This window comes from Nerophis lumbriciformis, linkage group LG31 (genome assembly GCF_033978685.3).
Source record: "Nerophis lumbriciformis linkage group LG31, RoL_Nlum_v2.1, whole genome shotgun sequence".
NCBI lineage: Eukaryota > Metazoa > Chordata > Actinopteri > Syngnathiformes > Syngnathidae > Nerophis > Nerophis lumbriciformis.
In genome coordinates, this window is record NC_084578.2 from 26,837,458 (window position 1) to 26,981,636 (window position 144,179).

Genomic DNA, 144,179 nt, shown 5'->3' on the forward strand with positions numbered 1-144,179 from the left:
TCTGGTACTGATCATAAAGGGAGCGGACTGCCACAATCAGACAGTCCGATACCCCATACTCTCTGAGCACTCCCCACAGGACTTCCTGAGGGACACGGTCAAATGCCTTCTCCAAGTCCACAAAACACATGTAGACTGGTTGGGCAAACTCCCATGCACCCTCAAGGACCCTGCCGAGAGTATAGAGCTGGTCCACAGTTCCACGACCAGGACGAAAACCACACTGTTCCTCCTGAATCCGAGGTTCGACTATCCGGCGTAGCCTCCTCTCCAGTACACCTGAATAGACCTTACCGGGAAGGCTGAGGAGTGTGATCCCACGATAGTTAGAACACACCCTCCGGTTCCCCTTCTTAAAGAGAGGAACCACCACCCCGGTCTGCCAATCCAGTGGTACCGCCCCCGATGTCCACGCGATGCTGCAGAGTCTTCTCAACCAAGACAGCCCCACAGCATCCAGAGCCTTAAGGAACCCCGGGCGGATCTCATCTACCCCGGGGCCTTGCCACCGAGGAGCTACAAACTACAAACTAACACAATATTAATAATAAGAATTGCAATTATATAAAACGTAGTAGGTACGTGACTTACCAAGCGGTAATTCTAGGCATATGCTAATTATTTTGTGAAACGAGTTTGACCCGGCGGTAAATCGAGGCATGCGCATACTATATACCCGCCGGCAATTCAAGGAAATACGGTAGGTTGCATTGCTCACGGTGGCGCTACATGTAATATTTCCTAGTTATTCAGTGGAAAAAAACATAGCACCGGCTGTAGCACGGTGGAGAAATACTGTGAGTCAAGAGATAAGAAATCCCTTTGTCGTTATAGAGCAAGTTGAGTTGGCCATACTCTTTCCATACACGGCTCTGACTAGTGGTACACATACCACAGTTTGAGAAATGCATCTACTTTTACATGAGTGCCAACTTTATAGAAAACATAACACAGTAGATTGTTACAAGCAAGTGATTTGATTCCTTCTTACAAATGTACATAATTGAAAAAAAATAAAATATGTAAACGTTAACAAAAATGCTCAGATGTGAATTCTACATTTAACATATTTATTATTGTGATTGTAGTTTGCATGATATCATGTTTTAGAATCAGAATCAGAAATACTTTAATAATCCCCAAGGGGAATTTAAGATTTTCAGCACAATCCCATTCAAGAGCAGACAAACATTACAGGGAGACAGAACAGGATCGCTGACGGGTCTGCCAACTTCCGGTGCCCCATAAAAAAAAGGTGAGAAACAGGTTAACGCTGGGGAGGGGGTGGGGGTTGTGAGAAAAAAATATATTCAGTCTAAGCCTTGGCCCCTGGAGAGGGGGTCCAGACTGAGGCCAAGGGGGAAAAACCCTCATAGCCATAGCACACATAAACATGTGTGTAAGAGGGAAACAACAAAGAACACATTAAAAGAGCAGAGCTGATGCAACCAGCCACTTCTACACACAGCCACAAAAGTTAAAAAAAAAACATACACTGTGGTGGCCTCTGCGGTGTTCCACGCCATTATTTGCTGGGGTGGGGTGAGCATGGCCAGAGACAGGAGCAGACCCAACAAAGCAACCGAGAGAGCCGACTCCACCCTCGGCCACCCACTAACTCTCAGCCAGTGTCCAGTCAGCATGGATGAGCGAGGATGCGTCTAAGGAGATCGAGGTGTACGATACACGCTCACTCAGCCAAGACACTGTGAAGCTTGTCCGTCCCGGCGCTCAGCCCTAGCTCCGCGGCCCTGTCTCTTCATCCGCATCTTCTCCAGTGCCTCCAAATGGACTCTGGTGTGGCAGAGACCCAGCAGCTGGTCTGCATGGTCAAAAGGCACCCGGGAGGCAGATCCAGAAGTTCACAAAAAAGCACTGCAGAACTCACGTAAGTGCCACCCCTTGTCACACAGTCCGAAAGGGTCCCGAACCAAAAGCCCCCCCCCAAAAAACCCATATGAAAACAAGAGGGAAACATCAGGAACACAAAAGGATGACACAAGAGCACAGAGCTCCTGCCAACAGCTGCCACTACAGTGGCGCCATCATGGGAAAAAAATTAAAATAATAATACAATTAAATAAAATTAAAAAATTTAAAAAAAGTTTACCAAATAGGTAACTGAAATATTTTGTTGTTAAACAATAACCATTTACAGAATGATGCAGTATTTAACTTGCAACTAATGTTATGTAGACCAGATTTTCTTAACCATTGATGGAAAAAAAAACTCTTCACAGCTGTGGTCTGTATGGACTACATTAGTACTCAGTTGTAATACACTTTTACACCACATGTGGCAGTAATGACAACATTACACAATCAGAAGTCTGCAGCTGAAGTCATAGAGAAGTGTCTTCAGCACAAAAATATGACTAAAGCGGTGAAGCTGTATTTTTAATTGTACTTAAATGTTATTGACAGTTTATTTAGGAAACACACACACACACACACACATATATATATATATATATGGGACGGCGTGGCGCAGTGGAAGAATGGCCGTGCGCGACCCGAGGGTCCCTGGTTCAATCCCCACCTAGTACCAACTTCGTCATGTCCGTTGTGTCCTGAGCAAGACACTTCACCCTTGCTCCTGATGGGTGCTGGTTAGCGCCTTGCATGGCAGCTCCCTCCATCAGTGTGTGAATGTGTGTGTGAATGGGTAAAATGTGGAAGTGGTGTTAAAGCGCTTTGAGTACCTTGAAGGTAGAAAAGCGCTATACAAGTACAACCCATTTATCATTTATATATATATATATATATATATATATATATACATATATATATAATACATTTGTAAAAATGTATTCATTTTATCACTTATTTATTTTTGTAATCAGCCTGGCCTAAGCCCTGATAATATTTGTGATTACACATATACACACACACACAATATATATATATATATATATATATATATATATATATATATATATATATAGTTATATAGTACAGGCCAAAAGTTTGGACACACATTCTCATTCAATGTGTTTTCTTTATTTCAATGACTATTTCATTGTAAAACTATGAATGAACACATGTTAACAAAAAAAGGTGAAATAACATGTATATTACATTTTTTTCAAAATGGCCAGCCTTTGCTCTGATTACTACTTTACACACTCTTGGCATTCTCTCGATGAGATTTAAGCACACCTGTGAAGTAATAACCATTTCAGGTGACTACCTCTTGAAGCTCATCGAGAGAATGCCAAGAGTGTGCAAAGCAGTAATCAGAGCAAAAGGGTGGCTATTTTGAAGAAACTAGAATATAAAACATGTTTTCAGTTATTTCTGTCACGGCGCATGCGCAGCCGGCACCTCCGCTAGAAGCGCGCCAGGACACGCCCTTGCTCCCTCTTCCCACTTCGCGGCCACACGCCTGCACGGCTGCAGGCAGTCAGCAATCAACGCACCTGGGTCTGATGAGGACAGAAGGAATAAAGGCCAGTGGACCCGAAGATCCAGTGCCGGAACGTAGTTCACTCTCCGTAGTAAGCACCCCGTCTCTGGTTTCCCTCTGCGTACTTGCTCTTTCTGTGCTTTCCCTTCTTATGTCCTCTGTGTTCCCCGCAGTGTTCCCTCTGTTTCCCGTGATCGAGCTGTGTGCCTTGACTTCCCACTGGATTCTGGACTGCCTCACTCGATCCTCGACCCCTGCTTGGACACGGACCTCGTCGCCTCTCTCCAGCCCCTGACCTCTTGCTTGCCTACGGACTGTCTACTTGCCTTGCCCCTCTGTTCTGAGGAAGAATTCATCCAAAACACACAACAAACTCTGGTAACATTTACATTGTTAATTCTACACATCGTCTTGTACAATTCACGTATAGTAACATACACACCCCAACACATCATCATCATCATCGGTTTCATATAAACCTATTGAACTGATCCCTGCCGTTGTGTCGTCTCCTTCCCGCGCCGTACGTAACAGTACGTTCCAGCCAAATATGTTGGAACCAGACGACACAGGCAGACTCAGTCTGCACCTCTGTCCCGACCGCCTAAGACACCTGATCTCGCGACCATGCAAGCGGTCCTTCAGGAACACCAGGCTCGGTTTTTCCACTTGGAAAACAAGCTGGAGGGCGCTTTCGTTAGGCTAGACAACCTTAGCCCGAGTCAGGCTCCGGAACCCGTGGCTAGCTCTAGTGCCACTGCAGCGGCTAGATCTTGGATCAACACTAAGATCCAGGAACCCAAGATTGCAAGCCCGAGACCCTTTGAGGGAGACTTTAAACTTTGTAGAGGGTTTTTGGTCCCGTGTGACCTCATATTTAAGCACCAACCCTCGCGCTATTCTTCAGACGGGGCGAAGATAGCCTTAATTTTTTCTTTACTGACGGGGAAGGTACTCAAGTGGGCCACCGCGGCCAAGGACAAGACTGTTGGCCTGGGCACCGACTACGCTGCCTTGCGGGCCGAGTTCCGGACGGTGTTTGATCACCTCGTTGATGGGGGGACTCGGCTGGTCGTCTGCACACCATCCAGCAGGGCTCCCGCTCGGTGGAAGCCTACACCCTCGAGTTCCGCACCCTTGCGGCAGACAGTGGATGGGACGACAGGGCTCTCCAGAGCGCGTTTGGACGAGGTCTGATGGAACAAGTCAAGGATGGCCTGCTGAGGGACAGACCCACCTCCTGCCGAGCCCTCATCGATCTTGCGCTCCTATTCGATCAGAGACTTGCGGAACAAGCAGTGCAGAGAGCGCATGGGGTCGCTAGCTTCACTTCCGCGGTCCAGCTCCGACCTACCTACCAGATGTCTTTCGTCCAACTGATACCTCCACTCGCACCTATGACGACTACTGAGCCCATGCAGTTGGGAAGAACGCGCTTAGTGACCGAGGAGAGAGAGACGATATAAGGCAGCGTCATTGTCTCTACTATGGCCTGGCAGGGCACATCATCCGCGACTGCCCGTCGAGGCCAAAAGGATCAGGCTCACCAGCAAAGGGGGTCCTGGTGAGCCATAGGTCTTTTCCCCAGAAGGAGGGATCCAGGTATGCTGTTCCCCGCCACACTGTCATGGAATGCCAGAACCGTGCGAGTGGTTGCCTACTTGAACTCCGCAGCGGACGAGAGTCTCCTCGATTATGAGTTCGCCCAGCAAGCTGGAATTCCGCTTGTTCCCTTGGACACTGTTCCTCCTGCGCAAGCCTTGGATGGACGCCCTTTGGGGCCCATAAAAGACCTCACAGAGCCCCTATCGCTGACCCTCTCGGGTAACCACGTGGAAACCATCAGTTTTTGGGTGCTGGACGCTCCCATCGCCCCTCTAGTCCTCGGGAGACAATGGCTGCGGCAGCACGACCCACACATCTCCTGGACCACTGTCTCCCCCGATCAGCAAAACCAGACCCATTATTCAGCACGCTGATTTAGCCCAGATACCTGTCATCTACCACAATCTCGCCGCTGTCTTTAGCCGGAACGCGCACTATCCCTGCCCCCTCACAGGCCCTATGACTGTGCCATCGAACTGCTGCCCAACGCTACCCTGCCGTTCAGCCGCTTGTACAACCTGTCACTCCCTGAGAAGGAAGCCATGAAGACCTACATCACTGAGTCCCTGGCTTCTGGAATAATCACACCTTCCAAGTCTCCGTTGGCTGCTGGAGTCTTTTTTGTAAGCAAGAAGGATGGCTAATTAAGACCGTGTATCGACTACCGGCATTTGAACAACATAACAGTCAAGAACAACTACCCTCAAGTAGCCTCTTGCCCCTGCTACTATCTTCACGAAACTGGACTTGAGGAACGCCTATCACTTGGTGTGGATCAAGGAGGGCGATGAGTGGAATACGGCCTTCAACACTCATTTAGGGCATTACGAGTACAAAATAATGCCCTTCGGACTCACCAATGCCCCAGCTGTCTTCCGGACTCTAGTCAATCACATCCTTAAGGACATGGTGGATCACTTCGTGGTTGTGTATCTTGATGATATTTTGATCTACTCTCGTAGCCTGCAGGAGCACCAACAGCACATCCGTCTCGTCCTGCAGCGCCTGCTGGAGAATTGTCTGTTCATCAAAGCTGAAAAGTGTGAGTTCCACGCACCTTCTTTGAGATTTTTGGGATTTGTGGTCGAGAGAGGCCACATCAGGGCTGACTCCAAGAAGGTCGAGGCAGTTATGGCTTGGCCACAGCCCTCCACCAGGACTGAACTAAGGAGGTTCCTGGGATTTGCTGGCTTCTACCGTCGTTTTATCCGTGACTTCAGCAAGGTAGCTGCACCATCACGTTCCCTCACCTCAACCATTACTCTCTTCCTGTGGACTCAAGAGGCCAGTAATGCCTTCGAGGGACTCAAGGAGAGCTTAATCTCCGTTCCTGTCCTCATCCACCCGGACTTGGACTGTGCCTTCTTGGTGGAGGTGAATGCATCAGACTTGGCGATCGGTGCTGTGCTTTCGCAACGCTCCAGGACGGACAATCTGGTTCACCCCTGTGCCTTCTTTTCCAGGCGACTCTCTCCGGCTGAGCGGAACTACGATGCAGGAAATAGGGAGATACTGGCGGTCCACGAGTCCTTGGCGGGATGGAGGCACTGGCTAGAAGGAGCCAAGCATCAGTTACAGATCCTGACTGACCATAGCAACCTGCTCCACATTCGCTCAGCCAGGAGATTGAACAACCGCCAAGTGAGATGGTCAGAGTTTTTTAGTCGTTTCAACTGTCTCCTCTCTTACAGACCGGGGTCTAAAAACACGAAGGCCGATGCCCTATCCAGGCAATTCATGGAGAAACCCGCCTGCACATCTGCAGCCAAACCTATCCTTCCTCCTGCTCGGATTGTGGGCATGGTCTCTTGGAAGATTGAGGACCAGGTTAAGACCGCGCTTCGCTCCAATCCAGGACCAGGTGGTGGACCTCCCAGCAAGCTGTTTGTCCACCGCGAGCTTCGATCCAGGGTCCTGGATTGGGGTCACTCCAGTATTTTCTCCTGTCATCCTGGGTTTCAACATACACTATCCTTCATACGACAAAATTTTTGGTGGCCATCCATGGCTGAGACACACGTGAGTTCATCGCCGCTTGTACCACCTGTTCCCGCAGCAAGGCCTCCCACAGACCTCCTGCTGGTCTCCTGTGCCCCCTGCCTATTCCTGCCCGTCCATGGTCTCACAACGCTCTAGATTTCGTTACGGGATTCCCGGTGTCTCGAGGTAACACCACAGTTTTAACCATTGTCGACCGTTTCTCCAAGGCCGCACAATTCATCCCGCTTCCCAAGCTCCCTTCCTCCTCTGAAACAGCTGACCTCCTCACCATGCACGTCATTTAACAGCACGGTATACCTCTGGATATCGTATCTGACCGGGGCCCCCAGTTCACCTCCCGGGTATGGCGAGCCTTCTGCAAGGGGATCGGTGCCTCAGTCAGCCTCACTTTCGGATACCATCCACAGAGCAACGGGCAGGCGGAAAGGGCCAACCACATCCTGGAGACAATGCTGCGCTGCGTTGCCACCCGCCAGCCCGCTTCTTGGAGCAAGTTCCTTCCCTGGGTCGAATACTCTTACAACTCCATGAAGAGCTCCGCTACCGGTATGTCCCCTTTTGCTGGGTTGAATACTTTTACAACTCCATGAAGAGCTCCGCTACCGGTATGTCCCCTTTTGCTGGGTTGAATACTCTTACAACTCCATGAAGAGCTCCGCTACCGATATGTCCCCTTTTGAGTGCTCTCTGGGTTACCAACCCCCCATGTTTCCCCAGCAGGAGCAAGAGGTCGCAGTACCTTCTACGAGGGCACATATCAAGCGTTGTCGAGAGCCCAACGGCACTGGAAAGAGCCACAGAGAGGATGCGCCGCAGTGCCAATTGGCGCCGCATCCCTGCACTAACAGGTGATGTTGCTCGGCAAAGACCTCAGCCTCCAGGTACCATCGAAAAAATTAGCCCCGCGATATGTTGGACCTTTCCCAATTGTGTCTATTATTAATCCTCCGAGGGTGGCTCTCCCACTCTCGGTCAAGCGACACCCGGTTGTACATGTCTCCCAAGTTAAGCCGGTAGCGGAGAGCGCTCTGTCCCCTTGTTTAAAAGACAATGAGTCAATTCTTAAATTAACCTTTTATTATTTATTAGCAATATCAAATACATACAAATGTTGGCAGTATCATGTGCATAGTACAGTAGACCAATGTATTTGTAAAATTGATAGTGCGCTTATTTTCATAAATACACTTTTCTCACACAAAAAATCTGAATTGCTCAGAAAAAATTTGAAAAGCTTTGTTTTTTTTCTGCTTTGATGAGCTATATTTCTTTTGACCACTGATGGCGGTAGAAAGGTGTCTGTGTTAGAATGAGTTTTTAATTTAAGTAGCGACTACATCGTCTCACCTTTTAGTTTCTTCTGGGTACGGCAGATCTAGCCATAACACACTTGAAAAAAAAGTAATGTCCAGCAGAAGCATATTCCGGTTTTGGCACCAGCTGCTAGTCTAGATCTGACCGATCTAAGTCTAAGACTATATCTGACCAATTTAAATATATGAGCATGAACTGATAAAGCCTACTTGGATGAGAGGCAAAACATCTTCTAAGACAAACCAAACAGTCCAGTTGCGATCGATTGAATGCCCTGAGTATACAATGACCTGGATGAATGAGAACATCAATAGACTGCAGGAATAGGTCCAATTAAAAAAAAAAAAGTATGGGATTATTTGGGTTTGCATGTAAAATGTGTGATACAAACAGTCATGCAGCGTGTTTACTTATGCAAAGCTGGATAGCCAGTTAACATCTAAATGTTCTCCAAAAGGTTGGTCTTTTCATGTATTTCAGTCAAGCTATTTACAAAAAGGAAACATGGGAGGCTAAAGGCTACCAGGAGCGAAACAGCTACACAACAACTAAGCACACAAAACCGCACAAGCTAGACATACACAATAAGTGTCCTTTATTGAGCAATATTCCAGTTTAAAACAAGTATCAAATAATTATAGTTGCGTATTACTTTAAAGATACAATGTCTCCAAAGCGGAAACATATTGAAAAAGTACCCAGTAACAAACGTGTCTGCATCATTTAACTTTGATCTTAAGTATTGTACCCCGTAGTTGTTGCCAGAAAAAAAAAAAATCCACTTCAACTGAGAGACAGCCTAAGTCCATTTCGGACATTCAATAATAAATAGTTTAGTGTTTTTTATGATGCCCTTTGTTAATTGTTTCTCTTGATGAAACCTTTTCTAACATTCCACACTAAAAAAAAAAAAAATATATGTATGATTCTTGCTGATATTGTATCGGGTCAATATCGGTATCGCCAATAGTCGAGGCTCCAATATTGGCATTGTATCGAAGTGAAAAAGTCGTATTGGGACACCCCTAGTAAAAACTGTAGGACCCCAAGCACCTAATGTCCATTCGCTTCTTTTCTTACAAGGCACCTTTACAAAGAACTATAGCTCACCAAAACAAAGCAAATACATTGTACCCAAACAAAGTATAATTGGCTCCTACAGTTTGTGTCTAAAAATGTAAGCTGAGGTCATCCCTCAACATATGAACTTGTATGAGGCATAAACAGTATCAAATAAGACAATAGTTGTTGTCTTAATATAATTTGTGATATCTTTGAGGCCTTTTGAATTTTATTTGTAGGTGTGTACGGCAACTAGAAATCAAGTGTTAACGCTGTACGGAAAAGGTGGAATAATAGCAAAAGTAGAAATGTTTGAAATGTGGAAAAGCCTAGATACTTTGAATGAGCTACATTTGGATGTTGGAATGGTGTGAGAAATGAGGACGTAGTAAGAATTCTGAAGATCAAAATACATTTGTGTTTAAATTTTTTTGACATTTTGGAAACATTTGGAATGTTGGGAGGTGGAAAATTGTTTGCCGAAATACCCTTATGCCATGAATGTTGTCATGTTGGAATAAAAAAAAAAATGGAACTTTTAAAATTCAAGTATTTTATCACGGAAAATGTGAAATTTCAGCAAATGTGGGACATGTTAAGAAATGTGTCAATGAGTAGCCATCATGTCCCAGATGAGCTAGACATTTGAACATGTTGGAAGGGTTTTAATCAGTGAATAGTTGAGTGTCAAAAAATGGGAGGAATAAAAATATGTTGAATTTTGGTGCAGAAAAAATATACAGTGGTACCTTGGGATGCAAGTTTTCAGGATGCTTTAGTTTGCAAGACAAAATTGGGGTTGCAAGCCTCCACACGACTAGTTAGCGTAGTTAATGTCATAGTAAACCCCATAAAATCCGATCAAAACATCTGGTCTTACTCGCTTGCATTAGCTTATAGCAAGAGATGGACATAACTTTGTTTTCCAAGTATGGGAAGAAGAGAGTGTGAATGACAGTGCTGAAAAGAAGACGTGGATGATATTCATTGAATTAAAGAAATAAATCATTAAAACCATGACAGAGTGGTGTGTAACAGACTAACTTGGTGAAGCAGTTGGAGCGTAGCACTGCTAATCTGCACCTTACTAAAGCAGAATGAGTGCATAACGCCAGACAAGGATGTTAAAATAACATCTGAACAACAATCATTTATCCAAGAAAATATGGACAAGCTGCTGATGGTGTGTTTGAGATAGGCGGTCGGAAGGAGATGCAGTAGAAGTTTGTCCTTCGAGGTCAAAGCTAGGGATATGAATCTTACAGCTCACGACTCAATTTGATTATGATTCTTGGGATGATGATTGAAATAGGGATCAATTCTTGATTTATCAGAATTCTCGATTCGAACAGATTTTCGCAATATATTATTTGGTATAAAATAAATTATAAAAAAACATTTTTAAAACAAGTTAAAAATGCTCCTCTTAGTTGCTGACATATGACGTATAGGTGCACTGAGTAAGCACAGACGGCTTCAAAAGTACTTAAAAAAAATTGATTCTTTAAAGATAAGATAGCAATTTAGATGTGAATGGATTTTTTCCGCCACAGCTAGTAAATGCTGACCATAGTCATTACTTCATAAACTACAGCAACTTGTTTGTACTACATTCTATTGTATTGTTTTTAAAACAATATGTTTCTAAAAGTTTTTTTTTTCTAAAGGCATGTACATAATACAATTGTGCTGTTTTAAGAGGCAAAGCTTGATTTGATTTATTTTCAATGGGCGAAGCTGTTTCTCAATACAAGTTGTTCGAGGTAAGAGCTGCGTCACAGAACTAATTAAACTTGTATCCTGAGGTACTATTGTATGCAAAACCGTGTATTGTTACTGTTTGAATAAATCCACATATTTCTGAGAATATGCAGTGGACATTTGTTTTAAGGCTATTTCCTTTGTCAGAGTTAACACATTCTAAGAAAAAGATAGTTATTTGTTCTGCAAATCACAAATGTGCACTGCAGAGCATGCTGGTTTCTCAGGAGGTAATTTGAACCACACCACTTCTGTACTTCATCAGAACCTACAAATACAGGTAAAAGCCAGTAAATTAGAATATTTTGAAAAACTTGATTTATTTCAGTAATTGCATTCAAAAGGTGTAACTTGTACATTATATGTATTCATTGCACACAGACTGATGCATTCAAATGTTTATTTCATTTAATTTTGATGATTTGAAGTGGCAACAAATGAAAATCCAAAATTCCGTGTGTCACAAAATTAGAATATTACTTAAGGCTAATACAAAAAAGGGATTTGTAGAAATGTTGGCCAACTGAAAAGTATGAAAATGACAAATATGAGCATGTACAATACTCAATACTTGGTTGGAGCTCCTTTTGCCTCAATTACTGCGTTAATGCGGCGTGGCATGGAGTCGATGAGTTTCTGGCACTGCTCAGGTGTTATGAGAGCCCAGGTTGCTCTGATAGTGGCCTTCAACTCTTCTGCGTTTTTGGGTCTGGCATTCTGCATCTTCCTTTTCACAATACCCCACAGATTTTCTATGGGGCTAAGGTCAGGGGAGTTGGCGGGCCAATTTAGAAGAGAAATACCATGGTCCGTAAACCAGGCACGGGTAGAGTTTGCGCTGTGTGCAGGCGCCAAGTCCTGTTGGAACTTGAAATCTCCATCTCCATAGAGCAGGTCAGCAGCAGGAAGCATGACGTGCTCTAAAACTTGCTGGTAGACGGCTGCGTTGACCCTGGATCTCAGGAAACAGAGTGGACCGACACCAGCAGATGACATGGCACCCCAAACCATCACTGATGGTGGAAACTTTACACTAGACTTCAGGCAACGTGGATCCTGTGCCTCTCCTGTCTTCCTCCAGACTCTGGGACCTCGATTTCCAAAAGAAATGCAAAATTTGCATGGTTGGGTGATGGTTTGGGGTGCCATGTCATCTGCTGGTGTCGGTCCACTCTGTTTCCTGAGATCCAGGGTCAACGCAGCCGTCTACCAGCAAGTTTTAGAGCACTTCATGCTTCCTGCTGCTGACCTGCTCTATGGAGATGGAGATTTCAAGTTCCCACAGGACTTGGCGCCTGCACACAGCGCAAAATCTACCCGTGCCTGGTTTACGGACCATGGTATTTCTCTTCTAAATTGGCCCGCCAACTCCCCTGACCTTAGCCCCATAGAAAATCTGTGGGGTATTGTGAAAAGGAAGATGCAGAATGCCAGACCCAAAAACGCAGAAGAGTTGAAGGCCACTATCAGAGCAACCTGGGCTCTCATAACACCTGAGCAGTGCCAGAAACTCATCGACTCCATGCCACGCCGCATTAAAGCAGTAATTGAGGCAAAAGGAGCTCCAACCAAGTATTGAGTATTGTACATGCTCATATTTTTCATTTTCATACTTTTCAGTTGGCCAACATTTCTACAAATCCCTTTTTTGTATTAGCCTTGAGTAATATTCTAATTTTGTGACACACGGAATTTTGGATTTTCATTTGTTGCCACTTCAAATCATCAAAATTAAATGAAATAAACATTTGAATGCATCAGTCTGTGTGCAATGAATAAATATAATGTACAAGTTACACCTTTTGAATGCAATTACTGAAATAAATCAAGTTTTTCAAAATATTCTAATTTACTGGCTTTTACCTGTATGTCTACAAAAACACAGAAAATCTAACATCTAGTTTGGTCACAATTTTTTGGAGAAATATCACACAGTTTGCAAATGGAGCTACAGTAGGGAAGGGATTCATATGGCCCCATCCCTGGGTGGATCTCGTGTGAGAGAAAGAGGGGGGCGTTAATTATTTTGCAATACATTCTGCTGAAAATTATGGAAAGCGCCACTCTGCATAGCAACTGACGCTATGGTCAAAGTTGCAATTGCCACAAAACACATTTTAAGATATTCAACACTACTGCCATTTGGCGGCTAAAGTGAATAGTGCAACCCCCCAATTCATCAGGTTTCATGTGTCAGGTAAACCGCAACGAATGGGGCCATATGAATCCCCTTTGTACTGTAATTTCCAGGGCACACCACCAGCCTGCAGAGTGTTTCAAGTCGGCAGCTGTCAGCAGCGTGGAGTGCAGGTCACGCTGGTCGTCGTCTCACAACTGGGTGTTCTTGTCTGGGTGCTCAGCTTTGCCTTTACTGACGCTACTTTCATTCGATTCAAACGCCCTGTTTTCCACGTAATAGCGCTTCTCTTTTGCTTGTTCAGCGCAGCCTTCTTCCAACGACGGAGACTCGCCGTCCGTCTCAGCTGTTCCTCGATCACATTTCTTTTTATAGACTTGGTAACCTGTGGAGTGAAATGCAAGGTTTTTTGTCAAATAAGATCTTTTAATGTAGTCGTTAACATTACCAATAAATGATGTGACTTTTATGTATGTCTATAATGCGAACGAAATAAGTCCAAAAAGTGACTATCATGCACACAAATCATGACGTCAAACATGTAGCCCTGTGTTTACAGAAGTAAATATGCCTCGACTCATATCAATGTCAGTCCTGGAGTTTGTGCAACTCGAGTCAACATTTACTATTTCAAGTATGAGATTAAGGCTGGACAATGATGGCTAAAATATTAATCACAATTTTTTTTAAATGATACTGAAATCCCTATTAATAACACCAATATTCATGAATTTGAGAGTATTTATTGCACCACGAAAACTCAACTTTAAATATAATTTAAAAGAACAACGGACGTAAATTAGTAACGAAAAAACAAGTAAAATAGCAATATAAACAGCAATACATTTTCAGTTTTAATATTTTTTTATTCAGTTTTAACCTTTTACACATATTTTACCACCAAAGATTGTGTGCTTTTTAAATCAAGTAAGATTTAATAAAATGTTTGTTAATTAAATGAATAAATTGTCACATTTATTGGTGCAATACATCTTTCGACAATTATGACCAGTATCTTGAGTCAAAGCATAATTTTGTAAATGTATCAATAAGTGATTTAAGCACATTATGCTTGTGTAAAGTACTTTTTTGAAAACTTTATTTTGTAAGTGCAGTCAGACTGGCTGTGGCACATCGCGCTTTTATTGTGAAGGGGGCCATGTGCTGTTGTTCTAAGCCAGGGGCACACCAACGCGGTGCCCGCGGGCACCAGGTAGCCCGTAAGGACCAGATGAGTAGCCCGCTGGCCTGTTCTAAAAATAGCTCAAAAAAATTAAATTGTATTTATTTACTAGCACGCTGGTCTCGCTTTGCTCGACATTTTTAATTCTAAGAGAGACACAACTCAAATAGAATTTGAAAATATTTTAAAGACTTGGTCTTCACTAACTGACAAAGAAACAGATAACAGATTTGGTGTCCAGTTCAAAGTGTGACATGATTTATTTAAAAATTTGAGAGTTGACTTTTGTATTTTACATGATTTATTATTTGTACAAACATGGTGCAAAGTAATTCATGATTTGTTAAAAAATGTTAGTGGCTAGCTAGTTAAAATGGGATATTGTGATTTCACAAGACTGTCTTAGAAGTGATCATTTGAAAATGTTCAATTTGAAAAATGTGCACTTACAGAAAATATAAAAATAAATTGTTGCATATTGATATTTATCTGTTTCTATATATATTTATTGTGAGAAATCATTAAGATGATCAGTGTTTCAACAAAGATAAATATCATTAATTATTAATAATAACATAGAGTTAAAGGTAAATTGAGCAAATTGGCTATTTCTGGCAATTTATTTAAGTGTGTATCAAACTGGTAGCCCTTCGCATTAATCAGTACCCAAGAAGTAGCTCTTGGTTTCAAAAAGGTTGGTGACCCCTGTTCTAAGGTTTGCGAGTTTGGTGACAACTTGAGGCTGTTTATGAAAAAGAGAGCGCCTCTCGAGTTGCGACTGCTATCCTTTTTGTACATTGATCTTACAATAATGATGTCGTTCCCAACAACACAAGCAGATAAGATGTGTTGTGGGTGATATGGATTGTTCTTGATAGCTTTAGCTTTGTAGTTTACCATCCATCCATCCATCTTCTTCCGCTTATCCGAGGTCGGGTCGCGGGGGCAGCAGCCTAAGCAGGGAAGCCCAGACTTCCCTCTCCCCAGCCACTTCGTCCAGCTCCTCCCGGGGGATCCCGAGGCGTTCCCAGGCCAGCCGGGAGACATAGTCTTCCCAACGTGTCCTGGGTCTTCCTCGTGGCCTCCTACCGGTCGGACATGCCCTAAACACCTCCTTAGGGAGGCGCTCGGGTGGCATCCTGACCAGATGCCCGAACCACCTCATCTGGCTCCTCTCGATGCGGAGGAGCAGCGGCTTTACTTTGAGCTCCCCCCGGATGACAGAGCTTCTCACCCTATCTCTAAGGGAGAGCCCCGCCACCCGGCGGAGGAAACTCATTTCGGCCGCTTGTACCCGTGATCTTGTCCTTTCGGTCATAACCCAAAGCTCATGACCATAGGTGAGGATGGGAACGTAGATCGACCGGTAAATTGAGAGCTTTGCCTTCCGGCTCAGCTCCTTCTTCACCACAACGGATCGATACAGCGTCCGCATTACTGAAGACGCCGCACCGATCCGCCTGTCGATCTCACGATCCACTCTTCCCTCACTCGTGAACAAGACTCCGAGGTACTTGAACTCCTCCACTTGGGGCAAGATCTCCTCCCCAACCCGGAGATGGCACTCCACCCTTTTCCGGGCGAGAACCATGGACTCGGACTTGGAGGTGCTGATTCTCATCCCAGTCGCTTCACACTCAGCTGCGAACCGATCCAGTGAGAGCTGAAGATCCTGGCCAGATGAAGCCATCAGGACCAAATCATCTGCAAAAAGCAGAGACCTAATCCTGCAGCCACCAAACCGGATCCCCTCAACGCCTTGACTGCGCCTAGAAATTCTGTCCATAAAAGTTATGAACAGAATCGGTGACAAAGGGCAGCCTTGGCGGAGTCCAACCCTCACCGGAAACGTGTCCGACTTACTGCTGGCAATGCGAACCAAGCTCTGACACTGATCATACAGGGAGCGGACCGCCACAATCAGACAGTCCGAAACCCCATACTCTCTGAGCACTCCCCACAGGACTTCCCGAGGGACACGGTCGAATGCCTTCTCCAAGTCCACAAAGCACATGTAGACTGGTTGGGCAAACTCCCATGCACCCTCAAGGACCCTGCCGAGAGTATAGAGCTGGTCCACAGTTCCACGACCAGGACGAAAACCACACTGTTCCTCCTGAATCCGAGGTTCGACTATCCAGCGTAGCCTCCTCTCCAGTACACCTGAATAGACCTTACCGGGAAGGCTGAGGAGTGTGATCCCACGATAGTTAGAACACACCCTCCGGTTCCCCTTTTTAAAGAGAGGAACCACCACCCCGGTCTGCCAATCCAGAGGTACTGCCCCCGATGTCCACGCGATGCTGCAGAGTCTTGTCAACCAAGACAGCCCTACAGCATCCAGAGCCTTAAGGAACTCCGGGCGGATCTCATCCACCCCCGGCTTTAGCTTTGTAGTTTACCCTGTGTGTCAAGTAGCCGTCTCAACATTGTTTCGTTCAGTACAGGATGAATGAGTGTTTCGGGGGCTGAATGAGACATTATGTTTCCAAACAAATGTTCCTTCTCTTCATAAAGACAGCATTTCACTCACATTTATGATATTCTGCATTTAACAGCGGATTTTGTTTTATTGGCCAATTCTGTGACTTGGATTCGTTCACGGTTACATGAACGCGGAAATCATACGCCTTACATTTTAGGTTGTTTAGTGATTATTGATTTGGCATACTAGGTACGTGTCAAATAAAAACTAACAAACATGGTGAGATTCCACACTTCTAGTAAGAAGTGTGTGTTTTTTTAGACTAAAACGCTCACTCATCCGTTTCACCGTCACAAGCTCAGGTGTTTGCATGCACCTTGCGCGACACATTAATCTTTTTTTATCTTAATTAAATATATTTCTATGATCATGAGAAGCCATAATTGAAATCAGAATCAAAATTGTATTAATTGTCTAAGCCCTAGTTTGTTGGGAATTTGTCTGTAGCATGTCTGTACCAAGGGCCGTGTGGTTGACAAAACAAAGCAAAAGTCTTTCTATATTTTATACCTTTAATTTAATTCATCTTTTCAACACTTTTCTGTTCTTTCATCCAGCATTTACTTTCTTGCCTGTCTGATTTGGCAAAGAATTGCAACGTTTGTCACCATTCAATGACATGGAGGTCGGATGAACGTCACCTGAACTGCAGTTCAATCGGATACATACCTGATTTATATCCACATATGAAATAGGCCTGGTTCGGATTTGAAAACAAAGCAATTGTACTGTTCAATTTATAAAAAAAATAAATAAATCTGAATTGACCTGTAGTGTAAACATCACCTATATGACTGTTCAACATGTCCTTTAAAATAAATTGATTGATTGATGGAACTGAGTCAATTTGAACTGAAGGACTAACATGTGAATAGTATCGTTCATCCAAGTTCATCCAAATTCATTGCATTCTCAGGGCATTGAATCCATCGCCACTGGAATGTTTCAGGCCGTGCTTAAAAACTAGATAGGACAGCTGGAACTGAGGTAATCGTGTAGGTTCAAAGTTTTTATCTTCCAAGATAACGGATGGGTGGCATCACCCTTGATAGAATTCCATTCAGTTGAAGAATATTCTGTTGCAACTAAATGTCATCCTAACAAGAGTGATTCCACCAAAGCGAGTGTCATTGGGTGGCAGAGGTCTCAGCCCACTCTATCTTGACTGTCACTTTACAACCCAAAAGAGTGAATCCATTCATTTTGTAGCATGCTACTACATTAGAAGATAATTACTTTGGATCTTTCACCATCACCCCAGACGAGAGCTGCCCTATCTTGTTTTGGAACATGAACTGATGAAGCCTGCTTGGATGAAAGGTGAAACGTCTTCCAAGAGTCAGTCCAGTTTTGATTGATTAAATGCCCTAACAAGGAAGACAAACATTTTTAAAGGTGCAATGAATAATTCTAAATATTCTTGCCACCTTCCTAGAAAAGATGATGGCCCGTGTAAATAGCTATATTGCCTCACTCTAGGATCTTATTTTGTTTCTTCTTGAGCCATTCTGCTGCCTTGGCTTTATTGTTTGGGCAGTTGTCATCCAACATTTCAACGGTACACTCTCAATGCGGTGAAGTCTACCTGTACCCTTCTTGGAGAAACAGCTACAAATCAGAATGTAGAGTATGTTTTAGTGGGGATAGTTTTGTTTTCTCTGCATCTGGGGTGGTATAGCTCGGTTGGTAGAGTGGCCGTGCCAGCAACTTGAGGGTTCCAGGTTCGATCCCCGCTTCCGCCATCCTAGTCACTGCCGTTGTGTCCTTGGGCAAGACACTTTACCCACATGCTCCCAGTGCCACCCACACTGGTTTAAATGTAACTTAGATATTGGGTTTCACTATGTAAAGGCGCTTTGAGTCACTAGAGAAAAGCGCTATATAAATAAAAATATATACAGGTAAAAGCCAGTAAATTAGAATATTTTGAAAAACTTGATTTATTTCAGTAATTGCATTCAAAAGGTGTAACTTGTACATTATATTTATTCATTGCACACAGACTGATGCATTCAAATGTTTATTTCATTTAATTTTGATGATTTGAAGTGGCAACAAATGAAAATCCAAAATTCCGTGTGTCACAAAATTAGAATATTACTTAAGGCTAATACAAAAAAGGGATTTTTAGAAATGTTGGCCAACTGAAAAGTATGAAAATGAAAAATATGAGCATGTACAATACTCAATACTTGGTTGGAGCTCCTTTTGCCTCAATTACTGCGTTAATGCGGCGTGGCATGGAGTCGATGAGTTTCTGGCACTGCTCAGGTGTTATGAGAGCCCAGGTTGCTCTGATAGTGGCCTTCAACTCTTCTGCGTTTTTGGGTCTGGCATTCTGCATCTTCCTTTTCACAATACCCCACAGATTTTCTATGGGGCTAAGGTCAGGGGAGTTGGCGGGCCAATTTAGAACAGAAATACCATGGTCCGTAAACCAGGCACGGGTAGATTTTGCGCTGTGTGCAGGCGCCAAGTCCTGTTGGAACTTGAAATCTCCATCTCCATAGAGCAGGTCAGCAGCAGGAAGCATGAAGTGCTCTAAAACTTGCTGGTAGACGGCTGCGTTGACCCTGGATCTCAGGAAACAGAGTGGACCGACACCAGCAGATGACATGGCACCCCAAACCATCACCCAACCATACAAATTTTGCATTTCCTTTGGAAATCGAGGTCCCAGAGTCTGGAGGAAGACAGGAGAGGCACAGGATCCACGTTGCCTGAAGTCTAGTGTAAAGTTTCCACCATCAGTGATGGTTTGGGGTGCCATGTCATCTGCTGGTGTTGGTCCACTCTGTTTCCTGAGATCCAGGGTCAACGCAGCCGTCTACCAGCAAGTTTTAGAGCACTTCATGCTTCCTGCTGCTGACCTGCTCTATGGAGATGGAGATTTCAAGTTCCAACAGGACTTGGCGCCTGCACACAGCGCAAAATCTACCCGTGCCTGGTTTACGGACCATGGTATTTCTGTTCTAAATTGGCCCGCCAACTCCCCTGACCTTAGCCCCATAGAAAATCTGTGGGGTATTGTGAAAAGGAAGATGCAGAATGCCAGACCCAAAAACGCAGAAGAGTTGAAGGCCACTATCAGAGCAACCTGGGCTCTCATAACACCTGAGCAGTGCCAGAAACTCATCGACTCCATGCCACGCTGCATTAACGCAGTAATTGAGGCAAAAGGAGCTCCAACCAAGTATTGAGTATTGTATTTTTCATTTTCATACTTTTCAGTTGGCCAACATTTCTAAAAATCCCTTTTTTGTATTAGCCTTAAGTAATATTCTAATTTTGTGACACACGGAATTTTGGATTTTCATTTGTTGCCACTTCAAATCATCAAAATTAAATGAAATAAACATTTGAATGCATCAGTCTGTGTGCAATGAATAAATATAATGTACAAGTTACACCTTTTGAATGCAATTACTGAAATAAATCAAGTTTTTCAAAATATTCTAATTTACTGGCTTTTACCTGTATATCTGAACACATTGACTTCACTTGAGGCCAAAGACCTCAAGTTAGTTCTCACCTGACCACGTCACATTGTCCCAAGCTCTAGAACTGAAATTGGGTTATGTGTAAACAATCAGCAGGTGCAGAAGTTAATCTTTCCTATACGTATATGTTTTATACTACCTTTGACAAAATTATGAATCATCAGTCTTGAATGATGTTTATTCAATTGTTTGATTCTGTATAAAAATCAGAACAAAACTATAGTAATATGAAATGGTAACTTTCTAGCTTTAGGAAACACAAATAAATCAGGAAAATAAATTGTGGTAGTCATTAACAGTTTCATTTTTAGATCAAGCTGAATGGAAAATACGGTAACACTAGTTTTTTGGGAAAATATAGAATCATTAAAAACTAAAACAAACACTAAAACACACCACTACTTTTTCGCACCACCTTTAGCTTTTAAAACAGCTTGCAGTCTCTGAGGCATGTACTGTACTTAATGAGTGAAAAACAGTACTTTTAATTAATCTTGCTCCAACTTTTTTTAATTACTGTTGTCAGGTCATCTTTGCAGGTTGGAGTCTTGTCATGGACCATTTTCTTCAATTTCCACCACAGATTTTTAATTGGATTGAGCTCCGGACTATTTGCAGCCCATGACTTTAACCTTATGAATTTTTCTTCAAGGAAACGTTTTAAAGTTATGGCAAGATGCATTATCATCATGAAAATTATGTCATCATTCCCAAACATCCTTTTCAATTGATGGAGTAAAAGATGTGTCCAAAATGTCAACGTAAACCTGTGCATGTATTGAAGATATAATGACAGATAACATCCCCAGTGCCATTACTGACATGCAGCTCCATGTCATCAAATACTGTGGAATTTGCAATTCATAACTGAATAAGATTTTCATCCAGTCATCTATATTCCATAATTGCTTTTCCTTAGCCCATTATAACCCTTTCTTTTCTGTTTAGGTGTTAATGACGGATTTTGTTTTGCTTTTCTGTATTTAAATCCCATTTCCTTTAGGCGGTTTCTTACGGTTCGACTTCAGTTTCCGCCCATTTGTCCTTCATTTGTTTTGCTGTGCATTTTCTGTTTTTAAGACATACTGCCTTATTTTTTGACTTGACACTTTAATGTTTTCCTTGGAGCATAGTTGCTTTGAGCCGCAACTAGCTTAGCTTCGTTAGCTTAGCAGCTAGCTAGCTGAGAGAGGGGCGGTGAGACAGAGAGTGGGTGCTTTGCAAGTTTGATAAGACTACTAAATATGTTTGAGAAGGAATAAAGAGAGCTGTAAAACATTTAGAAGCACACAGATAGAAAGATAGTACTTAGTAGAGATGCGCGGATAGGCAATTATTTCATCCGCAACCGCGTCAGAAAGTCGTCAACCATCCGCCATCCACCCGATGTAACGTTTGATCAGAACTGCACCCGCCCATCATCCGCCCGTTGTTATATATCTAATATTAATAAAAAAATTAAAAAAAGGGTGAAAACTACGCGAATTGCACCTTGTGCAGACAAGATTTTTCGATCGGACACGGAGGAATTAGCGATGTAAAAGACCACGTTGGGACAAAAAAACACAAGTCTAATGCCGTTGCTAGCGATACAAGTGGAAAACTTTCAACGTTTTTCGTCGCCCAAACAGATTCTTTGGATGTGATAAGTGCCGAAGTTTTATTTACGGAGGCAATAATTGAGCATGGACTTCCAATCGCACTGGCTGATCACATGGGACAGTTAATAATGTAATGCAACCTTTAAAAATCATTACGCGGTGATCGCGATCCCAAAAATAAACTTTTCTTGCATGATAATGTCCAGAAAAATTCGCTTTATATTACTATAGAGTCCTTTTAACGAATGAGTTTGATGGTTTATCACAAACCTTAAATGAAAGAAGTCCTTTGTTCTCCTGCACCATGCATGCGCAATCCTGTCGGCTGTATTTCACAGCACGACATACTGTAAAAAGTGTTTATACTATTTATACTTTCAATTAACAAATTGAAGTCTTGTGAAAGGTTGACAGGATAACTGGCATTAACTGTCAAAATAATTTCAAACTATTGAAGTTAGCTTACAGAATAAACATGTCAATCAACCCATATGATTTTTGCTGTAATATTTTTGTTTTGAAAAGTCACTGTGACTGATAGAAAAGTGATGGTTTTAGCAACATTTTAACCTGTCTGAATGCTAATAGTCATTTTGCGTCGGGGGGCGAAGCCCTGAACCCTCCACCAGGACTTTGTCCTGGACCTACCGGGGCCTGCGGCCCTTGGACCCTGGCTACTAGGTTTTTCTGATTTAAAAGTTGGCAGGTATGGTGAGGTTATAAAGCTTTTGCCTGTTAAAGAAAGGAGACTGATCCAATGCACAGACATTCGCGTGCCACGCTGTCACGACCCAGACGCACACCAGTGCGCAATCATATGGGAGCCGCGCTGAGCGCACCTCCAAGCGCGTCTCGCTGCCGGCGACGGCCAGATATGGGCCCACGCTCCAGCGCCATCCATTTTCAGGGCTAGTTGATTCGGCAGGTGGGTTGTTACACACTCCTTAGCGGGTTCCAACTTCCATGGCCACCGTCCTGCTCTCTATATCAACCAGGGTGAGCCCCACCCCTTTCATGAGCGCACTACGCGCGGAGTGACCCCTGTTACGCGCCCCCGGCAACAGGGGTGGCAAGCAGGTAAGCTGCGCGGGCGGAGCGCGCGGAGTGACCCATGTTACGAGCCCCCGGCCACGGGGGTGGCGGGCAGGTAAGCTGCTTACCTGCTGCGCGTGACGCCGGCCGCGGCGAAAGCGGACGAGGCGGGGTGTCGGTGCGGTGGGCGCGGTAGTGACCCTGGACGTGCGTCGGGCCCTTCTCGCGGATCGCCTCAGCTACGGCTCCCGGTGGGGCCCTCTCGGAGGAAGGGGCCTCGGTCCAGGACCCCGGCGAGGCGTCCCTTCTCCGCTCCGTAAAAGTGTCCATCTCTTTTCTTTTTTTTTCTTCTGTTGTGGCATATGCAGCAGGTGCCTGCTCGTTTTTCGTATGTGGGTAACAACATTTAACTATGTATATATATTTCCGAATTGGTTTAACTGCCACCCGCAAAAAAAAAAAAAAAAAAAAAATTAATCCGCCCGACCCGACCCGCGAGCGGATAAAATCTTAGTTTTTTTAATTTCATCCGCCCGATCCGCGGATAATCCGCGGACTCCGCGGTTGTGTCCGCAAACCGCGCATCTCTAGTACTTAGCAATAATCCTACCAGCCATGTGCCTACGAAGCACTATGACTGAACACACAAGGCTTGGGAGAATATGATGTGGTCACAAGATAGAAAAATGGAAGTGTTTGTCATCAAGTGGACTCAACAGGTTTGTTTGCAGAGAAATGTTGAATATAAACCCAACAAAAATGTCACTATTGTCAAACATGGAGGTGCAAACGTTCTACTTTGCAATGTTTCTCCGAACAAAGTCCATAGTGACGTATATGAAGCCTGGCTGACCAACTACAATAAAAATCTGACCTCTGTGATTGTCAACAAGAGTGTCTATACCAAGTCCAGTTTTCCTGGGGAAAGTAAACTCAAAATATTTTACATCTGCTCAGTGAACGCTCACCTCCCACAAACAGGACGGCCACTACCAGCTGGAAGATGCTGTAGATAAGCGGGAATGCAAACATCACCTCCAACTCAGCTGGGCTGAAGGACAACTGGACAATGGTGCTGCACAACTGGGAGTTCTGGAAACCAGTCTCCAGTGCAATTGTACGACACCTGAAAAACAACTCACCATAATTAGGACTCTATACACGCGTAGTAATCGAAAATCTACGGAAGGCCATTTGTGCAGTAATTGCCAGTGCGTAAAGAAGAACTGAAATGAAATGCTGTTTGGAAAATGGGAGATTTCGAAAAAATTGGCAATTTTCAGAATGTGGAAACTTGTTAGACTTTATGCTTTATTCAGTCCCTCCAGGATTTTGCTTACTAGTTTTGTGATTGTTGCTGCCTTCAATGTCTGAATTTACGGTATATTTTTAGAAAGTTTGAGGCTTATTTTTTTCAATAACATGGAATCCACTTAGGAATTTGTGATCAATGTTTTAAGTGTTCCTTGTGTCCTCAAAAAAACACACTCAAAGTGCACTGTCAAACTACTTTATTGTTTTAATGAGTTATAACTAATAATATTAATTAATTATAATTATGAAAAGAAGCACAACCGATTGTTCCCTGTCTGCTCTGTCATCGTCCACAAGTTGCAGACATTCCCCGTGTTTGTCCATCTTTTATACATTCATTTATGTTCGAACACATTTATACCTGCACGTTAACAGCATTTGTGAACTGTTGAGGCGATCTTTACAGGTATTTGCAGTTGGTAAATAAGAGACAATGAGGGATTATCATCACAGTTCAACATCTCTGTCATATCAATGCTGCCTTTTTCCTAAGTCAGCATTGCGAATGAAAATCTGATCGTATTTATCATACCCTGGATAAATAAAGCTTAAATAAATATGTAAATACATGTAAAATAGTAAGTGGGGACAATGGTATGCTGCTAAATCTTTATATACTACATTACACAGAAGGCTTAGCACTGCAGACAAGAAGAGAGAGTAGGTCTGAGCTACGCAGGAGGACGACAGTTGTGCCGTTTGATCAATAAAGAGTTGATACATTGTTACCAATTACTGTAACAAAAACAAAAAAAGTTTTGATTAGACTGTTGGAAATTCGATTGGCAAAAAGGGCACTGATTGGTCAACATGTGCAAGCTTGCGAGCAATAGGACTAACTTTTATTATATTAGATGGGATTGGTCAAATTTGCATGAATTGGCGTGATCGCGACATCACAAATTCCAAGATGGACTGTTTAATGTTGAAGTAAGTGAATTTAGAGATGTGGGAAACGTTAATCTGTTTTAATGGGAATTATTGAAGCGGTACATGTAGAATTTTGGGAAAACTGGAAATGTTGGAAATAGTCTACGTTTTGATTGAGCATAATGTTTAGGTCTTCAAAATGGTTGGACACATGTGAGAGTCGTTACTAATCTTAAACTCTAAGAGATCTGTGTTTGGAAAACAAATTGGGAAAAGTAGGAATTTTTGAATGTGCCAAAATTGTTTCTCCGAATGCTTTGATGCTAGAATGATTTAAATGGGTTTAGAAATGTGTAAAAAAAATCCACTCATTAAAATGTTTTTGGGGTTTTTTGTCCACAAAACATGGTATTATTACCAGGAAAAAGAGAGTTGTTGTAATGTCAAAAGTAGATAGCCTGAATGCCCTGAATAAATTTAACGTTTTAATGTTTGAATGAATCAGTTGACAAATATTACATTTTATCTTCAAAGGTAATACTGACGCCCTGTGATGAGGTGGCGACTCGTCCAGGGTGTACACCGCCTTCCGCCCGATTGCAGCTGAGATAGGCTCCAGCGCCCCCCGCGACCCCGAAGGGAATAAGCGGTAGAAAATGGATGGATGGATGGGTAATACTGACATGGCAAATGTGAGAATGTTTTGGAATTTATGAATAGCAGGCCATCATATCCTGAATTAACTAACATATTAATGTTCAATTGCTTTATATCGGTTGAGAAATGTGGGACTAGTTGAGTGTCAGAAAATGGAACGAAAAAAAAAAAAAAGAACAATATTGTGCAAAAAAACATACGTGTGAATGCTTCCTAATTCTCTAATGTGCATTTTTACTGCTGCGCTAAATCTACGCATCCTGGGAACAGCATCCTCTGCAGTGGACATTTGTGTTTTGAATAAGAGGTCTATTTGTACCCAATATTGCTTAGGGGTGCCAGATAAAAAAATAGATTTACATCCAAATCGAGATTCGTATTTACTCCAATCTAAATTGATTCAAATTTTTCATTTAGATTTTAATCATAATCAGGAGATGTTATATCACCATTTTAGTAAAAGTGTTCACAGAGTAGGATTTTTTATGGTGCAATGGCGCTGAAATAGAACAAGATTAATAAAATAGGATTAGGAATACAATACAATATATATATTTTTAAAAGACGCTTTTTAGGCCATATTTGCGCTTTCCTCGCTGTACGTATAAGACATTTGTTAGCAGATAAGATGCACTTTTGTAACCTGTTCTGAAAATTATTTATTCCAATTTACATATACCAAATTATATTTTGCGAGAATTGGTTTGTATTAAAAAAGGTGTTGAATCGAGAATCATTTCTCATTCAAATTGTCACCCCAAGAATCGTAATTGAATTGAATCATGAGAAGTAATATAATATTCCCATCCCTAATATTTATAATTCTGACGAATGAAATAAACCAACTGTCTACTGCCCATAATGCTGATCTCAGAATGATATAAGAACCACACCATTGCATTATTTAGATCAGTTCGGAAATGAGAAACAACTGTCCATAGTTTTTAGGGCTGTAATGGTAGATACTGCAGTATTTCGGTTACAAAGTCTTCACGATAATGCCGTGTGGTGTGACGGTATCAAATGAAAACTTGGTGAGTGTAGTTTTTTTTGGCGCTTTAGCGTTGGCCGGCTCTGAAAATAAACTACATCTTCCAGAATCCTCTGCGCAACAAGGAGCGGCAAACTGGGGGCGTGGAACAGGAAGCAGGAAGTGAATGTTCATACTAGATCAGATGAATTGTTTTTTTGGCACATTTCCTGAAAACGTCATTAAAACTCTGTCTGAGTTATGTTGCTATCAAACAGACAAACAAACCCTGATGAAAACACAACCTCTTTGGCGGAGTTAAGAAAGTCTGCCTTATGCAAAGCAAAGCGCGCCACTTTTGTCTTGAGTGTTTCAAAATGGACACAGCCAGCTGGTCACGTGGCAGCGCACGGAGGGAAATCACCAAAAAAAAAATATATATATACACATCTGGTGTGTATAGGTTGTGAACTGGCGCCTATCCCAGCTGCACTTGTGTGGAAGGCCTTGTACACCATAGATATCATATTTGTAGACACAGCATTGGCTGCTAAAGCGCAGGAAATTCAGCAGCCAACTTAAAGGGGCATCTACTTGTATTTTATTTTTTTATTTTTATTAAGGATCCCCATGAGCTGGTTGCCTCAATAACCCACTAGTCTTCCTGGGGTCCACAATTCAATACAATTACAAGTAAAAGCATATAATTATAATTACACTATACAGAAACAAATAAAAAATAAAAGCATCAATAAGAAAACAAGCAAACAATTTACAGTCACAGAATAATAATTACCATTATTATTCTGTGACTCATTATTCATTATTATTATTTCAGCAGCAGAAACGAGGAAAAACACTATGCCAAATCACTGTTCTGCATATTCTTGCTCGAATCTGCAGACAGTGGAAAACAGGTCACGGGGGATTACTTTTTACAAGTACCGTATTTTCCGCACTATAAGGCGCACCGGATTATTAGCCGCACCTTCAATGAATGGCATATTTCATAACTTTGTCCACCAATAAGCCGCCCCGGACTATAAGCCGCGCCTACGCTGCGCTAAAGGGAATGTCAAAAAAACAGTCAGATAGGTCAGTCAAACTTTAATAATATATTAAAAACCAGCGTTCTAACAACTCTGTTCACTCCCAAAATGTACGCAAATGTGCAATCACAAACATAGTAAAATTCAAAATAGTGCAGAGCAATAGCAACATAATGTTGCTCGAACGTTAATGTCACAACACACAAAATAAACATAGCGCTCACTTTCTGAAGTTATTCTTCATTCGTAAATCCTTCGTCTTCGGTGTCCGAAGTGAAAAGTTGGGCAAATGTACGATCCACTGGCAGATGTTGGCGTCGTCTGGCGCTGCCTCCTCGTCTTAGTGAAGGTGTGTTCGCCTTCTGTCATCCATTGTTCCCACGCAGTTAGCAGTCTAGCTTCGAATGCCCTGTTGACACCAATATCTAGCGGCTGGAGGTCTTTTGTCAATCCACCCGGAATGACGGCGAGTATTGAATTAAGCGCGTAAGCGTGTCTCTCAATGTGCTGTTATGAGCTAGCAAATATAACAACTACACTACCCAGCATGCAACGATAGTTACGAGCATGCGCGGTAGCCCTGAGAAGCGTTGTTGTATGCTGGCAGTTAGAATGTGGTTATGAGCACGCTGTGAGTAAACGTTGAGAACTCAGTTAACACGCCTCGTCTGCATTATTTATAATTAGACAGACAACACACTTAATAGGAGCCATTTTGGGGTCTTTACATAAACACACAAATGGAAATGAAACGTCACATATCCCAGCATGCACCGCGCGCTTCTTCGTCATCCACTGTTCCCACGCAGTTAGCAGTCTAGCTTCGAATGCCCTGTTGACACCAATATCTAGCGGCTGGAGGTCTTTTGTCAATCCACCCGGAATGACGGCGAGTATTGAATTAAGCGCGTAAGCGTGTCTCTCAATGTGCTGTTATGAGCTAGCAAATACAACAACTACACTACCCAGCATGCAACGATAGTTACGAGCATGCGCGGTAGCCCTGAGAAGCGTTGTATGCTGGCAGTTAGCACGCTGTGAGTAAACGTTGAGAACTCAGTTAACACGCCTCGTCTGCATTATTTATAATTAGACAGACAACACACTTAATAGGAGCCATTTTGGGGTCTTTACATAAACACACAAATGGAAATGAAACGTCACATATCCCAGCATGCACCGCGCGCTTCTTCTACGGGGAAAAAAGATGGCGGCTGTTTACCGTAGTTGCGAGACCTAAACTTTATGAAAATGAATCTTAATATTTATCCATATATAAAGCGCACCGGGTTATAAGGCGCACTGTCAGCTTTTGAGAAAATCTGTGGTTTTTAGGTGCGCCTTATAGTGCGGAAAATACGGTAAGAGTGAACATTACTATTTATTGTATTTTGTGAATCGAAAGTTATTGTCCTGTATTTATGCCCCCCAGTTAAATTGTTGCCAGCTAGCTGTAAGCTAAACAGAAAATCAGTTTGGGATTTAGAAAGTTGAAACTTCATTAAACCTGTCAGCAGATGGAGATGTTGCCCTTTTCAAGATAGTGGCCCCACGTATCGTCAGCCCCAATAGGCAGTAGTGGTCCATGTGATGTTTATATATATAATGTCTACGGTGTACACCCTGTACAAGTCACTACCTCATAAACCGTCACCCAGGAAATATATTTAAAGTCAACGAAGCGAAACCTCAGTGGATGTTTAAATTGGCCCTTTAAAGACATCAACTGTAAGTTATTTTTTAAATATTTGCTTGAAACAGTAGATGTTCCTGCACAATTATTTACACCTTAAATACAAGTTTGTAGTAATATATATGATTAGAACATTTTAGCATTATATGTGTTCAATTACAGTAGGTGTGTTTATCCTAAACATTCCTGCACTTCATTTTACACATTATCACATCTTGTATTTTTTTTGCATATACTACAATAATATCGTACCGTGGTCTTAATACCTCGATAATATCGTACAGGAAGATTTTTCATCTGGAAAGTTGAATAACGTGTGGTGAGTAAGGCAGTACAAGAAGACAGTTAAGAAGTAGAAGACATTATTTCACGTTTAAGTGGCAAGAAACTTTGAGTACAACTGTAATAAATGCAAATGGGTCATTTGAATTACATTGATTTTTGATTCGTTTGTCCAACAACTTATTACTGTCATATAACGTAGATATCTACATCCTGTATTTTAAGCTGCACTTTAAATTTAGCAGTGAATTAGAGTTGTCCTGATACCAATATTATGGTAACGGTACCGGTACCAAAATGTATTTTGATACTTTTCAAAACAAATAAAACCGCAAAAAAATTTTAATTATTGGCCTTATTTAAAAAAATAAAAAATCATACGATAAATTAAACATATGTTTCTTATTGCAATCAAAGAACTATTTTGTCATTATATAACAGTGAACATACTCGACAACTTCTCTTTTAGTAGTAAGCAAGCAAACAGTTTACAAAAACTCCTAATTTGGCTGCTGAAGTATGCAGTAACATATTTTATCACTTTGTCAAATTTATGAGGGACATGCGGTAGAAAATGGATGGCTTGATAATTTACTTTTCATTTACTGTTAATATCTGCAAAATTTCTCTTTTATCTGCACTTCCGTTAAAATATAATAATCACCTATACTCTTCTGTTGTTTGGATACTTTATATAATTTCTGGGTTATACTAAACATTTTTATATCAACCCAATACCAAGTAGTTCAAGGCTCATACATTGGTCATAATTACAGTTCTTCTGTGTCCAGGGTTGTATTTTCTGAGTTTCTAAACAATAAAAATGACAAAATATTTTGTGATAATAAAACATAGCTATGTAATCATTGTAGTATTGACTATTTATGGGTCTTGTATTTGGTATTGTTACAATTGATGTCTGTGTAGATCCACCCAACACTAGCTTGCTGTTAGCGGTTAGCTGTTGTATCCTCCTACGGTCTGTCGTGAAGCATGTTTAGCTAGTCCTCGTCCTGGAGAGATGATACTTGTAAGAAACATAGTTTATTTGTCGCCATGGAGGCAAGGATTACTGATTTAGAAGTAGCTAAAACACTGCTGACTGTGGCTGGACGTTAGCGGCTAGCTAGCCATGTTTTAAAGCACCTCTTGCTGAACGCTGTGTTTCAATGTTATAGCTTCACCTTTATCGTTAGTTTTCAAGCCAAATGAGTCCATTCTCCCTTTTTTTTATCTCTATACTGTTACAGATTTTAAGTACTCCGTGCGTGTGCGTTGCTTAACATGCGCCTCTGCTAGTAAAACCAGCAATGTCACGATGTGACGACGGCGCACAGTCATGTCTGTTAAAAAAACAACTTTTCAGAGGCAGTAAAGTACCGTTTTTCATTCATTAGTAGCGCTGTACTTTGACATATCTATGTGTGGCATACTGGTACAACTCTACAGTGAATTATGTAGAATATCACAATATTATTGTGACTGCAGTATCGTGATACGTATCGCATAGTGACGTTCTTGTCAATACCCAGCCATTTTTCCAGGTGGAGAAGGACATGGTTTTGAGTTTTTTTCTAATGAGCTGGCGCCACTCACTTTCACAACAAAGTGATGCATTGTGGGTTGCTATTTGCTAGGCTCTGCACGAAAATGGTTTATGTCATTGTGCATCTATCACCTTACCTGTACCATGGTTGTCCAACAAAGCGGGCCATAAGGAAACCCATCCCAAAGCCAATAAAAGGGTAGACTGTTCCGATTATCCACAAGGAAGGGGAAATCGTCCAGGAAGATTGGTAAAGAATTCCTCCAACCACAGCAATGATGACAATGAGACCAAAGCCTGCAATGGACCCAACCTTCACACAATAACAATGTCACTTTTAATGAAGAAAAGAAGAATTGATGTATATTTATACCTTGAGGATCTTCTTAGCCACGTGGGGCCATCTACGTTTCACATATATTCCCACGGTAATTGGGACAAGGAGGGCCACTAAAGTAATACCTGCGGAATAATAAAAATGTCGTGTCGATTTTCATGAATTAACTATGATTTTTTCACTCACCAATGCTGTCATACGGGATTTGGATTGTGTCTGAAGAAGTCCAGATGGAGGTGTAGATGAGCAGACAGAGTGGCATCATGCCCAAGGCCAGGATGGAGGAACAGGCTGTCATACTGATACTGCAAGAAGGAAATGGATTACTGCTAATTCTACAAGCCTCTCTAATTACATTTTGTTTAATAAGGGTCATAAGAAACGCTGATAATTTTTGGTCCAGTAACCAACTCAATGGAGTGATGCTGACCTAAATGATAATGGTAAATGTTGATCAACAAAACTTGGAAGTGACAAAACTCGATTTGAAGTTTTAGATATGATCTACATGGACAATTGCCTTAGAGGGCGCCACAAGGACAAGGGGGAAATAGTAGTGCCAAGAGTTCATCAGGCCAGAATATGTGTTAAATGGGTTCCCCCCATACTGCTCACCAGAATTGGATTACAGGTAAACCAAACCAATGGGGGACTGTCATCAAAAATGAACAGTTGTGTCAATGTAAACTAGGAAGTGAGGAACAAAAAAATAAAAATAAAAAGGAAGTGAGTGTCATTGAAACTACAAGAGGAGTTGAACTTTTTAATGCACAATTACCGTAAATAAAAGTGTTTTCAGCCTGGATTTGAGCTTCACCAACGCTGAAATCCTGTGTTGCATCTTCTGGAAGACTATTCTAGATTTTAGGAGCATAAAAACTGAAACGCCGTCTCACCATGTTTCCGCCCTGACTCTGGGCACCAACAAGAGACATGAGGTTCTCAAAGGCAGAGATAGTTCATATACTTCTAACATGTTACAGACATTAACATCTGTTTCAATGTAAACAAGAAAGTGAGGACGTGAGTGCACGGAGTGACATTAAAACTACAGGAGTTGAACATTTTAAATACATGATCGTAATGACTGAGACTTTACAGACATGAATGTGGGTGCAGTATCTTGCCCACGGATACTTGGACCTGATCATGGGAGAGCTGAGGATTGAACTCACAACTATCATGTTGGGAAACAACCACTCTACCACATGAACATAACCTCACACACTGTCTTCAGCCATTCACTGATGGACTGTAGATCCACTAAATCAATGAATAGACATAAGTCCAGACAATATCTTACATTAGGTCCAAAACTAGACATCAGAGTCAAGACAATGTCTTACCATAGATCCATAACTAGACGTCAAGAGTCCAGACAATGTCTTTACATTAGGTCCATGACTAGGTATCACAGAGACCAGATAATGTCTTACCTTAGGTCCATGTCTCCATCTAGCCAGTAGCAGATGATATTAGAGCCGGAACCTCCTGGACAGCAACCCATGATCACGATGACAATGGCCTGAACAGGCAGCACGCCAAAGGCGATGGATAAGGCAAAGGCGGTGAAAGGCATGATGCCAAACTGGCAGAGGAAACCAATAATGATGCCCCACGGTCTCCTGATGTGCCCCCAAAGTTTCTTGGCATCGACCGTGCAGCCCATTGAAAACATCACCATAGCTAGCATGATGGTGAGCACCGTACTCAACACGAGACTCAATGTTGCATTGAAGTCACTGGTCGGAACGAGGCAGTTGGCGCCCGAGCAGATGGTGGCCTCGGCGAGGCACTGAAGACCTGCAGTCGTTTCCTGGAATACAGACATTTTGGAAACGTGATGGCGGGAGAAAATGATCCGTGCCTGTTAACTTTGAGGGACAAATGGAAGTGTGCTCTTTGGTAGCTTGTAATTTGTAGATTTTACTGGACTGACTCATTTTCTGTTCCTTAGGTTATCCAATAACGTGACGATGACTTAACAGACCAGCCCACTGCTTCAAGTGCAAGTGGGAAGGAAAATGGCATAAAAAAATTAAATGAAGCATTGTTATGTTTTATGGGGTCAGTGTTCAAAAGCATGTGCATATAAAATAATCGTTTTGAAGTATGATTGCACCATCAATCTTTGGAATGATCTTTGGACTCTTAAAACTTTATAGCACACTTAAACCATGAAGCATCATGTCCTATAAGTTTAATGCAGAAGAAGTCATTGTGACACCAACACTTTTGGTGTCACAGTGCCATTTGTACCCCCATGAAAATCAAATGCATGATAAAAATAACTGTGAAATATTGTTTCTACAAAGCAAACTGTTTTGCACATTAATCTGATTGCATATTTAATATAAATAATAACTTAAAAGATTCATTTAAACTACAATGAACACCGGAAAATAGCGTTTGTGGCCTGCCCATGCTTACTAAAATTAGATTTTACAATGAAATACAAACCCCGTTTCCATATGAGTTGGGAAATTGTGTTAGATGTAAATATAAACGGAATACAATGATTTGCAAATCCTTTTCAACCCATATTCAATTGAATGCACTACAAAGACAAGATATTTGATGTTCAAACTCATAAACTTTTTTTTTTTTGCAAATAATAATTAACTTAGAATTTCATGGCTGCAACACGTGCCAAAGTAGTTGGGAAAGGGCATGTTTACCACTGTGTTACATCACCTTTTCTTTTAACAACACTCAATAAACGATTGGGAACTGAGGAAACTAATTGTTGAAGCTTTGAAAGTGGAATTCTTTCCATTCTTGTTTTATGTAGAGCTTCAGTCGTTCAACAGTCCGGGGTCTCCGCTGTCGTATTTTACGCTTCATAATGCGCCACACATTTTTGATGGGAGACAGGTCTGGACTGCAGGCGAGCCAGGAAGTACCCGCACTCTTTTTTTACGAAGCCACGCTGTTGTAACACGTGCTGAATGTGGCTTGGCATTGTCTTGCTGAAATAAGCAGGGGCATCCATGAAAAAGACGGCGCTTAGATGGCAGCATATGTTGCAGCATATGTTGATAAATGGCTTTCGTTTTGCATAGTAGAGCTTTAACTTGCACTTACAGATGTAGCGACGAACTGTATTTAGTGACAGTGGTTTCCTGAAGTGTTCCTGAGCCCATGTGGTGATATCCTTTAGAGATTGATGTCGGTTTTTGATACAGTGTCGTCTGAGGGATCGAAGGTCAAGGTCATTCAATGTTGGTTTCCGGCCATGATGCTTAAGTGCAGTGATTTCTCCAGATTCTCTGAACCTTTTGATAATATTATGGACCGTAGATGTTGAAATCCCTAAATTTCTTGCAATTGCACTTTGAGAAACGTTGTTCTTAAACTGTGTGACTATTTGCTCACGCAGTTGTGGACAAAGGGGTGTACCTCGCCCCATCCTTTCTTGTGAAAGACTGAGCATTTTTTGGGAAGCTGTTTTTATACCCAATCATGGCACCAACCTGTTCCCAATTAGCCTGCACACCTGTGGGATGTTTCAAATAAGTGTTTGATGAGCATTCCTCAACTTTATCAGTATTTATTGCCACCTTTCCCAACTTCTTTGTCACGTGTTGCTGGCATCAAATTCTAAAGTTAATGATTATTTGCAAAAAAAAAAATCTTTATCAGTTTGAACATCAAATATGTTGACTTTGTAGCATATTCAACTGAATATGGGTTGAAAATGATTTGCAAATCATTGTATTCCGTTTATATTTACATCTAACAATTTCCCAACTCATATGGAAACGGGGTTTGTATAATCATTTAAATCCTTCTGAAATGTTTGCTAAGGCTTTCAAAGTTAACGTGTTAACACATGGGATTGTTCCTCAAAAATTATTGCATTAATCACGTGTGAGATCAGAATAATCACACACTTTATTTTTTGGGCACACATGCTCCTTTGGATGGGTAACTGAAAGGTGGTGCGGGTTATACAGTCAGTTATCAGGTCAAGGCATACGTCAGTGCAAAGATGAGTGAGGAGACTCCAAGTGGTGTACTCACTTCAAAATACAACCCAACGGGACTTACGATAAGACGGTTACCAAGTTTTGAGCGAATAAATGACGTACAATCAAGTACTACATTTTTTAAATTCTCTGACATTCTGACAGTAACATATTTGTGTCAAAATATTGGGGTCTAAGTTAACTTTAAATTATGCAATTATTTACTGTGATTAATCTGATTAAAAACATCTATTGTTTGACAGAACTATTTTTATAAACCATGCCAACTGTGTTACTTCTTATCCCAACTACGGTATACTATAACTTTATTTTCTTTACAAAAACAACAGCTCAGTTAAAAATGTACACTTTAGTGGTGCCTTAGGGTTCTCTCCCAGTCCTGTTAACCTAACGATTACCAACTCTGTAAATGTGGAGTATTCCACAAGTCCACAGGGAGTTGTTTCATTTACATCCTCTGCAGGACATGGGAAGAACAAAAGCGAGATCACCCATTTTTTTTTAACCCCCACTATGATTGGGGGTTAATATCTCAGCATAGTCCTGTTACCTACATTATTTTTGTGTTATTTATTTTTTTATATTTCTGTTGAATCACTACAATATGTTTATTGTCAACATGTATTTATTTTATAAATATCATGTGGTATATTTTAAGTACCTATAAAATCTATACTAAAAACTCACTACTGATACTTTCAGTCCTGTAACACAAATGAGTCATCTTTAGCTTAGCAACTTTCGATCCATCCATTTCCTACCGCTTGTCCCTTTCGGGGTCGCGGAGGGTGCTGGAGCCTATCCAGGCGGAAGGCAGGGTGCACCCTGGACCTCATTGCAGGGCCAACACAGATAGACAACATTCACACCTTCTACAAAAATCAAATAAAGATGGGACAATACAGATTTTGAGTAGTACAATTTGTGTATTATTAGACTTAAGAGTTAAAAAGACAGAAATTGAAGACTATTTTGAGAGTTAAAACAAGCAATAGGCTCTAATTCAGTGGAATGGCCTTTAAAACATGTCCCATACAGCTTTGTTCTTGATTTGAATTCATTAAATTCCAAAGGGACTATCCCAGGTTATGGCTTTTCAAAAATGTGACAGGTAAGTTATCTAATTTCGAAAATATCCTTTTTTGCCTTTAAAGCTCATTTTAAATTAATGTAATTGTAATGTTTTAATAGGGTGTCAAATATTACCATTCAGCTGTTCGTACTACAGTTATTCAATGAATTCATAGAAAAACAAGCTAAAAAAAATATCACTCTCTTTTAGCCTTAAAATTGTATATGTGAAGTCTGACATGACACATTTGTCACAATAACAAAAATACTAACAAGACACATGAACACATGATGCTACGTAAGAAAGTGTAAGTTGACATCTTTTCAAAAAATGAATACATTTATTATGAAGAATGTAACATGAAACATCACACATTTTTCACATCAATAAGTAGTATTTTACAAAAAACATCATTGTTATCTTCTTTAAGTACAAATGCCTGTAGCTTCTTATGGGTTCAAGAGCGGCGGCTTGTTTTACTCCACACAGACTACACGTTGTATGCACGTGAAAGAACCACATATAAAATTTACTTTTTATGATTTTAAAACATGTCTGAGAGTCTTTTGAGTGCAGAGGGTTCACACAGTGCATTGCTGTAGCCTGTCAGACGTACTGTAGTTGAAGGGTTCATTGGTGATAAACATGTGGTACCGTGGTACCAGCGATTATCTGTGCCATGTCACATACACTTCTAAAGTGTCATCGATAAGGCTTACGTGCGCACAACAGGGTGTATACGATGTTTTCAACGCAAAGTATGTGATCTATTAAAAACACGCCAGAAGTGAGAATGTGCGCAAAGTACAATACGTTTTGAAGACAAGGCAGAAAAAAGCCAGCATGGTGAAGTGATGCCCCAAGAACATTTTTTAATTTTCATCCTTCTTTCAATGGATGTAAATCAAATTTTATCAATAAAGAACAAAATCTGACTTACATTTGTTTCCTAATTCTTTTTGTTTTTTATTGTTTAATCGATCATCAATAGTGACTTTACTATTTTACATGACACTGACTGATGCAATTTGTTAATCAAATGTAATATTCTGTATTGTATTTGCTCTTTAACATATGTGTGGCGAGTGTAAATAGATGTATTTGTCATGGTAGCAGAAAGCAAACACCATTACACACAACCTGGCACTCTATACATAAAAAAACAATGCAGCACTTGATACTTGATAATTTGGTTTTATCACCATGGAAATATTTGTGCATTTTTGATAGTCATTAATTATAATAAACATCAAGTTATCAATTAAATAATTATATGGGATGAATTTTTCATCATATGAAGCTGGCCCTATATGTCCTTAAAGCTGTGTTTCTCCACTTTGGACAATTTATCAGAAAATATGACAAGTCTTTGCATATGTCAAATATGTAATCAAAATGTATTTATTTATCATGGCCTCTATTTGCGTAGAAAGTTTTAAGACCCTGCGTGTAAACTAACTCTTATCATTGGTGAAAAAAATAATTAAAGTGTTTGCAAATTTAGGGATATTGTTTTGTTGCAACTCACTAACAAATACGGTGAACCTTTGTTTATTAATTGGTTTCGGGCCTAGACTGTGGAGAATTAAATTCTGCAAAGTAGGAAGTAATCCTTTTAAATTGAAAATGTTCATAAATTGAGCATTAAAAAAATTATAAATTCAGTTTTAACATTATGATACATGAAATAACATCCACATGGTCACTTTACATTAAAAGGCCGGCCTGGATGCTGCCTAAGGCTGAGCCAATAAGTGGAAAAGATACTGAACAGTACACTCTGATTGGTTATATGCAGCCGCTACTGCATATAATGCATAACTTAAGGCCAAAAATATGTAATACATGCTTTAAAAATACACTTAATCCTAAAAGGTAACCTAAACAGCTAATTGTTCAGATACCAAATCTGATGAAACAGTTGTGTCATATCACGTGGAGAATTTTAGATCCCAGGTCTGATTGAATAGCCTACCAGCGCTGATCAGTCTGTCACCGGTCATCAATCATCCAATCAGAGACCAGTTCACGCGAATAAATGATCCGGATCTGTGGAACAAAACGTTTTGGTTATTTTAAGAGAAAGTTTCAAACCCTAATAGGGCTGTCTTCGATTAAGGATTTCCCTAGTCAAACTGATTCAAATCTATCCCATCGTATTTTTTAAGAGCACAGCTGGTGATGATTATGATATGTAGTACTATACACTGACTGGTCACTAAATATAAGTAAGATCACATGGATGTAGATATAGCCGTTACAGTGGTTCTCCATGATTAAATAAAATCAAGAAACTTATAAACAGAACACAGTCTTACATTGAAAAGAACAAATCTCATTTTCGACTTTTTCCACTTTCAGATAAACAAATAAACACGGTTGAGATTGAACAATTTTAGTGAGGTCCTCGGCTCTGGCAGTGCCGATAAATGGTAAAATGGTAGACAATCAAACTTGACCAGAGAAAGAAAAGAAAAGGAAATACCAAGAAAGGTGAACATGTGGAAGGATCATGACTGTTGTCGCAGGGGAGCAGTGAGGGAGACTTCCTAGTCGAGCAAACTGGTCGAAGATTCAACATAAACATTTCTGGAGTGTCCCAACAGGGCAGCGTGGTGGCACGACGAGCGCTATGTCTGACGGCGGCCCATCCCCCATCTCATAACATCCGCCAAACACGCCCACCGTACGCAGGGTGCTTTAGGTACTCAACTCGAGGAGTGGGTTGAATGTCCGAACATTTCGACTGGTTAATAGTCGAATCAGATTGCGTCAAATTGACTCGCCCAATAGTCGTCGATATTAAAACAACTGTAAATTCTACAGTAAAATGACCTTCGTTTTCTAGTAATGTTGAATTTTCTGATCATATACCTCTTTTCTTTTTTGCTTGATTCATCAAACCTAATGTGGCTGTGTCCATTTAAAACAAGCATCAGCAAACTAGGGCCCAAGTCCACCCAGGTTTTCCAAATGTATTGTATTCATACCTTTTAACACCGAAGCTGCTAGAGGATTTGTAACACTATTGTAAATTACCGAAAGTCTTAAACGACAAGTAAAAGACATGTATGACTTAAGTGTTATTATGACGATGACAATAAAGGAATTGATTGATTGATTGATGTGCGCTATCAAAACAACCCCAGCGGCAGTTTACATTCCAAGGTGCACACTTGCGCATAGCTCCCATGTCCTCCGCGCACAGAAAATCTATGCTGCGCACAAAATTAAAATCCAAAATCCAACCTAAACTCCAAACAGAATAAAATAATGTATTTATTCTGTACCATTTTGCAATGCAACTCTATGAATGACAGGTGACAAGAGATAAAAAAAATTGCATCAACAATCATTTTATTGAGCAAAACTGATTACTGTTTTGCTCAAACCCAAACCAAACAATCATCAGAAAAAAACTAGTCACTATCTGCTGAAATCGCACCAAAACAAACAAACTAAATGTCAATTGACAGCAGTCTCTCTCTTTAATTTGTGTCAGAAGACGCACACACTCTGCTCAACCAATGATGTGTTAATGGCCACAAAAACTGTCGGACCAGTCCAAAACCACACATAAACTGTAACTGCCAGGTCTTTACATTGTTCACACGCAACCTATCAAAGATATTAACAGCATGTTGCTTTTAAATAAATGGCATGCTAACTCTTAATTTAGCAGAAGAAACAGCCACTACACGTACACCAACACTCCCAAATCACATTTGTGCTTATTCCAGTGTCATGAGTTTAAGAATGTTAGTTTTTGGATATTATCATGAAATGCTGTTCTTTCGTTTTAATTAGCATTCAACATGCTAATAAAATCTTAGTAAAACATGTACACTTTATCCCATGCTTGTGCTACATTACACATCTCATTGTACAAAATGTGGACTGTTTAAGGTGAACAAAATGTGATCGCTGCAAGAAGACTCCCCTGCAGAAATACAACATACAGCTCATGAAAAACAATATTTTAAATTTTCATTGTAAGTGGGTCAAAATTATATATTATTATTAGATATTAGACAATAAAAAATATAATCATAAAATAATATAATGGAAATGACAGATGTTTTTTGAATATTATACTTAAGTAATAAAACATTTAACTTGTTATGTCAGCTTTTGTACATGTGCAATGCTGGTGTGGCTACGGTGTGCACATCTGACCTTGGTCACATGTGGTCAAAAGAATGCTCAGGGAGTTTGTGCATTTGCTCAGACACGTGAAAAATTAGGGGCAACACTGCCCAGTGGTTTCTGACAATTAAGGTCCTGCTCTTTCCAGTGATGCTTGTGTCACTACGATAATCCACCAATGTCATGTGGAATGTTACATTATGTCTTTACTCATTTAGCATTTGTGTTTACTTGCTTAGTTATTGTTTTATTTTATGGACACAAACTAGTAAAGTGAATGCTGGGAAGTGTCAGTAGTGTAATTTGGTATTCACTTCCAATTGACTGCTGGTTTTTTGTGTCTCCATCAGTAAACTAACATACTGATGAGATAGGAAGGTAGATCACAGAAGAATAAACATCAAACAAAGTGTTGCACTTTTACGCTTCGGAGTCAGGATTTTGGTATGCGGTCTGCCAGACGGGGTAATCAAATACTAGTGGTAGGTAACAGAGTCTTATCTAATCTTTATCTCTCCCCATCTTATCTTTTTTTTCACTGCTGGTTCCTCAATCGGGATGTTTTCCCGGGTTGTTAAAATGCGTGTGAGGAGTTGTGTCACGTCATGGTCATTTTCTTAAGCGATCTGAATCGAGATAATGACACTCTAAACACGTTCATCCTTAGGGGAAGAACATGCAGCCATGAGGTGCAGGTCAACATCTAGATTACCTTTTATGAAGTGTTAGAAACTGCAGTGCAAAAGATTTTAAGGCTATAACCTTGACCCCTCCAGCACTACTTTCTATAAAAGTTATGACTGCGTTTACCTGCTGATCATCAGTTGTGTCCTCATATTTATGTGTCGCTAAGAGACACAATCACCCAAGTCAACTACTACACATTTTCACTCCATAGCATTGCGATGGTCTCCTACTGTTTTAACGACATAACTGTAGTGATGTGTCACTGTTTGCACGCCAAGGCATGTTTTATGTCACTGGACACGGTTATTACGATACCAGAATTTGAGTAGTCAGTAATGACACCTATACATTTCCACTGTTAAGCCTTCAAGTATATGAAACAAACAATATTTTCTTAACATGCTTTTAATATGGTGGTAGTGTAACGTCCTACGTAATTAAATAGGCTAATAAAAAAACAAGCCTATCTAAAGACAAATCTTTATGAAAATAAAACAGTGTTATACCCTGAAATTCCTGGCTCTCCTGGCAGTGTGTGGTGGTCCGAAGAACCCACTAGAAGGCAACCCCTACATTTGGTGCCCAACAAGCCAGACCACCCAAGGAGATGGAAGCCGACCCCCTGACGGCTTTGTCGAGCGTTCTCGCGGAGGTGACAGTGGCCAGCTGTCAACAGCTGGAGGCGGTCAGCCAACAAGTGGCCCAGCAGAGCCAAATCCTGCAGGCGCTGGCGGACCGGATTGGAGCGGCACCGCCAACATCAGCGGCCGCCTCCATGCAGCGCATGAGGGAAGAAGAGGACCCCCATGCCTTCATAGACATTTTTGTGGCCACAGCGGAGGCATGTGCGTGGCCGAAAGAGGAGTGGGGAGTGCTACTCTTGCCGCTGCTGGAGGGGGAGGCGCAGCAAGCGGCGCTTAGCCTACCGGCGGCCTCCCACGTGCACTTCCCGGACCTGAGGAGGGCGGTGCTGGACCGGACCGGTTGCACCGCCGAGGATCACTGACGTCGGTTCCGGGCGCTGCGTCGGGGGACAGAGGACCACCCGTTCGTGCTCTGGAAGCAGCTCCGGGACGCGGCGACACGTTGGCTACAGCCAAGAGAGGGCGACGACCAGGTGATGGAGCGGCTGGTCACGGAGCAGTTCTTGGAGGCGATCACAGCGCGGACGGCGGCCTGAGTCCGTTACCACCGGCCCCAAGACCTGGCCGCAGCAGTGACGCTCGCCGAGGACCACCTGGCAGTGCACCGCGAGGTGCGAAGGGAGACGACCGTGGAGGCAGCCGAGCGGCCAGCACCAACACCGTGCAGAGTGAGCGCGCAAAGGGAGAAGGCAACGGTCTCTTTTGTGTGTGCTTCCTCGCAGGTCCTGGCTGCTGCGAATACGGTGCTTCCCGCGCAGACGGCCCCTCAAACGCCTGGGCAGGCGTGCCGGAGGCGTGGGCAGCCCAGTCACGTGCGTCGGGCACCTCCATGCGGTTGCCGGCCCTCCGGCGCCCTCCCCCGGCCCGGGTGAGACGTACTGTATGCCGATAAGCATACAAGGGAGTACACACCGGGCGATGGTGGATTCGGGCTGCGAGCAGTCCATGATCCACCAGAACCTGGTTCGACCCGGGGCTTTGAGGCAGGCAACACGGGTGAAAATTAGATGTGTTCATGGGGATGTGCACGAGTACCCTGTGGTGCCAGTAGAAATTTGATGTAATAAGAAAAAATATAGTTGTCGAGGTTGCTGTAAGTGTGATCTCACGCACCCCTTAATTATAGGAACGAATTGGGCGAGCTTTCATGACTTAGTGAAACAGTACGCAGCGTTGCGTTCACGGCTGGTTGGGAAACGGGATATCTGCGCTGTTCTCAGCGGCAACGCGAGGTCATCCGGCGCTGCCGAGAGGGAACCGGCGGGGGCTTTGCGGGAAGCACCCCCCCTCCCCCAATGGCTCTCCGTGGGGGACTTCTCTCTTGAGCAGTCGCGGGATGACACTCTGCGCTCGGCCTGGGACCAAGTGATATCAATTGACGGTCAGCGGGTGCGCCCAGGAATAGTGCGGGTATTCCCGCATTTTGCATTAATTAGGGACAGATTACACCGAGTGAGTCGTGACACTCAGACAGGAGAAGAAATCACCCAGTTGTTGGTGCTGAAACGCCGTTGGGAAATCATTTTCCAGGCGGCGCACTTCAATCCAATGGCTGGCCACATGGGGTATGATAAGACACTCAATCGGGTAATGGTCCGGTTCTATTGGCCGGGCATCCGGGCAGACGTGCGCCGCTGGTGCGCTGCCTGCCCGGACTGCCAGCTAGTCAATCCTGCAGCCACCCCCAAGGCGCCCTTGCGCCCATTAGCACTCACGGAGGTCCCATTTGAAAGGATTGGCATGGACCTCATTGGACCATACCACCCGAGCACTCCGGGATATCGTTTTGTGTTAGTCCTGGTGGATTACGCAACTCGATATCCCGAAGCAGTGCCGCTGCGGTCCATCTCGGCAACGAGCGTGGCACAAGAATTGTTTCAGGTCATCTCCCGAGTAGAAATCCCGAAAGAGATTCTGACTGACCAGGGCACGTCCATGTCACGCACGATAAAGGAACTATACGGATTATTGGGAATTAAGGCTATTCCAACCAGCATCTACCACCCGCAAACCGACGGGTTGGTGGAGCGGCTGAATAAGACGCTGAAAACCATGATCCGTAAGTTTACGCACGAGGACAAACCAAATTGGCATAAATGGCTGGATCCCCTGCTGTTTGCAATGCGGGAGGTACCCCAGGCCTCCACAGGGTTTTCCCCTTTTGAATTGTTGTTCGGCAGGAAGCCGCGCTGGTATTTGGACATAATTAAAGAAAGCTGGGAGGAAGGTCCAAGCCCCAGCAAAAATTAAATTCAATACATCATGGACCTGAGAGCAAAACTCCACAAGGTGCGGGAATTGTCACGCGAGAATTTGCTCCTGGCCCAGGAACGTCAGCAGCGCTTGTATAACAGGGGGACGCAGAAAAGGAAATTTTCACCGGGAGAAAAAGTGCTTGTCCTAACTTCCGACGTCCAGCTCGAAATTACTCGCCAAGTGGCAAGGACCCTTTGTGGTCACACGGCGAGTGGGCGATGTGGATTATGAGGTCAAGGCGCTCGGACCGGGGCGGAGGCACCCACATTTACCATCTCAACCTCCTGAAAGCATGGAAGGAGGCGGAGCCTGTTTCCATGGTGACGGTGGTCGAGGAGGAGGAGGAGTTCGGGCCAGAGAGCCCGCACTCCGCCCCGCCCTCCCTACTCCTCTGTGACAATCAGCTCACGTTAGCGCAGAAAGCAGATGTTGCCAAGCTGCAGCAGCGCTTTTCTGATGTGTTCTCCCCTGGGCCCGGTCGCACGAATCTCATCCAACATTACATTGAAACCAGTGTTACGGTGTGGTCTTGGCCCTACAGGCTCCCCGAACACAAACGCAAAGTGGTTCAGGACGAATTAAAGTCTATGCGGGTGTTAGGAGAAATAGAAGAGTCACACAGTGTGTGGTGCAGCCCCATCGTTATGGTAGGGAAGAGGGATGGGTCTGTGCGGATTACTGCAAGGTAAATGAGGTGTCACGTTTTGACGCCTACCCAATGCCCCGAGTCGGCGAGCTCGTGGATCGGCTGGGCACTGCTCATTTTTTCACGACACCGGATTTGACCAAGGGCTACCGGCAGATTCCCTTGTCACCAGAGTCCAAAGAAAAAACGGCATTTTCCACTCCGGAAGGATTGTACCAATTCGTGACACTTCCATTCGGCTTGTTCGGTGCGCCCGCCACATTCCAGCGCCTCATGGACTGAGTGCTGTGCCCTCACGCCTATCTGGCAGCGGCGGCTGGGAAGAACACATGCGGCGGGTGGGGGTGGTGCTCGAGTCCCTAAGGCGGGCGGGGCTCACCGCCAACACGGCGAAGTGTGCGGTTGGCCGGAGGGAAGTACAGTATTTGGGTTACTACTTGGGAGGAGGGGCAGGTGCACCCGCAAGTAGATAAAACAGCAGCAATTTCAGCCTGCCCAAACCCCGAGACGAAAAAAGAGGTGAGGCAGTTTTTGGGCTGGCAGGTTACTACCGGAGGTTTATTCCCCGGTTCGCGGACCTGACCAGCCCACTAACTGACCTCACCCGAAAGGGTGCTCCAGATCTGGTCCAGTGGACGGAGCAGTGCCAGCAGGCCTTTGAGAGGGTTAAGAAGGCCCTCTGCGAGGAGCCGGTCCTGCACATGCCTGATTTTTCGCTCCCGTTTTGTCTGCAGGCTGACGCGTCGGGCAGAGGGCTGGGAGCTTTTTTGTCCCAGCAGGTGGAAGGCGTCGACAGCCCCATCCTGTACATCAGCCGGAATCTCTCTGATCGGGAGGCGAGGTACAGCACCGTGGAGAGGGAGTGCCTCGCCATCCGGTGGGCGGTCGGGGCCCTGCGGTACTACCTCCTGGGGCGCTCATTCAGTCTCTGCTCGGACCACAAACCCCTCCAGTGGCTCCACCGCATGAAGGATGCCAACGCGCGGATCACCCGTTGGTATTTAGCTTTACAACCCTACAATTTCAGAGTGATCCACAGACCGGGGGCGCAGATGGCCGTGGCTGACTTCCTCTAACGCTCCCTCACGGGGGTTCCGATTCCTCTTTTGATTCTGCTTAACAATTTGGTTCCTTAACAGTTCTCTTGTCGATTCTTATTTAGGAAAAAAAAAAAGAGGAAAAAAGGGCGGATTAGAATACATTTGGCTTAGTTTAGAGGTAAAAATTGAATCATGTGCAAATTACACAAGAATGTAACATTTAGTAACATGTAATGATTATTATTTGATGATTATGGCTTACAGTTTATGAAAACTTTGTATTGAAAATCTCAGGTTTCAAAAACTGTCATGATGTTCAAAATGATAAAAAATAAAGGATTGACGTATCAAGTTATTATCACAGATTAGTTTCAAATTCGAAGTTAATTGCTGACATGAATGGACTTTTACACCATAATCAAATTTTATGAGTTCCATCCATCCATTTCCTACGGCTTGTCCCTTTCAGGGTCGCTGTGGATCTGGAGCCTATCTCAGCTGCATTCGGGCGGTAGGCGGGGTACACAAGTCGCCACCTCATCGCAGGGCCAACACAGATGGACAGACAACATTCACACTCACATTCACACACTAGGGCCAATTTAGTGTTGCCAATCAACCTATCCCCAGATGCATGTCCTTGGAGGTGGGAAAAAGCCGAAGTACCCGGAGGGAACATGCAGTCACGTGGAGAACATGCAAACCCCACACAGAAAGAGCCCGAGCCCACGCTCGAACCCAGGACCTTTGTATTGTCAGGCACACGCACTAACCCCTGGTCCACCGTGTGAGTTTCACCTGTATAATATAATTACAGAGAACATTTGGTTGCAGGAAAACATGCAACTCTGACTACAATTGAACATTCACCTACAGAAAATGAAAACTTTTGAATCTGTTTCTCATCATGCTGAGCTAAATAAATGAGAAGGCATTCATTTCAATTTGACAAATAATAGTGTTAACATGATAGGCTGTGTTAGTTAGGCCATCTCTACGCTTACTCGCTGCGCATATACGTCCTATGTCAGCAGCGAAAAGAGCTTTTGTAACATGCCACATGTTTTGAAAAGGTTTGATTAGAATTTTTGTACTAAGTAATTCGAATAGTCACCCCAACAATGGGATTCAAAACTGAACCGTGAGTTGTTGTAGGATTGACAAACATTACTAACCACTGTTTACAATTTCAACAGATGCACATATTTTCCACATTTTATTGCTCATTAATCCAGTCAGCATGGATGCATTGGCCACACCGTGCTACCTAACTTTTTACTGACGACTCAGTTGACCCAAAAGAAAACTGTTTATTCTGCCTGCCATAAAAGCCAATACCTCAGCAGTTTATACCTGTAGAGGTGTCCGTTAACTGGATTTTTCCAGTCACATGAGCAATGAAGCATCTCAGGAGATAGATTCCCGAAAAATGGAGAGAGCTGTTATAAGAAAAAAAATAAAGATCACATTGGTCGGTAAAGTAAATTTAAGAAAAACAACAGCATGACTAATTGGAACATTAGGAAAATAAAGGCACAAATCAAAATGTAGAGGCAAATATTATTATTTGTCAATATTACTTGGATACATTTTGTACAATAAAGATGCTAAAAAGCAATCCAATGGTCCCCAGGACAACACCCATACTACAGTATAAACAAATCAAACATTCTGCTCAGGATTTATACTTTGTTGATTTGAACATATCATTTGATGGATTAAAAAAAAAAAAATACCTCACCATACACACAACCTTGATGTGACACTTGCCTGACCAGAAATGGTTGAGGATAGCAGCTTGTGGTCTGAGAATTAAGGACACCTTGGAAATTCAAAAGGTTTGTCAGCAACGGGCCACGACCACATTTATCGATCTTCGTCACCACCATCTGTGAAAACAATATCAGATGATAAACTAACGGACTGTATTTAATTAAAAAAAATCCATTAACTAAGTCTTATTTTGACACCTGTTGGACATTTCGAAGTAGGGGTGTCAAATTATCGCGTTAATTACGCTTAATTAATTACCGTATTTTTCGGACTATAAGGCACACTTAAAATATTTTCATTTTCACAAAAATTGGCAGTGCGCCTTATAACCCGGTGCACCTAATGTAAGGATTAATCTGTTACTGAAAACATTTTTAAAGTATGGTGTCAGAGGCACTGCGCTTAACTGGTTAAGTAGTTATCTTAGCAACAGACAACAGTTTGTACACATGAACCATGTCAATCTAGATTAAAAAAAACATTACATATGGGATCCCACAAGGTTCTATTTTGGGGCCAAAATTGTTCATCTTGGATATAAATGATGTCTGTGAGGTATTTAAAATGTAAAGTGTATATTGTTTGCAAATGACACCAGTCTACTGCTTATGGGAAAACTTGGGTCATCTCCTGAATACAGTGGAACATGAGGTCAGAACACTAAGAACACGGTTTGATATCAACAAACTATCACTCAAATACAATTAATTACATCCTCTTTGGAAATTAAAAAAATAATAAACAGATTAAAATCTGAATAAATGAAACAGGGATAGAACGAGTATATGAAACTACATTCCTGAGTGTTACCAATGACAGAAAATTAAATTGGAAATTGCATATAAATGAATTAAGGACAAACATATCAAAAATATTTCTGTACTGTATACAATTAAAACATATTGAGAACACAAGTCATTGTTCATATTATACACATCTCTTGTACTTCCGAAATAAACTCAAACTCATATTTAAGCTACTGTGCGGAAATATGGGGGAATAACTATACCGTATTTTTCGGACTATAAGTCACAGTTTTTTTCATAGTTTGGCCGACTTATACTCAGGAGCGACTTGTGTGAAATTATTAACACATTACCGTAAAATATCAAATAATATTATTTAGCTTATTCACGTAAGAGACTAGACGTATAAGATTTCATCAGATTTAGCGATTAGGATTGACAGATTGCTTGGTAAACGTATAGCATGTTCTATATGTTATAGTTATTTGAATGACTCTTACCATAATATGTTACGTTAACATACCAGGCACGTTCTGAGTTGGTTATGTATGCGTCATATAACATACACTTATTCAGCCTGTTCACTATTCTTTATTTATTGTAAATTGCCTTTCAAATGTCTATTCTTGGTGTTGGGTTTTATCAAATAAATGTCCCCAAAAAATGCGACTTATATATGTATTTCCCCTTCTTTTTTATGCATTTTCGGCCAGTGCGACTTATACTCCGGAGCGACTTATACTCGAAAAATGCGGTATATCAAATATTAATAGCATCATTTTAGTCCAAAAAAAAAGCCATTAGAATTGCCAACCACGCAGACTACTACGCACCAACTAATCTACTTTTCATAAAACTCAACACTTTAAAATTTACTGACGTGGTTGAGCTAAACACACCAGTTGTCATGTTTAAGGCATACAATCACATACTTCCAAACTGTATCTAGGAAATGTTCAAACTGAGAGAGAGTCAACACAGTTTAAGAGGTGCTGCAATTTTCCAAAAAACACGGACTACTCAAAAAGCATGTGTATTTCAGTATCTCAGGGCATTAACTTATGGAACAGTCTGGATGATGAACTGAAAGAAAGTACCTCAATTAAAATATTAAAAAAGAAGTATAAATCCCATCTTATAGAAAAACATATAGAAGATGTAGAACAGGGGTCACCAACCTTTTTGAAACCAAGAGCTACTTCTTGGGTACTGATTAATGCGAAGGGCTACCAGTTTGATACACACTTAATTAAATTGCCAGAAATAGCCAATTTGCTCAATTTACCTTTAACTCTATGTTATTATTAATAATTAATTATATTTATCTTTGTGGAAACACTGATCATCTTAATGATTCCTCACAATAAATATATATAGAAACAGGTAAATATCTATATGCAACACTTTATTTTTATATTTTCTCTAAGTGCACATTTTTCAAATTGAACATTTTCAAATGATCACTTCTAAGACAGTCTTGTGAAATCACAATATCCCATTTTAACTAGCTAGCCACTAACATTTTTTAACAAATCATGAATTACTTTGCACCATGTTTGTACAAATAATAACTCATGTAAAATACAAAAGTCAACTCTCAAATTTTTAAATAAATCATGTCACACTTTGAACTGGACACCAAATCTGTTATCTGTTTCTTCGTCAGTTAGTGGGAAGCCTGGCATTGCATGCTGTTAACTAGTGTACTCTGGTGTGTAACTTGACACTGCAACTCTGAGTGAGCCTTGCAGATGTGCATCAGTGAGGCGTGTTCTGTGTTTGTTCTTGATGAAGTTCATGTCAGAAAAGGCTGATTCACAAAGATAAGATTCTTAACCTTCTTAATCCTTTGGACATATTTTCACAGCAATCTGGCTTTAAGCTTAATTATGATAAATGTAAAATGTTAAGGATCGGAAATCTAAAGGGAACGTCTTTTCGAATGGAATGCAAAGTGCCTGTTTTGTGGACAGATGGACCAGTTAACATACTTGGTGTTGTTGTCCCAGAGAATCTGGAAGATCTAGGCTCAGTAAATAATGATAATCGACTAAGAAAGCTGGACAAAATTATGCAATTATGGAAAGGGAAATCCTTAACCTTGTATGGTAAAATATCTATTGTCAACTCGTTAATTATTCCTCAATATATTTATTCGTTTTTGTCATTACCAGCTCCATCACAAAACTTTTTTAAGATTTATGAGCGGAGGGTCTTCGATTTTGTCTGGGACGGCAAACCAGAAAAGATTAAAAGAAAAGTTTTGTACAATGAGTATGAATATGGGGGCCTGAAACTTCTCAACCTTGAAGCTATGTGTCTGTCTTTAAAAGCATCAATTGTTCCAAAGATGTATTTAAACACTGAGTGGTACACAAGTGTCCTGTGGGACAAAAAACATGTACTGTATCAAAAGAAATTGTATCCTTTTTTACAAGTGATCCCCTACTATTTTTCTTATGTAGAGAGTCTGCTGGGAAACATGGCGGGGTTTCAGAAAGGAAACAATCCACTCATGGTGGTGTTTTCAATTTTATGTGCCAGACAAAAAGAGACAATATTTTGCAGCAGATAATATGGATGAACTCTAATATTGTAATAGGTGGAAAGCCTTTCTTTTGGAAAAATATGTTTGAAAGAGGAATCATTTTTGTCAATGATATTATCAATGAGAATGGTAAAATTATGAAGTATGATGATTTTAGAACTATGTATGGTGATGCTTGCTCAAGCTTTTCATTTAATCAACTAACTGGAGTAATTGGAAAAAGATGGAAACAAATAATTATGGAACTACTAAATTATTAGTTTGTAAACCTCTAATAAGATATTCTAGTTGGCAAAAAGGAACTAAAATAAATAGAAAAATATATATGTTTTATTTAATAAAGAAATCTTTGAGGGCTGCCCCATACAACACATATGGAAGATGGGAAGACTTCTTTGACTGCCCGTTGCCATGAGATGCCATATTCAAACTAATCTATAAAACTACTATCGATGTGCAAAATCGTTATTTTCAAATTAAAATAATTTATAACTTCTTACCCACGGGGAAAATGTTAAAATTATGGAATATGACAGAGTCAGATGATTGCCGATTTTGTTGTCAGGAGTCTGAATCCACCCTGCATTTGTTTTGGTATTGTCATATTGTGTCTTCGTTTTGGGTGGAAGTTGAAAAAATGTGTTTAAGGATTGGTTTGTTTATGAAGCTTGATGTGGTTTCTGTTATTTTAAGAGAGTTCATTGACAATCATGATTTAGTCCATTTAATTATAGTACTCGGTAAAAGGTTTATTTTTAAGGCCAAAAACAGATATTCACTTAGTATTACTTACTTTAAAACATTTATTCAGTATTTTTTAACTTTAGAAAGTTACATGGTTGAAAACGATAATGATGCCAAAAAACATGCAAAAAAAATGGGAAGTCCTCAAAGGCTTATTTTGAAAGTATAATTATGTTTATAGATTATATGCTATCTGTTATTGTGTTCTCTAATTTGAGTGACCTGGACTGTACATAAATGCTTATTTTGAAAATGTAATTTTGTTTATAAACTATATGCAATCTGTTGTGTTCCCTAATTTTTTTCTGTGTACATGAATGAAGGTGTGTGTTGCTGAGTCCGACTTGGACATTATCTGGACTGGACCTGGTTTTAAAAACCCTTTAAACAAATCTAATTTCATTGACAACCTGGTCTGGTGAAGATAAGGTCCTTTAAAAAAAAAATAAAAATAAAATAAGATAAATAAATAAAAAAACATTTTCTTGGATAAAAAAGAAAGTAAAACAATATAAAAATAATTACCCGGTACATAAAAATAGTAATTAATGAAAATGTTAGTGGACCAGCAGCACATACAATCATGTGTGCTTCAGGGACTGTGTCCCTTGCAGATGTGTTTATGTTGTGGGAACCAGAATAGTGGTATCAGAAAGAAATAACCACTTTTGTGTGAGTGGGTGTGGATGAGTGTGAATGGGAGGGGGAGGTTTTTTGGGTTGATGCACTGATTGAAAGTGTATCTTGTGTTTTTTCTATGTTGATTTAAATAAAAAAAATTAAAAATTTAATAAAAAAATTAAAAAATGATACGATTTTTAGAACAGGCCAGCGGGCGACTCATCTGGTTCTTACGGGCGACCTGGTGCCCGCGGGCACCGCGTTGGTGACCCCTGATGTAGAAGGTGTGCACTGAACTGAATACTATATACAAAACAGTATAAAACCTGTCTACAGTATAATGCAACAATAACGATGAAAGGGATGGTAAAATACCTACTGTATGTAATTATTATGTACTGAAACTAATACTGCTGACTGTTAGGCATATTGATGATGTAAATGATGGTAAAAAAAAATACTCTGAATTCCCTATTTATCCTTCCTTTCTTTTTTATTAGAACAAATGTTTTCCACAATTATGCATTGTTAATTGATATAAGTAATGTTGATGAAAATGTTATTGAATGCTAATATGTTAATATATTTGCCAATGCTGATATGTTTATATAAATATATTGAGTGCCAACATTTTTTAGTTGCACTGTTGGGTTTTTGAGTGGGACTTTGGGATGGACATAGATTGCGCTGTGGCCTTCTCTGGGCCTCTGGCTGCATGTGCCTGGCTGTTGGGGGTTCGGTGCTTTCTGCATATTTCGCTGTTCATTAGTTAGGGGCTGGGTGGCCAGACATCAACTGCCTGCTGATGGTACTGAAACGAGCTCTAGGCTTAGTACACATTTTTTCTCTTTGAAAGGTCAGTCTGTGCCCTTGCGAGGAACTGAGGATTGATGACTATCAACCTTGGTCCCGGGATGTCAAGATGTGACCGACACAACCACCAGGACTGGTCGAAGTGCCAATACTAACAGATCTAGCAGTTTTGTTGGACCAGTCATGGTACGCACATCTTGTGGGGTTTGCAGTCTGCCTGCATGGTTGGAGGGCAGTGGGATGTGTGGGGGGCACCTGGCACTGGACTTTTGGAGATGTGCAGCCAGAGTTCGGATTTGGGTTCATCTGCGAAGGCTTGCGCTCACGCTCCGTCCTGACGGTTCGCCTTGAGATCCAATTGTGTAAAAACTTTTAAGTGGTGTAAACTGAACACAAGGATTGAACAAAATTAGATTAATTTTGCTCTGAAAATTGTTGATAAGGGGTGGGATTTAATAAGCTCTGCTTCTTTCTACTCCTTTTTGGACATGTTGAAATGAAAATACCCACAATCCCATGCAGCCCTGACTCTTCCGGGCTACATTATACACCCCTAACCACCAAACCTCGCCCCCACCCCAACCCTGCTCCCTCACACATCAACCCCCAACCCCCCCTCTGTGGTCGGTTGAGGTGGGTGGGGTTTGGTAGAGGGGGTGTATAATGTAGCCCGAAAGAGTTAGGGCTGCATGGGATTCTGGGTATTTGTTCTGTTGTGTTTATGTTGTGTTACGGTGCAGATGTTCTCCCGAAATGTGTTTGTCATTCTTGTTTGGTGTGGGTTCACAGTGTGGCGCATTATTAGTAAGAGTGTTAAAGTTTTTTATACCGCCACCGTCAGTGTAACCTGTGTGGTTGTTGACCAAGTATGCCTTGCTGTCACTTACGTGAGCAAGCAGAAGCCCCATACAACGTGTGGCTGGGCCGGCACGCTGGTTGTAGTGGGCGATAAATGCTGTACCATCACGGCACGTTCGAGAGAATAGTTGCCCTGAAATTCGCAGTCTGCCGGAAAAATCGGTAGGGTTGTCATAGGAAAAATCGTGAGGGTTGACAAGTATGACGCTGTCAAGCGCCATTCATAAAAAACCTGCGGGCCGCACTAACATTCAATTTTCATATTAAGGTGTGGGCCGCGTGTCTGAGACCCTTGGTTTATACATAGCACAAAGCAAAAAAAAAACTTTGTATGCAGTGTTATTTCATTTTAAATTTCAAAAGATTTTTGTGGCTCCCATTGTTTTCTTTAATTTGTGAAACTGGTCAAAATGGCTCTGTGACTGGTAAAGGTTGCCGACCCCCGGACTAGGCCAGTGGTTCCAAAACTTTTTTTTGCCGAGCCCTCATTTGGAAAATAAGAATGGCTTCAGCCCCTTCCAAAAATCCCCTCAAACACTAAATATACACTGTATATGTGTACAAACAATACTGTGTGACAATATTCTGACAATAACATGGTTTGCAGTCAATTGTGTGTATTTTTAGGATCAAAACAGAAACAGAACGGCAGCATTTACTGTATGTGTGAAGGTTAAACTTAAACAGACATTAATTCATCAACATTTTTGAGTTTTGTGTTATTGTTAGTTTTTGATAACATTTCAGATTTTTCTTTTTATGCATTTGTCTCTATTGTTCCCATTCTTCTGGGGTTTTTTGTGTTTAATTTTATTTCAACAATGTGTCGAAGGGCCAAAAACAACAAGCTGCAGACACCATATTGCGCCTGCGTCAAAATTTGGACTTCTACAGTTTGACTTCCTCAGAGTTGAGTGTGTGACTTCACATCAACTGTGAGCAATCACAACTTTATTTAGATTGTTAGCTTCCCATTGGGAGTGAATGATGGTAGTTCAAGAGATAAGTAAGAGTTATTGAACATCAAATCAATACATCATAAGAGTCAGCCTTAATCGACATCGAATTGACATTGAGCTTTTAATTAGTGCAATTACCGCAAGAGATCTAATTTTTCCAAATTGGAAAAAATGCACTTTGAGATGTTCAATATTTATTTTTAATTTAAATTGTTTCTTACATAAATAAGAGTCCATTTAATTTGTTTGTTTATTAATTTAGTATAACAAAGTTATTTACCTTCTAATTAGAGTACATCCATCCATCCATCCATTTTCTACCGCTTATTCCCTTTGGGGTCGCTGGAGCCTATCTCAGCTACAATCAGGCGGAAGGCGGGGTACACCCTGAACAAGTCGCCACCTCATCGCAGGGCCAACACAGATAGACAGACAACATTCACACTCACATCCACACACTAGGGCCAATTTAGTGTTGCCAATCAACTTATCCCCATTAGAGTACAATGGTAAACAATTTTACAGTACGGAGAAATAAAAGTTGATATCCTTTTAAATGGTTGGTAACATTATTATTGTATACTATAGAGTTTGCATGTTCTCCCCGTGACTGCATGGGTTCCCTCCGGGTACTCCGGCTTCCTCCCACCTCCAAAGACATGCACCTGGGGATAGGTTGATTGGCAACACTAAATTGGCCCTAGTGTGTGAATGTGAGTGTGAATGTTGTCTGTCTATCTGTGTTGGCCCTGCGATGAGGTGGCGACTTGTCCAGGGTGTACCCCGCCTTCCGCCCGAATGCAGCTGAGATAGGTTACAGCACCCCCCGCGGGTGCTGTAACCTATCAAAAGGGACAAGCGGTAGAAAACGGATGGATGGATGGATGATTACATTAGTAGTTATTATCATTTATTTCTTAAGTTCATGGTGTAGACCAGTGACGTGCGGTGAGGTTCATGGCTGGTGAGGCACTGACTTCATCACAGTCAGATTTACAAACATATGAACCCTAAAGAGTATCTTATTCACCATTTGATTGGCAGCAGTTAACGGGTTATGTTTAAAAGTTCATACCAGCATTCTTCCCTGCTTGGCACTCAGCATCAAGGGTTGGAATTGGGGGTTAAATCACCAAAAATTATTCCCGGGCGAGGCGCCGCTGCTGCCCACTGCTCCCCTCACCTCCCAGGGGGTGAACAAGGGATGGGTCAAATGCAGAGGACAAATTTCACCCCACCTAGTGTGTGTGTGACAATCATTGGTACTTTAACTAAACTTTAACTTTACACATACAAACTGTAGCACACAAAAAAGTACATTTAATAAAAAAAAACTTATTATGGTCTTACCTTTACTTATAAGTGCGGGAACAGTGGTGTTCGTGTTGGAGGAGTTGTGAATGAATGAAATATGAAATCCGTGCTGCAGTCTGCAGGTGTACCTAATGTGTCCCTGCAGTCGTTCACGGCTCCTCCGGCGCGAGCATTGTTGTTTTTGCACTTTTTGGCTTCTTGTTAAGTGACTTTTTTTGGGTGGATTCGGTCTTGCACGTGGAGGGTTTGGGTGTGGGCTTTGGTTGGTGTGGCGCTCACGGCGGGGGGTGCATTCTGCGGCGGGGGTGCATTAACCAACACCAGGAGGCCGGACTACTGCGAGCCTCACACAGTGCATCTTCGCAGCAGTTTTATGATTGCTCAGCACAAGAAATACTTTACACACATACAGTTGTTGACAAAATACACTGTACATTATATACCTCAGCTAACTAAACTATGGAATTGTATAATATAGTTCATATAGCAATACGGTCTCACTGCACAGCAGGCCAGCAGTTAGCCGAGTCCGCAATCCATGTTGAGGCACAACTGAGTGACGTGCCTCAACTGGCTGCTGATCACCGCACCGTCTCTTCTCAGTATTTGAACGGCAATTGTGAAAATTCAGCGATTTTGAATAAAAATAATCTAAAACTGGTGAAGTTAAATGGAAAATAACTTTATAGTATAATCACTGAATACATAACAATTTAATTAATTTTTTTTCTTTTTACATTTTTTTTCTTTCCATGATGGCAGTTGAGGCCCAGCCTCACCTGCCTCCAGTGACCGCACGTCACTGGTGTAGACCAGTGATGCCCAAAGTGGGGCCAGCGGGCCAAACACTATGTCATTTTGTTTGGCCCGCCAAAGGGTCGTTACCAAGTTTAATACATACTCATACTGATCCCTTTCAAGCTGCACAATCATTGATGGCATGTCCGCAAGGGTACACTGGAAAAAAAAAGTCAGCAGATTTTACTTAAAAAATCTGGCAGCTCAGTCGCCAGAATTTTACCGTAAAATCATCCATCCATCCATTTTCTACCGCTTGTCCCTTTTGAGGTCGCGGGGGGTGCTGGAGCCTATCTCAGCTGCAAGGCGTCGTACACCCTGGACAAGTCGCCACCTCATCACAGGGCCAACACAGATGGACAGACAACATTCACACTCACATTCACACACTCGGGCCTATTTAGTGTTGCCAATCAACCTATTCCAGGTGCATGTCTTTGGAGGTGGGAGGAAGCCGGACTACCCGGAGGGAACCCACGCAGTCACGGGGAGAACATGCAAACTCCACACAGAAAGATCCCGAGCCCGGGACTGAACCCAGGACTACTCAGGACCTTCCTATTGTGAGGCACATGCACTAACCCCTGTTCCATCGTAAAATCATCAGTGGTACTATTTTTGTAATTACTGTAATGCACTGTAAACACAGGGAACGTAGATTTTACGATAAAAAAGGAACGGTAAAGTTTGCGGCAAAAAAACTGTGGTACTGTTTTTCAATGTACAGTAATGCACTGTACAAAAATGGCCATAGATTTGATACTAAAAACTGGCAGCTCAGTCACCAGAATTTAACATAAAAACAACAGTGGTACAGTCGTTCAATTTACAAAAAAAAAGCCAACGGTAAAACTTACAGTACAATTCTGGTGACTGAGCTGCCAGTTTTTGTAACCATAAATATACAGATTTCAATTTTTCAATTAGTTGTGCTTTTTTTTGAGAATTTGAATTTGAGACCCCAGCTCTACAGCAAAGTTGACACCTATTGACGTTCTATGGAGAAGGATAATCTTGGTTGCCATGCTTTGCCAACATCCTATTTTGAAAAGCTAAATGCTTTGAAATTTAGCGTCCTCCATATGTCAAATCTGTCTGGGTGAAGTTTGAATGCGATCAGATGAAATATCTAGGACAAACTGGTCACAGAATAAACCTAAAAGTGGCGAAAATCTGCAGAAATTTACCGTTTTTGAATGTACATAAAAGATGCAGAGTTGTATGCTAACTGAATCAGGCACACAACTGTGACAATCTCTACGACCTTATAATCAATTATTGCCGGTATGAGGCTAAATTCCTCACTCGTGGAGTTCTATGGTAAAAATCGCTGTTTGGCCGGCAGACCATTGGCATACCGGTATTTTTAGTTTGGCCCTTAGAGGCAAAACGTTTGGGCACCCCTGGTGTAGACCAAAGCTCTGAGGTCTGTCTGCATTAAGACAAATATTTATTTTTATTTTTTTGTCTTCTTCCTTTACTTGTTATTTTTGCATTTTCTGCATGTATATATGTAAAACATAAAAATTGCAAATCGAAGCGCAATCGCATTAACGATCCGCATTGCTGTCAGCTGGAGGATTTTTTTGGAGGTGTACAGAATGTCACACTATTAAACCCATCAATGCGTGGCCTGTTGTTGCAACATACGCCGGCATTTGGACACAAGAGTATTATTTTACACATTATTATTATACAAAGTGTAATCCATGCTTCACCAACTCAAGTGCAAACTGAAACAGGCGAAATTGAAATAAAAGCATTTGACGGTAGCTGCGTTGTAAAATGTGCTCTGCTGTGCAAAACAGCTGGGAAGTTAAGTTAGAACTTTATACACGTATTTGTGCATGTACATGTTGTGTACTTTCTAAATACTTTTTAACTTGTTCAGCGTCATGCTGTCAGATGTCAATATTACTCTGCGGTACAATTTGAATATGTCTGATGGATGCATTTAAACACTGCGTGCTTGTCTGCCATTGCAAACACCAGGAACTTGTATGATAGCTACAACTCTGCCAGATAGCTGTGACAAACATTCATAGTAATTTGTACGTTTTGCTGCAGGTCCTCTTCCAATATTACTTTTTTTCTTTCTTCGTCTGTTTGGATTTTCTTCATCGTCGTTCTCCTCAATCTGCTCGTGCCCACCTCATGTCATTATATAAGTTGTTTTGGGATTCAATCATCTTCCATTCAAATCACCTGTCCAACATAATTGGGTCTTCATTAACATCTTTGCCCTGTCCAACACCTCCTGGGAGATAACCTTGTTTTGCCAGTGGATACCAATAACCTTGAGCAGCAATTGCATATGAAACTAGTACAGCAGTTTTATGCGACGGCATTAGGCTTTCCATGTTTCGCTGCCATTCAAGAGTGAAAGGAGGACAAACGTCATGTAAACTTCCAGCTTTGTGGACATTTTGATGCCTTCTTGTTGGGGGACCTCTACTCTCAGACGACCGAGTTCCTAGCTGGCCCTCTGGATCCCCGATGATATCTCTTTATCAAGGGAACCATCTGCCTACATAGTGCTGCCAAGGTACTTAAAAGTGTCAACGCACTTGAGCTCAACACCTTTCATAGTGATGACTGGAGGTGGTTTTGCTATTTTTGATGGTGCATGACAATTTGTCTTTGTAAAAGGTAAAATTACAACATCAGCATTCAACATATATTATACTCCCTAAGGTAGATAGGTGGGTCGAAGAGACACATCTAATCTTGAAATTAAAGTGTTCTTTTATTCTGACGAATAATAGTTCATCTTTCCTAAAAGCTGTGCTGTCAGAGCCTTAATGGTGTTTCAAACGTTTAATAGCCTGAGAGCATGAATAATTGACTTCAGGTACAAAAGAGGGGCTGCTTCATTATACAATCACAACAGGGGGCTTTCAGAAATGTCTAGAGTTAAAAAATAGCTGAATGAGCACATTTAAATGTTTACTTCGGGAACGGAATAAAATGATGAAATGAAAATTATTAAAGCATCAATAATTTTAAGAGAATTAACCATCTCCTCTACCAAATGAAGATACAACTTTATTATTGTTTTATTTACTTCAGGAAACCATAGGGTCCACATTAATTTATGCCAAATACGAAAAAGGTTTCATTTATTTTCACAGTGAATCTGATTAGCTTCATTCTTTTACAAGCATAAGTAAAAATCATACACAGTGTAATTGATAAATGACAAAGTTGAAAGTTCGCTATCCATTCTCTCACACCAGACTGCTCTACTAATGTGTATCCTGAAAGAATGTTTTCTTTTTATATTATTTTATTGTTTAAGAAGGAGTGGAGAAAGGCCTATCAGTCCAAGAGCAAGGTCTACCATATCAAAGCCACCACTGTTCTCTCTTCATGGAGTATAAACGAAGGACTGCAGTAACATGTACCGTATTTACCGCACTATAAGCCGCGCCTAAAAACCACAAATTTTCTCAAAAGCTGACAGTGCGGCTTATAACCCGGTGCGCCTTATATATGGATTAATATTAATATTCATTTTCATAAAGTTTAGGTCTCGCAACTACGGTAAACAGCCGCCATCTTTTTTCCCCGTAGAAGAGGAAGCGCTTCTTCTTCTATGGTAAGCAACCGCCAAGGTAAGCACCCGCCCCCATAGAAGAGGAAGCGCTTCTTCTTCTACTGTAAGCAACCACCCGCCCCCGTAGAAGAAGAAGCCCCCGGATATTGCGTTTCATTTCATTTGTGTGTTTACATCTGTAAAGACCACAAAATGGCTCCTATTAAGAGACACGCGTACAACGCAGAATTCAAACTCAAGGCAATAAGTCACGCAGTAGAACACGGAAATAGAGCAGCAGCGAGAGAATTGAACATAAATGAATCAATGGTGCGTAGGTAGAGGAAGCAACAAGATGACCTGCGCCACTAAGACAGGGAGACAGCGCCGGACGACATACGCCAACATCTGCCAGTGGATTGTAAATGCCTGGCGGATATATCGGTCTCAACTGTGGTCCGAGCTTTCCGGAAGGCAGGATTCACGGAACTGCTGGACAACAACAGCGACATTGACTCTGATGACTTCGACGAGACGGAGCCGGCCATTTTGGATGCCGTATTCGCCCAACTTTTTAATTCAGACACTGAAGAAGAATTCAAGGGATTTATGGATGAGGAATAATTTCAGAAAGTGAGCTTTAAATCTTTATTTTGTGTGTTGTGTGACATTAACGTTCGAGCAACGTTGAGTTATTGATGTTACTATTGCTCTGCACTAATTTGAGTGTTACTATTTTTGTGATTGCACATTTGCACATTACATTTTGGGGGTGAACAGAGTTGTTAGAACGCTGGTTTGTAATATATTATTAAAGTTTGACTGACCTATCTGACTATTTTTTTGACATTCCCTTTAGCGCAGCGTAGGCGCGGCTTATAACCCGGGGCGGCTTATAGGTGGACAAAGTTTTGAAATATGCCATTCATTGAAGGTGCGGCTAATAACCCGGGGCGGCTTATAGTGCGGAAAATACGGTAGCTTATTTTGAAGGACTATAGTTGTAGCTGTTTGAAGCCTTGCCTTGCTTTGAAGGTAAATAATTACATTAGGTACTTCAGTCTATTTAACTTTATTTTGATAAAATTGTGTATTATCTTTTTAACTGCACATTTTATATTTATGTTCCAAAAAAAAGCTCACGATTAATTTTTTCATATCATCCGATCTCCATTAATATCACAATTTTTTTAAATATTAAAGCGGATTGTCCCATGTAATATTATACCGAGTACCACATCCTTACTGTTTACTACTGCAGTATCTTATAACAAACATTTCCACCATGTTTGATGGGATATGCTAACAGCTGAGAACTTTCATTTTGTCCATATATTTAATTGTGCTTACTAGAGGTGCAACGGTACGGGTAACCCACGCTACAGTCCGTTCCTGGTGTTAGGGCCACGGTAATGCTTCTTTTTCGTTACGTTTTGTGGTGGTAAAGAGAACAACTTTATTTCCTCTCTTTGTTATTGTTTTTTTGCTTGTCATCACAAACATTCTGCGGTAAACAAAGTATCAGTGGTGTAGTGAACATTATAGGACTTTTATTTCAAGTTAACATTTACTAAACAACACTTTCAAATGGTACATGTTTTGTATTCTTTAATTACTTGTACACATCAGTGCTTCTCACCAGTGATTTGGTAAACAACAAGTGGTGACCCAGATTTTGGAGTTTTTAAAACTCAAATTCTGTATCTCATATTGAATGAAAATACATTACAATACAGTTTGAATTTTAAGTACAGTAAAATAATGTTTACCAACACATAAAACAAGTTTAATGATTATTTCAGGAACAAAATGTTTTTCTATCCACAAACAAATAGAACACAAAGTGTCTGTCTGCAGAGTTTTTTTTTGTACATTTTATGTAGTGGAATCTTTGCAGACACAAACAAAAAGTCTTTAAATATTTAGATATAAAAATGCCTTTTCTGATTAAATTAGTGGGTCTGTTGATTCTCCCAGTCGGCACCAATACAATCACATAGACGTTTTTGGGAGTGCCTGCAAGTCCGCATTCAGGGCCAGATTACTGATGAGCTGCAGCAGATAGCAAAAGTAAAGTGTGTCACTAAAGTCGCTGCTCCTTTTAAATGTTGTGTTTCAACTTCTATGCTAGTGTTATTCATATTTCTTAATTTTTTTCTTTTGGGCTGCACTTTCAGCTGTGTGAGGGGGAAGAGGCACAACGCTGATAGAACATTCATTAAGTCGTAACGAGACTGACTTTTGCGACGGTGGAACGGCATGGTCGCACGCACACCCACACAAACATTTTCATAAAAACACACGCAAACGTAAACAACACACACACACACACACACACACACACACACACACACACACACACACACACACACACACACACACACACACACACACACACACACACACATTCACACGAAGGATTACGGTCAATAAACGTGGATTGTTCTGTGCAGGATTATACCAAGCATCGTTGCTTCCGTACTGCAGTAGTAAGAAGTTATAATCTAGTTTCAATGTTATAACATGGTTATGATCTAGTTTCAATCTCAAATTAAATCCATTCATTTTCTACCACTTGTCGCTCTCGGGGTTGCAGGGGGTGCTGGAACCTATCTCAGCTGCATTCGGGCGGAAGGCCGTGTACACCCTGGACAAAGTCGCCACCTCATCGCAAGGCTACTGCGGTAACTTCTATCAGAAATTTCCGCCATGTTTGATCGGGTAAATATGCTAACAGCTGATCACCGTGATCGAACTCAAATAAATCGCGATAAACGATCATGATCATATAATCGCCTAGCCCAGGTTGCAAAGTTTTACAATAAAATAATCTGTTTAATCAAATACAGGGCGGAGACCTGAGCCAAGCCACATCTCTAAATGCAAAATTCCTCACAAACTGGATTGTGTGGCTACCATTATCAGTTTGCAGACAACTTTCCTTGACTAAAAATAACACAATCCTTAAAGCTCTTACTGTTGTTGCACTTTCATGAAGGATGTTTACATAAAAGCTAAGCTTCTGTTTTGCATTTTCCTCCTTTGCTGTACCCAAAATGAACCTAACCATGACCTTTAAACCACAATATGTACCGAACTGCTATTATGGACCACTGTTACAGCACAATCGAATAGGATACAAGTTTCTTACCACATATGGACATCTCATCTCCTCACACATCTCGAGGGCAATACGATCAAACTTCTGAAGACCAACACTGCCATCAACCAATAAGAATGTCCTGACCAGGCTGTACAAAACAAGATGCAAAGTCATTGCCAAAGACAACTTGGTCTTGTCAGCTTCTAAAGATGATGTAGAGTAACATACACAATTCAAAAAACAGTATGTGACGTATGTCTATTATCTTAGAAACACCATGAAATATACAGGTAAAAGCCAGTAAATTAGAATATTTTGAAAAACTTGATTTATTTCAGTAATTGCATTCAAAAGGTGTAACTTGTACATTATATGTATTCATTGCACACAGACTGATGCATTCAAATGTTTATTTCATTTAATTTTGATGATTTGAAGTGGCAACAAATGAAAATCCAAAATTCCGTGTGTCACAAAATTAGAATATTACTTAAGGCTAATACAAAAAAGGGATTTTTAGAAATGTTGGCCAACTGAAAAGTATGAAAATGAAAAATATGAGCATGTACAATACTCAATACTTGGTTGGAGCTCCTTTTGCCTCAATTACTGCGTTAATGCGGCGTGGCATGGAGTCGATGAGTTTCTGGCACTGCTCAGGTGTTATGAGAGGCCAGGTTGCTCTGATAGTGGCCTTCAACTCTTCTGCGTTTCTGGGTCTGGCATTCTGCATCTTCCTTTTCACAATACCCCACAGATTTTCTATGGGGCTAAGGTCAGGGGAGTTGGCGGGCCAATTTAGAAGAGAAATACCATGGTCCGTAAACCAGGCACGGGTAGATTTTGCGCTGTGTGCAGGCGCCAAGTCCTTTTGGAACTTGAAATCTCCATCTCCATAGAGCAGGTCAGCAGCAGGAAGCATGAAGTGCTCTAAAACTTGCTGGTAGACGGCTGCGTTGACCCTGGATCTCAGGAAACAGAGTGGACCGACACCAGCAGATGACATGGCACACCCAAACCATCACCCAACCATGCAAATTTTGCATTTCCTTTGGAAATCGAGGTCCCAGAGTCTGGAGGAAGACAGGAGAGGCACAGGATCCACGTTGCCTGAAGTCTAGTGTAAAGTTTCCACCATCAGTGATGGTTTGGGGTGCCATGTCATCTGCTGGTGTCGGTCCACTCTGTTTCCTGAGATCCAGGGTCAACGCAGCCGTCTACCAGCAAGTTTTAGAGCACTTCATGCTTCCTGCTGCTGACCTGCTCTATGGAGATGGAGATTTCAAGTTCCAACAGGACTTGGCGCCTGCACACAGCGCAAAATCTACCCGTGCCTGGTTTACGGACCATGGTATTTCTCTTCTAAATTGGCCCGCCAACTCCCCTGACCTTAGCCCCATAGAAAATCTGTGGGGTATTGTGAAAAGGAAGATGCAGAATGCCAGACCCAAAAACGCAGAAGAGTTGAAGGCCACTATCAGAGCAACCTGGGCTCTCATAACACCTGAGGAGTGCCAGAAACTCATCGACTCCATGCCACGCCGCATTAACGCAGTAATTGAGGCAAAAGGAGCTCCAACCAAGTATTGAGTATTGTACATGCTCATATTTTTCATTTTCATACTTTTCAGTTGGCCAACATTTCTAAAAATCCCTTTTTTGTATTAGCCTTAAGTAATATTCTAATTTTGTGACACACGGAATTTTGGATTTTCATTTGTTGCCACTTCAAATCATCAAAATTAAATGAAATAAACATTTGAATGCATCAGTCTGTGTGCAATGAATAAATATAATGTACAAGTTACACCTTTTGAATGCAATTACTGAAATAAATCAAGTTTTTCAAAATATTCTAATTTACTGGCTTTTACCTGTATGTATTTATTGAAGTTTTTTTAGGGTAGGGTTGTCAAGCTTACACGAAAAAAAAATTCCCATGATTTTTTTTTTACGAACGAATATCATGTGCATCGTCCTTTTTGACCAGTGCTGTACGGTGTGACAAATTTACTTGCAAATGCAACTAAAAATATACCGTGCGACTTAAAAAAAAAAAAGGGATTTCAACCCTTTTATCGCATTTGCTCCTAAAATAAATCCATCCAAATTTGATAAAACTAGAGTAAAATTTTGGCCCATCTATATTATATAGCATGTTTGAAATAAATTTAAACCATAATCAAATGATTGAACTCTTGCACTAAGACCTGTGTGTATCCTCCCCACCCCACCTGCGCCATGCAAAGAGAGGAGCGGGGCTGCTCTTTTGAGCTCACACACTCGTTCTAACATGGGTAAAACTAGATATTAGTTAAAGGAACTGGTCAGTAAACGTTTTTTTCACCACAACTTGACACAAACTGCACTGCACGCTCCTAACTACAAAGGTCGGAGAGAATATTGAACAACAAATCAATAATAGAAGTGGGGAAACTTGCCATTCAAATAATACCGCGTTTGTTGACAAGAACATACAGACATGGCAGCACATTAAATCTATTTATTAAGAAAGGTAAGACAAACCAGTGAAAAATTCAAAAGAGCTGCTGTCAGAGCCGACAAACTGCCGCTGCTAGCATGCTAAGCAAACAAAAAAAGCTCAAATTCTGACTACTGAGTGTCACGCTGACGTCACACGTCACTAGGCAACAGGCTTTTAACACCTTTAGCCTTTTAAACGGCACGTGCACACACTGAAACTTATCTTAACTTCATTATGCCAGATATTTGAAGTTTATTTTTTAGGTAACCCATTAATTAATTAAAAATTTTTAAAGAGTAATTCCGTTAGTAATTCAATTACATTTTTGGTAAAGTAAAAGTAACTATAACCAATGACTTTTTAAAAATAATTTTCAGAACACAGCCTATCACACAGCATCATGAAGCAGTTGGCGGGTTGGTGTTTCTGGCTAACATCTTTATGTGTATGTCCTATAATAATGTTCACCTTTAAAACCACCAGCATTAAAGATCAATTATTTTCATGTTGCTGCTGACATTTAAACATGTCCTCTTAAACCAGGGCACTTTGTTTCACATTTTGTTCTTTTGTGTTTTTGTTAGCTGAAGAATCAAGCTAAAGAAAGTGTTTATTAAAAAGATTGGAGATTATATTTGACTTTTCTTATATCACTTTCAAGTGTTTTTCTTATCTCAAAACACCTATTAAGTTGGGATCCTGTTAAACAAAACCTACTTTTCTTACTTATTGGTACCTGTATTTATGTATTTGGGATCCCCATCAGTCCCAAAAATTAAAAAACAAGGCATGGTGGTGGAGATATTTAGTTACGTCAACGAATGTTTCCATTTATGCGTTAGTTTATGGGCCAAACTATATTGGGATATGAGTTTTGATCCGTATGGCCCAGCCCTATACTAGTGTTAGCGACTTTGCTAGCACAGTTTAGGAATGTTCTCTATGTTTACTTGAGTGTTACAGTGAGCCTTCTGATGGCATTGTGTTTATATGTATGCACATGTGTACCTTGTGTGAGTGTTAATAATGAAATTGTAATACATAAGGCATTTATTACTGCTGCAAAAAATGTTCTGTGCTGCTAAATTTTCAAGTTAAAAAGCTAAGCGTACAGCACTGCTTTGTGACCCTCCGTCCATGCCTTACCGGGGCGTAACAGCGGGTTCCAGCTAATGCTGATCCATGAATGGAGAGCAGAAATGGACAAAAAAAACCTGTATATTAAATGGTAAGTTTAGCTTTAAAGCCCTGGTAGGTTGCTCTCTCCATAAGACCAAAGTTATTTCCATGTACCGGAATAGGTGAAGCCATATCTTAGCTGCTCGCGGCTAACTTATGCAGGGAGCACTCATATTTGACAAAGGCAGATCACGCTGAAAAGTACACTACACAACCAACATACTTTCAAGAGCAATTAAAAATGGTGTTACCAATTATTATTGTGGAAGACAAAGAGCTGCTAGCAATAGTCGCATGCTTTGAATCTTATTAAGACTGAGGAGGCATTTTAAAGCTGTTAGACACGAGTGAGACATTATGTTTGTTTGTGTGAGAGATTTTGTGTGTCTGCGCACGTGCGAAAGTGTTTCTGTGCGTCTGTGTCTGCAAAACAGTTTTGTGTCCATTTCTTTTTGAGGAGAATTAATAAACATTTGCATAAAGCAAACAAAATGTCCGGTCTCATGTTGATAGTATTAAAAACTTGAAAATCTGTTTAAGGTACACTTATTAATGACAAAAAAAACTTCTATCTGTGATTAATCATGGTTCATCACAAGTTAATTATAGATAATATGCGATAATCTCTATCAAATAGTTGAATTGTTTGACAGCTCTATCTTGGCGATATTTCATTTCTTTTATGATCAAATAAGTATTACTAAAGTACTAACATTTCACACAGATGTGCAACCATGGTGCCAAGTCAATATCTTACTTTTTTCTGTCGTGGAGATATGGTTCCACCATTTCCACAAAATCTTGAGGTGCTTTGTGTCCATAACCTGGCATGTCCACAAGGGTGAAAGCCCTGCCCACTTTGAAGAAGTTCATCTTTTTTGTATGACCCTAAGAGGATATACAGTAACAAACATGTACTGAAATTAATTACATTACAAGCGCATTGAGTCACTAGAGAAAAGCGCTATATAAATATAATTCACTTCTCTAATTCACTTCACTACATTGCTACTGTGCTTCCTTACTAAGCTTTTTTTTTTTAGAACGACTGTCACTTTCAGCAGTTCCTCGAAATCATACGATATCAGCGCAGACCTAATAATTGGTAGTTTGGAACTTTGTTAGAAAAGGTTTTGATAACAATGAAATGACTCAAAAAAAGAAACAATCGTAGGTAAGAAAAACACTAACATATTCATTATTCACATCTGGAATGCACTCATGCCGTCTTTAAGTTAATGTACAGTGGTAATTGTATTTAGCGACACCTAGTGGCCACAATAATTAAGCAGTAAATTGAAATATGCAGACAGGTTTGTTACTGGATGCTTTCTGAAACGCTTCTGCCTTGGAGATTTTGAATGTGTAAGTAATATGCAACTATAATTAATAATTAATTATTAGATTTTTTTAATATTGACAAATGTTCTGTTTTAGACAACAATATTGTTCAATTGAGGACACTGATTACATATGCCTAGATTGTGTGCCATTATGTGCTTAGCCTACAGCCTACCATGTTAACCTTTTGTAAATGACTTGACTAAAATACAAGAAAAGACAAAATGTGTGTGCTTATTGGAGGACATTTACAGTCGTGGTCAAAAGTTTACATACACTTGTGAAGGACATAATGTCAAGGCTGTCTTTAGTTTCCAATAATTTCTACAACTCTTATTTGTTTGCGATTGAGTGAGTGGAGCACATACTTGTTTGTCACAAAAAACATTCCTGAAGTTTGGTTCTTTTATGAATTTATTATGGGTCTACTGAAAATGTGACCAAATCTGCTGGGTCAAAAGTATAAATACAGCAACATACATTATCAATGTTGGTGATGTAGCAAAGTTACAATCAAATCAAATTAGTTTCATGGCATGGCCTCTTAACTTCATGTGAGTGATTATGATTGACGACACCTGTTGACTTCTCTGAGCCCATTTAAATAGGGCTCATGTGATGCAGTCATTAGACTCGGTTACAATGGGAAAGTCAAAGGAACTCAGCACAGATCTGAAAAAAGTAATCATTGACTTGAACAAGTCAGGAAAGTCACTTGGATCTATTTCAAAGCAGGTTAAGGTCCCAAGAGCAACTGTGCAGACAATTGTTCCTAAGTATAAAGTGCATGGCACAGTTTTGTCACTGCCACGATCAGGAAGAAAACGCAAGCTATCACCTGCTGGTGAGAGAAAATTGGTCAGGACGATCAAGAGTCAATCCGAGAACCACCAAAAAGCAGGTCTGCAATGAATTGGAAGCTGCTGGAACACGGGTGTCAGTGTCCACAGTCAAGCGTGTTTGAAGGAAAGTTCTGTGGTCAGATGAAACAAATATTGAACTGTTTGGCCACAATACCCAGCAATATGTTTGGAGGAGAAAAGGTGAGGCCTTTAATCCCAGGAACACCAAACCTACCGTCAAGCATGGTGGTGGTAGTATTATGTTCAGGGCCTGTTTTTCTGCCAATGGAACTGGTGCTTTACAGAGAGTAAATGGGACAATGAAAAAGGGGGATTACCTCCAAATTCTTCAGGACAACCTCAAATCATCAGCCCGGAGTTTGGGTCTTGGGCGCAGTTGGGTATTCCAATAGGACAATGACCCCAAACACACGTCAAAAGTGGTAAAGGAATGGATAAATCAGGCTAGAATTAAGGTTCTAGAATGGTCCCAAAATCCTGACTCAAACCCCGTTGAGAACATGTGGACAATGCTGAAGAAACAAGTCCATGTCAGAAAACCAACAAATTTAGCTGAACTGCACCAATTTTGTCGAGAGGAGTGGTCAAAAATTCAACCAGAAGCTTGCCAGAAGCGCCTTATTGCAGTGAAACTTGCCAAGGGACATGTAAGCAAATATTAACATTGCTGTATGTATACTTTTGACCCAGCAGATTTGGTCACATTTTCAGTAGACCCATAATAAATTCATAAAATAATCAAACTTCATGAATGTTTTTTGTGACAAACAAGTATGTGCTCCAATCACTCAATCACAAAAAAATAAGAGTTGTTGAAATTATTGGAAACTCAAGACAGCCATGACATTATGTTCTTTACAAGTGTATGTAAACTTTTGTTAACTGGCTGTCCAGCTTTGCACAAGTGAACGCGCAGCCAGACTGCTTAAATCGGGCTTATCTATTGGACATTTTACATCAAAGCCGATAGAATCCAATACTTGTTTTTTGTTGTCAGACCAGGACAACCCTATTAACATTTGAGCCTTTTCCCTTTCCATTATGTCTTATTTTTTAATGTTGTGTTTTTTTATGGTTAAACTTTTTTATCGTTCTTCATCAAAGTTGAACTCTGTGAGCAACCACAAGTCTTGTAGACTATTTAGCTTGTTGGAACAATGGTAATTAGCGAGAAGTGGAGTGTTGTTGCAGCTAGAATTAATCGATACATAACACTAACTTCTATTTTAAATGTTGATACAAATGGGGAAAAGGTGTTTGCAGAGGTGGGCTGTGCGCCTTCTGAATAAGCTTTTACAGTCGCTGTAGCGTGAGGTTAGATTTATTTGTAGTCATACATCACGCTACATAAAAAGGTTTTACAGCAGGTGAAGCATATTTAGGGCTTTACTTGGATTGTGCTTCAAAGCATTTATAACTTGTTAGTTTCCTTAAAGGGGAACTGCACTCTTTTTGGAATTGTGCCTATCATTCACAATCATTATGAGATACATTAAGACGGACGGATTTTTGTTTTAATGCATTCTAAATATTAAATAAATGTGATCAAAAGTTTGCTTACAATAGCGCTTGTAGGGGCCGTTCAATTCTGCCTATGGAGCCCCTAAAAAAACATCCAAACACCTCAATTAGGGTTTTATATACATGGCGTTAAGTATATATGTAATGTAGTAACAGGCACATTTATAATAACATGTAATATTTACACATTTTGATCATTTTAAGCATACGCGGCACATTCATTTCGAAAAAGCATCACAGCGTTTGCTTTTTTTTTCTTCTTCATTACTGATTTCTGCTCACTGCAGACTTTAAGAGAGCCTACCAACATAATAAAACATCACATACTGTCCAAGATCAGCTGTCATTAGGATGCCGACTGCTCGGATGTCCATATATTCCTATTTAGGTGAAGAATGTCTTATAATCCTCGCAAAGAAACTTGTGTTGTTCTTGCCAGTTCGAGGTCATAAATTTGCTGTTAGTGTCCCAACTTGTTGGATTACCTACTCAGACGTCTCATGTCTAGGTGAGATGCAGGATTTATGATCTAACAAAAACTTACAGGGAGCATGGACGCAGAGGAAACAGCAGACCACTCGATGATGTAAACATAGGGAGGCACGGAAGTGATTACGTTGCCGCTATATATAGTTAATCTGCGTTAGCGCTTATAACAACAATATCACTTACACTTGGTTAATATTCAAATCACTAAATGTAATGGAGTATTGTTGGCGCTTGTTGAATAATTATTGATCAGATTTTATGGGCGAAATAGTGGAGCTCCCACTGGCTGTTTTTTTTACATGTATTTAATATATAGAATGCATTAAAAAAATCCATCCGTCGTCATGTCTTTCATAACGATTGTGAAAGATGGGCAAAATTTAAAAAAAAAGTGCAGTTCCCCTTTAAGCGCATGATATTAATGGTAATTAAAAATAAACAAAGACTGTTATCAGAGGTGAATTTAATTCAATAATTACAACACACACTTTTATTGAAATTATTGATCCAAAATCAGAGAATGTCAAGCTTCGATAGTTTAGAGGGGAAGGGCCGAGCAATTGTAGTGTTCATTGCCACCTCCACACGGTACCAAAATTGCTTTATTAGTCTCAATGTTAAAGTTAAAGTTAAAAGTTAAAGTACCAATGATTGTCACACACACACTAGGTGTGGTGAAATTTGTCCTCTGCATTTGACCCATCCCCTTGATCACCCTCTGGGAGGTGAGGGGAGCAGTGGGCAGCAGCGGTGCTGCGCCCGGGAATAATTTTTGGTGATTTAACCCCCAATTCCAACCCTTGATGCTGAGTGCCAAGCAGGGAGGTAATGGGTCCCATTTTTTATAGTCTTTGGTATGACTCGGCCGGGGTGGTGATGGACATTTTTATGAGTGTCTAAATTACTCAGCACTTTTTTTGCTACTTATGTGTGGTCTTGTAATGTAACCCCCACAAAAAGCATCTACTTTATTCAGCTTTCCTATCTAATGACAAAAACAAACAGAGGAAAATTGAGAGATGCATGCATTGACAAACCAGAGCAGCATGGATATTGATTGGGAAACAAATATTATTTTATGTAACTTAGTTATGCATCAGATATTTGCATTGTTTGTGAGAAACACATGGAGTTTACAGTATGCAGTATTTTGTTGGTGCTACATGCAGCATGTCAGTCTGGACTACTTACAGGCTTTTTGGAAATTCTGACTTCCACATTTGGACACAAGGAGAAGAGCGCTTTGATAAGCGATGACTTGCCCACATTACTTCGGCCAATGAAACACACCTGTGGACACACCAACAAAATGGGAATGTTACATAACCTGGAGTAAGTACAGTATTATCCCATTTGCTCTTCTACTTCAGTGCACACTACATAACTGAAGCAGTAACGCTTGTGGCAAAGCACATCTGTGCGCTCCCTTCTTTGCAAGTATACAGGTATGCTTTTTTTTGTAATGGAACACCTGCCTCATTAATTTATATTGAATCTTAATTGAAGTCAAAAACATTTGTAACCAACACGGTTGCTGCAATGTGACCGCTAAGCCCTTCAGGACACAGCTCTGGCTCATCTATCTCTTGGACACAAAATAGATTGGAAGCTCTTGCTGCCAGTAAACTATGAATACATCATCTCCTGACCAGTGTAGTGTTGGCACTCAGCATGCCAAACAGACTCGGCCTGAAGAACATCTCGTTCTAAGACCTGCAGTCAACACCATTGTCAATTAGCTTTTTCATCTGTTCATTTATCACACTCATCCAAGATGTATTAATGTAAAAATATTTTTTTTTTTCAACTCTAAAGATGAATACCAATCAATTATCTGCTAAGGGTAGGAATATATATATATATATATATATATATATATATATATATATATATATATATATATATACATATATATATATATATATATTGTATCATAGTCTGCCATTGCCTTGCCCATATAATCCATACAGTGCATCCGGAAAGTATTCACAGTGCTTCACAAGTTATGTTACAGACTAATTCCAAAATTGACTATATGAATTTTTGTACTCACTCATTGTTCTTTAGACAATACTTTATAATAACAATGTGTAAAGTATTTGTTTTTTTTGCTAATTTATTATAAATAAAAAACAAAAAAATCGCATGGACATAAGTATTCACAGCCTTTGCTCAAAACTTTTCTGAAGCACTTTCGGCAGCAGTTACAGCCTCAAGTATTTGAATACAATGCCACAAGCTTGGCACACATATCCTTAGGCGGTTTCGCCCATTCCTCATTGCAGCACCTCTCAAGCTCCATCAGGTTGGACGGGAAGTGTACAGGATCTGTACATTGCTGCGTTCATCTCTCTCTATCCGGAGTAGTCTCCCAGATCCTGTTTTACTTGATTATTTATTTGCATACAATGTACAATACTACATTTCTATTTACATAAGTATTTTATTCAAGACAAAAGTTTTAAATTTGCACTTTATAATCCCAATGTTGAAGATTATTATTTATTTGCATGCAATGGGTCAACCTTGGGCAAGGTGTAGCAATTACAGGGGTATAACACAACTCAGCCTCCCTGGGAAAGTTAACGCCAAGGTTCTGGAAAGGATGGTCCGGCCGATAGTCGAACCTCAGATTCAAGAGGAGCAATGTGGATTCCGTCCTGGACTCTTGCGGGAATACCGGAGAAGGCCTGTGAGTATGCCTATCCAGTCTACATGTACTTTGTGGATTTGGAGAAGGCGTATGACCGGGTACCCCCGGGAGATCCTGTGGGAGGTGCTGAGGGAGTACGAGGTGAGGGGGACCCTGCTGAGGGCCATCCAATCTCTGTACAACTAAAGCGAGAGTTGTATCCGAGTGCTTGGATGTAGGTCGGATCCGTTTCCAGTGGGGATTGGTCTCCGCTCTGTCACCTATCCTGTTTGTGAATTTCATGGACAGGATTTTTAGGCAGAGTCGTAGTCATGGCGGAGAGGGTATACATCTTGGGGGGCTTAAGGTTGCGTCACTGCTGTTTGCAGATGATGTGGTCCTGATGGCTCCATCGGTTCATGACCTTCAGCCCTCACTGGATCGGTTCGCAGCCGAGTGTTCAGTGGCTGGAATGAGGATCAGCGTCTCTAAATCTGAGGCCATTGTTCTCAGCAGGAAACCGATGGTTTGTACAGTACAGGTAGAAAACGAGACTCTGTCCCAGGTGGAAGAGTTTAAGTATCTCGGGTTCTTGTTTACGAGTGAGGGAAAGATGGAGAAGGAAATCAGCCGGAGAATCGGAGGAGCTGGGGCAGTATTGCAGTCTCTCTGCCGCACTGTTGTGACCGAGAGCTTTGCCTTCTGGCTGAGCTCTCGGTCTACCGAGCTATCTACATTCCTACTCTCACCTATGGTCATGAAGTGTGGGTCATGACCGAAAGAATAAGATCGTAACCCTCAGATTGCTGGCACGGCCACTCTCCCAACTTCGCCACGCCGTCCTCGTTTATAGCATTGATGATTTACTCGGTTGTTTCAATAAGCTTAATTTATACTAAAATGTTTATTATTGGCTGACAGTAGTAAACATTTGTTTTAGTGATGTAAAAACTAACCTGTTAGTTAACACATGCAATTAATTCCACAAAATAATTGCATTAATCACATCTAAACACAGATTAATCACACAAATTATTTTAAGCGCACATGCTACTTAATCGCGGATGGCAACCTGAAATGTCAGTGATCACGGCAATGTATACGTCAGTGTAAGGAGACCGACTGGTGTGCCAGGTGGCAAATTTGGCTTTCAAATAAATTAGAACTGTACATTAAATAAGAAAAACATAACAAATTTTTCCCGTACAACGTTCTGAAAATAAGAGCGAAGCGGAAGTAGACACATCTGCAGGTTGACAACTGTGTCCACAGGGTTCGTGTTGTCATCCGCATACTGTTACCCAGGTCTTAAGTCGGCGCGCACAGAGAGGTCCAGTGTTGAAAATACCTCCATCCATTTGGCAGCAAAGTTAGATGTCGCAGACCCTGTCAGGAAACTCAGTGGGAGACTATTGTGGGGGCCAGAACACAGCCTTGCTTCAGGCCAGTGGTGATGGAGAGAAAGTCGGAGATGGGGCTCTTGACCATGATCTGGCCAGTCACCCTTTTGTGAAAAGCTTGTACAAGATCTGTGGTCAAAGTAGTGTTCTGTGGAAGGGATCTGAGCAGCTAAAACGTATCAAGGTGGACTAGTCTCGGTACGCTATCGAAAGATGGTGTTGGGGTACCTTACAAAGCAGGTCATCAGTCTTCTTCTTCGTTCGGATAAAGATGTTAATTAGAGGTGTAACCACGATACAGCTGGGCAAGTGTTTAACAGCCAACTGACCAGGTCATCAGTCACTGTAGATGAGCGATTCAGGAGCGTATGAAAGTGTTCTTTCCACAATTCGAGGATGGCTTGATCTTCGGTGAGGGTGAATGTCCTGTTGGCTGTCTCGAGGATGTTGGTACCTCCGAAACGAGAGCCAAAGATGTCCTTTGTTGCAGCACAGAAGCGCCAGGGGTCTCTGCTGTCAGCGTAGGACTAGCTTATTTGCTATGTCTTGCCACCAGAGGTTCTGCAAAACTTTTGTTGGCACTTCTGCTTTGCCTCCTAGAGGTTCGCAAGCAAATGATAGAGTGGTTCTACCATGTGTGACGGGCAGCTCTCTTCTGATTGATCAGTTGTTGGATATTGGCATCATTTTGGTCAAACCAGTTTTGACGGGAGCACCAATTCTACAGAATCCGGCATTAGGGTGCCTGCAGTGGAACCGCACTCAGAAGCTCTATGAGATGGTTCAAGTAGCCTTCCTGGACAGCAGAGATCTTCAAACTTGTGGCGTTGAAGTGTTGTGCCCTCTTTGTCGGTCTGTTATGGCGGGGGAGGTTACGCGGTTATGTTCACTGCTCGCTGTACATATCCTACAAAGTCAGACCTACACTGTTTCAATGTCCATTTCTCAGATGATGCAATTGTTGATGACTAAGTGCTGATATCAACCAAACCTAACCTAACCTTCCCTCTCCGGCAAGTCTCATTTCAGAGAGGGCAGCAATGTCAACAATGAAGCGGTCCAGCTCGCAACTCATGAGAGCAGTGTGTCTCTCTGTATCTGTGTTGTGGTCTATGAGGGTCCTCAAATTCAACACTGCTATGTGAAAGGGTTCATATTTGGTTTTCTTCTTGTGTTTTCACTGCATTAGTAGGTCCCCACTGGCCGTGGTATGCCAATCAGGGGGGGTTTTGTGGTGACCAATGTTTGTGTCACCATTTCTAGAGGTCTCTCCATTTGGAGAGAGCTACGGTACTCCTTAAAAGGTCAGCTCAGTCGCACCCGTACCTGCCGAACTACCACCTCACCACAAATTTGTGGGTAGAGCGACCTTTACGCAAGCGCCACCCATGTGTTGCACTTTGGGCACCCATTTTCTCCAACAGCACCATCGGGTGTAGGGACATGGTGCATCTGGTTAGGGTGCTTACAACGATCTGCCAAATGACTCAATAACAGTCGAGGTCCGCCTTAAGTTACACTAGCTCAACTGGAGCTTCTCTCAATTGTGAATTGTATGACAACTGGCGTTGGAGACATGAAGGTTCCAAAACCCTCGTAACCCAAAGGTTCGCTCAGTTTGACCCGTCTCTGCTCGAGATGGTCTCCTGCTGGCCCCACTATGGACTGGACTCTCACTATTATGTTAGATCTACTATGGACTGGACTTTCACAATATTATGTCAGACCCACTCGACGTCCATTGCATCCGGTCTCCCATAGAGGGGTGGGGTCACCCACATATGCGGTCCTTTCCAAGGTTTCTCATAGTCATTCACATCGACGTCCCATTGGGGTTGTGAGTTTTTCCTTGCCCTTATGTGGGCTCTGTACCGCGGATGTCGTTGTGGCTTGTGCAGCCCTTTGAGACACTTGTGATTTAGAGCTATATAAATAAACGATTGATTGATTGATTGATTGATTGATTGATTTTGTGGGGCGAATTACACTCGCCAGTCACAGAGTGGATGGTAACAATCACATGTGTGCTTTTTAATGGCTATAAGCTTGGAATGTCTCCACGCACGATTTCCCACTCCACCAATGCACAGAGCGATGACTAAAGCAGTCGCTATGCACATCGCCAATATGTAGTGCTCATACAATGGAAACGCCTGCGTTTATCCACTTACTAAAACTATAGAGTCCTTTAAATGTTTTATTTGATTACTTATTTGCATTACGGAAGTATTTTATTCAAGACATAAGTATAGTAGACATAAGTTCACACTTTATTGATCTGATCATTTCAATGTTTGTTAATATTATTTACTGGAATCTTTAATTATTTATTGGAGTTTATTAACATGCAATGCTACATTTTTGTTTACATATGATTTTATTTATTACAGCAGTTTTAAGTTAAAACTTTATTATTAAACTGAATGTTGGAGATTATTATGCATTTGCACACAATGTGCAATACTACATTTTTGTTTACAGAAGTATTTTATTCCATACAGAAGTTTTGCCTACCAGTGGAAGCTCTTAATTTAGTTATTTGAAAATGATTCCATACAAAGTGCAATTTATATTAAGTCTAAAAAGAACAAGGTTTTTACAAATTGTAATTATGCGCAGAATAAGGTGTATTCAGTGTAATTTCAAATTACTAGCTTTTGATCAGATAAGAGTAAAACTTGATTTGAATTATCTCTGCCATTTATATTTATTGGTTTCTTTAAAAAATAAGGGAAAATATTTGGGAAAAAATCCTAATCCTAATGTTCTTGTCTCTCATAATGATTGTGAACGATATGCAAAATGCCCCAAAAAGTGCAGTTACAACATGTACAAAAAGACTGATTAAAAAATATTGAAATATAACAATGTTTTTTCTGATTAAATTAGTGGGTGTGCTGATTCTCCCGGTCGAGACCAATACGGGGGAAAAAAACATGATTTTATTTGTTTAAAAGGGACAATCCACAAAGTGGACATGTCCCAATCTACTGACCTCTGGTTGTCTCAGTGTGGGTGCGTGGTCCATCCTTTCTGCTGACACGCAGTAATCAATCTTATGAGATGGTGAAGAGCAGAAGAGCTTCTCAGCTTTTTCAATGTCCTCCACAGAGGGGTGGAAAAGCTGGAACTGTGATCTATCCACAGAGCTGAAAGTGTATTACAGACATATACACATATTATTATCATCAACTTTGGGCCTCAGATTCGATCCTATTTTGAGTCCCGCTCTGATACTTTGACAATTCACTATAAAAGTGATAGTATTAACATCAGGATTGATCATCCCTTCTTTCCATGGATAATGTTAAAGTGTGTTAAAGTTAAAAAGTTAAAGTACCTATGATTGTCACACACACACTAGGTAGGTGTGGCAAAATTATTCTCTGCATTTGACCCATCACCCCCTGGGAGGTGAGGGGAGCAGTGAGCAGCAGCGGTGGACGCGCCCGGGAATAATTTTTGATGATTTAATCCCCAATTCCAACCCTTGATGCTGAGTGTCAAGCAGGGAGGTAATGGGTCCCATTTTTATAGTCTTTGTTATGACTCGGCCGGAGTGTGAACTCACGTGTGTGTGTGTGTGTGTGTGTGTGTGTGTGTGCGTGTGTGAGATGTTTAGTCATTCCTTTTCCTCTAGTCCTTCAATGATAATATTACTTGAAAGAAACACAGTTTGTTATGCGCCATTGTGGTGAGGTTTAGTATCTTAATAGCGGCTTTGCAATGTGGATCGCTGATGCATTTGTGTCAGCTTGCTCTCAAATTGGAGCCGGTGCTCTGGCCAGACACGCACAATTCATGTAACTCCTGCATGTGTGGAACAAGGAATATGTAAATGCGATTGTGGCTCCCTGAGTGTGTGTCCCTTGTGAAGGAATCTTTCACGTGAGTACAATCCCTAACATGTAAAGACTGGGACATGGATGATTATGCCAAAAATAATAATCACAATTATTTTTGATTGATATTGTAATCACGATTAATTACATGAATAGTTTTGATTTGAAGACATGAATATTTATTGTACCAATAAAACGCAACTTTAAGTATAATTTAAAAAGAACATGTATAAATGATTAACAAATAAACCAGTATAATAATAGCCAGAGAAAGAACAATAAATTTAAATAATAGCAATATGTGCTGTATGTATTATGATCAATAGTATAGTGACTCACTCGATGGACAGTTGTCGGGGACGTTTCCTGTTGATTTGGGCACTCCCACTAATTCGGCATAGCTTGGCTCAAAAGTTTCAGATTCACAGCGTGACCATGACCACTCTTGGCTTCAGTCTGCTCCAACTTTTAAGCCTCTTCTTCGTGCTCGCTTATATAAGATGCAGTTCATTCTCCATACAGTTTAAAGGGGAACATTATCACCAGACCTATGTAAGCGTCAATATATACCTTGATGTTGCAGAAAAAAGACCATATTTTTTTTAACCGATTTCCGAACTCTAAATGGGTGAATTTTGGCGAATTAAACGCCTTTCTATTATTCGCCCTCGGAGCGATGACGTCACATCGGGAAGCAATCCGCCATTTTCTCAAACACATTACAAATACCGAGTCAAATCAGCTCTGTTATTTTCCGTTTTTTTCGACTGTTTTCCGTACCTTAGAGACATCATGCCTCGTCGGTGTGTTGTCGGAGGGTTTAACAACACGAACAGGGACGGATTCAAGTTTCACCAGTGGCCCAAAGATGCAAAAGTGGCAAGAAATTGGACGTTTGTTCCGCACACTTTACTGACGAAAGCTATGCTACGACAGAAATGGCAAGAATGTGTGGATATCTTGCGACACTCAAAGCAGATGCATTTCCAACGATAAAGTCAAAGAAATCTGCCGCCAGACCCCCAGAAAAAGAGAGCGGATGAGGGTATGTCTACAGAATATATTAATTGATGAAAACTGGGCTGTCTGCACTCTCAAAATCCATGCTGTTGCCAAATGTATTTCATATGCTGTAAACCTAGTTCATAGTTGTTAGTTTCCTTTAATGCCAAACAAACACATACCAATCGTTGGTTAGAAGGCGATCGCCGGATTCGTCCTCGCTTTCTCCCGTGTCGCTGGCTGTCGTGTCGTTTTCGTCGGTTTCGCTTGCATACGATTCAAACCGATATGGCTCAATAGCTTCAGTTTCTTCTTCAATTTTGTTTTCGCTACCTGCCTCCACACTACAACCATCCGTTTCAATACATGCGTAATCTGTTGAATCGCTTAAACCGCTGAAATCCGAGTCTGAATCCGAGCTAATGTCGCTATAAACTTGCTGTTCTATAATAAATAAATAAATGATACATGGGTTATACTTGTATAGCGCTTTTCTACCTTCAAGGTACTCAAAGCGCTTTGACAGTATTTCCACATTCACACACACATTCACACACTGATGGCGGGAGCTGCCATGCAAGGCGCTAACCAGCAGCCATCAGGAGCAAGGGGTGAAGTGTCTTGCCCAAGGACACAACGGACGTGACTAGGATGTCCGCCATGTTTGTTTGTATCGGCATCACTATGTGACGTCACAGGAAAATGGACGGGTGTATATAACGATGGTTAAAATCAGGCACTTTGAAGCTTTTTTTAGGGATATTGCGTGATGGGTAAAATGTTGAAAAAAACTTCGAAAAATAAAATAAGCCAGTGGGAACTGATTTTTAATGGTTTTAACCCTTCTGAAATTGTGATAATGTTCCCCTTTAAAAAAGATAAGGTTGTGAATGCTCATTTGTCCAAAAATAGTTGTCTTCGTTGTCTATTACCAAGTCTGCCATGATTAAAAAACACTCATGTGATTCCAGGAGTAGGAACAAATTTCTTGCAGGAAGTCGGAAGTGCGCTGCTATGGAAACGGAAATAAATGCGCCAAAGAATTAGTTCCGAACTTCCGGCTGTGCGTAAAATGACCAAAATACGGTAAATATTGTACATATTGTTATGAACCTGTCTTACTACATTATATACAGATTTGCAGCGTGTATAACAAACGTTGATGTTTTGAAGGCTAAAACGGTGACTCCCATTAGCCGCATCTTGAAAGTGTTTTTTCTCATCTTTAAAATCCTAAAAAAAAGTATATGTGTGTTCTTGTCTCTCATAATGATTGTGAACGATAGGCAAAATGCCCCCAAAAAACTGCAGTTACATTAAAGGAGTGAAATCTTTGCAGACACATATACAAACAGTCTGACTAAAAATATAGCCCATTAAACATTGTTTGTTTTTTTATTGTAATATTTTTATGATCGGTGAGAAGCCATTGTCGAGATCGAAAATAAAATTTGATGGTCCACCCCTAACTCGGCAATTCATCAGCCCTGAAGCCACATCTCTAATATCAAGAGTTCAAAGGCAGGCAAAGAGTAGAGTTCAACATCGTCAACAATACCTGTCCAGGTAGGCGCCAACATCAGTGAAGGGGTAAAGCAATCTTTTGATTTTATTTGGGGGTAACGTTCTGGCGTCTTGCAGCGAGGCCAGCTTGTGAACTCTCTGGTGAGAGAAAACACAAAGTGCATCTGCAGGTCGAAGCCACGGGTGCCATCGCAGACAAAGCATCTTCTCTTGGTGGTCAAATATGGGTGAAGTGAATGGTGAAAGGACACAAACAGACATGGTTATAATTTAGTTTCAATCTCAAATTACATCCATTCATTTTCTACCACTTGTCCCTCTCGGGGTTGCGGGGAGGCTGGAGCCTATCCCAGCTGCACTCGGAAGGAAGGCGGGGTATACCCTGGACAAGTCACTACCTCATGCAGAGTCAACACAGATACACAGACAACCATTCACATTCACACAATAGGGTCAACCATACAGAACATTTGTATTTAATTGGCTTCTTAAATCCGCAAAAAATGGCAGGACATATTGAAGTAATGAATGACATTTAAGAATTTACCTTGTAATGCTATATTACCGTTTCTCAAACTGTGGTACGTTCTCAATTATTTTCTGTTACGCCTCCCCTAAATAGAAGAAACTATTTTTGCGCCACCCCACTCTCCACTGTGGCTATAAGTAGCATCATTTGTCTATAAAAGTGTTATAACTATAACCTCTGCATAACCCATCCATCCATTTTCTACCGCTTGTCCCACATTGTGAGTTTATTAACATTAAAGGAAACAACACACTGGCCTTTTCTCGTCTCACACAGTGAAGCCAAGAGCTACATACGCTTCATCTTCATCATCGGGGACAGCGTGGCGCGGTCGGGAAAGTGGCCGTGCCAGCAACCTTAGGGTTACTGGTTCGATCCCCAGCTTCCAACATCCTAGTCACGACCGTTGTGTCCTTGGGCAAGACACTTCACCCTTGCTCCTGATGGGTCGTGGTTAGGGACTTGCATGGCAGCTCCCGCCATCAGTGTGTGAATGGGTGAATGTGGAAATAGTGTCAAAGCGCTTTGAGTATCTTGAAGGTAGAAAAGTGCTATACAAGTATAACCCATTTACCATTATATCTTATTCGGGTATGGGAGCGTTTTATTTTCTTATATTCAAACAGTGTTACTGTTCAAACTGTGTGTAATGGTACAGTGGCCAAAATATTAAAGCCCCACTTAAGAACATTCACTTTTGGTTGATTTTGGCGGCACCAGTGGACCAAAACGGTAGTGTTTTGCCAGAAGAGGACCACATTATCCATGATGACTAGCGCATATAGCGTCAAACTGACATGATGTAAGCTGTAATGTTAGCACACATATTATGTCTCTAATGGCTATGCTGATGTTAAATAGCAGACACCATCAAACAATTATTTTGGATTGCGCTACAAACATGACGCTACTACCAAGAGTGTATCGGGCGGATGCAGGTCCAAAGCAAAGAAAGACCGGCAGGAGATTTTTTCCGAGGGAAGTAGTAGAGAAACTATCACGTTGGTGGCTATCTATTACTACCACACAAATTTCCGACAGCTAACATTAGCATTATCATTTTGATTTGAGCATCGAAAGTTACTTACAAGTTTAGCCGTGTGGCCAAGGCAGCTCAGGCCAGTGAGTGAAAAGCTGGGGCAATATTTATCCTGACTGTCTTTTTTAGTCTCCTTGGACAAAACTTTACATTTCTTTGGTTGCTTTGGAGCTTCGGTCATGATAGCAGTAATTTAACGTAGGCGTTCTTCTTATTGTTTTCTGGTGGCACGTATGCGTTCGCATCGACTTCCGTCTTTAACGAAAAGGGTGAATGTGAGTGTGAATGTTGTCTGTCTATCTGTGTTGGCCCTGTGATGAGGTGGCGACTTGTCCCGGGTGTACCCTGCCTTGTGCCCGAATGCAGCTGAGATAGGCTGCAGCACCCCCTGTGACCCCAAAAGGGACAAGCGATAGAAAATGGATGAATGGAGGGAAAGGTATGCCGTAAAGCAAGTCAGCACATTGGTAGTTTTTTGTGTGGCAGGGTTCCTGCCACTCTCCTCAATGTCACTAAGTGCAGGCAAAAGCGATACAGACCCCTTCAGGCCATAACAGAGGTGTCATTCAATTAGGTGTTAGTCAATATATCATCCCAACAGTTAAGAAAAAATTTTATGAAGGTTAAAAATTTACTGAGTGCTGCTTTAAATATACTTGTTAAACAAAACCACTGCTTTATTTTTAATTAATACTACGGCCTATTATGCTACTGCGTTTTAATTTTGGCCATTATTGTGGTAATTGAGGAGATTATATTATATCGAAGATTTGGCCAAAAGCAATTTGAGATTTATCGAGTATTTTTGACAAAAATGTACTTTATTCATGCCCCACTGGTATGCAATATAATTCTAAAATCCCCGAAATGACAAGGATATGACCACTTTAATGACAAGTATACGTATAAAATACTACACGGTCTAGCTCCAGCCTATCTTACCGATTGTATTGTACCATATGTCCCGGCAAGAAATCTGCGTTCAAAGAACTCCGGCTTATTAGTGATTCCCAGAGCCCAAAAAAAGTCTGCGGGCTGTAGAGTGTTTTCTATTCGGGCTCCAGCACTATGGAATGCCCTCCCGGTAACAATTAGAGATGCTACCTTAGTAGAAACATTTAAGTCCCATCTCAAAACTCATTTGTATACTCTAGCCTTTGAATAGCCCCCCTTTTTTTAGACCAGTTGATCTGCCGTTTCTTTTCTTTTCTCCTCTGCTCCCCCCTATCCCTTGTGGAGGGGAAGACACACAGATCCGGTGGCCATGGATGGGGTGCTGGCTGTCCGGGGTCGGGACCCGGGGTGGACCGCTCGCCTGTATATTGGTTGGGAACATCTCTGCGCTGCTGACCCGTCTCCGCTCGGGATGGTTTCCTGCTGACCCCACTGTGGACTGGACTCTTACTGTTATGCTGGATCCACTATGGACTGGACTCTCACAATATTATGTTAGACCCACTCGACAACCATTGCATTCGGTCTCCCTAGAGGGGGGGGGTTACCCACATATGCGGTCCTCTCCAAGGTTTCTCATAGTCATTCACATCGACGTCCCACTGGGGTGAGTTTTTCCTTGCCCTTATGTGGGCTATACCGAGGATGTCGTTGTGGCTTGTGCAGCCCTTTGAGACACTTGTGATTTAGGGCTATATAAATAAACATTGATTGATTGATTGATTGAAGTATACCTCGGGCCGTGTACCTGTATAAAAGGTCTGTTAGCCACCGCTTTGCTAACTTCCTGGTAGCATATATAACTTTCGTTTAGTTCCGTGAACGTGGGGCATTTCTCCCGCAAAGTTGTTTTTGGGGAATTGTGTGTGATTTGGAATTTTGAAGCCATTTTTATTTTGCATCGGTTTGATTGTGTTTGAGTGTTTTTAGATTTAGATCATTTCTGTGTTTGGAGCGTGTGGCCCGTTTGTCTCTGTCTGCCACCGGAAGTTGTAAGAAAAGCGTTGATAATACAACATGACAAGACAACATAATGGAAAGAATATTTGATTTCTAAATGGAATTATACAATAAATTACATCACGGAACTAATATGTATGTGTCTTACCCAAAGATTACAGCTGGTTTAAAACTCCGGTCGATTCCATCAGGAGTGCACCGCTTAAATAACTCCGTCTAAAACAGCAACCTACTGTCGGAAATAGTTCCGTTTCGGGTTATTTTATCCCCGTTTCGTGTGTTGTTGCTGCATTTCATGAATAATAAATGATTTTGTATATCTAATTTAACCTTCTTTTAATGTAATCTGATGGAATTTGACAGTGATAAACCCATTTTTAGAATACAACATTGTTACACTATGCAGTGATACATTCACTTGCTGCTACCTTTGTGTTGAGTATTTGTAAACTTCTATGAGAATTATTTGCACATACTATCATTTATGTGTATATGTAAAGAAAAATAAGTAAATAATTGACATTTCTTGAAGTGTAGTGCTTCTATTCTATTTCATTGCGCTTAACCCATACACTATAGTTAATCATTCGACTTGTTTGTAAAATATTATGAGTATGATGAATATTATGAATAAGTTTCACTGTCTAATTGATGTCTTGAAGATGCAACAGTACCGTATCTGGTAGGTGATATTCATATGTACAGCGTTCAAGACAAAATATAAATATGAATACAGAAGGTATTGTCCACACGATGGCAGTGCAGTACACTACTGTCAAACTCGTTTTCATGAGGGCCACATTGTTGTTATGGTTGCTCTCAGAGGGCCGCTTGTTTCAGTAAATATATATAAATTATATTGTATAATCGCCTCATTATGCTATTACCCATTTCACCATGGATTTGAATATTCCTTTTTTTTACGTGCAAATTGCGTTTAAAATCATTAGTCCGGTGGACAAGCATTTTGTTCTAACAAAAAAGGTATGGAATATATGTGTTGCAACCGGTAAGGTCTATTCAGGTGTACTGGAGAGGAGGCTACGCCGGATAGTCGAACCTCGGATTCAGGAGGAACAGTGTGGTTTTCGTCCTGGTCGTGGAACTGTGGACCAGCTCTATACTCTCGGCAGGGTCCTTGAGGGTGCATGGGAGTTTGCCCAACCAGTCTACATGTGCTTTGTGGACTTGGAGAAGGCATTCGACCATGTACCCCGGGAAGTCCTGTGGGGAGTGCTCAGAGAGTATGGGGTAACGGACTGTCTTATTGTGGCAGTTCGCTCCCTGTATAATCAGTGTCAGAGCTTGGTCCGCATTGCCGGCAGTAAGTCGGACACGTTTCCAGTGAGGGTTGGACTGCGCCAAGGCTGCCCTTTGTCACCGATTCTGTTCATAACCTTTATGGACAGAATTTCTAGGCGCAGTCAGGGCGTTGAGGGTATCTGGTTTGGTGGCTGCAGGATTAGGTCTCTGCTATTTGCAGATGATGTGGTCCTGATGGCTTCCTCCGGCCAAGATCTTCAACTCTCACTGGATCGGTTCGCAGCCGAGTGTGAAGCGACTGGGATGGGAATCAGCACCTCCAAGTCCGAGTCCATGGTTCTCTCCCGGAAAAGGGTGGAGTGCCATCTCCGGGTTGGGGAGGAGATCTTGCCCCAAGTGGAGGAGTTCAAGTACCTCGGAGTCTTGTTCACGAGTGGGGGAAGAGTGGATCGTGAGATCGACAGGCGGATCGGTGCGGCGTCTTCAGTAATGCGGACGCTGTATCGATCCGTTGTGGTGAAGAAGGAGCTGAGCCGGAAGGCAAAGCTCTCGATTTACCGGTCGATCTACGTTCCCATCCTCACCTATGGTCATGAGCTTTGGGTCATGACCGAAAGGACAAGATCACGGGTACAAGCGGCCGAAATGAGTTTCCTCCGCCGAGTGGCGGGGCTCTCCCTTAGAGATAGGGTGAGAAGCTCTGTCATTCGGGGGGGGCTCAAAGTAAAGCCGCTGCTCCTCCACATCGAGAGGAGCCAGATGAGGTGGTTCGGGCATCTGGTCAGGATGCCACCCGAACGCCTCCCTAGGAAGGTGTTTCGGGCACGTCCGACCGGTAGGAGGCCACGGGGAAGACCCAGGACACGCTGGGAAGACTATCTCTCCCGGCTGGCCTGGGAACGCCTCGGGATCCCCCGGGAGGAGCTGGATGAAGTGGCTGGGGAGAGGGAAGTCTGGGCATCCCTGCTTAAGCTGCTGCCCCCGCGACCCGACCTCGGATAAGCGGAAGAAGATGGATGGATGGATGGATGGTGTTGCAACTTTTTCCAACAAGGGCCACATACTGAAAGGCAAAGTATGTGGGGGCTATTTTGATATATTTTTATTTTGTAAAAAATCAATAAAATGCCAAAACAGACATCTCATATGTTTCAAGACAAAACTTAGTGTCAGCTTTGTGTTATAGATTTATTATTACACAGGTAGAAAAAAAGAAGAAGACCAAAACAAGTAATGCAATGAGAAAAAGCTGACATTTTGTTACTAGTAAAAAAACAATAATACAATGTCACTTATAACACAACGTTGACCCTTAGTTTTGTCATTGGATTTATAATGTCCTTCATCTTTTTTTTTATGTAATAAAAAAATAAAATAAAATGGCCCTCACATATTTTTACTTTTAAGAGACCATTTGTGGACAAAGTTTGGACACATCTGAGTTAGTAAAATTAATAAATGTTTAGCTTTTGTTCGCGTTACATCACAAAAGTTTTCTCTTTAAAAAAAAAGATTAAAAAAGAAGACTGTTATTTGTTTAACTAACAATATGCTTCGGGCAACAAAACTGGGGCTGCGGGCCGCACTTTGGACATCCCTGTGTTAATATAATGTTTTTTGCATTGCCAGATTGTTCTCAAGTTTAAAAGACATGCAACTGTAAGCAATTCATTGCAGTATTTCTGTCAAAATCGAAAGAACAAATAAGTTTAGTAAGAATGATGAAGTGCTTTTTTAATGCAAAAAATTCCCTACTTTGGCGGGCCACATAAACAGATATGGCAGGACAGATTTCGCCTGAGTTTGACACATATGACTTAAATTATATGAGTGTGCCCGACCAGAAACATGCACCTATTTCCATATATGTAAGGTTGTACATCTTTGACTTGGATTAGCATTTTAGAAGAAAAACTTCATATGGTGTTCCACTTGGTCCGTGGCATACTGTGTCCTTTGCCTTTCCATTTTATAAAACAGGGGTTCTCAAACATTTTTTTTACTAAGTACCACGTCAGAAAATATTTGGCTCTCCAAGTACCACCATAATGACTAACATTAAAATACAATTGCGTAGTAGGCCTAAGTATTCATAAAAAACAAAGCAGAGGTTTTATTAAACAATTATATTTGACATTTTTGGCCACTGTAACATTACACACAGTTTAAAGAGTTACACTGTGTTTGAATATAGGAAAATAAAACACTCTACTTTAAACAACTCATTCTTTGGTGTACCACTTGATGGAGCCCGCATACCACTAGTACTACAGTTTGAGAATTACTGTTGTAGGAAGGATAGACTTTATTATGTGGTTGCAGTGCAGATCCAAAAAATCCACAAAATAATGTAAAAAAAAAAAAAGAAAACAAAAGGGAAACATCAAAAAACACAAAGGACAAAAAAAGACATTAAAAGAGCTGACACAACCAGCAGCCACTTCAAAGGCGCCATTTCTACATACAGCTACAAAAGTAAATTATAACAAACAACCTAAACATTAGCTTAAACATACATGCTTATATATTTTGCACACGTTACATTTCACCATGCATAGACAAACAACAAAATAAAAACCCCGGTGGTCTCTGCAGTGCTCCACACGACATCGTCTGCTGGTGAGACTAATCATAGTTTTAACTGCAGGAAACTATTAGAAAGAAATATAAATTATCAATAAAATGTATAAATGAAGATTTAACATAACTTTTATCTTTTTGAAGTCTCCTGACAGCAATGAGCGGCAAGGGAGGAAGGGCCACGAACACCACCTCTGCACTATGCTACATGTTTTTTCTTGAATTCCTGAGTGTTTCTCACCGTCTTTAGCAAAGTGCTGGCACTTATAGCCAAGGACTCATGGAAAATGGCCGTGTGCTCATACCATTTTGTTTACATCAACTGATGCGTACATACACATGAGCGAGACAGCTTTACGCCTGTTACATATCTACTTAGCGTGAGCAAATTCCATATATGCCATCAAGGTGTCATTGCAAGACAAAGCTCGCTACAAAACTACAAAGGACAGTTGGTAAGCACCCTCTCTTGTTATACCTAACTTAGCAGTCTGATGCGTTCAGTGACACTCTGAAAACACGTACTCTTAGGTGCTTGTTAAATTTGATTGAACTATTACTGTATGCTACAACTGTATCTGGCTCAACTCAAACAAAAACACAGAGACTGAGTTACTAACATCTTTAATTCTAGCGCTGGGCCGATAAAACAATATCAATATACAAAACCCAAAACCAGTGAAGTTGACACGTTGTGTAAATCATAAATAAAAACAGAATACAATGATTTGCAAATTATTTTCAACCTATATTCAATTGAATACACTGCAAAGACAAGATATTTAACGTTCAAACTGGTTCCAATTATCTGGAACATCCCACAGGTGAACAGGTGGGTGCCATGATTGGGTATAAAAGCAGCTTCCATGAAATGCTCAGTCATTCACAAACAAGGATGGGGCGAGGGTCACAAATCCGTGAGCAAATTGTCGAACAGTTTAAGAACAACATTTCTCAGCGAGCTATTGCAAAGAATTAGAGAGTTCACCATCTACGGTCCGCAATATCATCAAAAGGTTCAGACAATCTGGATAAATCACTGCAAGGCTGAAAACCAACATTGAATGCCCGTGACCTTCGATCCCTCAGGTGGTACTGCATCAAAAACCGACATCAGTGTGTAAAGGATATCACCACATGGGCTCAAGAACACTTCAGAAAACCACTGTCAGTAACTACAGTTGGTCGCTCCATATGTAAGTGCAAGTTAAAACTCTATCATGCAAAGCCAAAGCCATTTATCAACAACACCCAGAAACGCCGCCGGGTTCACTGGGCCCGAGCTCATGGACTGATGCAAAGTGTAAAAGTGTTCTGTGGTCTGACGAGTCCACATTTCAAATTATTTTTGGAAACTGTGTGTGACGACCGGGGCGCATTGTGATGCGGGGTTCGTTCTCTCAGGAATGCAGACGGGCGTCAGACACAGCGTGCAGGTAAGAAAGTATTTATTTAATAATAACTTATACTGGAGAAAAGAAAAGGGTGCTCATAGCACATAAGGCAAAAACTAAAAGAGCTAGCATGGGAGCTAGAAGGTAACAAAAAAAAGGAGTTTAGCGTAGAAGCTAACAGGTACAGAGCCGGAACAAAAGTCGTCAACTGTTGCACGAAAACAAACTACGAAGCCAGAACGAATGACAGGGAGGACAGACTTAAATAATAATGTCAGTGATGACAAACAGGTGCGTGTCGGGAACAAACGCGGCAGGTGAAAATAATAAGCAGCCATGGCAACAAACTCAGGTGTACAAAACAGGTACTCAAGGAGTCCAAAACTAACCAAAAACACAAGTATCTTGAAAACGTAAATAAAAAATATGATCCGGGCAGCGGATCACAACAGTACCCCCCCCCTTAAGGGACAGATTCCAGATGTCCCCTTGAAAAACTCAAACCCCCCCAACTATAACAAAGTTCAAGAGTCCAGGGAGGGTGGAGGGAGGATTTGGCGGAGGGTCGCCAGGTCACATGTCCCCGAATCCACCGGGGACGAGTCAGGTGGCGGCGGCGAATGGAACGCCGCTGCCGGAGGCGAGGCGGGCGACCACGGAAAGGCCACATTTGTGGCTGCCGAGAAGGTGGGCGTGAGTGGCGCCAGAAGTTCAGCAGCCGGAGAGTTCTGCGACTACGTCTCGGGTGTCGCTGCTGTTTGCGCCACTGGCGTCCATACTCTAACCTCCGAGAGCGCCGCTTGCGCCGCCAGAACACCAGAGGTCGCTGAGACGAGGAGAGAGCAGACCTCGCCGTGGAAGCAGGAGGAAGCGTCGACCTCGCCGTGGAAGCAGGAGGAAGCGTCGTCCTCGCCGTGGAAACAGGAGGAAGCGTCGTCGTCGCCGTGGAAACAGGAGGAAGCGTCGTCGTCGCCGTGGAAACAGGAGGAAGCGTCGTCGTCGCCGTCGCCGTGGAAACAGGAAGCGTCGTCGTCGCCGTGGAAACAGGAAGCGTCGTCGTCGCCGTGGAAACAGGAAGCGTCGTCGTCGCCGTGGAAACAGGAAGCGTCGTCCTCGCCGTGGAAACAGGAGGAAGCGTCGTCGTCGCCGTGGAAACAGGAGGAAGCGTCGTCGTCGCCGTGGAAACAGGAAGCGTCGTCGTCGCCGTGGAAACAGGAAGCGTCGTCGTCGCCGTGGAAACAGGAAGCGTCGTCGTCGCCGTGGAAACAGGAAGCGTCGTCGTCGTCGTGGAAACAGGAAGCGTCGTCGTCGCCGTGGAAACAGGAAGCGTCGTCGTCGCCGTGGAAACAGGAGGCGTCGTCGTCGCCGTGGAAGCAGGAGGCGTCGTCGTCGCCGTGGAAGCAGGAAGCGCCGTCGCCGTGGAAACAGAAGGCGCCGTCGCCGTGGAAACAGAAGGCGTCGTCGCCGTGGAAACAGAAGGCGTCGTCGCCGTGGAAACAGAAGGCGTCGTCGCCGTGGAAACAGAAGGCGTCGTCTCTGTCGGCGTGGGCGGAGCCAGAGGCGGAGCAGGCGGCTCGTCTGTCGTCGTGGGCGGAGTCAGAGGCGGAGCAGGCAACGGAGTATCTGCGGGTGGTGGATGTCTGAGCTGGACTGCTGTGTTGGCCGTAGGGGGAATCATCACCTGCAGCGCGGTGAGAATACTTCCCAGCTGTCTCTCCAAAGCGTCAAGGCGGGCGTCTTGGCGTTCCGCCATGGCGTTGACGCAAGCCCCAAGAACGCCAAACTGTTCCTCCTGTTGTCCAAGTTGTTTGGCCTGTTGGTGCAATGCCCTTTTGACTTGGTCGGTCACTGCGGGGTCTCGTGTGCCTTGCAGCGATGGAGCAGGAGGTGGAGAGGATGGTGTTTGCAGGACCACCAGGGTTGATGGTGGCGTCAGAGTGGCAGGCGTCCGGGCTGTCGTTGTCGTGGAAACAGGTGCTGGTGCGGAAACCAGACTTGGAGTCGGTGCTGGTGTGGGAACCAGACTTGGAGCAGGTGCTGGGCGTGACTTTGGCGGAGGTGGCCTGGCCGGGGGTTGCGACTTAGCATGCCGAATGTCTGGTGGCGGAGGCCGGCATGGAGTTTTGGGCTTGGCTGGGCGCAGCTGTGCCCGCCCACTAGCAAAGCACCCAGTACTAGCCCCCCCCCCCTCAAGAAGCGGATCCCAGACGCGTCTTGTGCAGTCTGGAAAAGTCTTTAGGGGTGGGAGGGAGGAGGTGAGGAGGTGGGTAAGCTCCTCCCCTTTTGATTGTCCAAATTGACTATTCTGCTCTTCAATAGTGGACTGTAGGGACGACCAAGAGGGAGAAAACAGAGGAGTGGGCGGAGCTTGAGCCATAGGAGGTGGGGCTTGAAAACCAGAATGTGACTGGTACTGACTAGACTTATAATTAACAAAAATGTCCTGATAGTATTTAATTGTTGAATTAAAGTCATTTGGAGGCGGCTGACAGAAAGAGGTGACTGAATTTTAAAAAATGTCTTCGTCTATGACGTCATCACCAGTGGACGGGATGACGTCATCCGCGCGGGTCTCCTGCTGACTGACAGCCCAATCAGTGAACTGTTTGGCAAAGTGAGTGATGGGATTACCAAACATCGGCGGAGGGGAATCCCGGGCTGCTTGGCTGTGCTCCGGAGGGAAGAATTGCGGGGGTGGCGCGTCTCTGTCGCGAGCTGAAGCCGTCTTGTGCGACTTCCGCCTTCGCTGACGCGTGCGAGCGGGCTGAGAGCGGACCTCCCCGGGCCAGATGGAGTCGATCGGGACCAGAACACCTCCAGGTCCCCATATCATCTCCTCATCTGGATTGCAGCGGAGCGTCTCTGCCTCCATCGCTCGGAGGACCATCCACGCACCTTCTTCATCCACCTCCGTCAGGACCGATGCGAAAGAACTTCTTGCTGGCTTCGTACTGTGACGACCGGGGCGCATTGTGATGCGGGGTTCGTTCTCTCAGGAATGCAGACGGGCGTCAGACACAGCGTGCAGGTAAGAAAGTATTTATTTAATAATAACTTATACTGGAGAAAAGAAAAGGGTGCTCATAGCACATAAGGCAAAAACTAAAAGAGCTAGCATGGGAGCTAGAAGGTAAAAAAGGAGTTTAGCGTGGAAGCTAACAGGTACAGAGCCAGAACAAAAGTCGTCAACTGTTGCATGAAAACAAACTACGAAGCCAGAACGAATGACAGGGAGGACAGACTTAAATAATAATGTCAGTGATGACAAACAGGTGCGTGTCGGGAACAAACGCGGCAGGTGAAAATAATAAGCAGCCATGGCAACAAACTCAGGTGTACAAAACAGGTACTCAAGGAGTCCAAAACTAACCAAAAACACAAGTATCTTGAAAACGTAAATAAAAAATATGATCCGGGCAGCGGATCACAACACTGTGGACGTCGTGTCCTCCGGAACAAAGAGGAAAAGAACCATCCGGACTGTTATAGGCGCAAAGTTGAAAAGCTAGCATCTGTGATGGTATGGGGGTGTATTAGTGCCCAAGGCATGGGTAACTTACACATCTGTGAAGGCACCATTAATGCTTAAAGGTACATACAGGTTGTGGAGCAACATATGTTGCCATCCAAGCAACGTCTTTTTCAGCAAGACAATGCCAAGCCACATTCTGCACGTGTTACAACAGCGTGGTTTCATAGTAAACGAGTGCGGGTACTAGACTGGCCTACCTGTAGTCCAGACCTGTGTCCCATTGAAAATGTGTGGCGCGTTATGGAGCGTAAAGTACGACAACGGAGACCCCGGACTGTTGAACAATTTAAGCTGTACATAAAGAAGGAATGGGAAATAACTCCACTGAAAAGCTTCAAAAAATGGTCTCCTCAGTTCCCAAACGTTTACTGGGTGTTGCTAAAAGGAAAGGCCATGTAACACAGTGGTAAAAATGCCCCTGTGCCAAGTTTTTTGCAATGTGTTGCTGCCATTAAATTCTAAGTTAATGATTATTTGTAAAAAAACAAAAAAACAAGTCTCTGGCTGAACATGAAATATCTTGTCTTTGCAGTGTATTCAATTAAATATAAGTTGAAAAGGATTTGCAAATCATTGTATTCATATATATATATATATATATATATATATATATATATATACACACACACACACACACACACACACACACACACACACACACACACACACACACACACACACACACACACACACACACACACACACATACATACATAGCCGTGGTCAAAAGTTTACATACACTTGTAAAGAACAATGTCATGGCTGTCTTGAGTTTCCAATAATTTCTACAACTCTTATTTTTTTTGTGATAGAGTGATTGGAGCACATACTTTTTGGTCACAAGCATAATACTACCACCACCATGCTTGACAGTAGGTATGGTGTTCCTGGGATTAAAGGCCTCACCTTTTCTCCTCCAATCATATTGCTGGGTATTGTGGCCAAACAGTGCAATTTTTGTTTCATCTGACATCACATGGACAAAGATAAGACCTTCTGGAGGAAAGTTTTGTCCATCCATCCATTTTCTACCGCTTATTCCCTTCGGGGTCGCGGGGAAAAGTTATGTGGTCAGATAAAACAAAAATTGAGCTGTTTGGCCACAATACCCAGCAATATGTTTGGAGGAGAAAAGGTGAGGCCTTTCTACCACCACATAGTGGTGGTAGTATTATGCTCTGGGCCTGTTTTGCTGCCAATGGAACCGGTGCTTTACAGAGAGTAAATGGGACAATGAAAAAAGAGGGTTACCTCCAAATTCTTCAGTACAACCTCAAATCATCAGCCCGGTGGTTGGGTTTTTAGCGCAGTTGGGTGTTCCAACAGGACAATGACCTCAAACACACGTCAAAAGTGGTAAAGGAATGGCTAAATCAGACGAGAATTAAGGTTTTAGAATGGTCTTCCCAAAGTCCTGACTTAAACGTGTGGACAATGCTGAAGAAACAAGTCGATGTCAGAAAACCAACAAATTTAGCTGAACTGCACCAATTTTTTCAAGAGGAGTGGTCAGAAATTCAACCAGAAACTTGCCAGAAGCTTGTGGATGGCTACCAAAAGCGCCTTATTGCAGTGAAACTTGCCAAGGGACATGTAATCAAATATTAACATTGTTGTTTGTATACTTTTGACCCAGCAAATTTGGTCACATTTTCAGTAGACCCATATTAAATGCATAAAAGAATCAAATGTCATGAATGTTTTTTGTGACCAACAAGTATGTGCTCCAATCACTCAATCACAAAAAAAATAAGAGTTGTAGAAATGATTGGAAACTCAAGACAGCCATGACATTATGTTCTTTACAAGTGTATGTAAACTTTTGACCATGACTGTAATATATAGATATATTTATGTATTGCAGGGGTAGTTGACGGCACAGACACAAGAGGGCAGTAAAAAACTATGATTTAAAAATATACTGTATATATATAGATAAATAAATTATAATAATAATAAAACAATAATACTTAAACTAAGGAAATGGAGTATGACTAATCCAAAAGGGGTGTATGGTGGGAGGCTATGTGTATGAATGATTAGCTGCTGAGTATTACCTAATTGTTGGATGAGGAAGCAGACAAGTCCAAAGGGGCAAGCAGAAGAAGGTCTGTGATCCAAGCGGGAGGTTCGTGGGGCTGAGAGAGGCATCAAGGGGTACGTGTGGAAAACGGAAGTCGAGGATGAAGGGAGGCAGTCCAGAATCCAGAGGGGAACAACAGGGGATCGCGGGAGAACACGGGAAGCACTGCGGGAAGACAACAGGGGCATCAAACACGGAAACAAGGAAGTCACAGGAGGAAGAGCGAGTTCGCGGGATGGAAGCCAGACACAGGGTGCTTACACAGGTAACTGAAGATTAAGTGCCGGCGAGGATCCTTGGGTCCACCGGTCTATATATAGCTCGCCCTCATCAGTCGGATGCCGGCATGTGGGCGTGATGTGGCCAGCGCAAGCAGGGGCGTGTCTCGGCGCGCTGCCAACGGAGGTACTGGCACACCCAGCTGCCGGAGAAAAGCTGTGTCATCCATCCATTATGTACCGCTTATTCCCTTTGGGGTCGCAGGGGGCGCTGGAGCCTATCTAAGCTACAATCGGGCGGAAGGCGGGGTACACCCTGGACAAGTCGCCACCTCATTGCAGGGCCAACACAGATAGACAGACAACATTCACACTCACATTCACACACTCAGGCCAATTTAGTGTTGCTAATCAACCTATCCCCAGGTGCATGTTTTTGGAGGTGGGAGGAAGCCGGAGTACCCGGAGGGAACCCACGCAGTCACGGGGAGGACATGCAAACTCCACACAGAAAGATCCCGAGCGCAGGATCGAACCCAGGACCTTTGTATTGTGAGGCAGACACACTAACCCAGGGGTCGGCAACCCGCGTTTAGCGCCGCCCTAGTGGCTCCCTGGAGCTTTTTCAAAGATGTATGAAAAATGGAAAAAGATGAGGGGAAAAAAATATATTTTTTGTTTTAATATGGTTTCTGTAGGAGGCCAAACATGACACAAACCTCCCTAATTGTTATAAATCCCACTGTTTATATTAAACATGCCTCACTGATTCGAGTATTTGGCGAGCGCCGTTTTGTCCTACTAATTTTGGCGGTCCTTGAACTCACCGCAGTTTGTTTACATGTATAACTTTCTCCGACTTTCTAGGACGTGTTTTATGCCACTTCTTTTTCTGTCTCATTTTGTCCACCAAACTTTTAACGTTGTGCACAAAGGTGAGTTTTGTTGATGTTATTGACTTGTGGGGAGTGCTAATTGGGCATATTTGGTCACTGCATGACTGCAAGCTAATTGATGCTAACATGCTATTTAGGCTAGTTATATGTACATATTGCATCATAATGCCTCGTTTGTAGGTATATTTGAGCTCATTTAGTTTCCTTTAAGTCCTCTTAATTCAATTTATATCTCATGACACACTATCTGTATGTAATATGGCTTTTAATTTTTTTGCGGCTCCAAACAAATTTGTTTTTGTATTTTTGGTCCAATATGGCTCTTTCAACATTTTGGGTTGCCGACCCCTGCACTCACCCCTCTACCATCGTGCTATATATACATAAACATTTAATAAAGTCGAATACAAATAAACAACAAGATAATTATCCCACATTTCTTTTTTGTAAAATATGTACAGCATTTATGGCCATTTACAGAAACTTGAGTGGCTGGACAGAACAGTTTAAAAAAAATGTTTTTTAAAAATGTTTTACTTGAAAGGTCCCGCGTGTCGAATTGTGGATGCCGGTGGGGTGGATCTGACCCGCGGGCCGTAGTTTGAGGACCACTGTTTAATATGGACAAACAATTTTCAAGTGTAAATGATATATTTCTGTAAACTTGTGGACCAGCACCATGTACAGAGATGTATGGCCAACTCGGTCTGGCGCCTTGTTGTCACGTGAGGGGCTTCTGACCAATCGGAGAAAGTATGGCCAGAGGATCTCTTGAATGATTGGTCAAAAGCCAGTCAGCTGACCCGAGGGTGCCATTTTGCTGCCAACTTTGAAACCAAGTAGTCCATACTCTTTCTATACATGGCTCTTTTTTGGATGACAGAGCACACAGTGGACAGCAGTATGTGATTTTATTGCTCTCTCCAGTCTACTTTTAAGTCTGTGTGGTATAAAACAAGTAAAACATCAATGCAGTATTTGTATTCCTATTCTTGTTGCAACCCTGTGCTTTGTGAGGTTAATGTTACAAGAAACACTAAAAACATTGATAGCAAATTCATTAAATCATAAGTTTGATCAATGTTATTGAACAAAACAGGCGTCAAAACTTTGCAATTTTTGCCGCAAATTGAGACATTTCAGGACGCGGCAATCACAAAAAACCCTGACAAAAATATTTCTTACCCTCTCAGTTATATTCTTCTAATACTTCAGGTTGGTTATCTTCACAACTTATCTCAAGGTGACAGACACACAATGAAATTGCCAGCTGATTGGGGCCTCAGACACTTCTGGATCTCCAAACAATAGATCCCGAGATGAAATCTTTACACCTTTCGAAACGGCATGTTTGCAAGAGGCACTTGTGTCGGAAAGTGACACAGAAAAATATATGACAGGCGAGATAGATGACGTTGGGGTAAATAGGAAAAGATAAGTGGGGTGGAGGCGAAGGGGGTGCCTTTATGACTCCATCACCTCATCCTTCACTGAGAGCTGCAGGATCAAATGCCAGAACAATCAATCATTCGCCAAGCGGACATCTATTGCACAAGCATGATGACATTTACCTCCCCAGTGTCCATATCAATAGGATAAAAAAGACACATAAAAAAATACATCAATGGATCGTCCCAAAACGACCTGAGCACCCTCGCCTCTCGCCGCCATCACCATTTGTTCTTCATGGCACTTTTCGCTGTCTATTTATCTCTGTGCTGCACTATGAGCTTTACCGTGTGGTGCAATTCTTCAGTGTGCGACTAAACGGAGACGACGCACAAGCCGCAAAGAAGAAATGAACCTTAAGTATACAGTCGCGATCAAAAGTTTACATACACTTGTAAAGAACATAATGTCATGGCTGTCTTGAGTTTCCAATACTTTCTACAACTCTTATTTGTTTGTGATAGAGTGATTGGAGCACATACTTGTTTGTCACAAAAAAACATTCATGAAGTTTGGTTCTTTTATGAATTTATTATGGGTCTACTGAAAATGTGAGCAAATCTGCTGGGTCAAAAGTATACATACAGCAATGTTAATATTTGGTTACATGTCCCTTGGCAACTTTTACTGCAATAAGGTGGTTTTGGTAGCCATCCACAAGCTTCTGGTTGAAATTTTGACCACTCCTCTTGCTAAATGTGTTGGTTTTCTGACAAGGACTTGTTTCTTCAGCATTGTCCACATGTCAGTACTTTGGGAAGGCCATTCTAAAACCTTAATTGTAGCCTGATTTAGCCACTTTTGACGTGTGTTTGGGGTCATTGTCCTGTTGGAACACCCAACTGCGCCCAAGACCTAACCTGTGGGCTGATGATTTTAGGTTGTCCTGAAGAATTTGGAGGTAATCCTCCTTTTTCATTGTCCTATTTAAAGCACCAGTTCCATTGGCAGCAAAACAGGCCCAGAGCATAATACTACCACCACCATGCTTGATGGTAGGAATGTTGTTCCTGGGATTAAAGGCCTCACCTTTTCTCCTCCAAAAATATTGCTGGGTATTGTGGCCAAACAGCTCAATTTGGCTACCAAAAGCGCCCTATTGCAGTAAAACTTGCCAAGGGACATGTAATCAAATATTAACATTGCTGTATGTATACTTTTGACCCAGCAGATTTGGTGACATTTCAGTGGACCCATAATAAATTCATAAAAGAACCAAACTTCATGAATGTTTTTGTGACCAACAAGTATATGCTCCAATCACTTTATCACAAAAAAATAAGAGTTGTAGAAAGTATTGGAAACTCAAGACAGCCATGACATTATGTTGTTTACAAGTGTATGTAAACTTTTGATCGCGACTGTATAAAATATTATGCAAAAACCTACTTTTATTCCCTGTTGGCATCTTGTTTTGTGTATTTGGGATCCCATCAGTGCAAAAATGTGACTTTAAATCATGCAGGCTTTGAGGAGATATTAATAAAACTATGTTGTTATGTTCCAAACAAGACGTTTCAGATTTTCCCCATCTTGTGACGTTTATTAACATGTGACGTATATTGCGCGAATTCGCTATTTTTATTTCCCGTAGCAGCAGTTGTAGTCCAAACGAAAATATGTCCACTCTGAGACCCATAAACTAAATTGCCCCGTTATTGGTTGTAAGCACAGCTCATTACACAAATGTTCAGCATCATTTGAAAAAAGAAGTAAAAAGCGCCTACTTAATTTTTGTGTTTCGTGACAATGTATTTACTAGTAGGGCTGGAGGATAATGGCAAAAAATAATATTCACGATTATATTGATTGATATTGTAATCACGATTAAAAACACAATTATTCATTAATTTGAAAACTATTATATTTATTGTACCACCAAAACTCAACTTTAAATATAGTTAAAAAAAAACTTATATAAATTAGCAACAAATAAACAACAAGTAAAAAAATAAAAATAATAGAAATAACGGTAGATTTAAATAACAATAGCGATATAAAAACAATAACATTCATTTTTTCCGTTTTTAATTCTGTTTTTTTACTTTTTATACTTATTTTACCATTGTAGAGTGCATGCTTTTTGCATCAAATAGAATGTAATAACATGTTTGTTAAACAATTGCAAAAATCCTCACATTCATTGGTGTAATACATCTTTGGACAATTTTAATCAATACTTTAGGTCCATCCATCCATCCATCCATTTTCTACCGCTTATTTTCTTCGGGGTCACGGGGGGCACTGGAGCCTATCTCAGCTATAATCTTGTGGAAGGCGGCGTACACCCTGGACATGTCGCCACCTCATCGCAGGGCCAACACAGATAGACAGACAACATTCACACTCACATTCACACACTAGGATCAATTTAGTGTTGCCAATCAACCTATCCCCAGGTGCATGTCTTTGGAGGTGGGAGGAAGCCGGAGTACCCGGAGGGAACCCACGCAGGTCAAAGCATAATAATTGTGTAAATGTATCAATAAGTGCTTTATGTGTTACAGCTCAAGAGCTCCTCTGAGCGCACCACTGGACACGCCCACGGGCGTTCCTCTCCTGCTGCAGCCGTGCTTCTGCACGGCTGAACTCAATCTGTGATCAACACACCTGATGCTAATGAGGACTCCACTTCCTTCTTAAGCCAGCGTGTCCTGCGTTCCAGTGCCAGAACGTAGCTACTTGTACCTGCACAGTAAGCCTTACACGTCTCATGGTTTTCCTCGCCTATGTGCTCTCCGTCGTTCCCCTCCTCTGTGCTCATTGTGTCTTGTCCTGTGTCGTCATCCTGCGGTTCCTCGTCATTCCATGGTTTCAAGCTGTGTGTCTCGTCACTCCGGATTCCCTCTGGTAGTGATGGGTTGATGAGGCGTCATGAAGCGTTTCGACACTTTGCAAAACTGTATAGATACTGTGTCGATACTGTGTCACTAAATACTGACATCTGCTGGACATTAAAAATCCCTACAGGCAACCTATGGACCGACTCAACTGACACATATGACCTAGTATATACAATAATATAAACCAAGTCATTGTATTTCATTTAGGATTATTTCATATCTTCATTTAAATAAAAATATATTGTTATCTTTTTTAGATACAGTCAATAAATAATGTGAACATGTATCATAACATCATACTTGCCAACCTTAAGACCTCCGATTTCGGGAGGTGGGGGGCGTGGTCGGGGGTGGGGGGCGTTGTTGGGGGCGCGGTTAAGAGGGGAGGAGTATATTGACAGCTAGCATTCACCAAGTCAAGTATTTCATATATATATATATATATATATATATATATATATATATATATATATATATATACATCCTGAAAATATGCAAACAAAACTGTGTTTAGATAATTGATACTTCAAACTTGCATAAATAAATCTTAAGGAATATAACATAACTTGGCTTCTGAGAGCTTCAAAATGTAATGAATAAAATGCTAAAGTTGTTGATTAACAAGCAATTATTTTAATAATTAAATATGGTCATTTTAAATGAATTATTATGATAATTTAAAATTAATTATTTCAAATATGTTTATTTTAATTCTATGGCTAGAACTGAGTCAGAAAAAATACAAATAAAAATACAATTAATTTTGAGGTTTTTAGCAAAATATAGTTAAAATGTATTTAGTTTTATTTTTTATTTATTAATAAATATATTTATTTTTAGGTAAGATAAACATAATAATACAATTTGTCTCTAGTCTGGATGATTTAGTTCTTGTCACCCTGTTGTCCTCCCGTTGTGAAAAAAGGCTGTCCTCACTCAGGTCCGCATGGAGCTGGAGGGGGCGTGGCCTCCAGCTCTGGCTGAAAATCGGGAGATTTTCGGGAGAATATTTGTCCCGGGAGGTTTTCGGGAGAGGCGCTGAATTTCGGGGGTCTCCCGGAAAATTCGGGAGGGTTGGCAAGTATGCATAACATGGAAATCTAAGAGAACGTGTTTTTTTTTTATTAAAAAAAACAGTTTTTACAACGTATTAAATTTTAGACGATTTCTCTTCTTAGTTATTATTTCTCCGGCTGTAGAAAAGACCCGCTCACAGGGCACAGAGGAGGCGTCAGTGCGACACAGTTCGCTTATCGGTCACGTGACCGAAACAGCTAATGATCGGTCACGTGGCTTTCTAAAAGCGGTACGCGCATAGACACAGGGTTTTGCTCTATGAGCTCGATGCATTGGTGTTGCCGGACTTATCACTACCCTCTGGACTTTATGCTGCCTCCCTGGATCTCGACCTCTCGCCTGCGCCAGTCCCTGACCACTTGCCTGTCCCCGGACCTCCGAGCCTGCCTTGCCCTTTCTGGACTTCCGCATTTTTCTCAACACGCACCTTCAACACCTCCCGGTAACACTCACCATATAATCGCTTCACAAAGTCACACCACACATATTTGGATTAATTACACACATCATTCTATTGTGTTAATAAATAAGCTGCAAGCTAAGCGACGTCCCTGTCTCTGTGCCGCCTCCTTCGCCACTGTACTGTTACATTAGGTACATTATGCTTGTGTCAGTTACTTTTTTTAAACCTTTATTTTGTAGGTGCAGTCAGACGGGATGTGGCGGACCGCTCTATTATTGTGAAGGGAGGGAGTGTGCTACACTGCAGTTCTCAGCTTGACGAGTAAGGAGACAATTTGAGGCTGTAAAAAAAGAGAGCCTCTCAAGTTGTGACTGCTGTTTATTAATGTTACATCGATGATGTCGTTCACAACAACACAAGTACCGTATTTTCCGCACTATAAGGCGCACCGGATTATTAGCCGCACCTTCAATGAATTACATATTTCATAACTTTGTCCACCAATAAGCCGCCCCGGATTATAAGCCGCGCCTACGCTGCGCTAAAGGGAATGTCAAAAAAACAGTCAGATAGTTCAGTCAAACTTTAATAATATATTGAAAACCAGCGTTCTAACAACTCTGTCCCAAAATGTACGCAAATGTGCAATCACAAACATAGTAAAATTCAAAATGGTGTAGAGCAATAGCAACATAATGTTGCTCGAACGTTAATGTCACAACACACAAAATAAACATAGCGCTCACCTTCTGAAGTTATTCTTCATTCGTAAATCCTTCGAATTCTTCGTCTTCGGTGTCCGAATTGAAAAGTTGCGCAAGCGTGGTATCCAAAATGGCCGGTTCCGTCTCGTCGAAGTCATCGGAGTCAGTGTCGCTGTTGTTCTGTGAATCCTGCCTTCCGGAAAGCTCGGACCACAGTTGTGACCGAAATATCTGCCCAGGCATTTACGATCCACTGGCAAATGTTGGCGTATGTCGTCCGGCGCTGTCTGCCCGTCTTAGTGAAGGTGTGTTCGCCTTCGGAGCTGTGTGAAAAAAGCCACCCGGCCTCTTCGCGTAAACTTCCCTTAACCACTCGCTCATCTTTTCTTCATCCATCCATCCCTTCGAGTTAGCTTTTATGATGACGCCGGCTGGAAAGGTCTCTTTTGGCAAGGTGTTCCTTTTGAATATCACCATGGGTGGAAGTTAGCATGGCAAGCTAGAACCACAGTGAAGGATGACTTCTCATTCCCTGTGGTGCGAATATTCACCGTACGTGCTCCCGTTCCACAGTGCGGTTCACAGGAATATCAGTTGCTGTGAAATACGGTAGTAATCCGTGTGCGGATGGAGAGATTGCGTCTTTTTATGAACCGGATCCTTTTCGCTTAGTAGGAGCCATTTTGTGGTCTTTACAGATGTAAACAGGAAATGAAACGTACGGTGATATCCGCGCGTTTTTTCTTCTTCTTCCGGGGGCGGGCGGTAGCTTACAGTAGAAGAAGAAGCGCTTCCTGTTCTATGGGGGCGGGTGCTTACCTTGGCGGTTGCTTGCGTAGAAGAAGAAGCGCTTCCTGTTCTACCGGGAAAAAAGATGGCGGCTGTTTACCGAAGTTGCGAGATCGAAACTTTATGAAAATGAATCGTAATAAAGCGCACCGGGTTATAAGGCGCACTGTTAGCTTTTGAGAAAATTTGTGGTTTTTAGGTGCGCCTTATAGTGCGGAAAATACGGTAGATGAAATGTGTTGTAGGTGTATAGATTGTTCTCGCTAGCTTTAGCTTTGTAGTTCATAGTCGCTGTTTCAAGTGGCCCTCTCAACATTGTATAGCTCAGGACAAAGCGGCTGAGTGTGTTGGGGATGAATGAGCGGTCTTGAACACATCATTTTCCCAAACAAATGTTCCTTTTCCTAACAATAATAACATTTCAGTCACATTTATGTAAATTTATATGATATTCTCTGCGTTTAACAGCGGATTACGTTTTATTGGCAAATTATGTGACTCTGTCCACGGTTACGCGAACGCTCGTGAAATCATATGCCTTACTTTTTTTGTTGAGCGATTTAGCGATAATTTACTAGACCTACTAGCGCTGTGTTAAATAAAAGAAGCAACCATGGTGAGTCCTAAACTTCTCATCCTGTTTTCACTCATTCGCTCCTCATCTGTTTCACTGTTACAGGCTCCGGAATTTGCATGCACGTTGCGCCGGCCATTAATCGTTTTTTATTTTTCGATTATTATGTTTTCATAATCAGATCAGATCAGATAGGTCTTTATTGTCATTGCACAAGTACAACGAAACTTTGTTTTCAGCACAAACCCGTTCAAGATTAGACAAACAAACAGTGTACAGGGTTACACAACAGGAACGCTGATGGGTCGCCACAAGGCGACCCGTAAAAGATGGGGAAAAGGTAAAACGCTGGGGAAAAAGATGAGTACAAAAATACAATCTAGACCATACTTGCCAACCCTCCCGGATTTTCCGGGAGACTCCCGAAATTCAGCGCCTCTCCCGAAAACCTCCCGGGACAAATTTTCTCCCGAAAATCTCCCGAAATTCAGGCGGAGCTGGAGGCCACGCCCCCTCCAGCTCCATGCGGACCATAACGTCCTCCCAGCGCGGTAACAACACACAACAACAGCAGTCACGTTTTTGTCTACCGTAAAGCAGTTCGTCTGCCGTAAACAGCAATGTTGTACACTCTTAAACAGGACAATACTGCCATCTACTGTACATGCATATGTGACAATAACATCTCCGGCTTTTAGAGAGTGCAGTGCACAACTGCGCGCCCCCACACACACACACACACACCTCCCGGAATTGGAGGTCTCAAGGTTGGCAAGTATGATCTAGACTGGGCTCCTAAGGGGGCCTAGTCTGGAGTGGGAAAAAACCTCCATGCAATGCACACAAAAACACGTTGCATTTGTTCAGACAGGACAAAAACAAAGAGAGCAAGCTGGGAGAAGAGGGAGCGGAAAAAACGCCCTCACCAGAGGCAAGACAGAAAGACAATTGTGTGAAGCCATAATCAAAATCAAAATGTTATTAATAATTGTTCAGCCCTACTTACAAGGCCTACAGAGCTTGACTGAGACACTCACCTTGCTCCGATGAGCAATATACGGAAGGCTTTACCCCAAACTACATTTAATCGTGGAGACAATTCCTACAATTTATGGCAACAGTGGATACAATGAAGATTTAAGTCCACTAACAGGAGCTGTATGACAGTTTGCAATGATACGTTAGCATCCAATCCAATCCATCCATCCATCCATCCATCCATCTTCTTCCGCTTATCCGAGGTCGGGTCGCGGGGGCAGCAGCCTAAGCAGGGAAGCCCAGACTTCCCTCTCCCCAGCCACTTCGTCCAGCTCCTCCCGGGGGATCCCGAGGCGTTCCCAGGCCAGCCGGGAGACATAGTCTTCCCAACGTGTCCTGGGTCTTCCTCGTGGCCTCCTACCGGTCGGACATGCCCTAAACACCTCCTTAGGGAGGCGCTCGGGTGGCATCCTGACCAGATGCCCGAACCACCTCATCTGGCTCCTCTCGATGCGGAGGAGCAGCGGCTTTACTTTGAGCTCCCCCCGGATGACAGAGCTTCTCACCCTATCTCTAAGGGAGAGCCCCGCCACCCGGCGGAGGAAACTCATTTCGGCCGCTTGTACCCGTGATCTTGTCCTTTCGGTCATAACCCAAAGCTCATGACCATAGGTGAGGATGGGAACGTAGATCGACCGGTAAATTGAGAGCTTTGCCTTCCGGCTCAGCTCCTTCTTCACCACAACGGATCGATACAGCGTCCGCATTACTGAAGACGCCGCACCGATCCGCCTGTCGATCTCACGATCCACTCTTCCCTCACTCGTGAACAAGACTCCGAGGTACTTGAACTCCTCCACTTGGGGCAAGATCTCCTCCCCAACCCGGAGATGGCACTCCACCCTTTTCCGGGCGAGAACCATGGACTCGGACTTGGAGGTGCTGATTCTCATCCCAGTCGCTTCACACTCAGCTGCGAACCGATCCAGTGAGAGCTGAAGATCCTGGCCAGATGAAGCCATCAGGACCAAATCATCTGCAAAAAGCAGAGACCTAATCCTGCAGCCACCAAACCGGATCCCCTCAACGCCTTGACTGCGCCTAGAAATTCTGTCCATAAAAGTTATGAACAGAATCGGTGACAAAGGGCAGCCTTGGCGGAGTCCAACCCTCACCGGAAACGTGTCCGACTTACTGCCGGCAATGCGAACCAAGCTCTGACACTGATCATACAGGGAGCGGACCGCCACAATCAGACAGTCCGAAACCCCATACTCTCTGAGCACTCCCCACAGGACTTCCCGAGGGACACGGTCGAATGCCTTCTCCAAGTCCACAAAGCACATGTAGACTGGTTGGGCAAACTCCCATGCACCCTCAAGGACCCTGCCGAGAGTATAGAGCTGGTCCACAGTTCCACGACCAGGACGAAAACCACACTGTTCCTCCTGAATCCGAGGTTCGACTATCCGGCGTAGCCTCCTCTCCAGTACACCTGAATAGACCTTACCGGGAAGGCTGAGGAGTGTGATCCCACGATAGTTAGAACACACCCTCCGGTTCCCCTTTTTAAAGAGAGGAACCACCACCCCGGTCTGCCAATCCAGAGGTACTGCCCCCGATGTCCACGCGATGCTGCAGAGTCTTGTCAACCAAGACAGCCCTACAGCATCCAGAGCCTTAAGGAACTCCGGGCGGATCTCATCCACCCCCGGGGCCTTGCCACCGAGGAGCTTTTTAATCCAATCCAATCCACTTTATTTATATAGCACATTTAAACAACAAAAATGTTTCCAAAGTGCTGCACAACAATATTAAAAACAATATTCAAATATTATCCTTAGCTCCACCAATGACTGGATAAAAACAAAAAATAAATAAATATAAAACCAATATAAAAACAATATAAAAATAAATATGATTACAAACGATTTTAAAGTGTAAAACCAATTAAAACAGTAAAAAGAAATCAACATTTTAAAAAAACACAGAGGACAACAGAGGACAGAGTGTTAAAAGCCAAAGAATAAAAGTGGGTCTTAAGACGAGACTTAAAACACTCCACTGTGGGAGCAGTTTGAACATGGAGGGGCAGAGTGTTCCAGAGCTTAGGGCCGACCACAGAGAAGGCCCTGTCTCCCCTGGATATAAGTCTGGTCTTGGGCACCACGAGCTGGAGCTGGCTCTCGGACCTCAGAGTGCGCGCACGAGGGTAAATTTGGATGAGATCCGAGATATACTGAGGTGCCAGTCCATGTAAAGCTTTAAAAACCAACAGCAAGGTTTTAAAATCAATTCTAAAATGAACAGGGAGCCAGTGCAAACTCTGAAGAATTGGGGTTATATGCTCGCGTTTCCTGGCCCCTGTTAAAAGTCGTGCTGCCGCGTTCTGAACTAACTGCAACCGGGAGAGAGCTTTTTGGCTAATGCCAGCATAAAGTGCATTGCAGTAGTCCAGGCGACTTGAAATAAAAGCATGCACGACTTGTTCAAAAAGGTTAAAAGATAAAAACGGTTTTACCTTTGCTAAAAGACGAAAATGATAAAAACACTATTTTAAAACGCCATTGACTTGTTTGTCAAGTTTAAAATCGCTGTCTATAGTGATGCCAAGGCTGGTGACTTTGGGACGCACATAATTTTGCAATGGTCCCAAGTCAGTGAGGGCCGGACCAAAAACTGAAATTTCCGTTTTTCCCTCATTCATTATTAAAAAATTCTGGGCTAACCAAGCCTTGATGTCGCATAGACAGTTGATAAGGGGTGTCAGGGGGCCGTGGCCTTTTGAAATCGGCATATAAATTAGCATGTCGCATCCTCCAAACCTATAGGCAAGTAGCAAATAGGATACTAGCACATGTACAGTGATGTTGATAGATTTTCAATGTAGTGAGTCCCTGGGACCCACAGGTGGTGAGTTGAGTGGGTCCCTGAGAAATTCAATGTATTTCTTTTTTACATTATTTTTAGGGCTGTCAAACGATTAAAATATTCAATCACGATTAATCGCATTGTTCATAGTTAATTCAAAATTAATCACGATTAATCGCAGATAGGTGTACATTTTCATCATTAATAAGTGTACCGTAGACAGATACTTTTCTAGGGGGGTGGCTACATATTGTTGCATGACAATGTTTTAACCTTCTCTAATAATTAATAGCCTGCTGATCATTCTGTAACTGAGGACTTAATCAGAACATGTAATAAAATAATTTACACAATATTTCAGCCAGCCATAAGAGGAGCCTGTTTATTTAAATCAGAACAAGACAACAAGGCATCTAATTATATTCCATCCATCCATTTTCTACCGCTTATTCCCTTTGGGGTCACGGGGGGCGCTGGAGCCTATCTCAGCTACAATCGTATTAAAAAATAATATTTTTTTTAAGTTGTGTGATTTCTTTAAAAAAGCACATGGCCTTTATGTTGGTGTGCGTTAAAAAAAGATAAGTAAATGGTAAATAGCAGTGACGTGCGGTGAGGTTGATGGCTGGTGAGGCACTGACTTCATCACAGTCAGATTTACAAACATATGAACCCTAAAGAGTATCTTTTTCACCATTTGATTGGCAGCAGTTAACGGGTTATGTTTAAAAGCTCATACCAGCATTCTTCCCTGCTTGGCACTCAGCATCAAGGGTTGGAATTGGGGGTTAAATCACCAAAAATGATTCCCAGGCGCGGCGCCGCTGCTGCCCACTGCTTCCCTCACCTCCCAGGGGGTGATCAAGGGGATGGGTCAAATGCAGAGGACACATTTCATTACACCTAGTGTGTGTGTGACAATCATTGGTACTTTAACTTAACTTTAACTTTACACATACAAACTGTAGCACACAAAAAAAGCACATTTAATAAAAAAAACGTTATCATCGTCTTACCTTTACTTAGAAATTAAGTCCATGCGCCGCAACTAAAGCCCTCACTTAAACTTTCCACGTGCAAGATTGAATCTATTTAAAAAAGTGTAACCGAGGGTTTATAAATGTTGCCTATACTGTATGAAACTACAAAATAACAAACACGGAGGCTCCAGTTTACACGAGGACCACTTTATTTACATTCTTTCAAAAACCTCCGCAACGTGACATCACTTCCGCTCTTAGCGCTTTCAAAATAAGAGCTCAAGGCATATACTGTATAACAGCGCATAACAGGAACTTAACATCACAAAGAGGAAAGCCCATGAAAATAGGTTACAAAAGTTATTTAATAAGAAGCCAAAAAGTGCAACAACAATAATGTCTGTGTTGGAGGAGTTGTGAATTAGGTACACCTGCAGTCTGCAGGTGTATCTAATGTTGTGTCCCTGCAGTCATTCACAACTCCTCCAACACCAACATTATTGTTTTTGCACTTTTTGGCTTCTTATGAAATATTTTTTTTAAATAGATTCAATCTTGCATGTGGAAAGTTTAAGTGTGGGCTTTAGTTGATATAACAATTCTACGGCGGGGGTGCAGGAGGCGAGCCTCAGCCAGTGCGTCTTTTGCAGCCGTTTTATGATCGCTCAGCACAAGAAATACTTTACACACATACAGTTGTTGACAAAATACACTGTACATTATATACCTCAGCTAACTAAACTATGGAAATGTATAATATAGTTCATATAGCAATACAGTCTCACTGCACAGCAGGCCAGCAGTTAGCCGAGTCATTGCGCAATCCATGTTGCGGCACTGAGTGACGTGCCTCGACTGGCTGCTGTTCACCGCACAGTCTCTTCTCAGTATTTGAACGGCAAATGTGAAAATTCAGCGATTTTGAATAAAAATAATCTAAAACTGGTGAAGTTAAATGGAAAATAACTTTATAGTATAATCACTGGATACATATAACAATTTAATTTTTTTTTTAATTTTTAAATTTTTTTTCTTTCCATGATGGCAGGTGAGGCGGGGCCTCACCTGCCTCTAGTGACTGCACGTCACTGGTAAATAGGTTATACTTGTATAGCACTTTTTTACCTTCAATGTACTCAAAGCACTTTGACACTATTTCCTCATTCACCCATTCACACGCACATTCATGCACTGATGGTAGGAGCTGCCATGCAAGGCCCTAACCATGACCCATCAGGAGCAAGGGTGAAGTGTCTTGCCCAAGGACACAACGGTCGTGACTAGGATGTTGGAAGCTGGGGATCGAACCAGGAACCCTAAGGTTGCTGGCACAGCCACTCCACCAACCGAGCCACGCCGTCCCCAAGATCAATAATAAAAAGCTACAGCGCTGCATTAAACTAATCATTTGCATATTTAACCAGCAAGACACAGCATGTCTCCACTCCCACTGTGAACATTCAGTACTTCCCATTGCGACGTTTCAGACACGCAGCAGGGACGTGCGCCTGCCGAGCAGCAACTCCCCCCACGCTCTTTTTCCCCGCTTTTGTTTGTCGGCAAGGATGCAGTCCTGAGGAGTTGATCAAGTCAAGAGGTCCAACATCAATTAATCTCATGCAAACACCGAGCGACTATGAATGTGTTTGCATTGTGTCACCATCTGGCATGGCGTAATAGTGGCCTGTGAAACGTCCTCTATCCCAAAGCAATCAGCTTGATGGGAAGTTGAGGACCCGGCCTCTCAACGCAGAACAGTAGTACCTCGGTTTTTGCTAGTAATACGTTCTGAAAGGTCTGAAAACACGAGCAATTTTCCCCCTAAGAAATAATGTTAATCCAATTAGTTGATCCAAAAAATAAACATATTAAGAGTAATAATAAATTAACATATACAGTGGTACTTCAAACTTTAAGGACATCCAACGACCTAGCTCGTAAATCGATATACTCGTATCTTAAAGCATCCCTGCCCATTGAAATCAAATTAATCCGTACTTGGCCCTCCCAGAACAGCACAATTTAAACATGTAACATGCATTTTACAAAGAAACACTAACTCTTAGCTCAGAAATACAATAAAAATACAATTAACTACAGTACATTCGTTTTTAAAATGTAACAGTGTAGGTAGATATTGCAAAATTCTCACGGCCGGCACTCCTGTGAATGCATCACCTGCAATAATAATGGACCGTATTTTCCGGACCATAGGGCGCACCGCATAATAAGGCGCACTGCCGATGAATGGTCTATTTTTTATCTTTTTTTTCATATATTAGGCGCACCGGATTATAGGGCGCATTAAAGGAGTCATATTATTATTATTATTATTTTTGTAAATTAAAAACACTTTCTTGTGGTCTACATAACATGTAATGGGGGATCTTTGGTCAAAATGTTGCATAGATTATGTTTTACAGATCATCTTCAAGCCGCTTTCTGATGCGCCGTTTTGTGGGCGGTCTTATTTACGTGGCTCAACTTCGACAGCGTCTTCTCCCCGTCATCTTTGTTGTAGCGGTGTAGCGTGCAAGGACGGAAGTAGAAGAAGTGTCAAAAGATGGAGCTAACTGTTGTAATGACATCCAGACTTTACTTAAATCAATAACGGAGCAGCATCTCCTAATCAGGAAACAACAACGCCGGAAATGTATCACATAAAAAACCGTCCGACCGGAACTCTAATAACTAAAGTTCCTTGGGTGAATAATGTAAACTCACTACACCGGTATGTTTTAGCGTTTTCATGGCAAGTTTACTGACAGATATACGTAAGAACTTTACACTACTTTATATTAGAAATGGCAACAGCAGAGGATGAATGTCCCATAACAAGAAGATAGAGAAAAAGAAGAAGCTTATCAACTACGCCGTTGCCGCGGACGCGCGCAATTTTTCAGGATTCACGCAAATCCCAAATAAAGATCAGCAGGTACCAGAAGGTAAGAAAAGTTGCTTTTGCATAATTTTGCGAAACAAAACGCTAGATAATATGTCTTACCTTATACACACACCATAATAATACTCGTATGTTGAAGCACAGTACAATCCTTCAAGCGGTGCGGCTTCATAACTTACCAAAGTCGTACTAAAACATTTTGATAGATTTTTGAGCGCCGTGTGTAATGTTCTATATTTTCAATGGAACATTTAAAATGTTGGTGTTGTTTATGTGAGACATATTGCCATCATAGTGGCAATATACAATTATCTCTTATGTTTGACTGCCATCTACTGGTCACACTTATCATTACACCATGTACCAAATGAAATAGTTTTGAGGTGGGTATACTCAACCAAACTTATTCCTTCCTTCCATACTTATTAGGTTATAAGTCGAGTTTTGAGAAGAAAATATGATTTTAAGTGTGCCTTTTAGTCCGGAAAATACGGTAAGCATTTACCTTTTCCAGCAATCTGAACAAATCTTTGTAATCATTTTTAGTCCGTTCTTTTTGGCGTCTTCCAGCCAAATTAAGGAAGAGAGCAGGCTGATAGCAGCGAGCGCTGTATTTTTCTGACTGTAAGGTTTACTTAAAATTCTTTCCTTTTCTCAAAAATTTAGAGTGCACCTTACGACCCGGTGCGTCTACTGTCTGTATTAATTCTGGTTGTGCTTACCAACCTCAAAGCAATTTTATTTGGAACATTGTGTAGATGGCAGTCACACATAAGAGGTACATGTGGACTGCAGATTGACGCCTGTTCAATAAATGACGGCGCAAGTACCCGTAAGGAAGCAACACCAAAATGTTGATGTTTCATTGAGACTATAGAACATTTCACATGGTGCTCAAAAATCTGTCAAAATGTTTTAGTACGACACTGGTAAGCTATGAAGCCGCACCGCTTGATGGAATGTGGTGCATTACGGACGTACTGTGCTTCAACATATGGGTATTAATATGGAAGGACTCCAAAATGGCACATATTAGGAGACATAATCTGGCGTTTTGTTCCACAATATTATGCAAAACCAACTTTTGTTACCCATTGGTACCTCCATCCATCCATTTTCTACCGCTTATTCCCTTTGGGGTCGCGGGGGGCGCTGGAGCCTATCTCAGCTACAATCGGGCGGAAGGCGGGGTACACCCTGGACAAGTCGCCACCTCATCGCAGGGCCAACACAGATAGACAGACAACATTCACACTCACATCCACACACTAGGGCCAATTTAGTGTTGCCAATCAACTTATCCCCAGGTGCATGTCTTTGGAGGTGGGAGGAAGCCGGAGTACCCGGAGGGAACCCACGCAGTCACGGGGAGAACATGCAAACTCCACACAGAAAGATCCCGAGCCCGGGATTGAACCCAAGACTACTCAGGACCTTCGTATTGCTGATGTTTATTTCGGATCTGTATTAGTGTCACAAAAATGTGCGCGCATTCGCCCTTGTAGTCCGCGCCTCGGTCAATAAACTCCTTCTTTCTCTCAATCTTCTTGTTGTGGCGCATTCATCCTCTGCTGTTGCCATATGAAGTAGTGTGCAGTTCTAACATACTGTATCTGTCAGCAGACTCGCAATGGAAGCACTAAACTCTTCCGGTGGTAGGGGCTATGCCCACAAAACGGCGCATTCGGAAGAGGCGGTCAGAAAGCAACTTGAAAACGGTCTGTAAAATATAATCTATGCAACATTTTGACAAAAGAACCACCATTACATGTTATGTAGACCACAAGGAAGTGTTTTAAATGTAGAAAAAATCATGTTATGACCCCTTTTAATGCTCCTTATAATCTGGTTTTGGGCCTTTTATATGAATATAGACCTTGAAAGACCGTTTATCGGTAGTGCGCTTTACAATCCGGTGCGCCCTATTGTCCGAAAATTATGTACCGTATTTTCCGCACTATAAGGCGCACCTAAAAACCACAATTTTTCTCAAAAGCTGACAGTGCGCCTTATAACCCGGTGCGCTTTATTACGATTAATTTTCATAAAGTTTCGATCTCGCAACTTCGGTAAACAGCCGCCATCTTTTTTCCCGGTAGAACAGGAAGCGCTTCTTCTTCTACGCAAGCAACCGCCAAGGAAAGCACCCGCCCCCATAGAACAGGAAGCGCTTCTTCTTCTACCCGCCCCCGGAAGAAGAAGAAAAAACGCGCGGATATCACCGTACGTTTCATTTCCTGTTTACATCTGTAAAGACCACAAAATGGCTCCTACTAAGCGATCCGGTTCATAAAAAGACGCAATCTCTCCTTCCGCACACGGATTACTACCGTATTTCACAGCAACTGAACCGCACTGTGGAACGGGAGCACGTACGGTGAATATTCGCACCACAGGGAATGAGAAGTCGTCCTTCACTGTGGTTCTAGCTTGCCATGCTAATGGCCAGAAACTTCCTCCCATGGTGATATTCAAAAGGAAGACCTTGCCAAAAGAGACCTTTCCAGCCGGCGTCGTCATAAAAGCTAACTCGAAAGGATGGATGGATGAAGAAAAGATGAGCGAGTGGTTAAGGGAAGTTTACGCGAAGAGGCCGGGTGGCTTTTTTCACACAGCTCCGAAGGCGAACATACCTTCACTAAGACGGGCAGACAGCCTCGGACGACATACGCCAACATTTGCCAGTGGATCGTAAATGCCTGGGCAGATATTTCGGTCACAACTGTGGTCCGAGCTTTCCGGAAGGCAGGATTCACAGAACTACTGGACAACAGCGACACTGACTCCCGATGACTTCTACGAGACGGAACCGGCCATTTTGGATACCACGCTTGCGCAACTTTTCAATTCGGACACCGAAGACGAAGAATTCGAAGGATTTACGAATGAAGAATAACTTCAGAAGGTGAGCGCTATGTTTATTTTGTGTGTTGTGACATTAACGTTCGAGCAACATTATATTACTATTGCTCTACACCATTTTGAATTTTACTATGTTTGTGATTGCACATTTGCGTACATTTTGGGACAGAGTTGTTAGAACGCTGGTTTTCAATATATTATTAAAGTTTGACTGAACTATCTGACTGTTTTTTTGACATTCACTTTAGCGCAGCGTTTTTTTGACATTCACTTTAGCGCAGCGTAGGCGCGGCTTATAGTCCGGGGCGGCTTATTGGTGGACAAAATTATGAAATATGTAATTCATAGAAGGTGCGGCTAATAATCCGGTGCGCCTTATAGTGCGGAAAATACGGTAGATACATTACAAAATATATTTCCTTTATGAAAAAAACTTCTTGCAATATGCATTTTCTTGCAACTGGAACATTCAAGCGCACACTCGCAGTCAGTCTTTCCCATGAGCGCACCTCCAACGCTGTAAAAAAGTGGGTTCCGTTCCCTAAAATGCCCATAAAAAGTAGTATATAATGGTCTGCTACATGTTTAAAAACATAGTAAAATGCCACAGGTAGGCGCGTGATACCATAAATATGCAGAAAATGGGTTTTTCCATGGTGAAAGCCGCACAATACATGCAAAAACCTCATTTAAATCAGGCGGTGTGCACCACTTTTCAATTGTACAAGTAGTCTTAGTAGATCACACGTAGACCCATAGTGTTGTTTTTGTCACTGTATAAATGAAAAATACAATGCAGTGACTCATACACACTGTAGAAAAAAATAACGCAATACATGTTAAGCCTATTGAAATAAAAACTCAAATATTTGCTCTATTTTTGGGTGCATGACACAACCGAAGACGCCGGTGTTAGTCTTGAAGCCGTGAGATCGTAAATGGTTGATTTCTAATCTGTCTTTGTTACCCACCTCGTCATTGCTGCTGTCTCCTTAAGCATCCAGCGCAGCACAAACATTTTGGCAGTCTGTGTTTGGAGGATATTAAAGCACAAGCACTAAGCGCTCAGGGATATCGATTTTGCTTTAGTGGCCAAAAGCCGTGGATCTACTGGCATCAATACTTCAAGCACAGGGAGATGAATAGATGGGGGGGTGACCTTGGCCCAGGAAACAATCCTTGCTGATAAGACCCTCTACTGAAATACAATTGGAGGAGGACGAGGATGATAGGATGCACTGATGGGGCTTGGATGGGTGATGATGTCATACATTGATTTAGGCTTCTTCATTTTTTGCTCAAGAAACCGCTTCATTCGCGCTAACCAAGGACATACAGTGTTTCTTACAGGACTGCAAACGTGGCTAAAAAAAACACACGAAGACAAAACAAACATGTTCAGAAAACTGTCAGGGAGTGTTGGTGATGAACCCCAAGATGCAGAGATGACAGGCTTGATGCAGGAAAACATGATTTAATGTCCAAAAGAAATGCCGGAAAACAGGAATCGGGGACCAGGAACCAGGAAACAGGCAAACAGGAACCAGCAAACAGGAAACGACAAACTAAGTGACAGCAAACTGCAAACATCTATCAGCATACAGGATACAGCAAACAGCTAACAGGATACAAGAAACGAGGAACCAGGGAGAACTGGAGACAGCAAACAGTCCACAGCATACAATACTCCAGCATCGACTGGAGGGAGAGGCAGGTATAAATAGTAGCCTGATTGGCAATTGCCACCAGGTGGGCCAGACTGCCAATCAGGTACAGGTGAGGGAAACAAGCGCAGAAAAAGGAACCAAAATAAGAGCGCTGACAGGAATCAAAACACAAACACAGAGGAAAAACAAAAACATAACCAAACTTTCAGTGACAACCCTGACAAGAACTACACATTAGCTTTTTTTATGTTGCTTCCTTTTGTTCCAAGACAGAGCTAATATCGTTCATTTGCATTTTAAAATATGGGACATTTTCCGGAAAAATTTACTTGCAGGGCACAAATTGGAAATTGGTCTGCCTATGCTGAGTGTGTGCGACACAGATTTTTTTTTAGATAAGGATAGAGGAAGAAAAATATATTTACATTAGGGATACACCGACTCATCAGCTAACGATCACTATTGGCCAATTTTGTCAAAAAGTTACAATCGGCCAATGACGATTAAAGCTTCACAATGCCGATCATAAAAGTCGATCCCCTCTGACTGATCACTTATTTATTTTTGTTCCCATGGCTTACAGAGGCAGATAGCCGCTAACTGTGAATATTCATACTAAGTGTTGAGCCGCTCCCCTAAGATAATAACCACCAACTCCATTGCCGCCAATAAACTACATTTCTTACAAGTATTTTAGTATCACTTGTGGATGAGGCTAAACATGTTACACACCGAGTAAGAACAAGCAAGAACAGGCATGCTAATTGCGAAGCCATTCGCTAAGCTAGCTTGAAAGAACAGAATAAATAATGATTAATAAAGTTTAAGAAATGTACATGGAGCACGTTCAGCAGAAAGTAAGCAGGTATTAACAGGAAATTAACAAGTTAGAGAGAGGATAATATAACGATGTATGTTGCTGTGTAGCGGCCAGGCGTATGCGTAAGGGGAGGGCAGATCCATCCATATATCGGTAGAGTCGATACCAAGGGTAGTGTCAGTATATGATTGATACTAGAGTGATTATATCTTAGACTTCAACAAATTCACTGCTGGACTTGAGAAAGAGGTTCCGCAGCCTCCGTAGCAGAACCTCCAGGTTCTGTAACAGCTTCTTCCTTCAGGCCGTAAGACTCTTGAACGCATCATAATAATCCCCTCAATTCCCCCCAAAAATGGATTAACTGGCTGGAATATAAAGACAATATACATACATCCGTAAACGTGGATGCATATGCAAAAGTGCAATATATTTATCTGTACAGTAATCTATTTATTTATATCTGCACATTATTTCTCTTTTATCCGAGCTAATGCAACGAAATGTCGTTCTTATCTGTCCTGTAAAGTTTAAATTTGAATGACAATAAAAGGAAGTCTAAGTCTCTAAATTGTATTGATCCCCAAGGAGACTTGTTGGATCACAATTGCTCAATTACTAAAATATTTATATTTATTTTCTTAAAACATTTTTTTTTGGGTCATTTTTGTTACAAACTCAGGGATTAAGTCTCTGGACATAATTTTGGATTACAGAACATAAAAACCCTTTATTTATTGAGTCAAAAATATTAAAGTTCGATGATTTGGTAAAATTGCAAACAGCTAAAATGATGTACAAAGCAAACTATAACCTGCTACCCAAGAATGTACAACAATTCTTCTCAACTAAAAAGGAGAAATATAACGTTACAGGAAAATCTAATTTAAAACATTTGTATGCACGTACAACACTTGGACCCTTTAGCATAGCTGTATGTGTAATTAAATTATGGATTACCGTATTTTCCGCACTATAAGGCGCACCGGATTATTAGCCGCACCTTCAATGAATTACATATTTCATAACTTTGTCCACCAATAAGCCGCCCCGGATTATAAGCCGCGCCTACGCTGCGCTAAAGGGAATGTCAAAAAAACAGTCAGATAGTTCAGTCAAACTTTAATAATATATTGAAAACCAGCGTTCTAACAACTCTGTCCCAAAATGTACGCAAATGTGCAATCACAAACATAGTAAAATTCAAAATGGTGTAGAGCAATAGCAACATAATGTTGCTCGAACGTTAATGTCACAACACACAAAATAAACATAGCGCTCACCTTCTGAAGTTATTCTTCATTCGTAAATCCTTCGAATTCTTCGTCTTCGGTGTCCGAATTGAAAAGTTGCGCAAGCGTGGTATCCAAAATGGCCGGTTCCGTCTCGTCGAAGTCATCGGAGTCAGTGTCGCTGTTGTTCTGTGAATCCTGCCTTCCGGAAAGCTCGGACCACAGTTGTGACCGAAATATCTGCCCAGGCATTTACGATCCACTGGCAAATGTTGGCGTATGTCGTCCGGCGCTGTCTGCCCGTCTTAGTGAAGGTGTGTTCGCCTTCGGAGCTGTGTGAAAAAAGCCACCCGGCCTCTTCGCGTAAACTTCCCTTAACCACTCGCTCATCTTTTCTTCATCCATCCATCCCTTCGAGTTAGCTTTTATGATGACGCCGGCTGGAAAGGTCTCTTTTGGCAAGGTCTTCCTTTTGAATATCACCATGGGTGGAAGTTAGCATGGCAAGCTAGAACCACAGTGGAGGATGACTTCTCATTCCCTGTGGTGCGAATATTCACCGTACGTGCTCCCGTTCCACAGTGCGGTTCACAGGAATATCAGTTGCTGTGAAATACGGTAGTAATCCGTGTGCGGATGGAGAGATTGCGTCTTTTTATGAACCGGATCCTTGTCCCTTAGTAGGAGCCATTTTGTGGTCTTTACAGATGTAAACAGGAAATGAAACGTACGGTGATATCCGCGCGTTTTTTCTTCTTCTTCCGGGGGCGGGTGGTTGCTTACAGTAGAAGAAGAAGCGCTTCCTGTTCTATGGGGGCGGGTGCTTTCCTTGGCGGTTGCTTGCGTAGAAGAAGAAGCGCTTCCTGTTCTACCGGGAAAAAAGATGGCGGCTGTTTACCGAAGTTGCGAGATCGAAACTTTATGAAAATGAATCGTAATAAAGCGCACCGGGTTATAAGGCGCACTGTCAGCTTTTGAGAAAATGTGTGGTTTTTAGGTGCGCCTTATAGTGCGGAAAATACGGTAAGTAAAGAAGTTAAATGATGTACTGACATGATCCAGTTTAAGAGGTTGTTCAAATTAATAGTGCTTACAAAGTACAAAGAAGAATTGAGAAATGCTTCTAACCTTTTTGAAAATAACATATTCTTCATCTCAGTATGTTAATAATGACTGACTTAATTATATATTACAAAACTGTTGTATTACTCATTCACGGATGTTATTTTACTATAAAAAAAAGTCAGTAAATGAATCTATATATTTGTAAACGCTCTGAAGTGGGAAAAGGGTAGGATTAAATAAGCTTTGCTTCTTCCTACTCCTTTTCGGACATGATGTAAAGTGAAATGATATGAAATTGTGTGATGTATTATGCAGTAAGTGTGTTCATGTTCGAAATAAACTAAAGAAAGAAGAAAAGAAAGAAAGAAAGACAGGAGGACTTTGATGGCAAAAACCAAAGGATTTAGAAGAATAGTTTTTGCTTTTGTTTATTCATGGTGTACTATTTATTGACTAATTGCTCAAACAACTTGATGTAATAAAACAGAATAAGGAAGGAGTTTAAATATTGTGTTGATATTGTTAATCTGTCAATAGCATTATAATTACATTATAACATTTACAGTTGATACATGTCATCAGCATCAGACAATCTTAGTCATGGATGATCAATATCGGAATGAATGGTAACATAAAACCCTGATCGGAACATCTGTAATTTACACACATTTAGATTTTTTGGCAGAGATACCTTCTCCTGCAAAATGTATTTCATGTCAATTTGATTGAATCACATGACATGCTGCCCCTCCCCACGTCGCTATCATTACCTGCACAATTTGTGTGTGCAACCAACCATGTTTTACGGCCATACTTTTGGTTTGAAGCCTGACTTTTTGCAGTCTGCAGAATGTGTGCCATTGTGCACCATCATCCCTGGTTAGGCTCACTGGAAATTGGACCCGGCTCGCGACCGTATCGCTCGGGCAGGAAGCCTCCCTCACTGCTCCCTTGTGGCAGAAGTAATGATCCTTCCGGTGGTTCAACTACACAAAGCTTGTTACAATGTGTACTTCTTTTAGACCCCCAGTGTCCAAAGTGCGGCCCGCAGCTTGTTTTTTATTGGCCCACGACACATTCTACAAACAAAATAAATACGTCCTGGATTAGAAAAAATAATAAAATTAGTAATTAAAGCTGCAAGCAGCGTTGAGCTGGCCCTCGCACAGGGTTCACGCAAGTTGGCGGGTCCGCATGACGCATGCAGTTACATCCTTACCAATGCTGAGACCCACCATAAAAAAATTTCAGGAAGGAAGGAAGTTAAAACTGTTATAATTTTCCAACACAAGGGGACGATATTGGTGTTGATATCAACGTTTAGTCAACCTTAAAGCCTCATATCAGTTTGTTAGGAGATCTGATCACTTAAAGCAGGGGTGTCAAACTCACTTTAGCTCAGGGGCCACATGGAGGAAAATCTGTGCACACGCGGGCCGGACTTTTAAAATCATTGCATTTTAAAAATTAAAAATAAAGATGACTTCAGATTGTTTTCTTTGTCTTACTTTGACCAAAAACAGAACAAACACATTCTGAAAATATTACAATAAAAATATAGAAAAAAATACCGGTAGCGGTAAAGTTTAGATCCATGACAGAAAGAAGAAAGTGAATGAATGTTTATTACTGAATAAATGAATAAAAATTAGTTTTCTTTTGTATTATCTTTTTTAATGAGTTACCGTATTTTCCGCACTATAAGGCGCACCGGATTATTAGCCGCACCTTCAATGAATTACATATTTCATAACTTTGTCCACCAATAAGCCGCCCCGGATTATAAGCCGCGCCTACGCTGCGCTAAAGGGAATGTCAAAAAAACAGTCAGATAGTTCAGTCAAACTTTAATAATATATTGAAAACCAGCGTTCTAACAACTCTGTCCCAAAATGTACGCAAATGTGCAATCACAAACATAGTAAAATTCAAAATGGTGTAGAGCAATAGCAACATAATGTTGCTCGAACGTTAATGTCACAACACACAAAATAAACATAGCGCTCACCTTCTGAAGTTATTCTTCATTCGTAAATCCTTCGAATTCTTCGTCTTCGGTGTCCGAATTGAAAAGTTGCGCAAGCGTGGGATCCAAAATGGCCGGTTCCGTCTCGTCGAAATCATCGGAGTCAGTGTCGCTGTTATTGTCCAGTAGTTCTGTGAATCCTGCCTTCCGGAAAGCTCGGACCACAGTTGTGACCGAAATATCTGCCCAGGCATTTACGATCCACTGGCAAATGTTGGCGTATGTCGTCCGGCGCTGTCTGCCCGTCTTAGTGAAGGTGTGTTCGCCTTCGGAGCTGTGTGAAAAAAGCCACCCGGCCTCTTCGCGTAAACTTCCCTTAACCACTCGCTCATCTTTTCTTCATCCATCCATCCCTTCGAGTTAGCTTTTATGATGACGCCGGCTGGAAAGGTCTCTTTTGGCAAGGTCTTCCTTTTGAATATCACCATGGGTGGAAGTCAGCATGGCAAGCTAGAACCACAGTGAAGGATGACTTCTCATTCCCTGTGGTGCGAATATTCACCGTACGTGCTCCCGTTCCACAGTGCGGTTCACAGGAATATCAGTTGCTGTGAAATACGGTAGTAATCCGTGTGCGGATGGAGAGATTGCGTCTTTTTATGAACCGGATCCTTGTCGCTTAGTAGGAGCCATTTTGTGGTCTTTACAGATGTAAACAGGAAATGAAACGTACGGTGATATCCGCGCGTTTTTTCTTCTTCTTCCGGGGGCGGGTGGTTGCTTACAGTAGAAGAAGAAGCGCTTCCTGTTCTATGGGGGCGGGTGCTTTCCTTGGCGGTTGCTTGCGTAGAAGAAGAAGCGCTTCCTGTTCTACCGGGAAAAAAGATGGCGGCTGTTTACCGAAGTTGCGAGATCGAAACTTTATGAAAATGAATCGTAATAAAGCGCACCGGGTTATAAGGCGCACTGTCAGCTTTTGAGAAAAATTGTGGTTTTTAGGTGCGCCTTATAGTGCGGAAAATACGGTAAGTAACGTTTATGACAACCTTTTTCCAAAACACAATATCCAATGTGAGATATAACAGGATCATGCATGCATTTATCATTTGTTTTCAAAACGGTTACAAAAAAGTGGGACCCAAAAATTTACTGTGGGACCCCATTTTTATGACTTGATGGGGTCCGCGGGATTCCATTTTGAAGACTACTAGCGCCAACACTGCAGCAGGCAGCTGTGGCCTGCGGGCCGGTTCTAATAATAATCAAATATCACTCATTCATTCGCGGGCCGGATCTGCCCCGTGGGCCTTGACTTTGACACCACTGATCTACAAAGATACAAATAATTGCTATTGCGACATCCAGTGGACACATTTAGAACAGCTGTTTCTTTCATTCAAAAATTTCAGGTTAATTTTTATACTTAGCAAACTCATCCCGCGAGCCGGATAAAACCTGTTTTGCGGGCCAGATCCGGCCCTCGGGCCGTACGTTTGACACCCCTGATTTAACGTGATGTAAGGACAGTTTAGTTGTTGATGGCGAGGAACAATATTTACCGCCAGGCTCCGCCTATCACGGATAGGTAGCAATATGTACTGACCCATCTGGCACTTCAATACGTCATCATCATCATTCGTACCAATTATGATCAAGATTTGAGATATAAATGTTGAAAATGCTGAAGTAAACAATGTACCCTAATGTGCCATTTATCTTGTATGCTTGCTCTTACGTTGGTCAGTGGACCCACGGGGACGGATGTAAATAAAAGACCATTTGACCATCTGTTCCAGACCTTAATTTCAACTGAGCTGCTGCAACATCTGTAAATGCAATTTTTTTTTACAGATAATCGGATTGGGACTGTTATTTGAATGTGTTTAAACTGATGGGAGATCTGCTGCTGAGCCCAGTCGACCTGTGTCCCAGTGTTTACACACTAAAGATTGAGATTGTGCTCACATAAAAGAATACTTCAAAATGCACGCTTAGGAAGACACAATTACATGTCTATATTTCCTGTTACACACGTGCAGGACCAGACAAGTGACATCACCTGTGCGCACTTCTGGCTCCTATCTACCTACCCAAAAAAAAAAAAAAATAAATAAATATATATATATATATATATATATTAGAGATGCGCGGTTTGCGGACACAACCGCGGAGTCCGCGGATAAACCACGGGTCGGGCGGGTAAAAATAGATTTTAAATAGATGCGGGCGGTTGGCGGTTGAACCAATTCAGAAATATATATACATAGTTAAATGTTGTTACCCACATACGAAAAACGAGCAGCACTCTTTGAAACAGTCAATTATTCATCAGGCACCGCGTCCCAGCAACAAGTGCCGCAAGTGAGCGCTCCTTCAGCGCAGCAGGGTGCATTTTAGAGGCCAGGCGCTCTCGCATGAATCCCGGCACTGTAGATGCCATTTTATTCCTGCATAGTGCTAACAAAAAAAAAAGTAAGTAGACATACGGTTGGATATGTTAAACGAATTAGTCTACGTTACCTAGGCTATACCAAATAAGCCCATGTCTAACCTATATTGAGTTCGGTCAGCTAAATAATTTTGATGGTTACGTGTTGTTTGGGCGCACTACAATGCAAAGGAATTAAGGCAATTGCGTTGTTTATTGTGGTTTTTTTCTATTCGAGATATACTACTATGTGTGAATAATTATTTGGCCTCGCTTTCAAGTGAAGCGCATCTCCGATTGGCGACAATGTAAGGCTATTTAGCCTGCTTTGTTTGTCGCAACCGTCTATTTTCATTATAATTCAAGTTTGATGATAAAATGCAGTCTGATGGGTTTGATTACCCCCTTCAGCTATTTGCCTTAGCCAATAAGTTGCAGGTAATTTATTATTATTATTTATTTAATTTATTTTTGTTTAAATAGAGATAACATACATATGTTATTGTATAATTTAAGTTTGTGCGCATGATTGACAGCCTAAGGCTTATGAGGCACATATATTTTTTAATTTTTTATTTCGACTTAAAAACGTATGAGCCTATGCCTATGCCTAGAACATAGGCTATGTGTTTATCTTTATTTTCCTGCCTGTCGTTGACAATGGAGATTGTCTGATATTTTGTCATGTCTGCAGATCAATCAATAAAGGTTCATCTTTGTCGCGAAATTGTTCACTGCTTCACTGTGCACCCCGCCCTCGTCCCTATTTGAGCATTATAACGTTAACAAGTTAATATTCATTGAAATAAATTCAGAACATTTTTTTTACCTAACGAAAATATAGGCCTAGTCTTTCTAAAACATTTTTTTAACTTCTTAAAAGCCTCATTCTGCTTGCTGCAACTGCGCACACAAAGTGTGAGGAACGCACTCCTGATCTGAGGGCATTGGCAACAATAGTCAACACTTTCTTAATGGAAATGACAATAATATTATAATAATGATAAATAATATTATCACGCATTAATATCTCTTAGCCACTAATGCGTGGCACGCATTGAATGTCTCTGCTACATTGGATCAGTCTCCTTTCTTTAACAGGCAAAAGCTTTATAACCTCACTAATGCCTTGCATCGTCTATATTAGATATATAACAACGGGCGGGTGCGGGCGGGAGTGGTTTTGATAAAATGTTGGTTCGGGTGGATGGCGGATGGTTGACGACTTGTGTGATGCGGTTGCGGATGAAATAATTGCCTATCCGCGCATCTCTAATATATATATATATATATATTTATTCCGAGCGCTATGATGTCACGTTATCGATGGGAAAATGCATTTTTAGACAATAGGAGTTGCTTGAGCGGCAAGGAGACACCGAGAGTAACAAACGGTAGAAAATGGACAAATTAATAAAAAAATAAAAAAATAAATTTTTAAATACATTTTTTTTAACTTTGGACTTTCTGCGGGCCGGAATCTATATGCTGGCGGGACGTAATTTGGGGAACAATTGGTATACTTGAACACCCATTGAGCATGTACGCATGCACAAAAGCAGTCTAAGAAAAACAACAAACAATTTGCAATAATGTTGTTTTGATAGAACATAGATTCAGTGATAGCTAAAGTTATTTATCCAAATTGCTTACATTACCTAACACATATAGCTAATGCGCACTGCGTCCAAGTTATATGTATTTAAATCTACATTTAAAACACTTATGTGTGGTCTACAGAACATGTAATGGTAATTGTTTAGTCAAAATATTTAACCACCTTCAAACCGCTTTCTGACCGTCTCTTCGGATGCAACGTTTTGTGAGCGATCTATTTACATGCCTCCACTGTGACAGTGGCTTCTGGCCGTCAGCCATGTTGTAGTTTTTAGCGCTTCCATATGGAGTGTACTACAGATATAAGTTGAAACTATATGCTACTTTGTTTTACAAACGGCCACAGCTGAGGATGCATGTGCATGTGCGAGCCAGTCTGAAAAAGAAGGAACTTATAGACTACAGTGTCAGACTACAATGGCGGACTTGCGCAAGGCTCTTTTGGTAAATCTCTACCATGTATGGAGATATCTGCAGACATCAAACTTGGGAAAACTGTCACAATTTGGGCAAATTCCAAACGGCTCCTTTGAAGGAAGTATGAAGGAATGCAAGATTGTTTTATAAATATCTTAACCGACGAACTGTGTATATGTATGTATATGTGTGTGTATGTATGTATGTTTATATATGTGTATGTGTACATATGTGTATGTATATGTATATATGTGTATGTGTGGGTATGTATACGTGTATGTGTGTATGTGTATGTATATATGTATGTATGTATGTATATTTCTGGGGGTACGCTCTGGGCCTGCCTGTCAGACGGGGGTCGACGCCTCAGGCTACTGCATCCGGACTGCGTGTCTGGAGCTCCTGGGTCCCGCTGTCCATCCCTTCCGGGTGCCCGTCTTGGTTGGGGCCTGTTGGGCCTAGTCCCTGCGTCTATTGTGGTAGCTTGGTGCTGCAAGGTATTCCGAGGGGGGGGGCTCGGCGGGGCGGTTGCTGGTTGTTCCATCTCCATCGTTGGGGTCCCTGCGGGTGGGGTGGGTGGTTCCCGTGGCCCTGTGCCTGGGTGGTCCTGCGGCGGCCGGTTTGGGTGGGGTGGCCGGGGGCTGGCCTCGCCGCGCTCTCCGGGGGTGGGGGGTGGGCTCGTGGGGGCCCGGTTGCCGGTGGGGCGGGGGCGGTCTTCCCGTCCGGTTGCGGGGAGTCTCTGGGTCCCTCGGGCGGGGCGTCTCGCCTTTCTGCCCGTGTGGGGTGTGGTCTCTCGCTGGCTTGGGGTCTGGCTGTCCCCTGCTTTTCTCGTGCCCTGTCCTCTGCCGGGTGCGTCTGTCTGCGGCCTGCTGCTGGCCCTTGTGGGCGGTACGGTGGGTCGGGCTCTGGGGTTCCTGTCGCTGGCCGGCTTGGCTGCGTGGGGGCGGTGGTCCCTGGTTCCCTGGGCACCACGCCTCCTGTTTGTGGGTTGGGCTCTCGGGGGTGATGGGGCCGTGCTCTGGCACCCACGCACTCTGGGAGTCGAATGTATTGTACATGCAAATTCACATATGCTCACATACGTACATAGGTACCTACGCTCCCACATACATACACAAATACAGTACATATTTACCTACCTAATGTTCGTACATCCACACGCACATTCAATATACAAACATACACATACACATACTGTACATATACATTCACTGTACAAACACATATACACATTCTGTACATATACATTCATTGTACAAACACATATACACATTCTGTACATATACAAGTACATATGCATACTTACACTCATGCACATAATCACGTTTCATCAAACATATATTAACGTTGTTGCCCTAGGGTAAACTGGGTGTAACACATGGCACACTGACAAAGCTTAACCTATTGTGACTATAACAATCTACAAGGTTAATGTAGGTTGCTTCTCTTTCTCCCCCTCCATTTTTCTGCATTCTTTCGTATCTCAAGTTATCATTACGTATATGTATTGTTGCATTTAAACAACTGTATTGTTGATAATAAAGGTAAATTATTGGTATTGTTCATTATCAATAGCGCTATTTCTATTGGTATTTGTATTGATCCATTTGTAGTGTAATAATGCTCATTGTTATTTCTGTATTATTTTTTATTTTTCGCTAACTGCTTATTTGCTATTACTTTTACCATCATATTTGTACATGTCATATTTGCTGATGTTGCTCTATTGTTGTTGTTGTTGTTGTTGTTTGCTGTTGTTGTTTTTGTCTCTCTGTCTAATCCCCCTCTTGTCCCCACAATTTCCCCCTCTGTCTTCTTTTTTTTTCTCTTTCTATCCCCTCCTGCTCCGGCCCGGCTGCACTAAATGATAATATAAATACATTTAATAAAGTCAAATACAAATAAGGCAACAAGAGAAGTATCCTACACTTCTCTTTTGTAAAGTAAATCTGAACAGCCGACATGGGCATCTACATCAACTATATGATTTGCCTGAGAAGCTGGACAGGACATAAAAAAAAAAAAAAAAAAAAAAAAAAAAAATATATATATATATATATATATATATATATATCTTAACCATGCTTCTGTGGTTTGAATTCAAGTTTTTGGGACTTTTGCGGTTCCCAAATACACACAAATACGCATCAATAGGTAGGAAAAGTTGGTTTTGCATAATAGGTCGTCTTTCAGACACATTCGTGTAAAGGTTGCACACAGCCTCTTTTAGTGATGAGTTGGCGACCCACTGAATTTCCCAGGGACCCACCCAAATCCCCACCTGTAGGTCCTCGGGATTCACTACGTTGAAAACCTATCAACACCGCTGGTGAATTATTGCAGGAGGCTGTCAAAGCCATGAATGAACCGACTGGGAGACATGAAGTTAGCATAAATATATGATATGAAACCAAGTCAATAACAGAAGAGAAATTAATTGTATTCTTGTCTTGGACCTATGTTCATGCATCCGTAATATAAATTGTACAATCCCGACAATGGGCCCTTGTACGGGGACTGTCAGCTTATCCTGACTCCCGGGACTCTGACTGCACATCCTGCTCACTGACTGTGTTGATTGGACACGGCTGCTTGTTGCACTTCACCACAAATTCTGTTAATTCCTTGAGATCCTGCTGCACAACGCTGACAGAAGAGCCCTCAAGGGTGAAGTGTTGCAAAAGGACATACAGTAATGGGCGTGTCTACAGTAAGTACACAGTGAGTCCAGCATATTAGTTATAGTCATTTTATTTGATCAAAGAGAGACAGAATATATAAAAAGGTTATACATTAATTTGTATTTGATTGGGGAAAATAAATATCTGAATCCACTACCAAGCAGCAGGCATTCTGACCCCAACTGAGTGACGAAGCACACAGAAGAGTTTTGTCATTCTAAGAAAGTACTCCTAATTTTAACTAAGTATGAATATAAAATACATCCGTCACACAAACACTCTCTTCAATAAAACCTCTGAACACCTAAGGGGAAAAACCAAAGAGCTGTCCAAGGACCTCAGAGACAAAGACCTGCAACAGACTGGAAAGGACTACAAGTTGGATTATCAACATCTGAATGACTCGCACAAAACCACAAGGAGAATGTGATGTAGTCACATGACACCAAATTGAAAAATGTCTTTACCTTTTGTACAGTTTTTGGATCAAATACAAATGTAGAACCAGAGGGTCCCGAACCAATTTACATCAGTCTGATATCAGCGAAAAGTGTGGGATTATATCTGCTCGCATGTAAAATGTCCAATATAATACAAGTAGTCCTGCAGCGTGTTTACTTGTGCAAAGCTGGACAGCCAGTCCTCCAATAAACACACAAGGTTGGTCTTTGCTTATATTCTTGTCACAGCCCGGGCGCACTCGAGAGTGCATTCATCTGTGCACTGCGATGAACGCACCTCCAAGCACGCACCTCCGAGCTGCAGTAGACGGCTGCATTCAATCTGCAATCAGTCAGCACTCAACACACCTGTCGCTGATGAGCTCCCTGGGCTTCTTAAGTCAGAGCAAACCTGCGTTCCGGGCCAGAACGTAGCGACCTGTTCATGCGTTCCGGGCCAGAATGTAGCGACCTATTCCCGTACAGTAAGCCGACAATCTCTAGCTCTATGCACACTCTCTCTCTCTCTCTCTCTCTCTGTGTTTCTCCCCCTCCGTGTTCATTTGTCTCGTGTCCCTTGTCGCCATCCAGCAGCATTCCTCCGTTTCCTCGTCACGAGTGTGTGTCTCGTCTCCCCGTATTCCCTCTGGTTCCCCTGGCTGCCTCTTTGGATCTCGACCTCCCGCCTGGACACGGACTTTGACGCCTCGCTTTTGCCCCAGACCTCCTGCTTGTCTTTGGATCGCCGAACTTGCCTTGCCCCCTTGGACTTCCGCCTCTCGCTCAACACTCCTGGTAACACTCAGCTAATCGCTACACATAGTCACACCATGCATATTTTGGATTAGTTTTCACACTTCATAATGTTGTATAGAAATACATAGAGCTAAACTACGTCCCTGCGATCCGTGCCGTCTTCTTTTCCCCCTGTACCGTAACAATTTTAGTCATTTACAAAATTTAAACATGGTAGGCTATACTATAGCCTACCATGAAGCCTATAGCCACTATAGGCTTCTAGACGCTAGCAGCTAGACAACAGCTAAGCACACAAAAGCACACCAGCTAAACATACGTGTCTTTAAGTGTCATTAATTGAACAATATTGTGTCTAAAACTGTTACGCTTACGAGGCATTGTGATGCCGGAGGTCGTCTTTTCAAGATGCAGAGGGATGTCAGGAATCGGCTTGCAGGTGAGAATAAATGATTTATTCTGATTGCAGAACAAAATGCTGCGCGGTGCACCACGGCACGGAAAACAAGAGGGTAGCAAAGATGCTAATATCAAAAAATGTAAACTATGAGCGAAACTAGGAGCGTAACTTGTTGCGTAGGAGCAAACAAAACCAACAGACCGAATGAGGCCAGCGCGTAAACTAAATAGCCCTCTGATTAGTGCCCGGGCAACAGGTGCGCGTCCGGGACACTAACCAGAGGCAGGTGACTATAATCTGCCGTCATGGCAACAGAAACAAACTCAAGAGGTGCTGAAAACACAAGTGACTAGAAAACAAAAACAAAAATATGATCCGGGCAGCGGATCATAACAAAAACAGCACATTTGTCAATATAAACAAGTACCTAATAATTACAGTAGTATATATGGGGCGGTATAGCTCGGTTGGTAGAGCGGCCGTGCCAGCAACTTGAGGGTTCCAGGTTCGATCCCTGCTTCCGCCATCCTAGTCATTGCCGTTGTGTCCTTAGGCAAGACGCTTTACCCACCTGCTCTCAGTGTGCCACCCACACTGGTTTAAATGTAACTTAGATATTGGGTTTCACTATGTAAAGCGCTTTGAGTCACTAGAGAAAAGTGCTATATAAATATAATTCACTTCACACCACTAATTCACATATTATTTACATATACAAAGTCTCCAAGGCAGAATCTCCAAGGCAGAAGCGTATCAGAAAGTATCCAGTAACAAACTTGTCAGCATTATTTAATTTACTGTACTGATTCATGAGTTTATTTTCATGAATTATTGTGGTCACTAGGTGTCGCCAACAAACCATTATCACTCCACTTAAACTTAAAGACATTGTACATCCATTCCAGACAGTTAATAATAAATAGGTTAGTTAGTTCGGTAAGTTTTGCTTGTGTTTCTTGTGTTGCTTTAGCTGGGAGAAAATGTTTCTCTTGGAAATTTCATAATGTCATCCAATGTCGGTTGGAACTAGGATTGACTGAGTAGAAATTGACAGTCCTGTACGCCCCAGGTGAGTTACTTTATTAGATATTGAGATTTTACTCAATTCCATATTTTCAAGGTTTTGGACCTCAATGCAAACACGAGGGTTACGAAATGTTGTACAATACAGTTCATTAAAAATATATCCATCCATCCATCCATTTTCTACCGCTTGTCCCTTTAAATGCAAACGGTTGAAATTCAAAAGCAATATAAGAAATACTAAAAAAAGAAAGTGCTAACTTAAATTTAAACGCGGATCTGCAAGGTAATCTAGAAACTCTCATGACAGTTTGGACTTTATTAGTTACGAACCCCGTTTCCATATGAGTTGGGAAATTGTGTTAAATGTAAATATAAACGGAATACAATGATTTGCAAATCATTTTCAACCCATATTCAGTTGAATATGCTACAAATACAACATATTTGATGTTCAAACTGATAAACATTATTTTTTTTTTGCAAATAATCATTAACTTTAGAATTTGATGCCAGCAACACGTGACAAAGAAGTTGGGAAAGGTGGCAATAAATACTGATAAAGTTGAGGAATGCTCATCAAACACTTATTTGGAACATCCCACAGGTGAACAGGCAAATTGGGAACAGGTGGGTGCCATGATTGGGTATAAAAGTAGATTCCATGAAATGCTCAGTCATTCACAAACAAGGACGGGGCGAGGGTCACCACTTTGTCAACAAATGCGTGAGCAAATTGTTGAACAGTTTAAGAAAAACCTTTCTCAACCAGCTATTGCAAAGAATTTAGGGATTTCACCATCTACGGTCCGTAATATCATCAAAGGGTTCAGAGAATCTGAATATCTTGTCTTTGTAGTGCATTCAATTGAATATGGGTTGAAAAGGATTTGCAAATCATTGTATTCCGTTTATATTTACATCTAACACAATTTCCCAACTAATATGGAAACGGGGTTTGTATTTTCCTGTGTTCCGTATAATTTTCTGTCCTGGTGCTCTTATTTTGGTTCTACTTCCTGTTTAACTCCTTGTTTTGCTGAAACTTCACTTTGTCTAGTTTCTTGCCATATGCACACACACACACACACACACACACACACACACACACACACACACACACACACACACACACACACGCATACACAAATATATATGTATACATATATGTACATATATATATATATATATATATATATATATATATATATATATATATATATATATATATATATATATATATACATACATTTATACACAGTATATACGTGTATGTACACACACATACATATTGTTACGGCGGGAGAGTCGCAGCTTGCTGCAAAGTTCGTTCCCCCGGGATGCAGACGGACCACTCCGGACAGGACGTGCAGGTAGGAACATAATTTATTCTTAGAAATCAAACAAGTACCAAAAACAGAAAACAAGCCAGAGGAAAAACGTGCCGATCGCACTGGACGCTAGGGCTACCACTTAGCATAGGCTAGAAGACAAGGAATACTCACGTAACTGTAGCATGAAGCAAACAAAGAAGCCAGGCCGACTGACCGGCAAAGGCAGGCTTAAATAATGCCTCTGATTAGTGCTCGGGAAACAGGTGAACGTCCCGAACACCAATCAGAGACAGGTGGAAATAATAAGTAACCATGGTAACTAAAAACAATTCAAGGGTGCACAAAAACAGGAATTCAGGGAGTCCAAAATCTAACAGAAAATAACAAAACATGATCCGGGCCACGGATCATGACACATATATACATATTGCAACGATACACAAAATTCAAAGTTCGGTTCGGTTCAATATTATAGTGTCACGGTTCGAAATGTTTTCAATACAAAAAAGAGACATTTTTATGCCTTTTTTTTGCTTGAAGTTTATTAAAATTATCACTATTTTTGTTTAAACTCCAAAGTACAGTTTTTAAATTAAATTAAATGTATCTGGTGCAGCTATACCTGCCCGATTTTTATGTTTTGCATTCTTAGCATCGTTATTATATTTTGAGGGTTGCAGGTTTCGCTCCCCGCCTCTTGCCATCCAAATCACTGCCATGGTGTCCTTGGGCAGGACACTTCACCCTTGCTTGCCCCCAGTGCCGCTCACACTGGTGAATGAATGATGGGTGGTGGTTGGAAGGGCCGTAGGCGCAAACTGGCAGCCACGCTTCCATCAGTCTACCCCAGGGCAGCTGTGGCTACAAATGTAGCTTACCACCACCAGGTGTGAATGTGGGGTGAATGAATGATGGGTTCTCGCTTCTCTGTGAAGCGCTTTGAGTGTCTATAAAAGCACTACATAATCGAATCCATTATTACATAAAAAGTTTACATACACTTGTAAAGAACACAATGTCATGGCTGTCTTGAGTTGAATATTTTCTATTGTACTATTGTACTATTTATGTGTATATAAATACACACACACACATATATATGTATATACATATATATGTAAATATATGTACGTATATTGTCTCCAGAATTTTCCCCTCTGTCTTCTTTTTTTTTCTTCTTCTCTCTATCCCCTCCTGTTTCGGTCCGGCTGCACCAAACACAAAATGTATCTATTTATTTATATTTATTAAAGTCAAATATAAATAAGGCAACACGAGAAGTATCCCACACTTCTCTTTTGTAATAAATATTATAAATACTTTGCAGATATGGGCATCTATACTGAACAAAAATATAAACGCAACACTTTTGTTTTAGCTCCCATTTTTCGTGAGTTCAACTCCAAAGATCTAAAAGACCAAACACTTCCATCCAGTTACCGGCCAATCTCCCTGATTAATGTTGATCTTAAAATTAACTGCAAAGTATTAGCTCAAAAATTAGAAAAAGTCCCTCCATAAATAGTACATCCTGATCAAACAGGTTTCAATAAAGGGAGACAATCGTCCAACTATATTCGGCGGTTTACTTAATCGGATAGACTATTCTGTTATTCATAATCTTAAAACGGCTGTTGTTTCATTAGATGCTGAAAAAAACGTTTGGAATTTTTTTCTAGCTACTCTCCAGAAATTTGGATTCGGAGACTCATTAAGAGCATGGATTAAGGTTCTATATAATTTTTCTACAGCTTCATTTAGAACTAACAGCAAAATCTCTCCAAGGTTTTATCTTATGAGAGGTACTAGACAAGGGTGTCCACTTTCTCCGTCACTGTTTGCTATATTTATTGAACCTCTTGCAACCGCAATTTGACAGCATGCAAATATTAAAGGCATCCATACTGCAACTGTTCATCATAAAATAAGCCTTTATGATGATGATGTATTACTTTTCCTTCAAAATCCACATTCTTCACTTCGGGACACAATCTCATTCATTGATAAATTCAGTTCTATTTCAGATTACTCCGTCAACTGGTCCAAATTGTGTTACCTATTCATTTGACTTTTAGAGCACCTCATCGATTCCACTGCACAAAGGGAATATTAAATACCTGGGTATCAATACTTCCTCCACATTGTCAGATCTGAATCGCTTGAATTTCTCCCCAATCTTTAAATCGATTAAGGATGATCTCTTTTCAATGATTCCCACCAAACCTTCTCAAATTTTGGTTTAAATCAATAGACTCACACATCAATCAGTTTATTTGGAAAAGTAAACCAGCACAAATCAGCCTTAAAACATTACAAAAACTCAAAAAATATGTCAAGAACTCAAATTTTTTCCCCCCATTACTTCCTTGCAAATAAACTACAATGCATATTAAAATATTAGATCATTTATGGTTAGATATTGACCATCACTCAGCCAGTAAATCCCAATTTCTAACTTGCCCTTCATTAGCTCAATTCTACGAAAACACAACCGCTTTAAAAGTATTAATATACGCACTAACTTAACAGCTTGGTGGGAATTTTTGAAAATAACCGGGTTCCCGCTCACTCCCTACCAATTTACGCCTATTTGGATTATTCCGGATTTTCTGCTTAACAAGAAACCATTGAACTTTCCAACATGGTATGATAAGAGAGTCAGATGCTTTGGAGATATCATCAATGGAAACAGTTTGATCTCTTTTAAAGGATTAATAACACAGTATGCAACAAATACTAACAAATTCCGAGAATACTGTATATACAAATCAAATCTGTAATCAGAATCAGATTCAACAAAACAACATGGGAAAGTAATCCCACTACTGTTAAATTCTTTAAAATATCTGCCCCAAAGCTTTATCCAAATGATATGCTTTATTATCAAGAATGGTAACACAATATGTATCCCAACTTCCAAATTGAACTGATGTATCCACAAGCTGTGACCCAGAATTCTGGAATCAAATATGCCTCAATACTTCTCATTTGATAAGTATCCAAATTTACGGCTGATTCAGCTCAAACACTTTACGGAATACATTACACCGGTCTAAGAATGTAAATGATTCCCGGGCGCAGCCACCGCTGCTGCCCACTGCTCCCCTCACCTCCCAGGGGGTAATCAAGGGTGATGGGTCAAATGCAGAGAATAATTTCGCCACACCTAGTGTGTGTGTGACAATCATTGGTACTTTAACTTTAACTTTTAACTTTAATAATGACTAGTTAAGAGCCAATATCTTACTAATTTGCGTGTTAATAAGAAACTAATTAATGGTGAATTTGTTCCCCATACTAAAGTGTTACCATGTTTTTTTTACTGGTGCATAAAATGAACTGTGCATGAACATCACCTAGTTCAAAGAACAAAACCAACACAGTGCATAAACTCACAACAAATTACACACCTGCAAATAAGTGTGACTTCTGCTGTTGCCATATGGGTAATACGCCAATAGGGAGAAGTTTTTATGTACACGATGAGTCGGGTGTGTCTTGACCTCCGCCGAACCCTGAGCCCGACTCACTGCACCCCTAGGGTTCGATCGAACCCAGGTTAAAAACCACTGCTCTAGGCCCCTCGGGGGCAGGGCGTCCTGCCTTTCTGCCCGCATGGGGTGTGGTCTCTCGCTGGATTGAGGTTTGGCTGTCACCTGCTTCTCCCGTGCCTTGTCCTCTGCTGGGCGCGTCCATCTATGGCATGGGTGTCAAACTCTGGCCCGCGGACCAAATTTGGCCCGCCGTGTAATTTCACTTGGCCCTTGAGGCGATATCAAATTTACACTAAAGCTGGCCCGCCGATTATATATTGCGTCGGTACCGCGGTAACACCGCATTCACCACTAATTCTAATACTTGCCAACCCTACCGGGAGTCTTCAAAACTTCAGCGCCCCTTCCGAAAATCGTCATGTCTGCTTTTCAGCCAGTCCAACGAGTGCTGGCTTAGTCACATAACTTGTGCGGCTTCTGCACGCACACACAATTGAATGCAACGCATACTTCATCAACAGCGATACAGGTTACACTGAGGGTAGCCGAATAAAAAACTTGAACACTGTTAGAAATATACGCCACACTGTGAATCCACACCAAACAAGAATGACAAACACATTTCGGGAGAACATCCGCACCGTAACACAACATAAACACAACAGAACAAATACCCAGAACCCTTTGCAGCACTAACTCTTCCGGGACGCTACAAGGTGTGTGTGTGTGGGGGGGAGGTTTGGTGGTATCGGGGGCTGTATTTTGTAGCGAGATATAATGACTGATGAACACCTTTGTTCGATAATGAAGGTTGCCTCAGCTCAAAGCCTGAGCCCCGACATTAATGAACTAGCATCCAAGAAAAGATGGCAGGTATCTGGCTTGGGCACATCAGATTAGATCAGTGTTTTGCAAACTGAGCAGTTTAAAGTCCTGAATGGTTGTTTTATTCATTGTTATTTTATTTTCAAATTTATTAGCCTGTGGAAAAAGTTAATGTTGATATTTACCTCAGAAGGCTGCAAATAGAAAAGAGGCATTCAATTTTTATTTAAATTGTATTTGATATGCCATTGATATTTTTTAATTATTATTATTATTATTATTTGAAACTCGATTTTGCATGTCACTATAAAGTTATATCAGCCTTGCTTGTTCAACATTCAATGCAAAACTTGTTTGGGTCCCTATTAAAAGGTTAATTTGTTCAACCTTGGCCCGCGGCTTTGTTCAGTTTTAAATTTTGGCCCACTCTGTATTTGAGTTTGACACCCCTGGTCTATGGCCTGCTGCTGGTCTGGGCGGCACGGTGGGCCTGGCTCTGGGGATAGGCTGATTGGCAACACTAAATTGGCCCTAGATTGTGAGTGTGACTGCGATGAGTTGACCCACCTTCCGGCTGAATGCAGTTGGGTTAGGCTCCAGCACCCCCGTCATCCCGAGAGGGACAAGCGGTCGAAAATGGATGGATGGGCATTTATTGTGTCTATTTCCTCCCTTACGTGTTTTCTGTGAGTAAAACAATGCATTGTAGCTCAGTCAGTTATCTCGATAAAACAGTTGCTAGAGTGTAAGTAGATTAGCCAAGCAACGTTGTCATGTCAGCTGTCTGGAGTTGTTATTGTCGCTATAGTCTATACAAAGAAAAGTACATGCATACAAAACCTACTCAGTGGCCTAGTGGTTAGAGTATTCGCACTGAGATCGATAGGTTGTGAGTTCAAACCCTGGCCGAGTCATACCAAACACTATAAAAACGGGACCCATTACCTACCTGCTTGGCACTCAGTATCAAGAGTTGGAATTGGGGGTTAAATCACCAAAAATGATTCCCAGCCGCGGCCACCGCTGCTGCCCACTGCTCCCCTCCCCTCCCAGAGGGTGAACAAGGGGATGGATCAAATGAAGAGGACAAATGTCACCACACCTAGTGTGTGTGTGTTTGACAATCATTGGTACTTTAACTTTAACCTTAATGTGGTTGTCCTTAATTTAATGGACAGAATATTACCCCAAAACTGCTCTCATATCCCAGTTTGGTTACATACTTTCTTTGCAACAGTTATTCAATATTAAACAGGATGGCAAAAAGGGTCTGTTGGATAGACGTTATACAGTATGACAAAATGAAAAAGAGAATGAACCTCTGCGTGTGACCAGCAGGTGGCAGGAGAGGAACATGCATGAAGCCATTTCTCCTTTACCATCTGCTGCTCAGCAAGGCACCTGGACATGCTAGAAACGGGAGGAAGAACTAATGCTTGTTTATCAGGCTCATCCCATTCCACAATTATCTTTAAATTAATTTTCTTCACAGGTCTCAGCCTTTTTTTTTTAATTTTTTTTTTTACTTGCTTTGTAAATGACTTTCTGAATCAAGGAGGCTGAACTCAACCCACCGTGAAGCCAAGAGAAAATAAGATAACATTGTTGACTTCTTATAATGAGCACTAACCCAAAAGTTCCTGCATGGCTGCTTTATTAAAAAGCAGAATGGGTTGTTGTTGGTGTCTTTTTATTCATGTTGCTCTAAAACTTAGATTCATTAGTTCATATTAAGGCTGCAGCGATTATTTTACTTTCCGGGCTAGCGCACCCGTATTTGAGCAGCAACCACCAAATTTTAGAAGAAAAAAATATTGTTACGTACTTTAAATATATTCTGGTCCGAAAGATTTTGTAAATGTTTATTTACATACCTTAATTGTTTCCAAACAGGGCCTGTCACACAGCAGTAAAACGTCTGATCAAACAAAACAGAAGTCATCGTCATGGACCCACTAGCTGCGGAAGCAAGCTAGTGCTGCTCACTGCTCCCTTCACCTCCCAGGGGGTGAACAAGGAGATGGGTCGAATGCAGAGGACACATTTCACCACACCTAGTGTGTGTGTGTGTGTGTGACAATCATTGGTAGTTTAACTTTAAACAGACTAAATAACTCCACAGTGACGTTTTGGTGAATTTACGAAACTGAAACAATACACAAATAATGCCATTGTAAGTTATTACCACTAACACTGACACTTGTAAAAGTGTTAGCATATTCGCTAATGCTAACGACAGTAACTTGATTACATTACGCTAGCACGTACAAATATGCATGCCAGGACTTTGGGGATTGTCCTGCGGGGAGGCATGGCGGGGGGTTGAGGATGCCTCCAATGGGGCTCCAGTCCTCCTGTCTTGTCCCCTGCTCGTCCATCCCTCAATCTTAGCTGCATATTAGACACTTAGGATTTGGGGGGCTTGGTTTGGTTGGGACCCACCATTACCTTGATGTCCCCCAATTTTAATCGCATTATTAGTTCCCACAAGCATACATATCTCACTCACGCTACAGTACACACATCAATAGGGATTGGAGGTCGGCTGTAACGGCTGACCTCCTAATTTTAACTACACAGTAGACACTCTGGGGGCCTTGTACACATGCATGGGGGGTTTGGGGTTCGGCGCACCCCTCATTGCCTCGTCGGCCGGCGGGGACTGCGGTCTGGTGGCCTGCCAGGCTTTTATTCATTTATTATTGTTATATATATTTTTTTATTTTTAATGTATTTATTATTTTTATTTTTATGAAAACACTCCTAACAGACATCAAGCATGGGATGATTTAGTAAGTATGAATTGTTTTAGTTATCTTGTAAAACTTATAAACATTGCTTGGAGTGATGAATTAAGAATCCTTTTGAGCAGAAACACTATAGACGAATAGTCAACAGAACGGGATATACCTCCAGTTCAAGGCACAAAATAGAAAGGACATTTTTAACCTGCAGCACCTGCAGTGAGCAATCTTGTCCAAAAGATAACGCGATAGCACAAACAATAATATACCTTTTCAGTGTCTCTGTCAGTGTTGAAAACTATTTGTGAATGGAAAACATTATGGCCTTCAGCAAAAAAAAATCCATAAATATGTTCAAAGCGTAGGAAAAAAGTAGCAGCTTAAAATCCTGGAAATATAGTCCCGCATTTTTCGGACTATAAGTCGCAGTTTTTTTCATAGTTTGGCCCTAGACCCTCCAGTGCGACTTATATGTTTTTTTCCTTTTTTATTATGCCTTTTCGGCAGGTGCGACTTATACTCCGAAAAATACGGTAATCCTTTAATTCGATTAAAAAAAAAATCTTTGTTTTATATTTTGTTGCTTGTTTTAAGGTGTCGTTACAGGTACAGCCTCAGAACCACTAAAATGTTTCTTCATACCGTCCATACAGTATAAGTGAAAGATGGAAATCCTTTAGGCCGCATGTGGCTGCACTGACATTATCAGGACGCAGCTCTGCACGCTGTCTGACAGATGAAGGATGATCGTCCCCTGTACTTTTCCTTCCGTTTAAAATAACTAAATCATCTGTTTACTTCACCTGCCTTAAAAATACCGTCTGGAGGAACTTGTCCAATGTGCTTACAGACATGGCAACAAGAGGCAAAACATGAAAAATAGTGCATCTACTGGAGCAGCAACCGTTTCTTTATTATATTCAAGGTCAAGTTAAAGCTATCTTGTTGACATGAGCTAACTACTCTTTACATCTGACATTCGTGACACAAATACCAGAGGTGTGGACTCGAGTCACATGACTTGGACTCGAGTCAGACTCGAGTCATGAATTTGATGACTTTAGACTCGACTTGACAAAATGTAAAAAGACTTGCAACTCGACTTAGACTTTAACATCAATGACTTGTGACTTCACTTGGACTTGAGCCTTTTGAATTGACATGACTTGACATGACTTGCTACTTTCCCCAAAACCCAAAGATGAAAAAGTTATTCGGGAGCGCTCCGTATTTTTCATTGTGTACTTTTTCTATCAGCGTTGCGTGTGTCAGCTGGTGTGGTCTCAGTACAACAGCCAATCAAATTAGATCTACTTTGTTTTCATCACACAGCATTCATCCAATCAAATTGCAGGACAACCAACGAAGAAGACATGTCCAAACCACACGCCAGTGAACAAAAAATGATGCCTAAAATAATTTCGTTTGGGTATAAAAATGACGAGGTGGTCAACACAAAACGGTTTGCAGTATGCAACACATGCGGTTCGAAAATTACTGATGGAGAGGCAACAACTTCCAACTTCGTCTGGCATTTGAAGTTGCACAAAGAACGGTAAGTTTTGAATGTAAGATAACGTTTATTGGCTAAGTAACGTGACTTTTATTTGCTGTGTAGTTAAATCAGTGAGGCTGTAAACTCACTGCTAACGTTATAACGTTATTGCAAACACGGGAATCTGTTGCAGTTCACTACCTTATTCATACTTTTTGTTCAGTGATTTTTTTTAAGCAGGGTTACGTTAGTCAATATATCACACGTAACGTTAGACGGCGGTCAGCAGCACCACGTATTTTAGCCACCTAAAAAAAAGACAAAAATAGTCAAATAAAGGTCAGTTAAAATGTATACTATATTATGAATATGTGTACCGTTTTAGCTAGCTTTCTGACATACTGTTGGTTGTTTACCTCAGTGGTCCCCAACCACCGGGCCGCGGCCCGGTACTGGTCCGTGGATCGATTGGTATCGGGCCGCACAAGAATTTTTTTTTTTTTTTTTTTTTTTTTTTTAAATTAAATCAACATAAAAAACACAAGATACACTTACAAGTAGTGCACCAACCCAAAAAAACTCTCCCCCCCTTTTGTTCTGGGCATTGAACATGAAGACTCTTCCTTCACTGTTCCGAGTGGCCATGAGAGTCTTGGCAGTGCCTGCCTCCAGTGCTCCAGTGGAGCGAGTTTTCAGCCATGGTGGCATCATACTACGCCCCCATCGTGCACAAATGACTGACAGACTCTTGGCTAATTTGGTCTTTTGCAAATGCAATGCAGCATAGGGCCCTGACATATAAAAAGTACAACTTTTTTGTTATGTTCACGTATATGTCATGTTTTTTCAATGTTAACACTTTTGTACAAATAAGTACATTTGCACTTTATTTTTCAATGTATTTGTTCTGTAAAGGAATGAGTTAATGTTTAAAATGACTGGTTAATAGTGCTATTATAAAGTGCAATGTCAGCACAATTTTCTTTCCTGCAATTTAAAATGCACTTGTTTTAATAAATAAATACAGCGTTTGAAAAGCATACACAATCTGTGTTAATATATTAGTCTGTGGTTAAAAGGACTTGAAAGGACTCGAAATTCAAAATGCAGGACTTAGGACTTGACTTGAGACTTTCCAGTCTTGACTTTGGACTTGACTCGGGGCTTGCCTGTCTTGACTCGGGACTTGACTCGGACTTGAGGGCAAAGACTTGAGACTTACTTGTGACTTGCAAAACAATGACTTGGTCCCACCTCTGACAAATACTAACTTGTTACTGAGGAAGAGGCTGACATGCTGACATGGCGCCAAAAATAGAAGCACAGACATACCGTATTTTTCGGACTATAAGTCGCAGTTTTTTTCATAGTTTGGCCGGGGGTGCGACTTATACTCAGGAGCGACTTATGTGTGAAATTATTAACACATTACCGTAAAATATCAAATAATATTATTTAGCTCATTCACATAAGAGACTAGACGTATAAGATTTCATGAGATTTAGCGATTGTTTGGTAAA

General features: G+C 41.7%; 2 protein-coding genes across 3 annotated transcripts; both read right to left on the minus strand.

Moving 5' to 3' along the window:
* Positions 1-13,007: 13,007 nt before the first annotated feature.
* On the minus strand, positions 13,008-34,806 carry slc10a2 (solute carrier family 10 member 2). Its single transcript, XM_061926254.2, has 6 exons — positions 33,242-34,806; positions 31,992-32,110; positions 31,842-31,930; positions 31,606-31,781; positions 24,056-24,213; positions 13,008-13,671 (listed from the first exon to the last, which is right to left on the minus strand). Exons 1-6 carry the CDS (start codon positions 33,634-33,636, stop codon positions 13,478-13,480), a joined length of 1,131 nt encoding a protein of 376 aa, XP_061782238.1. The 5' UTR covers positions 33,637-34,806; the 3' UTR covers positions 13,008-13,477.
* Positions 34,807-35,672: 866 nt separating this feature from the next.
* Positions 35,673-86,080, minus strand: gtpbp8 (GTP binding protein 8). Of its 2 annotated transcripts, XM_061926316.1 has the most exons (9): positions 86,006-86,080; positions 82,410-82,584; positions 79,003-79,156; positions 73,167-73,265; positions 68,519-68,649; positions 64,146-64,245; positions 48,056-48,174; positions 47,639-47,724; positions 35,673-38,915 (listed from the first exon to the last, which is right to left on the minus strand). In XM_061926316.1, exons 2-9 carry the CDS (start codon positions 82,577-82,579, stop codon positions 38,893-38,895), a joined length of 882 nt encoding a protein of 293 aa, XP_061782300.1. In that variant the 5' UTR covers positions 82,580-82,584; positions 86,006-86,080; the 3' UTR covers positions 35,673-38,892. The 2 variants fall into 2 exon arrangements, with proteins under 2 accessions (XP_061782300.1, XP_061782301.1); XM_061926317.1 differs by lacking the exons at positions 35,673-38,915; positions 47,639-47,724; positions 48,056-48,174 and adding an exon at positions 62,407-63,046.
* Between the last annotated feature and the right edge of the window lie 58,099 nt (positions 86,081-144,179).

Excerpts from the sequence above, each read along its gene's own strand:
- gtpbp8 (XM_061926316.1), bottom strand. The coding sequence starts at position 82,579 with ATGCTTTGTCTGCGATGGCACCCGTGGCTTCGACCTGCAGATGCACTT. Across the intron at positions 48,175-64,145 it reads AGATGAGATGTCCATATGTG|ATGGTGGTGACGAAGATCGA; the intron begins GTAAGAAACTTG and ends TTGTTTTCACAG. Across the intron at positions 47,725-48,055 it reads CCTCAACCATTTCTGGTCAG|CTCTCTCCATTTTTCGGGAA; the intron begins GCAAGTGTCACA and ends TTCTTATAACAG.
- slc10a2 (XM_061926254.2), bottom strand. The coding sequence starts at position 33,636 with ATGTCTGTATTCCAGGAAACGACTGCAGGTCTTCAGTGCCTCGCCGAG. Across the intron at positions 31,782-31,841 it reads TGGCTAAGAAGATCCTCAAG|GTTGGGTCCATTGCAGGCTT; the intron begins GTATAAATATAC and ends TATTGTGTGAAG. Across the intron at positions 13,672-24,055 it reads GGCCGTCCTGTTTGTGGGAG|GTTACCAAGTCTATAAAAAG; the intron begins GTGAGCGTTCAC and ends TTCACTCCACAG.